Genomic DNA, 141,193 nt, shown 5'->3' on the forward strand with positions numbered 1-141,193 from the left:
TGTTTGGGGGATTAAAAAATAATTGAAACATGGCAGCAGAAAGACCCAATGTAAGACAAAAATTAACGATCTCCTATGTTCCAAAGGTTTCCATAGAAGACGTTGGGGCATCCTGGGAAATCCCTATCTGGAAAGACTTCTATGATTTGGTTTTCTATAAAGTGCCATGATTTGAACCCAGGGGTGCTTAAACACTGAGCAACATGCACAGTTCCTTTGTAATTTTTTTTATTTTGAAACAGGATCTCGATAAGTTGCTGGGGATTCCTTTCAAAGTATGACGTCCTGCCTCAACATCCTGAGCTGCAGGCTGCAGTAAATTTTGAGTTCGTTCTCTTCCTCCTTCTGGGAAAACACACCAGCATCATGGAGACAGAAAACCAAACAGGGGCTGGAAACTTCATCCTCCTGGGATTCACAGATGATCCTGAACTGCAGTCCCTCCTCTTTGGTCTGCTTCTCTCCATGTACCTCGTCACTGTGCTGGGGAACCTGCTCATCATCCTGGCCACCATCTCAGACTCCCACCTGCACACGCCCATGTACTTCTTCCTCTCCAATCTGTCACTGGCTGACATTGGATTCACCTCCACCACCATCCCCAAGGCTCTGAGGAACATCCAGACGCAGAGCAGAGTTATCACCTTTGCAGGCTGCATCTCACAGATTTGCTTTTTCTTTGTGTTTGCATGCCAGGACAATTTGCTCCTGGCAGTGATGGCCTATGACCGCTTCATGGCCATCTGTCACCCCCTGCACTATGTGGCCATCATGAACCCACGACTCTGTCAGCACATGGCTCTGGGATCCTGGTTGATCAGTATCCTGGGCTCCCTGCCAGACACCTTGACCATTTTGAGGCTGTCCTTTTGCACAAACAGGGAAATCCCTCACTTTTTCTGTGATCTTCCTGAAGTTCTGAAGCTCGCCTGCTCTGACACCCTCATCAATAACATAGTGGTGTACTCTGTGGCCATTGTCCTGGGTGTTTTCCCTCTCACTGGCATCCTCTTCTCCTACTCTCAGATTTTCTCCTCCATTCTGAGGATCTCATCAGACAGAGGCAAGTACAAAGCCTTGTCCACCTGTGGGTCTCACCTCCTGGTGGTCTCCTTGTTCTATGGCACTAGCTTTGGGGTCTATTTCAGTTCTGTAGCCACATTATCTTCCAGGATGAGTCTGATGGCTTCAGTTATGTACACCATGGTCACACCCATGCTGAACCCTTTCATCTACAGTCTGAGGAACAGGGACATCAAGGTGGCCCTGGGGAGAGTCCTCAGCAAGATGGTGCCTCTCAGCAAAAGGTTTGATGCACGTCTCTCATAAGTCACAATATGCTCCATACTGGACATCAGAGAGCCTCCCCTCTCCATCCAATGCTGTGGCTACCTCTGCTTTGTGTATTTTAAGGCAACTCATTTTTGGCATCTTCCTTTGGGATTCTCCCAACCTAACACAACCTAACAATTGTTCATATTGCTACATATTGTATCTTCCTTTTTACTTACTAACTAATCATTTCAACTTTGTATGAACTCAACTGGGCATTCTCTGTTATCTGCAATATTGATTGGGTTTTTACTTACATACATTTCTTATTGGTATGGAGTAATGGTATATCTTGATGAGGCACTCTCTGATGATCAGTATATGTGCACAATGTGTAAGGATCAAATCAGGGTCATTAACATTTCCATGGGGAGAGTCCTCAGCAAGATGATGCCTCTCAGAGAAAAGTTCAATGCACATCTTTCATGAATCACAGTGTACACCACACTGGAGACCAGAGAGTGTGGCGCCTTTCATTAAATGGTGTGGATACCTTTGAGTGATTTAGGACAACTCATTCTTAGCATCTTCTTTTGGGCTCATTCCAAACTAAAGGCTGTTCATAATGCAACTTATTAGATCACCTGTACACTATCCAACATTCATTGTGATTTTGTATGAATGGAACTGAGCTTTTTCTTTGTCAGTTATCTACATTAAGGAATGGGCATTTGCATTTTAATTGATACATGATACTGGTATATGTTTCTGGGGCAGAGTGTGATATCTCCATGCATGTGTACAACCTGTGATGATCAAATCAAGGTAATTGATATTTACTTCTGCCGAAAGGCTTGTCTTTTCTTTTTACTGGGACACTCACATTCCTCTCTTCTAGTTTTCCAAAATTATATAATCAGTCTTATGAACTACGGGCTTCTACAATGCTGTAGAACTTTAGAAATCATTTCACTCATGAATCTACACTTCACAACCTCTACCCAACCTCCTCCTCACCCTGCCTGACTCCAGGAAACACTGTTCTACTCTCGACTTCTGTGACATCAACTTTACCCACATCCTAACATGGCCAAGAGCTTGCAGCCCTTGCTCCTGGTTTTCTGGACTGATGTATATCCTCAGAAGTGATGGGAAGGGTACCTACAGTGTTGCGTGAATGCCGTCTTGAAAACTCATTTACAGGAACAAGTTCTGAGGTGATGTGGAAAAAATAACTCAAAGTTTCCCTCTTTATCAGACCTACTGTGCTTTCCATCACACCAATTGTGTTGCATTTTTTATTCGTCCTCTGTACAGATTCTTCAAGTTTGAGAACTGGCTCTTTCCCACCCTTGCCACCACAATGCCTCATCCTGTTGTTGGAAAGGACTCCTTGTTCATTTGTCAAATGGAATGAAAAATAACTGTTCAGAGGGATAAATGAAAAATAGAATCTGGAACAGAAAATGCAAAGTTTTAAATTGAATAACAGGTTTTGAGCTGGAAAAGACATTCAGAGTAATTAATGCTGATAGTAGTAACAACAACATTCAGTAGGTGACAGCAGTATTTCCATGTTTCATACACATCACATCACTGTTTCCCAATATCTCTTTTATGTGACATATTAGTCCATTTGCATTACTATAACAAACTGCCAGAGATGGACTATGTTATAAAGAAGTCCATTATTCTCACAGTTTGGAGTCTATCAAGTGCAATTGGCATGACTCCAGCTCTGGTGAGGGAGCCTCTGACTTCATCCCATTCTAGTGGCTGGAGCACAGTCAAGTGGGAGAGATTACATGGAGAGACAGGGAGCCAGAGAGATATGGGAGAGGACAGTCCTGCTCCTTTATCACAGCCACGTACACAATGTAATGTTGGCGTGCTGTCACCAGGGGATGCAAACTCATGAGATCACCATCTTATGTGAGGTTTTTGAGGGACCAAAATGCTGTTATACAGGCTCAACTGTATTCTAATTTCAATTCCTGATTTAGTCAGCTTTTCCTTGCTCTGACCTAAAGTACTGACAAGAATATTTAGAGAAGGATGAGTTTATTTTGGCTCTCACTTTCAGAGTTTCAGTCAATGGACAGCCAACTCCACACCTCTGGGCCTGAGATGAGGCCAGACATCATGGAGATGTGTGAGCAGGAATCAGCTCAAAGCAGGGCAACCAGGAAGCAGAGAGCACTCCACTCCCAGGAGCAAAGTACAAACCCAAAGGCATGCCCCTGATTACCTAGCTGCTCCAGCCACACCCTACCTGCCTACAGTTATCACCCGGTTGGTCCATTTTAAGGGGATTAATCCACCCATTAGTACAGTCTGTGATCTAATCACCTCGGCTCTGAACATTCCTGCCTGGTCCCACACCTGAGCTTTGGGAACAACATGTATCCAAACCACAGCACTGCCTTGGATCCTTAGTGAAGACGAGCACCTTTTCATGCTTTTGAGTTATTCTGCATTCCTGCTTTACTGAAGTTCAGCCATTATGGTGGCACATATCCAGTTGAAAGGTGATGGCTTGACAGATCTGTAGAGCTGGTCATGTGCTCCTTTTACCTCCTTGGAACATAAAGCACAGTATGTGTTTTTACTCTAATCGATTCAACAGTGTATATATCTACAAGTTCATGTTTTTAAATGCCTAATATGATCTAAATACATTCCCTAGGATTCCATTTGTTTTTTCATTCTGGTTTTCTTGACCTACACTTTTTTAACATGCCTGAATTCATCAGTTTGTTCTCAGTTGTACTCAGTTCCTTTTCTTCCACCTGAGTGTATGCTCAGAGGGCTCATTGACACTGTCCTTAGAACCCAGTACAATTGAAGAACTTCCCTACAACTTCCTTATTAGTGGCATTAAGGCAGTAACTTAGTTTATTTTGATTCAATTAATTTAAAAAATGTAAGGAATATTTATTTCAAAATTGTCTTCTTCTACACTGATTTTTATACCACTAATATAACTTTTAATTTTATTTAATTTGCATATTAATATTCTACTGAATTGACATATTTAGACAAAAGAAATTCACAATGTCTAGATGAGTACAGATTTATACATAATTTCATAAAACAATGGAAAATGGTCCGTTGTGCTCCTTTGCTTAAAAACTGTATTGCCCAATTTGTCTTTGTGAAAATGGCACCTGAGGTGCCATTCCAACATGCATTCTCAACTCTGCTTCATAGATACCATGAGTTGGACAGGAGTAGTGGTTTACGAGCTTAAAACAAGAACTTGGGCAATACCAGTTATAGTCATTTCCTCCTACTGCTAGAACCAATTACAACAAGATTGGGAGATAAGAGAGCACCAATGAGTCATTTTACAGTTCAGAATACTGGAGGTACAAAATGGGTATCACTTGGATGAAATCAGGTTGTCTACTTGCCTGTGCTCCTTCAGGAGCATCTGAGGTGTTGTTATGGTTTGGACCCTGAGTATCCGCAAAAGCACATGTGTTGGAAGCTGGTTCCCCAGTGCAGCAAGGTTCAGAGGTACAGCTATTGGTTAGCAACAGGATGTGGGGTCTCTGACCTCATCACTGACATTATGGTTTAGCTATGAGGTGCCCCCAAAGGCTCATATGTGAGACAATGCAAGAAGGTTTAGAGATGAAATGATTGGGTTGTGACAGTTTGAACCTAATCAGCGTATCAATCCCCTAGTGAGGACTAACAGGGTGGTATCTGTAGGAAGGTGGTTGGAGGCAATGAGTCATTGGAGGTGTGCCTTTGGGTCATATAATTTGCTCTTGGTGAGTGGGGCTCTCTCTTTGCTTCCTAGTGCCACATTCTGAGCCACTTTCCTCCACCACATTCTTCTGCCATGGTGTTCCACCACACCTTGAGACCAAGGCAATGGACCTGCCATTGTGAACTAACCCCTCTGAAATAGTGAGATTCAGTATAAGTTTGTCCTCTTCTAAAATTGTTTGTGTCACATCTTTTGCTCAAAGCAGCAAAAAAAATCTAATTAAAACAGTGCATGAATACATTTGATGAATTAATTCATTGGTTCCTGAATGGGCTAAATGGAAGAGGGACCTAGATTGAGGAAGTAGGTCACTGGGAGTCTGACCTGGATGGGTTCATCCTCTCCCTGTCCCCCTTCATTCTCCCCTTCTCTGCTTCCCAGCTACCACGCGCAGAATTGCTTTCTTCTGACACACCCTTCCACCATGTCTCTCCCTGGAAGAGCTAGTAATGAACAGAATCCTCTGAACCATGGTGTTAGGGTTGAGCATTTTCCTCTTGGCACTGATCTGATCTAAAGTCTGACTCATGGTGACAACTGGTTCAGATGTCAGATGTGGAGGAGCTGGGTAGTGGCTGTGGAGCTGAGACCTGAATCATAGGCATAAATGGAGACCATAGATTTCTGGAATCCAGTAATGGTCCAGGCCTCCAGACTTACAGAAGCTTTGTAATCCCTAAGGGAACCTCTCTGAAGCAAGTGACCCCTGTCCAGCATATGGTCACATGCACTGAGATATCATCTCTGGATATGAGAGTGCAAACTACTGCACCATGACAAGAGTCAAGTACCCGAAATGTGGTCATGCCCATATAACCACAGGGCAGAATCAGGACTGTGGAATTCTGATGAGCAGCTGCAACAGTGTGGGAGTCAGGACTTGGCAGGGTGTGGGAGAATATGGTATCTTTTCCAGAGTGATTCCACAGCAGTGACTTCCTGAGGGGAAGAAAACTTGGAGCTACATCTCCCTCTCTGGAGTTCTCAAGGGGAAATGGTCATTGGTGATGTCATGTCCAGAAGGTGCTGGTGTCCTCTGTGGGGCAGGCTGCTAGCAATCACTATGGGTCCTACCACATGGGTGCAACCAACAACTTCTACTTTTCTTCTTTCTTCCTAGCCATCTACTCACATTTCCATGTTCCTTTCTAGTTAAATATTGTCTTCTTTTACCCACCATGTGGCTGCCAATCCTAAGTGGATTGTTGGGTCCACCTTGGGCTTTCCTGCTTTGTAGATAGCAGTCTCTGCCTGGTTTAGGTGAGCTGATGAAGGCAGGGGAGCCTTTATATACCACCTTGATACTGTCTTGCCTGAAAGGTATTCACAGAATAAAGGGCTATACTGCACTCAAAAATCAGAACCACTTACAATTAAAGTCATGCCCTCCCTAGGCAACTAAGTGTCCACCTGAAAAGTTTCTGCCTCCTACTCTGAGTCACATCCAAATTCTTTAACCCAAATCATGTGTACACATGACAGTGATGGGCCATAAATCCTTTCATAGCTATAAAGTTGGAACCACAGACTGGGCCCAATGATCCACACATCAGAAGGGAGAAGGGGGACTATGTGTTACAATACTCAGGACATTGCTCAAATAAGAACATAGGAGTTCTCCCTAGAGCAAGAATTCCTGATACATGGAAAATAAAAACATTTGGCCACATTACTCCCAAATGGAGGTCACTGCACATTGCACTCTGTGAAGTTCTCCCATGATTTTCTTCTTTCAATCCAAGATTAGATTTCAACAAGTTGTTTCCTATAGGACTTTTTTGTAGAGACTGGTGTCTCTGTATCAAGTGTGACCAAGTGATGGCATCATTTCTGGGGGCAGAGAATGGGAAGTGAATCCAAGCCACAACATGAACAAGGTGTGTTGCAATCTTGGAACACAGGTCACTGGGAGCCCCATGGTAGGTCTTCCCTTCTGGTGAGAAGGTCTCATGCTTTGAACATTGCTTCATACTAAACAGTCACCCAAAAAGAATACTCTCTGCCCTACTGTTATAATTCTCTGGAATTGTTTTTAAAATGCTTGATACTACACAGCCACAAAAAAATAAAATGATGCAGATAAACAGATGGAGTTGGAGAATATCATGCTAAGTGAAATAAGCCAATCCCACAAACCAAAGACTGAATGATTCCACTGATAAATGGATGCTGATACATAATGGAGGTGTGCAGGGGGAATGGGATGAATGGAGGAACACTGGATTGTGTAGAGTTAAATGAGTGGAGAGGAGGGGGTGGGGGAGAAAAGATGGAGTAATGAGACAATCATCATTACCCTATGTCCTTGTATAATTACACAAATGGTGTGACTCTACATTGGGAACAACCAGAGAAATGAAAAGTTGTACTCCATTTGTGTACAATTAAAAAAATGTTTGATTTGTGTAAATATCATTTATTGGTGAATTGTTCAAGATGGTTCATACTCTCTGCACTCTGAGTACTGAGGATCATTCAGTTATCTTGTGGGGAAACTGTAAAGCTCTAGATGCCTACAGACTCCTTCTTGCACAGACAAACCACCTCTCAATGTACTTAGCTAAACAAATGCCTGGATCTTCATCTGCACCAAACATGCAATCATGAATTTAGAAGCATTGGCAAAGTCATTGGAAGAGCTGCTTGTGAATTGGACGTCCTCCTGTGCACAGCTCCCACTTAAGGTCTCACATGGCATTGAATACTGCCTGCTCATGCCTGGGAAATACCAAGAAACTCCATCTCACAGGTTGAGGAAATACTCATGAGGAAGGACTATAATCAGTAGAGATCAAGTCCAGAGACAAAATGACATCATGAGCCAACAGCCCCAGGGGAAGAACAGACATAGCTGGCAAACAAGATGGTCCCAAGGAAGCAAAACCAGCTGCATGCACAATTACCTTTCTAGTTTGGTTTTCTCACACATGGAAATACAACTGCTCAGAAAACAGAATAACAATGCAACAATTAACTTAATGAGCATTCATGAGAATTCAACCACTGAGGTCCTGGAAGTAGTAAATATGCCTCTTAATCCTCTCACCCACAGCTCAGCCCTGCTGAGAATGAGTGACTTCTGGATCTTGAAGAGCACTCATGCCTGAAGCCACCTCAGGCCTTCATCAAAGGTGAGCTGACTCTCATCACCCTGAGAAGGAAGAAGAGGAGCTCACCAACCCTGGGCTTCCAATGGGAGAGCAGGTAGGAGGCCACACAGTGCTCACAGGATGAGCCTTGGTGGCCCAGGTTGGGACACTGCAGTGAGGAGGACCCCTCACTTAGTCTGTGCAGTCAGCTCGTGTGTCTCTCCACTTCTCTCCCTTTCAGCTCCTTCTCATCTTACTTCTCTTTCCTGGAACCCAGTTCTGAGGATGTCTTGCCTTCCTGAAGGAATTGACCATCTCTCAATTGTTTCCTGCACAACCATCTCTGCAACTTTTCTTGAGTCCCTAGAGGTGACTTGGTTCTCCTATATCAGCAAAGTTTCCTTTTCTTTTATGTACAAAAATTATCTTTCATTCACTCAAGGTACCTCCTTTTGTATCTTGTGTAGTTAACACAACACCTTCCATACATCCTCTGACATCAAGTTACTGAATGGTTTTTGTCTACATTTCCATAACTATAAGATAAGGATCATAATAGTATCCACTTCATAGGAATCATATTGGGGTGAAGTCAATGTAAATCAGGAATGAGAAAATGATAATACTCACTATCAGGTAGTAGGGCCTGTTCATTATTATCATTGCACTATCATAACACATTTGCTTACATCCTATAAAAACAGTCATGATGATAAAATGAATGAAGGTATATAAAACATAACACAAGGGTGAGCACATGCAGATCTTCAAGTAATTATACATATTAAAACCCTCAGTCCTTGTGTGTTCATAAGATTCTGGTCCCCATTCCAGGAGTTGTAAATGGATGAATATTTGGAATGTTGGAGATCTACTTCCTAATGAATTCACCTACATGTAGAAAGGCAACTTTTTTCCCCTTCTACCAACTGTTTTATTTTTTTAAATGTTGAATGAGTAGAAATTTTACAGAGAATACTGAGACTTCCCTGTTAGATCTGAAAATGTAAATTCAGAACTAGAGAGAAGCAATATTTGCTAAAGATCTGAATGTGCTCTCTGCCCTCATGCTGCCTGGAATGTTCTCTGCTCTTTACACTTTGGCTTTGTATGAACGGCCTCAGTAAAATCACCCTGAGTTAAAATAGGTTTGCATCTGCAGCTGATCTATCCACCATCACAAGGACATCTTGCCTTGTCTCTGTTTTTGCTGTGTGTTGTGGTTGTACATAGGTGGGATTTGTTGGTACATTGTTGTACGTGCTCATGATATCACAATAGAATTTGTTCGATATCATTCCTAGTAGACATCTTGCCTTTTCCATACTCAGGTGTCTTGTGTCTTTTTCTCCATCAATTGCATTGGTCTGAACCTACAGGGTTCTGACAAATAGAGGAGATGAAAGACAGATTTCTTCTTTACTTGAAGGAGAATTCTGCTTCTGCTCCCTTCTCAGGGTCCTGCAAGAATAGTTTTTGGTGATAAGTCTTGTGATTTATTGGACTCTTTCCTTGGTTGTTGATTTTTTAATCCTCTGTCAATTTTGGACAGTTCCCAAAAATAAGTTCAACTCTGGAATATCTACATACTTTCAACACAGAGTTGTAAGAAATATGACTTTACAAGGTTGAACTTTTCCTTACATTTACGTTCATTTTTCTCATTCCTAATCCTAGACATTTCAATTTAACTTTGTCTTTTTGAAGGTTTTTATTTAGCACGTTGCTGTTTTATGTACATTGGGATCATTATGACATAGTCAAACAGGCTGCACCTCAGTCCCTAATCCTTTCTTCTCTTGTCTCTTTTTGTCCATTTCATCCCAAGTCTAACTTAGAATTAGTTCTGGAATTTACTTCTCAATTCTAGGACCTTTCTCCTTTTGAGTTCTCTAGCTCTTCTCTAATCTTTATTTTATGTTCCCTCCTGCTTTAGTGTTGCCTAATGGTATTTTTATTTCCAACATCTTTAAATTTTAAAGTTGTTATTTCTTAAGGATGGATGGCATATGTATTCATCTGTAGTTTTTATGTGATATACCAAGAAACAATTCCAAAAATAAAAAATGATGTCACTGCTCAATGAGATATCCAGTCATCTACTGGTGACTCTAGTGGAATTTATAAAAGGGCTATTTGCTGATTTAATTTCTCCAGTCCAAAAAATTGACCAAGTATCCATTCATATCAGTACCTGAAATGCTACTTCCCTTTCCCCCTCACAGAATTTAACATGGTAACTGTTATCAAAAAGGCCTTCTCAACTGCTTCAGTGAAAATGTAATCTTATCCTTATTTCAATGATAAGAATGAAATTCGTCTCATTCAATACACTTTTTACATTTCCTTTAATGAATTTTTAACTCTTTGTACCATTTTCCCAGCAATGCATTAAGCTTTCTATAATTTATAAGCGAATTTTTATCTTTTAAACACATTAATTTTGACTAACCAAATAGAATATTTTGCAATTTTTTACCTGGTATCTTTCTTCCTTCAGAGGTTTTCATAATAAATTTCTAATTACTGAAGTTTCTTTTTTACTTATATGAAAAAATTTGTAGTCACAATGTTCCTCCACTTTTAGAGATTATTTATGCCATTGTATATGTCTGCTTTATTTTATACTGTGTTTTCTTTATATAGCTGCTTTAGTCTCATAATCCACATCGAAGTCTTGACACTTATTTGGGAACATAAAGACAGAACTCAACATTATACTTTTTAAACCATTACACTCTTACTGAGTCATTACACTCTTACTGAAAATTTTAAAAAGCCCCACCACAGTACGCGGAATAAGCAATGTACATTGAGAGAACTAAAACTACATAGTTAATATCATGCAATTCACTGAGCTGAACATCATATAATGTGACAAAATAAAGAATTCCATATCTTACACAAAACCTTAACAAGGATCTGCAATGTGAAATCTATAAAATAAAACCAAAGAAAGGGTGGCAGTTACAATTAATATCATTTAGTTAAAGTAACTTTCACCAAAATAAAAATCGTGAAGTTATTGAAATGGCCCAGGAAAACTACATGACACATTATCAATACAAAAAAAAAAAGTCCCCAAAATTTCCTGGATATAATCAAACTGTGGATATAATGTGGGGACAATCATTTCTAACACATTAAACCTAAAATACACTCAATATGATTAAAAAGAAATGAACATAATCCACATTTTCTTTTCAAAACCAGGAAAGTTTACCTACAAAGGGATTGAAATATCTGAAGGTAAATTTCCACTTGTGATATAAGAATCTGAATGTTGTAGTTTTAATCAGTTATTCACATGAAGGTGACAAAGGAAATACCTGGATCCTAAAGACCTGACAGAAGTCATCTGCAGATTATCATAAGAGAAAAATCATAAAATTCACCTTACCTGTCTTCCTCATAAAGAAAACCAGGAAAGCAAGCATCCAGAATAAGAAATTATTGAACAGCCATTTCCCCATGTGGAATATTTTAATGTGATTTTTTTAATGTGCTTACATTTAGAAACTCTAGGATTTCTCTATTTAGACTTTCCATGATTCTTGAATCTGTATACTAAGAGTGATGATTAAAATAAAATAAAAAAAGAATAACAATAACAGAAGCTGTTGCTGTTTCCTGCAGAAAGACCAACACAATCCACAGGATATGACATGAAATAATCACAGGAAAGAATCACAGTAAAATACAGAGCCTTCCCATGACAGGGGATGGAGGAGTGCTGAGGGGTGCAGGTAAGCCCTGGAGCCCTGGTTCCCAAACAAGTGTGTGCATCTGAACCCTGCAAGGGCTTCCTAAGACATATTGGCTGCTTCACACCTAGAATGTGAGGTTCGGGTGGTCAAGTGTGCATGAAAATGCACATTTCAGCAAGATTCCAGGTGATGCCCAGCAAGCTACTCCTGGGGACACCATTTGATAACCACTGACCTAGAGCAAGGTTTTGACCTGTTTGTTTGTGGGGTAAAAATGATAATTGAAACGTGTCAGCAAAGAGATGCAATGATAATACAAAATAAATGATCTCTTGTGTTCCATAGTTTTCCATAAAAGACATTGGGGCATCCTGGGGAATCCCTATTTGAAATGATTTCTATTATTTCTTTTTTTCTTCATTTTTGGTACCATGGTTTGAACCCAGGGGTGGTTAACCACTGATCCACATCCGGCTCTTTGTTATTTTTCATTTTGAGACAGCATCTCACTAAACTACTAGGGCTGGGTCTCAATGTGCAGTCCTCCCTCTGCCTCCCAAGTCTCTGGCTGAAGTAAGTTTTGAGTTCCTTCTCTCCCTTCTACTGGGAAAACACACCAGCAACATGGAAAGAGGAAACCAAACAGGAGCTGGAAACTTCATCCTCCTGGGATTCACAGATGACCCTGACCTGCAGTCCCTCATCTTTGGCCTGCTTCTCTCCATGTACCTGGTCACTGTGCTGGGGAACCTGCTCATCATCCTGGCCACCATCTCAGACACCCACCTGCACACACCCATGTACTTCTTCCTCTCCAACCTGTCCCTGGCTGACATTGGATTCACCTCCACCACCATCCCCAAGGCTCTGAGGAATATCCAGACTCAGAGCAGAGTTATCACCTTTGCAGGCTGCATCTCACAGATTTGCTTTTTCTTTGTGTTTGGATGCCAGGACAATTTGCTCCTGGCAGTGATGGCCTATGACCGTTTCGTGGCCATCTGTCACCCCCTGCACTATGCAGCCATGATGAACTCACGACTCTGTCAGCACATGGCTCTGGGATCCTGGTTGATCAGTATCCTGGGCTCCCTGCCAGACACCTTGACCATTTTGAGGCTGTCCTTTTGCACAAACAGGGAAATCCCTCACTTTTTCTGTGATCTTCCTGAAGTTCTGAAGCTCGCCTGCTCTGACACCCTCATCAATAGTGTAGTCCTATACTCTGTGGCCATCATCCTGGGTATTTTCCCTCTCGCTGGCATCCTCTTCTCCTACTCTCAGATTTTCTCCTCCATCCTGAGGATCTCCTCAGACAGAGGCAAGTACAAAGCCTTTTCCACCTGTGGGTCTCACCTCCTGGTGGTCTCCTTGTTCTATGGCACTAGCCTTGGAGTCTATTTCAGTTCTGTAGCCACACCATCCTCTAGGATGAGTCTGATGGCCTCAGTGATGTACACCATGGTCACCCCCATGCTGAACCCTTTCATCTATAGTCTGAGGAACAGGGATATCAAGGTGGCCCTGGGGAAAGTCCTCAGAAAGATGGTGCCTCTCAGAGAATGTGTTGATTCACGTCTCCCATGAGTCACAACGTGTTTCATACTGGAGACCACAGAGCCCCACGCCCCCCATCCAACACTGTAGCTACCTCTCTTGGTGCATTTTAAGACACTCATTCTTTCCATCTTACTCTGGGATCATTCCAGTCTAAGGACAATTCATGAAGGAACATATTTGAACACCTATACACTAATCAAAGAGTCATTGTTATTTTTATGACTAGATCTGAGCTTTTTTTTTTTTTTTCAGTTATCTACAGTGAGGTACGGGCATTTGTATTTTTATTGATAAAAGATACTGGTATGTGTTTCTGTGGCACAATGTGATATCTCCATGCATGTGCACAACCTGTGATGATCAAATCAAGGTAATCAACATTTACTTCTGCTGAAAGGCTTGTCTTTTCTTCACACTCCTCTCTTCTAGTTTTCCAAAATTATATAATCTGTTGTTTTGAACTATTGCTCTATAGTGCTATACAATTTTATAAATCATTTCACTCATGAATCTAGACTTCACACCCTCTACCCAACCTCCTCCTCACCCTGCCTGACTTCCAGGGACCAATGTTTTACTCTCAACCTCTGTGACATCAACTTCACCCCCTTCCTCACATGAGCAAGAACTTGCAGTCCTTGTTTTCTGGTCTTCCTGACTGACATATATCCTCAGAAGTGACGGGATGTATATCTCCAGTACTAAATGAATGGTATCTTCAAATCTCATTTATAGGAACGTTTTCTGAGGTGACGTGAATAAATTAACTCAAAGTTTTCTTCTCTATATCAGACCTACTCTGCTCTCCCTCACACTGATTGTGTTGAATTTTCTCTCATCATCTGTACAGATTTCTCGAATTTGAGAACTGACTCTTCCCCGCCTTTGCAGCCGCAATGCCTCATCCTATTGTTGGAAAGGACATATGTTCAGTGAATCCTTGCAAATGAACTGAAAATTAGCTGGGCACAGGGTTAAATGTAAAATGGAATCTGTATCATAAAATACACAGCAGCCAGGAAGCAGAGAGAGCTCCTCTCCCAGGAGCAAAGTATAAACCCAAAGCCATGCCCCTGGTGTCCTGGTTCCTCCAGCCATACCCCACCTGCCTAAGGTTGTCACCCAGTTGATCCATTTTAAGGGGATTAATCCACCAGTGAGGGTACCAATCCATGATCTAATCACTTCACACCTGAGCATTCCTGTCTTGTCCCACACCTGAGCTTTGGGAGACACCACATATCCAAACCATAGCACTGCTTTGGTGAGGATGAGCATCATTTCATGGTTTTGAGTTATTCTGCATTCCTGCTTTACTGAACTACGGCCAGCACAGTGGCACATATTCAGGTGACAGGTGATGGCTCTACAGACGCATGCAGTGCATCACGAGCTCTGCATTTGTTCTTTCTGTATTTTGGCTCCCCTCCTTGAATCATACAGCATAATATTTGTCTTTACTCTAATTGACTTAAGCAGTGTATTTATCTACAATATCATGTTTTATAATGCCTAATATGTTCTAAATACATTCCCTAGGTTTCTTTTCTCTCTCTCTCTCTCTCTCTCTCTCTCTTTCTTCTTAAATCTGGACATATACTTGTTTAATATGTTTAAATTCATTAGTTATGTTCTCAGTTCTAGTCACTGATTTTTCCATATTGGTAGGTGCTCAGAAGGTTCATATATATTCTCTTCTAAAGTGTACTATAATTTAAGGTCTTTCCTACAGCTTCCTTTTATTATGATTTTTGGTGTTTAGACAGGAATTTAGTTTATCTTGATTCAATGAATAAATAGTTATTCAAGCATCATCAAAATCTTTTTCAGGGCACTGATTTTGATACAACTAATACAACTCTTAATTTTATCGGATTTGCATTTCCATATTCTACTGAATTTAAAAATTTTTTTAGAGAGAAACTAAATATGCAATGTCTAGATGGATACAAATTTATACATACTATCATAAAAAAATGGAAAGTGTTCTAGCATGCTCCTTTACCTAAAAATTATCTTTCCCAATTTTGCTTTGTTAAAAACACACCTGAGCTGCCATTCCACATGCCTTCTCAACTCTGCTTCATAGACACCATGAGTTGGCAAGGGGTAGTGGTTGACCAGCTTAAAACAAGAATGTGGGGATTGCCAGGTATGGTCATTTCCTCTTGCTGCTGGAACATATTACAACAAGCTTGGGAGATTAAAATGTTGTGGGGATAAAGTTCAAGAACAGACTGATTCCCACTGAGAAATCCGAATCTGACAGTCTTTATTAGCTGTCTGGCTAACTGTCTCACACAATGCCCAAAATGTCTATTGGGAGAACAACTCCAACCATAGGGTTGCAGGGATTTTTATACCATAAGTCAGTACATCAATCATAAGTGTCTATTGCTATGATTCAAAACTACAAGCATCATGAGATCTAAAATTATAAGCAGAAGGAGAAGTGGCTCAAAATGTCCTTTTTTGGGTACAAGTTAAAGAATGGTACTAACATCCCATCATTGCTGACATGGTACATTGTCCAAGAAAAACAGGAATCAAAAAGGGAAGAATTTTACATTATGTAAGAATGATCATTTTGTGCTGCCAAACATGCTATACTAAGCAACCGTTGATGGGTACACAGACAGGGTGCTCCCTTGGAAGAAGCATTTCCTACATAACAGGGTGTCTCAGGGTAAAATGGAGTCTGTTTAGTCATTGTCCATATAGCCTGGCCTATAACATTTCCATGGAGTCAAATACGTCAACCTGTCACAAAAAGAGCACCAATGAATTGTTTTACATCTCATAAGCCTGGTAGCTCAGAATGGGTGACACTGGGGTAAAACATGGTGTCTGTGTTCCTTCAGGAGGGTGTGAGGTGTTGTCATGGTGTGAATCTGGAGTCTCCTCAAAAGCACATGTGTCGGAAGCAGGGTACCCAGTGCAGCAAGGCTCAGAGGTTCAGCTTTTAGTCAGCAACCGAATGTGGGGTTTCTGACCTCATCACTGGATGTTATGGCTTAGCTATGAGGTGTCCCCCAAAGGCTCACATGTGAGACAGCACAAGAAGGTTAGAGGCGAAATTACTGGGTTGTGACAGTTTGAACCTAATCAGTGCATTAATCCCCTAGTGGGGACTCACAGGGTGGTATCTGTAGCCAGGAAGTGTGTAGTTGGAGAGGATGAGTCATTGAAGGTGTGACTTTGGGCATATATTTTGCTTTTGGTGAGCAGAGTCTCTCTATCTGGTTCCTAGTGCCATGTCCTGAGCCACTTCCCTCCACCACACTGTTCTGCCATGGTGTTCCACTTTGGGCCCGAGGCAATGGAGCTGCTATCTATGGACTGAAACCTCTCAAATCACAAGCTCCAGTATAAACTTTTCCTCTTCTAAATTTGTTCCTGTCACATCTTTTGCTCAAAGCAGCAAAAATATCTAATTAAAACAGTGCATGAATACACTTGATGAATTAATTCATTGGTACTTGAATGCACTACTTGGAAGAGGGACCTAGATTGAGGAAGTAAGTCACTGGGGTGTGACCTGGAAGGGTTCACCCTCTCCCCATCCGCTTCCATGCTCCCTTTCTCTCTCTGCTTCTCAGCTACCATGTGCTGAGTAGCTTTCCTCTGCCACACCCTTCTACCATGTCTCTCCCTGGAGTATCTGGAATGAACTGAATCCTCTGAACCATGGTGTTAGAGTTGAGCATATTCCTCATGGCACTGATCTGGATTACAGTCTGACTCATGGTGATACTGGACAGATGTCAGATGAGGGGACCTGAGTAGTGGCCAAGGCACTGAGACCTGAATCATAGGACATACAGCACTGGAATCCAGGACAGTAATGGTGTTGGTGCAGGGTGCAGCCACCTCCACTGACACATTGGTAACAGTGCATCAGATGAGGATGTGGTGAAGCAGCCAGTGATCCAGGTCTGGAGGACCCAGGCCTCCACTGACATACAGATGCTTTGGGATCTCTATAGCAACTGACCCACTGTCCAGCATACAGTCGCATGCACTGAGATCTCATCTCTGCATATGACAGTGCAAACTACCTCACCATGACAAGAGTCCACTATCTGAAACGTGTCCATGCCCAGTTAAGCCATGGGACCTGATCTGGACAGAGGAATTCTAACGGGTGGCAGCAATGTCATGGGAGTCAGGACTCTGGCAGGGTGTGGGAGGATATGGCATCTTTTCCAAAGTGACTCCACGCTGTCAGTTCCTTAGGGGAAGAGAACCTCAGAACCATATCTCCCACTCTGGAGTTCCCCAGGGGAAAGAGTCATTGGTGATGTCATGGGCAGAAGGTGCTGGTGTCCTCTGTGGGGCAGGCTGGTAGCAATAAACATGGATCCTACTACATGTGTGAAATCAATAGCCTCTGCTTTTCTTCTTTCTTCCTTTTCTTCATCTCCTGACATTTATTGTCTTTTTTATCCACTGTAACTCATGTTCTAAAGGGCTCTTGGGTCCACCTTCAGCTTTGCTGCTTTGTAGATAACAGTCTCCACCTGGCTCTGGTGAACTGGTGGAGGCAGGGGTGTCTTTCTACACCATCTTGATGATGTCATGCATGAAAGGTGTTCATAAAATAAAGGCCTATCCTCCACTCAAAAACCCAGGATCACTAACAATGAAAGTCACACCCTCCCAGTCACCTAGGAGTCTACCTGAGAAGGTCCTGCCTCCCACACTGATTCACATGCTAATTCTTTAACCCAAATCATGTGCATACAGGACAGTGATGGGTCATATGTCCTTGCACAGCTGTTACATTGGAAACACAGATGTGGCCCTGTGATCTACAGCATCAGAAGGGAGAAGGGGGACTATGTGTCACAATACTCAGGACATTGCTAAAATGAGTACATAGGAGTTCTCCCTAGAGCAACAATTCCTGATACGTGGACAATAAAAACACTTGACCACATTGTTATCAAACAGGGGTCATTTCACTTTGCACTCTGTGAAGTTCTCCCATGATTTTCTTTTCTTTTTTTTTCTTTGAATCCAACATCAGATGTCATCAGGCTGTTTCCTACAGGTTGATTTTGTAAAGACTGGTGTCTCTGTAGCAAGTGTGGAGCAGGAGATGGCATCTTTCATGGGAAGAGGAGAATGGGAAGTGGATCCAGTAACACAACATGGATCAGGTATATAGAAATCCTGGAACACATGGGCATTGGGAGCCCCATGGCAGGTCTTCCCTTCTGTTGAGAAGGACTCGCCTGTTGAATACTGCTTCACACAGTCATCCAAAAAGAATAATCTGTGTCCTAGTGTTATAATTTTTTGGAATTATTCTTTAAATGCTTGATTTGTGGTGGGAAGATCAGTGTCTTGTGAATTGTTAAAGATGGTCCACACTCTCTGCACTGAAGTATTGAGGACCATCCACTCAGCTTGTTTGGAAACTGTAAAGTTCTAGGTGCCTGGTAGGTCAGAATTTGGGTGACTGTATGACAGAGAGCAGAGCAACTGAGGCAAAGGGCAGCATGCCACACAGCAACCAATCAAACGGGCAGGAAAATTCCACTGACCCTTACCTCCACCTGTCACTCAGCAGGACCCCTGCCCATTTCAGCCTATAAAGATCCTGGGCAGCAGGGGCCATATGTGATTTGATTTTTCTCTGGCTCCCTACCCTGACTTGTACCCTGGATGGCTGGGAATTTTGCCTGAGAGCCAAATTCCAGTAAAGCTTGCTTCAGCCGCTTTCTGTCCGATTTTATTTGGCCACTAGCCATGTCCCTGAGTTTATATTTGATGCCAAAACCCGGGAGGGTTTTTGGGCTTCCCCACATCAGGGTTGAGGTCCACACCCTCCCTTAGAAGAACCAGGAGATTCCATTCTGTTCCGCTCCATCCCATTTTCCTTTATCCGGCATCAGACGGGGTAAGTTCCCTGAGGTTTTTCCCATTTGCCTTTCCAATCTTTACCCTTTGATCTGCAAGGGGTCTGTCTGTTGCATGTGCCACAAACCCGTCCCCGTCCATTCCATTAGGGCTCTGGTCGCAGTGGAGATGTCCCAGCCTCCAGTTAGCCCCCCCATTTCCATTCTGAACCCTCAAAAGTCAAAAGATGTTTTGGCTTCTGGCCCATCCACTGTTTTTCCAGTGTACACAAGCTAAAATTGTGATGCCTTTTTCTGCTTCTGTATATCTATCTGGGTAAAGTTGGATGGCTAATGGGAAATACAGGTAGCTCATTGGACCCCCAAAACTCTTTTGGGCTGTCTCTACCATAATTTCACAAAACTGGGACTCCCCCAAGACTTACGGGTAAATGGCTAGTTTTTATTCGACCGTGGCCTGGCCTCAGTATGTTTTAGATCTCAAGATGGCCACCAAAGGGCACTCAGGACCATTTGCAAGCTTTTCTTTTTGGAATTTAGCGTTCGCCCCGCCGTTTCTTCTACCTTCTCCACCACCCAAGTTCTCCTTGCTGGGGTGGTCCCAAACACCACCCCCTCCATGCTCTGGCCAGAATTCCCCCTCCTCTTCCTGTCCTCCTCCTGCAAACACGCCCCCTCCTCCTGCAGATGCAGCTCCTCCTCCTCTTCCTCCTCAGAGCCCTCCCACCACCTAACCGAGAGCTTCTTTCTCCTCCAGAGGTGGCTGGTGCAGACAGCATTGTGCAAATCCAAGTTCCGTTCTCACTCTCATGTTCCCAGATTGAGAAACATTTAGTGTCTTTCTCTGCTGACTCCTCTACTTATATTAAGGAATTTAGATATCTTTCCCAGACTTATGATCTCACTTAGCATGTCTTTCTTCAGCTCTCACCCCAGACTAACCACCCTGCATTCAACAGGAACCACAAGGTCTTGTCTTGCTGACCAAGTCCACATAATGGACATGACTCTCCTCACAGGTGCAAAAAAAAAAAAAAAAAAAAAAACAAAAAAACAAACAAAAAAAAAAAACAGCCTTTACCAGAACTCCAACAAAATATAATTAACAGCCAAGTCATTTTTCCAGGACTCTTCTTTTGTTTTTTGCTTAAATGCTATATTTTTTGAGCTCATAACATTGATGTTTTGATCAGCTCTATTTTTATTGAACTCTAGTTTTTGAGTATCTGTTACATTGCAATGGGAATCTCATCTATAAAAAATACAAGGCCTTTGTTTTTGTGTTATGTGTATATTGTGTTGTCTATTTTGTGTCCAAAAATCGTGTACATATCATGACTTACCTCACATGTCTCCAGGTGGCCAAGTTTAAAAATGTTAATGGATATTAATCACTTGTTTCTATAACTTGTCTCCAACAGAAAAGAGACCACAAATACTGTTCAATATACCTATCTGATATCTTGGTTTTTACAGTAAAATAAGTATTTGACATGTGTGGGATTACTCAAATATGTTTCTTGGAAACATCTAATTAATTTACAGGGTGTTGCCACTGGCCTCCTTGCACAACCAACTGGGCCTTCCTACAGACTGGTGGCATATCTCTCCAGGCAGCTTGATTCTGCTGATCATGGTGGCTACCATGTCTCGAAGCACTGGCAGCAGCAGCTGAATTAATTAAGGAAACTCTAAAACTCACCCTACTCTAACCAATAACTGTGTTTTCCACCCATTGACCACAGGACCTTGTAAGCCATAAATCCCCTCCACTCCCACAGGTGCTGGAGGCCCTATGTTCACCTTGTGGAGACCTCTATAATTACCCACTCCCCCCACCTGACCTAACCATTTTTGTAGATGGCAGTTCTGGGCTGGGTCCCAATGGACACTGTAGAGCCACTTATGCAGTAGTCACCACTGGCTCAGTTCTGGACGCCAATTGCCTTCCAGAAGGGACACTTCCCAAAAAGCCAAACTCTTTGCTCTGATTATTCTCTAATTCTATCCAAAGGTAAACAGGTTAAAATCTACACCAATTCCAAATACGTCTTCTTGATTGCTCACTCACATTCAGTTATTTGGAAGGAACGCAGATTTTTCACCACAGGGGTCACCAGAGAGGAAAGAACAACAGAAGATTCTAAGTATGGGAATGTATTCAGTAGAGGGGAAAATAATGGTTCTGGGTAAGAAAGTTCTTGTATGATGAAATATATGAGGGTTAAAGTAAGTGCTAAGAATGTCTGAATAAGTAAAGGGCAAATGTCAACAAGTTTGCATGTAACTAAGTTGGTTATATGTATGTGAGACAATCAGTTAAAGCTATTTAAGGTTTTCCCTAAGGTTAAATACTAATGTGCTGATATAAACCAAGTTTAATTTATATGTTAAAATGACAAGGATTCCTTTTAAAACACTCCTTTACCCTTGACATTGTGTCTGTTAAGTTTTATACTTTATAGACTTCTTAAAATGACATTTAAGAAAGAGTGTGATGCACAATAGCAAAAATGGGACAACAGTAACTGACATTGGGGTCTCTGATGACCTCATGGCTGTGGCATGCCTGGTACCTGGGAGTGTTCCTGTGCAGGAGCACAAGATGCCTAATTGCTGTGGTAATACCCTCTCTGGGGAGGCTCTGAGTAGGAGTCCTATGAGCTCTGACATTGATCTCAGACGCACAGCTCTTGGGCAGGAAGGAATTCTTTTGCTAGATAACCAGTGTTTCATCAACTTTCTTCTCTGGTTCCTGCCTGCCTTACAGTAACGTTGGATAGTGGACTTTCTTGACAGCTACACGGAGCTCCTAACATTGCACTTTGCAGCTGTGAAAAGTTATGTAGATGTCCTAGTTTTTGTAACTTTCCTGAAAACAAAGAATAATGTTTACATAATCTTTAACCTGATAGTAAGACATAAATATTGCTGACATAACTCAAGATCTGCATTTCCATCAGAGAACAAAGCTCCATCTGATCCCAGCTTAATCTTCAAAATCTGTGTTTTGTGAAGAGCCCCACCTTACCTGAGATAAGGCTCTGCCTCATACCCTGCTGCATGTTTGAATGGCTCCAAAGTAAGCCAGATTTTAACTCATTTAAAGTTTAACTCATTTAAACTCATTAAAACTCATTTAACTCATTTAACTCATCATCAGAAGTTTGATGTTTGTTATAAAGATCACCGTGATCTCAAACAGGAGATATAATGAATAACTCAGCCAAAGTTCAGGACAGCTATTGCACAAACTGAATGTTTTACTGTTGGTGATTCCATTTTGTATTTTCCTTGTAAACTCTAACTGTTGCCTGATTAATTTTTTGCAGAAGTACTGCTTCAAGAGCAAACACTGTAAATTAATTTGAAAGAGTAAGCCATCACCTATAGGACAGATAATGTAGACCCCAATTAGATAAAAGGGGGTGAATATCTGTAAAGTCATAGGCTGAAATTAAAGCCCAATACTCTTACTTTATGACTGGTGAGACTAACTTGCTGGATGTTTAAGATCAAACTTAGAAATTGAGATTGAATACGGAGGCCAAGAAAACCCAGTATTTGGCTCTTGCTCTGAGAGTCAGCCTGAATCCAGGGAACAAGAGAACTTCTCTAAGGAGCTTTGCAACTCTGGGCCACACAACCACCCAATCAGGGATATTGTGAGACCACTGGAGGATGAAAAGTCAATCGGTGCACCTGCTGCAGAGGAGGGTCATTGGAAAAGGGAGACACCCCTGATGCTTCCAAGGGAAGCCACCTCATCAAGGAGGCCCTGCCTAACAGATGGCACTAAGGGAGCTAAGACGCTGCTCTTAAGTTCCCTAAGAGTGACCCTATGGGAACTCAGCCAACTCTAAACAGACAGGAACAGGTCAATTTGACCAGTTTGGTCTTAAACACAAAACAGTTAAAATGAAATAAGGCCATTCATGGGCATTTAAAAGAAATAATAGTTAAATGCAACGTAAGATATACACTTGTGTTAACCCCCCTAGAATAAATAAAGACTGGAAGCTACAACAGAGAGATTGTTAAGCAGATGTACTTGCTAACTATCAAGAGAAAACTGCCAGAATCAGGAGTTTTTAGTCAGTTTAAGGCCTACAGATATCTTCTAAACCACATAGGTAGGGTTAATCTATGCTTGCTAGTATGATTATCTAGCCCTAAGTCACAGAAATATAGAGATCTCTACTAAACACAGGTTATACCAACAAGAGGACTTGGTTATGCAGTCACTGTCACCCAAAATCTAGAACAGCAACTCCAGAAGGCAGTACAGGCATCTGCTCCCCACCCCCCGACATCCCTGCAAAGATGAATAATATTTATTGATCAAGTTTCCTTGCAGAACCATCGAGCACTGGATCTGACAACAGACAAAGGGGAAACATGCCTCTTCCTAAGAGAAGAATGTTATTGCTGCATCAGTGAAACCGCTCTAATGGAAAATTCAATGTCAAAACTCTCAGACGTCTAAATGAAAGGCTGAAGGAAGAATCCAATGACCCCTGGGCAGGATGGCTCAACTCCACTCTTGTCACCTGGCTGACTCCTACCCTTACTCCCCTATGTGATAATATTTCTGCTAATGATTGCTCCCTGTCTTCTCAGGTTTGCTCAGAACCGCATGAATGAGGTTGCCAGGGTGATATACAACCAGAGCTCCTATGCTCCTATAGCCTCCTCCCCACGACTGACCTAGAACCTGAACCTTTCTTTCTCTATGATACCCCCTAACATGCAGGAAGTAGCCAGATGAACTCTGGCACCCAATATCACCAAAAAGTTCTGGATGTTAGGTCAGAATTTAGGCAACTATATGGGGAGAGTGGAGCAACTGAGGCAAAGGGCAGCACGCCACATGGCAACCAATCAAACGGCAGGAAAAATCCACTGACCCTTACCTCCACCTGTCACTCAGAAGGACACCTGCCCTTTCTGGCCTATAAAGACCCTGGGCAGATCGAGCCATGTGCGATTTTCTCCAGCTCCCTACCCTGACCTCTACCTGAGGAGGCTGGGAATTTTGCCCAAGAGCCAAATTCCAATAAAGCTTGCTTCTGCCACTTTCTGTCCGATTTTATTTGGCCACAAGCCATATCCCCAAGCTTGCATTGCCTACAGAGTCCTTCTTGCACCTCTCAATGTACTTAACAAATGCCTGGTATGTCATCTGTACTGAACTTGAAATCATGAATATAGAAGCATTGGCAAGGTCATAGGAAGAGTTGCATGTGGAGTTGGATATTCTCCTGTGCACATCTCCCACTTTAGGTGTGGCATTCACATGGACTTGAATACTGCCTGCTTATGCCTAGAAGAAACCAAGAAAATCCATCTCATGGGTTGAGGAAATACTCACGAGGAAGGACAATAATCAGTAGAGATCAAGTCCAGAGACAAAATGACATCATGAGCCAACAGCCCCAGGGGAAGAATAGACATAGCTGGCAAACAAGATGGTCCCAGGGATGCAAAACTAGTCGCATGCACAGTTATCTAGTTTGGTCTCCTCACTCTTGGAAACTCAATTGCTCAGAGAGTAGAGTAACAATGCAACAATTAATTTAATGAGCATTCATGAGAATTCAACCTCTGAGCTCCTGGAAATAGTAAATACGCCCTTGATCCTCTCTCTCATAGCTCAGCTCTGCCAGGAATCAGTGCCTTAAACTGGACCTTGAAAAACACTCCAACCTGTGTCACCTCCTGCCCTTCATCAGAGCTGAGCTGACCCTCATCGCCCAGGGAAGGAAGAGCAGGCGCTCTCCACCCCTGGGGCTGCTGGTGTGGGAGCAGGTAGGAGGCAGCACAGGACCAGCCCTGTTGGCCCAGTGGGGACACTGCAGAGAGGAGGGCCTTCACATAGAGCAGTCTGTGCAGTCCACCCCTGTGTCTCTCCACTTCTCTCCCTCTCAGCTCCTTCCCATCTTACCTCTCTTTCCTGGAACCCAGCTCTGAGGATGTCTTGCCTTCCTGATGGAATTGACCACCTCTCAAACGATTCCTGTAGCATCTCCACCACTTTTCTGGAGCCACTAGAGGTGACTTTGTTCTCCTGTATCAAAGAAGTTTTCTCTTATGCATAAAATTCTCCTTTATTCCCCCAAGGTGCCTTCTTTTGTATCTTGTGTAGTTAACACAACACCTTCCATACATCCTCTGACATCAAGTTATGGAATGGTTTTTGTATCCATTTCCATATCTACAAAATAAGGATGATAATAGTGTCTACTTCATAGGAATCATATTGGGGTGAAGTTAAAGTCAATCAGGTATGAGAAAATGATAATACCTCTATCAGGTAGTAGGCCTAACCTGTTCATTATTGCCATTGCACTATCATTACACATTTGTTGACATCCTATAAAAACAGCCTAGATGATAAAATGAATGAAGGTACATAAAACATAACACAAGGGCAAGCACATGCAGGTCCTCAAGTAATTATATATACTAAAACTCTCACTCATTGTGTGTTAGTAAGATTCCAGTCCCGGTTCCAAGAGATGTAAATGTGATAAATATTTGGAATGTTGGAGATCTATTTTCTAATAAACTCATCTGCATGTAGAAATGCAACTTTTTTACTCCTTCTGCCAACTGTTTTATTTCTTGAATAAGTATGATGTGTAGAAATGTTACAGAGAATACTGAGATTTCTCTGTTAGAGCAGAAAATGGGAATTCAGAATAAGAGAGAAGGAGTATTTGCCAAAGAACTGAATGTGCTATCCACCCAGATGCCACCTAGTGTCCTGAGGCCTCTGCTTTTTACACAACGGCTTCGTATGAACAGCCTCAGTAAAACCACACTCAGTTCAAATAGGTTTGCAGCTACCAGTCTGTCATCGGCAGCCAGTCCACCCACCACCAACAATGGTATCTTGCCTTTTCTCTGTTTTTTACTGTGCATGATGGTTGTACATAGTGGGATTTGTTGGTACATCACTGTACATGCACACGATATCACAATAGATTTTGGGCAATATCATTCCCCAATAGACACCTTGCCTTTTCCATACTCAGGTCTCTGGTATCTTTTTATCCATCTATTGCATTGGTTTGAACTTCCAGAGCACTGACAGAAAAATTAGCAGCAACACATTCAGTTTTCTTCTTTACTTAAAGGAGAATTCAGCTTCTGTTCATGCCTCAGGGTTCAGTCAGAGCATTTTTGGTGGTAATTTTGTAATTTATTGGCTTCTTTCCTTGGTTGTTGATTTATTATCCTCCATCTATGTTAGACAGTTCCCAGAAATAAGTTCTTCTTTAGAATTGTAAGAAATACAATCTTGCAAGGTCGAGCCTTTCCTTACCTCTATGTTCATTTCTCTCATTCCTAATTCTAGACATTTCAATTTGTCTTTTGTCTTTTTGGAGGGTTTTATTAGTGTATTACACTTTTCATAGTATCGGGGTCATTTTGACATGATCACTCATACATGGAATTTTATTTGCTGCACCCTGGTTCTTCCTCCACTTGTCTCTTCAGTTCATTTCATTCCAAGTCTAACTTTTTCTACTTGTGGCAGCTATAGAATTAGTTCTGGAATTTATTTTTCAATTCCAGGATCTTTCTCCTTCTTAGTTCATCTGCAAGAATAAAATGGAAGTAGAAATAAAATTCTGATATAAATAATGGTAAGTGACTTTCTCTACTTTAAGGACATGAGGAAGATAGACAAGTTTTTAAAATATGAATCTTGCAGCCTGAGGAATGGTCAGTTTTAGTCAATCATGTATATGAAGATGACAGAAGAAATACCTAAATTTTTAAGAACTAACAAGTCATATGCAGATTATCATAAGAAAAGAAAATATAAACTTAAAATTCACCTTACCTGTCTTCCTCATAAAGAAAAGTAGGGAAGCAAGCATTCACAATGGGCAAGATTGAAGAGCCATTTCCCCATGATGGAATATTTTCATGTGATTTTTTTAATGCACATAAGACCCATGCTTACATTTAGAGACTAGGATTTCTGTATTTAGAAATTACATGATTCTTGAATCTATATAATTAAATGGTAATTAAAATGAAATAGAAACAAGAATAATAATACCAGAGGCTGTTGCTATTTCTAGCAGAAGCACACATGTCCAAAGGATATGGCATGTAGAAATCACAGAAAAGAAGCACAGTAAGACAGAGAGCCTTATCATGACAGGTCAACCTGCCTGGAACTAGAAGATGCTCATTCCCTTGTGCATGAGGCAGAACACAGCAGAGCACCTGGGGATGGAGGAGCGCTGAGGGTGCAGGTAAGCCCTGGAGCCCTGGTTCCCAAACAGGTGTGTGCATCTGAATCCTGCAAGGGCTTCCTAAGAGAGGGCTGCTTCTCACCTAGAATGTGAGGTTCAGGTGGTCAGGTGTGCATGAAAATGCACATTTAGCAGGATTTCAGTTGATGCCTAGGTAGCTACTCCTGAGGACACCATTTGAGAGTCACTGACCTACAGCCAGGTCTTGATTTGTTTCTTTGTTTGGAGGCTAAAAATGATAATAAAAACACATCAGTGAAGAAACTCAAAGATAAGACAAAATAAATAATCTTGTGTTCCATAGGCTTCTAAAAATGACATTGATGCATCCTGGGAAATCCCTATTTGAAATGATTTCTATTATTTCCTTTTTTTTTTTTTTTTTTTTTTTTTTTTTTTTTTTTGTGGTACCACGGTTTGAGTCCATGGGTGGTTAACCATGTATCTACGTGCCCAGGTCCATTTTTATTTTTTATTTTGAGACAGATTCTCTCTAGGTTGCTGAGGCTAGTTCTCAACGTGCAGTGCTGCCTCAGCCTCCCAAGTCTCTGGCTGAAGTGAGTTTTGAGTTCCTTCTCTCCCTCCTTCTAGGAAAACACACCAGCAACATGGAAAGAGGAAACCAAACAGGAGCTGGAAACTTCATCCTCCTGGGATTCTCAGATGACCCTGACCTGCAGTCCCTCATCTTTGGCCTGCTTCTCTCCATGTACCTGGTCACTGTGCTGGGGAACCTGCTCATCATCCTGGCCACCATCTCAGACTCCCACCTGCACACACCCATGTACTTCTTCCTCTCCAACCTGTCCCTTGCTGACATTGGTTTCACTTCCACCACCGTCCCCAAGGCTCTGAGGAATATCCAGACTCAGAGCAGAGTCATCACCTTTGCAGGCTGCATCTCACAGATTTGCTTTTTCTTTGTGTTTGCATGCCAGGACAATTTGCTCCTGGCAGTGATGGCCTATGACCGCTTCATGGCCATCTGTCACCCCCTGCACTATGCAGCCATCATGAACCCACAACTCTGTCAGCTCATGGCTCTGGGATCCTGGTTGATCAGTATCCTGGGCTCCCTGCCAGACACCTTGACCATTTTGAGGCTGTCCTTTTGCACAAACAGGGAAATCCCTCAATTTTTCTGTGATCTTCCTGAAGTTCTGAAGCTCGCCTGCTCTGACACCCTCATCAGTACCATAGTGGTGTACTCTGTGGCCATTGTCCTGGGTGTTTTCCCTCTCACTGGCATCCTCCTCTCCTACTCTCAGATTTTCTTCTCCATCCTGAGGATCTCATCAGACAGAGGCAAGTACAAAGCCTTTTCCACCTGTGGGTCTCACCTCCTGGTGGTCTCCTTGTTCTATGGCACTGGCCTTGGGGTCTATTTCAGTTCTGTAGCCACACCATCCTCTAGGATAAGTCTGATGGCCTCAGTGATGTACACCATGGTCACACCCATGCTGAACCCTTTCATCTACAGTCTGAAGAACAGGGACATCAAGGTGGCCCTGGGGAGAGTCCTCAGCAAGATGGTGCCTCTCAGAGAAAGGTTTGATGCACGTCTCTCATGAGTCACAATGTGCACCATACCAGAGACCAGAGATCCTGCCCCTTCCATCTAACACTGTGGCTACCTCTGCTTGGTACATCTTAATACACTCATTCTTTGCATCTTTCTTTGAACTCATTCCCACCTAAGGACTGTTCATAATGCTACCACGGGGTCACCTGTACACTATCTAACCAGTTATTGTAATTTTATATGAATACAGCTGGGTTTTTTCTTTTGCAATTATCTGCAGTGAGGTGTGGACATTTTTAGTCTAATTGATACATTATACTATACTTGTATATTTGGTGCAATACAATGTGATATCTCAATACATGTGTACAATGTGTAATGATCAACTTAAGACTACCAGCATTTCCATTGCCTGAAACATTTGTCTTTTACTAAGACAACTCACACTCCACTCTTCAAGTTTTCTAAAATTATGTAATCAATTGTTATGAACTATTGTCCTCTACTGTACTGTAGAACTTTATTTTTATTTCAACTCAAGTCCCTAAGGGTTTATTTTACTGGGGGGGGGGGAAGGAGTAGTCAAATCTAGTACATTTTATTGTGACTACATAAAAGAAAAATATAAATCCAACTTTAAAACAATATTTTCTTTCTATTCAAATCAATCTCAAACTTTTGTAAAAACTTGAACATTGTAAGAGAATCCAATCCATTTGTGAAAATTAGGTGTGCAATCAAGTTTGCCCAAGAGCATGTTTACTAAACTAAAGAAATCACAGATAAAACATTTAACCAAAGAAACAATGCAGACATCACAAAAACAATGCTCTTGCAGGAACTAACCTCATTTCTGTGGTCATCTTTCCAGTCTATATGTCTTTAGGCTACACCAATTTCTAGCCAGGTTTAATGACAAAAAAGACCTCAATTGCTAAACTGGGGTGTATATTTCTTTACAATTTTTCAAAGGAAGGCCATTTATTAAAGTAGATGAACCCACAAGATGAAAATGAAGGCAACACAAAACACAACTTTTCACAACCAAAACAATTAGCACAACCTAAAAATGATTTAGAAAAGAGTGTTGCAAAAGATACATGTCAGTTTGCATCCCATTAACATGATGACTGACATTATTAAGATATCAGTTCATAATTCTAAATAAATCTTTGTAAAGTATGTGATTAGAAAGTCATTTCAGTGAATTGTTTTATCACACGTTCATTCAGCACTAACTTTTGAACATTGTGTCATTTAAAAAGACAAAGCAATTTTCATTCCCTAAGTTTCATTCAATTTGTTCAGGGTTGAAAACACAGAAATGTGCTTTTAATGCATAAAAATCACAGTGGATAACAGCAAAGAACTGGGGGGGGGGGGGTCGGGCATTAATGAGATTGATAATTCACATTGTGATTTTTCTGCACACTAATGAAAGATAATTCACATTCCTAGAACCTCAAGACATCCCTTTTTAAAGAACCAAAATAAACCGAGGAAACTTTGCAGACACGTCCCCGCCCCTAAACAAACTGATGATGCTTTTACACATAAAACTAGAATAGTTATAGCAGCAAAAGATTCTGATGGCAATGAAAGTTGTCAACTGTGTTTCAGTCTGTTTTTCTTATTCCCAAAGTGCAACATGCAGGATTCTCAATCTTCCAGTAGTGCTTCTCCTGGAAATAATCCTTCATGTTCTTTGGCAAAGGCAGTTTCTATTCTGGTATACTGAGGCATAATGAAAGACACAGGTATTGCAGAACACAGCCGGCAACTGCCTGAACCGCCACTGGATTGGTCAGCCTGAGGGAGTAGGTTACAGATTCAGGCAACTGAGACCCTGAATAACAAGAAGCTCCATTTTCACGGTCCCTGAGTGAATGCTCCATTGGATCAACTGTGGACGTATGTCCTTCCACGTCTGGTTGTTCGTAGAAGCTAAACCTAGCATTCGAGTGCTTGATTCTAGTGTGAAGTGTCTTACCACAGGGACCAAAGGTCATGCTTAGAAGATAAAGTCATCAGAACCATCCTGAACAAGAAAGGAACCATTGGGCATGTGTGCTGGCTTCCCCTCTGCTTCCCAGCACATAATTGGTCCCAGTGCCATCCTTGTCTGGCAGGTTCTTTTTTCACAACCATGGGACCACAACTGTGCAACAAGTCATAAACTCTTGCAACCCCAGGGGCGGAGTTATTTTATTTCTATGGATCCAAAATTTGATTTCACAGGGCTCTTCCCTATAATATACCTTTGTAGAGACTGATGACTTTGTACTAAGTGTGAGCACAGAAGGGTATCATTCCTGCAGGGAAATTATGGGGAGTGAATCCAGGAATATGACATGGCTCAAGTGTGTCCTGCAAGTTGGGAGGTCTTCCTTTCTAATGAGAAGTTCTCATCCTGTTGGCTACCCCATCAAGCTAAACATAACTGCCCAAAAGGAATATTCTGGGTCCTTCTGTTATTTTCTAGAATCATTTTAATTATCTTTGATTTAAGGGTGCAAAAATCAGTGCTTTGTGAATTGTAAAGATGGTCCTTACTCCTTGGACTGGATTACTGAGACCATGCAAAAAGCTTGTTTTGAACCTGGACGTCTAGATCCCTACAGACTCTTGCCTGTACAGTAAGCACACCTCTCACCTCACCATGCATCTCTGTAACTACACACCTGTACTCCGTCTACACTGCACACTAGTGAGGACAAATGCCAAGCCAACATCAATGGAACACATGTGTGGGGGGTTGGACATGTTCCTGTCCACAGCCCCAAGTTAAGGACTCACATGGGCTTGGAAATGGTGCCTGCTCTTGCTGTGACAGACAAAGAAGCTCCAAAACACTATTGAGGAAATGCTCATGGGGAAAGACAATGATCAGTCGAGATCAAGTCCATGGAGAAAGAAACACCATGAGCCAGGAGCCCCAGGGGAAGGAATGGGCATATCTGGCAAAATAGATGGTCCCAGGGATGCAAAACTGGCTGCATGCACAATTACCTTTCTAGCTTGATTTTCTCACACATGGAAACTCAACAGCTCAAAGAATAGAGTAATAATACAATAATTAATTTAATGAGCATTCATGAGAATTCTACCTCCGAGGTCCTGGAAATAGTAAATATGCCCCTTGATTCTCTTGCCTGCAACTCAGCTCTGCAGGAATGAGTGGCTTCACCTGGACTTTGAAGAACCCTCATGCCTGATACCAGCTCCTGCCCTTCATCAGAGCTGAGCTGACCCTCATCACCCAGGGAAGGAAGAGCAGGAGCTCACCACCCCTGGGGCTGCTGGCATGGGAGCAGGTAGGAGGCAGCACAGCACTCACAGGACAAGCCTTGGTGGCCCCGGTGGGGACACTGCAGTGAGGAAGACCCTCTCTTAGAGCAGTCTGTGCAGCCAGCTCTTGACTTCTCTCCTTTAGCTTGCTTCCTCCCTCTGCTGGAACCCAGGGCTGAGGAGCTCTCACCCACCTAGTAGAAACAAGCCCTCAGCATGTCTCAAGTTTCCTACCAAACTGTGTTAGCCACTGCAAGTAACTTTCATTCTCCTCCACCAAAGAGGCTCCGTTCTTTTTTTTTCTTTTTTTACATTTTCACTGTTTTATTGACAAAAAATTAAAGTATAATAATAATTTATCACAGGTGATTTTTGTAACACAGATCTTGTAATAAGAAGAATGAAATTTTAGGGTCCACATCATTTAATTAGGTTGAAAGTTAGCATTTTTTGAGTGCATTACAGTTACAGGTAATATCAGTGTTCATTTTGACATGACAAGCATGGAATGAATATAAGTTGCCCCAATTCAGTCCCCAGTACTTCCCGTTTTCCTCTCCTCCTCCCTCTGATTCCCTTTCCTCTACTGTTTTCCTCCTCTTTATTTATGGTTTTTTTAATTTGCACACCATTTGATGTGTATCTGTGATGCTCCTCCTCTTTGACCTCTAATGCTTACCCATTCATTCCCTCACCAAGAAGACACCTCCTTTTCTGAGTGTCCACACGTGACATTCATTCTTACATTTTTCATCACTATGTTGCACCTAACGTCTGTGTCACCCTCCCCACATTTGTAAAATAGGGATAATAGCAAAATCCACTTTGTAGCAGTAATATGAGAATTTAATTAATGGACATGTGCCTAAGAACAATTTTAGTGATCTCTAACATGTAATGAGCACCTATACCTCTTAATTTTTATCCTAACACTAACAGTTTCGTTTATGTTATATAAAAAGTAGCAATGAGGATAAATTGAGCTAAGGTATATTAAGCATCGTGTAAGAACTGGACAAATGTAAGTCCTCAAGAAAGCTCTAGCTACTATTACTCATATTTGTTGAATTTTTACAATACTCTAGTCCCTGTTCTGGTAGTTTTAAACGGTGCTAATATTTGAAATATTGAGATCTGTTTTCTAACAGATTTGACTGTATGTGTGAATACCCCCCTTTTTTCCTCTTGTATCCACTTTGTTTTGTTAATTTTTACTTTTGAGTAATTTGGCTTTGCAGAGAGGTTACAAAGAATACTGAGAGATTCCATTCAGTGATGAAACGCTTGGAGCTAGCAAGGAGCCCTCTTTGGAAGACACTCTCGATGTTCTCCGTGCTTCTGACGCCACCTGGAGTGGCTTCTGCTCTTTACATCTTAGTTTTGCATCAGCTGCCTTAGCAAAATTACACTCGGCTAAAATGGGCTTGCAGCTCCCAATCCATCATCTGCACCAGTCCATCCTCTGAAAACCATGGATGTTGCCTCCAATGCCTGGTTTCTTTTTCTCGTTGTATTGCACTGACTCAAACTTCCAAGGCACTGATAAACATTAATGATGACGGACTTAGTTTTCTTCTTTACTTAAAGCAGAATTCTTCTGTTGTGCCTGCCTCGGGGCCCTGCCAGAGCAACTGTGGTGGAAATTTTGTAATTTATTTGATTCTGTCCTTGGTTATTGAACCATTATCTTCCATCAGCTCTGGACAATTATTCTTCCAGAAATAAGAACTATTCTGGGAGAGTTATGTACTCTTAACCTGGAGTTATAAGGAATATTATCTTGTAAGGTTGAGCATTTCCTTCATTCTGTGTTCATTTTTCTCATTCCTAAGTTTAGGCATTTCTGTTCTTCCTCTTTTTGTTCACTTCATTAGACTTATGTCTCACTTGTGAAAATTATTTGTGGATGCTAAAGAATTAGTTACGGAACTTATTTTTCAGTTCCAGAGTCTCATCCTTTTAATTTGTCAGCTCTTCTTGGATCTTTATTTGCTCCTCCTTTCTGCTTTAATTGGTGTTTCCCTGTGACACTTTATTTCCAGTATCTTTAAAGTTGTTAACAACAGAACAACAGGCTAGAAAATGACTCTTAAAATCAAGATTGCTGTTACCAAACAGAGACGGTCCCTGCTAGTACCTTGATGAGGCTTGTGGGTAACTTGTCTTATGTAAGCATGTGTGACACTACAAAAGGTCTATCTGCTGATTTAAATTTCTTCAGCCCAGAAAAGCTGACAAGAATCCACTCATAGAAATGTCTTTTCTTGCTCATGATGGAATCTTGCAGTCACTGCTTTTAACAAGGACTTCTTGATGACTTCAGAGAAAATGGGATCTTATTATGTAGTTCCCTTTCAAAGATTAATGATAAGAATGAAAATCTGAAGCATTTAATTTCCTTCATACATTTCCTTTCATGAATCTTTAATATTCTCTGCCCTTTTCCCAGAACTGCATTAGTCTTTCAATAATTTATCATTAGGACTTTATAAATCTAGGATACTAATGTTAACAAACCAGGTTATTTTTGCATCCTAATTATCTGCATGTCAGATTTTCTCCTTTTAGATGTTTTCACTGCAGAGCTCCGGTCACTGATGTTTTCTTTTCTTACTTGAAAATGTATATATTTAATTCAGAAAGTGCTTCTACTTTCAATGATAATTTATGTCCCTGTATAAACTTATATCATTTATATATTTATGATTTCTTTCGTTAGCTGCTATAGTTTCTTATTCCACATCAAAAGTTTGAAATTTATTTGAGAACATACAGATTGGATGTAATATTATGTTTTCAAAATAGTTATTATGTTAAGGTGAGATTGCAATCAATCACCTAGTCGATCTTAAAGCAGGAGACAGAACCATCTTTATTCACCAGCTTGTGGGTGCGGAGGGACAGGCTGCAAGTGTGTAGCCTTCACCCCGCTCCAAGGGCTAGAGCACACCTTTTATACCATAAGTAAAGCATGTCAGCACGTTAATCATGAGTGACTGTTGCTAAGACAATCAGAGAATGGTTACTAGCATTTAAACAAATGTTAGGGTACACTGCCCAAGAAAAATGGGAGAACAATATTACATTGTATAAGAATTGCCATTGTGTGTTGCCAAACATGCTATGCTAGGCAACTGTTGGTGGGTACAGAGGCAGAGTTCTCTCATGGAAGAAGCATTTCCTACATGACATGGAGTCCTAGGGTAAAATGGAGTCTGTTTGGTCACTGCCCATATAGCCTGGCCCATAACAATCATGGCGCATTTATTGGTATCTTTAAATAACTTCTCTAAATAATCCAGAAATTTAAAACTGCATGTCAATGACATTAAAATTACATATCGAATATGAACATTTTAATAAGAGAGTGAACATCACATTACATGATAAAACTCTAGGGTTATTTCCTCAAAAGGAAAAAAATAGAATTACATATCTTACACAAAACCTTAACAAGGATCTGGATTTTGGAAACCAATAAAACCAAAATGAGAGATATATGTTGCAAATAATTAACATTATTTAGTCAAAGTAGACTTTTAGAAAACATCATAAAATTAATAAGAAAACTCAGAAAATTACATGACACCTCATTGATAAAGAAAAATAAAAAGATTTCTGCAAATAATGGCAATAGTGGAGATAAAATGTGAAACAGGACGGTCATTCTTTTTTTTTTTTTTAATTGTAAACAAATGGGGTAAGACTTGTTTCTCCGGTGGGACAGTCATTCTTAACAGCATTAAACCTAAAATACACTCAATATCATTAATAAGAAATTAACATTACCTACTTTTATTAAAATAAAAGTTTGCCCACAAAGGAAATGAAATATCGACAGGTCGATTCCTGTTCTTAGAATGAGAATGTGAACATTGTAAGATGTCAGTTGTTTTCAAACTGATTTAAAAATTTGAGGGGATTTCTATTAAAATTCCAGAGACAGAGCTTTGTCATTCTTCAATTCATCTGAGAATGATCTGGTAATAGGGATAAAATAACAGTAGAAATAATGCTAAATGACTTGCTATGCTCAACTTCCCATTATGAAGATAGATAATTTTTTTTTAACATGGGACCAAAGATCCGGCCATTTTTAATCATTTATTTATAAGAACATGACAAAGGATATACCTGAATTTTTAAAAACTAACGGAGGATATTCACCCCTTAGGAGAAGAAAATATAAAATTTAAATTATTCCAAACTATTTGTCATTAAAAAAAACTGAGAAAGAATGTAAATGTCCAGAATGGACTGATGAGCCATTTCCATGTGGTGAAATAATTGGAGGTGATGAGAATCCATTGATGGAAAACATCTATAAGATTCACTTTTATATTTAAAAACACTAGGATTTCTTTATTTAGAAAAATTCTCGTTTGTTGAATTTATAAAAGAAAAGTGGTAATTCAAAGGAAATGGAAAAGATGCTTAATAACAGCAATGCTTTTTATATGTTAGCAGAAGGACCTCCAGGGTCAGGATACACACGTAGAAATGCCAGAAAAAGCAGCACAATAAAACAAAAAGCCTTCCAATGCCTCGTAGACCTGCCCGGAACTAGGAAGCTCTCGTTCCCATGAGCCTTTGGCAGCCAGCAGGGGTGCTGGGAGGGAGGACTGCTTAGGGAGGCTCAGGCACTGCAGCCCTGGTCCTCCAATGGGTGTGTGCGTCAGAATCCTCAGAGGGCCTGTTAAAACTCAGAGTGCTGGACCTGCACCCAGACCTGAGGTTCGGGGGTCCTGAGGGCCAGAAGATGCACATTTCCACCAAGTTCCCTGGTGATGCCACTTGGAGAACCAGTGACCGAGAGCCAGTTTTCTTCGAGTAACAATGAAAACTGCAACTTGTCAGCAAAGAGACCCAATGATATGAGAAAATGAATGAATTCTTGAGTTCCCAAGGTTTCAATAAAAGACATGGGAGTCATCCTGGGGAATTCCTATTTGGAGTGAGTTTTGAGTTCCTTCTCTTCCTCCTGGGCAAACACACCAGCACCATGGAAAGAGAAAACCAAACAGGAGCTGGAAACTTCATCCTCCTGGGATTCTCAGATGATCCTGACCTCCAGTCCCTTCTCTTTGGCCTGTTTCTCTCCTTGTACCTGGTCACAGGCACAGGAAACCTGCTCATCATCCTGGCCACCATCTCAGACTCCCACCTACACACACCCATGTACTTCTTCCTCTCCAACCTGTCCCTGGCTGACATTGGATTCACCTCCACCACCGTCCCCAACGCTCTGAGGAACATCCAGACTCAGAGCAGAGTTATCACCTTTGCGGGCTGCATCTCACAGATTTATTTTTTTGTAGTGTTTGCATGCCAGGACAATTTGCTCCTGACAGTGATGGCCTATGACCGCTTCGTGGCCATCTGTCACCCCCTGCACTACATGGCCACCATGAAACCACAGCTCTGTCTGCTCATGGCTCTGGGGTCTTGGTTGGTCAGTGTCCTGGGTGCCTTGCCTGGGACCTTGACCATCTTGAGGCTGTCCTTTTGCACAAACAGGGAAATCCCTCACTTTTTCTGTGATCTTCCTGAAGTTCTGAAGATCTCCTGCTCTGACACCCTCATCAATAATGTAGTGGTCTACTCTGTGACCATCATCCTGGGTGTTTTCCCTCTCACTGGCATCCTCTTCTCCTATTCTCAGATTTTCTCCTCCATCGTGAGGATCTCATCAGACAGAGGCAAGTACAAAGCCTTTTCCACCTGTGGGTCTCACCTCCTGGTGGTCTCCTTGTTCTATGGCAGTAGCCTTGGGGTCTATTTCAGTTCTGTAGCCACCCCATCCTCTAGGATGAGTCTGATGGCCTCAGTGATGTACACCACGGTCACCCCCATGCTGAACCCTTTCATCTATAGTCTGAGGAACAGGGACATCAAGGTGGCCCTGGTGACAGTCCTCAGCAAGATGCTGCCTCTCAGCAAAAGGTTTGATGCACATCTCTCATGAGTCACAACATGCTCCATACTGGAGACCAGTGAGCCTCACCCTCTCCATCCAGTGCTGTGGCTACCTCTGCTTTGTGTATTTTAAGGCAACTCATTTTTGGCATCTTCCTTTGGGATTCTCCCACTCTAACAATTGTTCATATTGCTACATATTGTATCTCCCTTTTTACTAACTAACTAATCATTTCAACTTTGTATGAACTCAACTGGGCATTCTCTGTTATCTGCAATATTGATTGGGTTTTATATTTATATATATTTCTTATTGGTATGGAATAATGGTACATCTTGATGAGGCACTCTGTGATGATCAGTATATGTGCACAATGTGTAAGGATCAAATCAGGATCATTAACATTTCCATTTTCTTAACCTTATCATTTCATTTTATTGTCAATTTTTGAACTCTTTTCCGTTAGCTTTGTATAAAATATATACTAAATTATTGTGAACTATTGTCCCCCTACAGTGCTGTGGAACATTAGAATTTATTTCTCTTGTATTACTGGATTTTATACTCTTTATTGGGCTTCCCTCTATCCTGCTGTCCACCCTACCCTTTCTAACTCCTCATGACCTCTCTTCTACTTCTTCTATGGAACCACTTGATTAGCTGAGCACTTGAGCAAGAACATGCTGTCCTTGAACTTCTTCTTTTTTCTGTACTGGTGATGGAACCCAGGGGCTCACACATGCTAGGCCAGTGATGCTCCATCAACCTAAATTCCAAGTCCCTTTTTTTGAGACCAGCTCTCACTACGTTGCCCAGACTGGCCTTGAACTTGCAAACCTCCTGCCTCAACCTCCTGAGAAGGTGGGATTGCAGGCATATGCCACCATGCCTGGACGGGTTCTTTAATAAATCAAATCTTCCATGTTAGATACGCATGCTCAGCAGTGATGGGATGCATATCTACGGTATTGTAGAAATGTTGTCTGGAAACTCATTTACATTTCTGAGGTGTTGTAAATGAACTTAACTCAAAGATTTCCCCCTTTCATCTGAATCTCTTTCCTATTGGTCAAATCAACCTGATTGAATTTATCAACTCATCCAAAATATGGATTCATGGAATTTCAGAGCCGTATCTTATCCACCTTTTCAACTACAATGTGTAGTACTGTTCTTGGTTAGAAATTCATGCTCAGTAAATATTTGTCCAACGAAGTGAAAATCAGATGACTGAATTGTTATATATAAAATCAAATCTTGACCAGAAAATACAAAGTTATTAATTTAATACAAGGTTTTGAACTGCAAAAAAATGCAGTTATTTACATTGATCATCATAATAACAATACTGCATATGTCAGCACTATTTCAGTGTTTTATAAATTATCACATTGAATTTTCCAGTACTTTTTTTAAAGACCCACTCCTTTAATACAGAGTATTGATTAAAAAAGAAGAAGAAGAAGAAGAAGAAAGACCTATCCCTGTACATCTGCCCCTCTAAAAGGGGTGGCTACCACCAGGTATCCTCTTCCCAGGAGGCAGCAGATGTTTCCAGCCATCGTTTAAATAGCTGTCCCCTGGATGGAGCTGGGTCCTGAGGTCAAGGCCCCTGCCACCTTCCTGGGGGCATTTGTTCTGTTTATACCTTTCTGATTGTGTCAGTGACCAAAGCAGCGCCAATGGGTATCAGGAGACATCCCCGAGGAAGTGGGGGCTCGTGTGCTGGCACAGGAGGTGGGTTCTGGACAGGGGCTTGGCAGATGGCACGGGAAGTCACTCCAAGATGTCGGTCATCAGGTCATCGTCCCCATCCACTGCCTGCATGGCTGAACACTCGTTGCTGGAGGGTGCTCAGGATCATTGTGGGGAGCATCTTGGGAGGGTGCAGGGGGACAACACCACTCCAACCCCGACCCCCAGACTGGGGCAGGAAAGGTCAGTGCCCACCCACAGTCAGTCAGGGGCTTCCACTGCACCCTGGAGTGTTTTGTGTGTTTCTCCAGCATGGGCCTCAGTGGACTGCGCTTGGGTGGCCAGAAGGGAATGGGGGAGAAGGGAGAAAAGACAGCTCAAATATGGGGGAGAGCCAGGAGGCCTGAAGAGAAAGCCCTGTTGAAGGAGGCAGAGAGAGACTGTGGGGAAGGGCGCCCCGTGTGTCAGACAACTTGGTTGTTCCTCTGTCTCCCTGTTCTCTGAAGATGTGGTGGCATCTGGGTCAGAAGGGTCTCCGTCTGCAGAAGTCAGTGGAGGAGGAAACTCTTGTACCCAGACACCATCAGTAATTTTCTCTATGGCTTCTCATGTTTGCAGATGATGGACTTGAGCTTCTGCTTCAGAGACAGTACTTGTTTTTGAAGTCCACTCTCCCAGTGGCCCGCTGGTGGTCAACCCACCCAAAAGCAGCACCCAGCATCGGCAGTCCTGCTACCCCAGCCAGCTCTGCCTCCAATAACACTGTGATGTGATGTATTAGTCACCTTCAACTGCCATAACAAAATACATGAGTCCAAGTACTTTAAAAAGAAAAGAAGTTAATTATTTCACATGTTTTCAGACTGAAAGTCCCAACAGAATGACTCTGGCTGTGGTGCTGGAACCTCTGTGCTACCACATGGGTGGGTGGAATCATGCCAGGAGCCCTTGCATGAAAGGAGAGGTCACATGGTGAGACAGGAAGCCAGAGAGAGGGGAGGGGCCAGTCACACTGTTTTATAGCAACCAGGGTCACAAGAGAATGGCATGGACTCCTTCCAAGGGCAGAAACCACACTGACCTGGTTACCTTGCCCTGGGCTCCCCGGGCTCAAAGGCTCCACTCTTCCCACATTCCACAGGGAAGAACACTTTCCACACGTGAGCCTGTAGACAACCCAGGTGAACCACATCCCCACCACAGCTGCCAGCAGTGTTCTTTCCTCCTGTTGGTAAAGAAGTAAGAGGTCATGGTGACCAGGTCTCTGACTCAAGGTCTCCGATGGGATGACAGAGTTCAAACCCGGGGTGTAGAGACAGCTCATTCTCTCAGGCGCGATGCCATGGAACACCGGGACTAACTTTATAATAATAATAATTAAACCTTAGAAGAAATGGGAGTCCTCTGACCTAAACCCCCGACTTCTGCAATTCCGCTCCCCATCCAAGATTCTTGTCCTGTGTCCGGAGTCGGTGGTCTGAGACATAAGCCAGAGAAAGAGATTCCAGGGGTCTCCCCTAACGGAGCTGTGCACGAAGTAGTGGTGGGGTATGTCTGAGGGGCGCATCAGCCAGAGGGCTCCACTGGACGTCGTCCGTGTGCGGCCAGCCGGGAGCCGACTGCCACCTGGCAGTGAGGACTGCCTCCCAGTCCCCTTCCTCTGATGGCCAGTGCTTGCCCGCCGCTGCCTTCCTTCCTCACTCCTGCTTTACTGGAGTGTAACCGACAAGGCCTCCGCGCTCGGGTGGCGGTGTGATCACCCGACGGACTCGGAAGTGGTGTCCGGCACTTACTCCTTCTCTATGTTGGCTCACCTCCTCGGATCACATATGATAGTAAAAGTTTTCATTTTAATTATTTAAACAATTTCACCTACACTGCTTCATTTTGTATTGTCTGATATATTTCCAAGGGTTCCATTTTTTGACTTCTTACGCTACACATGGTTAACATGGTTGAATCTCTCCTTTCTCAGTTCCATTCCTCTATCTTCCTTCTGGGTTTATGCCCCAAGGGTTCATCTGTACTTTCTCCTCTGAGCCTGCTTGAGATCCTCAGGCCCAACTGCGCTGTATTATAGTGATTGGCAATAGACAGGAATTTGCCTTGATTTTGCTTCCAATTAATGACAAATGATTCAAGCACTGTTTATTTCAAAATCCTTTCTTTCTGCATCAAATATCTGCCACTTTTATATTGACTTCTAACTTTAGTGGGTTTCTTTTTAATATTGTGCTGCATTGACATGTCTATTTAAATAAGTCAATTTTGCAATGCCTTCAGGTTTTAAATATGTTATTAAACAGAAGGACAAAGCTGAGTGCAGTGTGCACCTGTAATACTAGTGACTCAGAAAGCTGAGGCAGGAGGATTGCAATTCAAGGCCAACTTCAGCAACTTAGCAAGGCCGTAAGCAACTTAGTGAGACTCTGTCTCAAAAAATAAAATAAAGAAGAAGGAAAAATGTTCCCTCTTTGCTCCTCTTTTTAAAATTTTCTTGCCCAGTTATTCTTTTTGAAGAATATACCTAAGTTATTGAATGCTTTGCCTTGGGATGTAACTTAATAATGTTTCCTCACTGCTTAAGCTAAAGTAGCTTCATTTAAGGAACACTTACTTTCTTGTGCATGTTAAATAGAAGAAATAAGTTCCAATGTTCTGCAGCACAGTGGATCAGCCATATTTCACAATAACTTACTATGCACTTCATGAATAACAAGAAGAGAGGAACTTATGGGCTCAAAACAGGAAGTGGTTCAAGGCTGGTTCTCCAGAATTCAAGATCCTTCAACTTTTTGGCTCTACCATGAACCATAAGTGGTTCTCATCCTCATGGTCACAAGATGGCATTTATCATTGCAGCCATTGCCACTGCACTGGAAGAAGGTAGAGTCCAGAAGGAAGCGTAATGTTGAATCAATTCCAGTGGGCCTTATCACCTTAGCACATGCTTGCTGGTTCAAATTGATATGTATGCATCTCTTTGAGAGACTTCTCTGTTGACTGATGTCTACTCTGCCCATGGACACAGAGAATCAGTGCCCCATAAGTCACTCCTTAACCAAGGACTGACAGGAGCTGGTGTATAATTTCCTTGCTCAATGAGTAAGATAACTCTAAAGGCTGCGTTACACTGGCTCCATGGTTCCCCAGTAGGAGCCCCAGTGACCATATTGGCCACTGGATAAATAAATAAATAAATAATACACCCTTTATGACTATCTTTCATTCTCTGTCTCCCTGCTCTTGTCTAGGCTGAGATACACTTCTGAGGCCAGTTAGTGGGTTTATAGGTAGCTCTACCAAAGATAAGTCCTCCCAGATCCTGTGAAGGTGGCATTATTTGGAAAAGGGGTTCTAGAAGATTTCATTAAAAAAGAATTTTGAGGAGAGATCATTATGGATTACCTAGATAGGTCCTAAATCCTACCTTTAGTATCCTTACAAAGTGCAAAAGAAAAGGACAAAGGAAAAAATAAGGTTGTGTAGAGAGAGAAGCAGAGATTAAAGTGATGTAGTCACAAGTCAAAAAATGACTGGAGCTACCAGCAGCTAGAAAAGGTCAGGAAGGATCTTCCCCTAGAGGCTTTGGAAGGAGCATGGCCAATACTGTAATTTAGAATTTCATTCTGGTCTCCAAAAGCATTTTTTTAGAAAAGAAATTTTTGTCATTCTAGGCCAGCCAGGTTGATAATTTGTTACAGCAGCCAGAAGAAACCGATACAGGCCACAAGGAAGATTCTTGGACCACTTAGAGGGTTAAAGGAACAGCAGCTGTGCTGTGGCACAGGTGTTGTGGCTGATCTGCTCAATGGTGTGAAGTAGCACCTGGCTTGCAACTTCTCTGTTCCCACAGGTTCTCCTTCAGCTGCTGCCTCCTGGGCTAGGTGTGTGTGTTTACTACCATGAAAAATGGCCCTGGGTCCTGCAGGATATGCTGATCATCGTGGGCAGAGGAACAGAGTGGACACACACTCTGTTCCGTCCTAGTGGGTGTCCATCTTTTCTTGTGGCTTCCAGCTAGATATGAATCTCCCCTGCTTTATGCCTGTCTTCCCTCCTCATCATGAACCCAGATAGCAAATCTTGTACTTTACAGATTACCTCTGTGTTCAGAGGCAGATTTGTCTTGTTCTGGCCATCATTGGGCATTTGAAAGAATGGAAAGAAAATCTATAATCCCCCCAAAATGATCCATTTATTTTTGAAAACCCAGATTGCCATAGTTTGGCTCTGGAATGACCCCAGAAGGACCATGTGTTAAAGAAAGGATTGGTCCCAAGCTTGGTGTCCTTGTGAGGGAAGGTCTTTGGGGGCATGTTCTCAAGAGTTTGCTGGACCTCCTTCTCCTTTTTTGTATCCTGGCCATGAGGTAAGCAGCTTTCTCTACCACATGCCCCTGCCATGATGGGGTACCTCCCCATAAACCCAAAAGGAATGGGGTCAAATGGCCTTGGAGTGTAGCCTCCAAAACAGTAAGCTGAAGAAAACCTTTTCCCTTTATAAACTGATCATCTTGGGTATTTGTTATGGTAATGGGAAGATGGCTGACACAGAGACTAAATGAAGAAAACAGGCTGGAGGAAGGTCCACAAGTTGAAGAATATGGATCCTTTCATCCCTCGACTTGTCATGGCTCTCTTGAGTTTTCATGTTCCCTTCCCACAGCCTTCTGGGGAAGCAGATCTTTGTAAGGTAAGATACAGTGGTTCTGGGGACTGAGATACTGGTTGGAGACTGGGGATCTCTGCAAAGCCACACAGTAGATTTTACAAGCTGAAGAGCCATCTGCTTTTGCATAGACCATTTCCAAACATCCCGCATCTGCAGTGACCATAATTACAGAAGATCTGGAACCCTTCCCCACCTTTTCTGAATCGCTCTGCTCCAGGGCTGTCTTATGATCCTAAAGAATGGGGTAAGGATGGGAGTTACTTCAAAACATTCCTGAACTTGGATTTTCCTTCTCTCTTGGAGGTAGGTGTTCAAGTGGAACTAACTTAACTTAGATATAAGTTTGTTTCTTGGACAAAGGGCCCATGGAGTTTCACTAGAGTCATGTTACTGATGTTTCCTCCAAGTCTTTAATGTCCCATCTGGTTCCTTAGGTTGCAGGAAAACAACACTGTGTCCAAAGTTCACCCCAGTGTATCAAAGAGATGCTACCACCTCTTGAGGCCAGGCATGGGGATATAGGGTCAATCAATCTCAGGAGTCAAGAGCTGGAGCTCCCGGTAAACCCCGGAGCCAGGTTCTGCCTGCCGGAGGCCGCTGGTGTGCGGAGACCCCCGGATGAAGCCACCATCACCATGTCTGATCAGGAGGCAAAACCTTCGACTGAGGATTTGGGGGATAAGAAAGAAGGAGAATACATTAAACTCAAAGTCATTGAACAGGATAGCAGTGAGATTCACTTCAAAGTGAAAATGACAACACATCTCAAGAAACTCAAAGAATCATACTGTCAAAGACAGGGGGTTCCAATGAATTCACTCAGGTTTCTCTTTGAAGGTCAGAGAATTGCTGATAATCATACTCCAAAAGAACTGGGAATGGAGGAAGAAGATGTGATTGAAGTTTATCAGGAACAAACAAGGGGTCATTCAACGGTTTAGATATTCTTTTTATTTTTTTTTCTTTTCCCTCAATCCTTTTTTATTTTTAAAAAATAGTTCTTTTGTAATGTGGTGTTCAAATGGAATTGAAAACTGGCACCCATCTCTAAAACATCTGGTAATTTGAATTCTAGTGCTCATTATTCATTATTGTTTGTTTTCATTGTGCTGATTTTTTGGTGATCAAACCTCAGCTCCCTTCATAGTGCCCTCTCCTTTTAAAAAAATTACACATGTACACAGAGAGGCCACCTTTTTCAGGACTGTGCATTTTCAGGCTTGTGGTGGTAAATAAGATCAACCAATGTGAGTGTCTATAATGACTTTCCAGTTGGCCCTGAAGTTCTAGCATGTGATTGCTTCACTCCTGGACTGTGACTTTCAGTGGGAGATGGAAGTTTTTCAGAGAACTGAACTGTGGGAAAATGACCTTTCCTTAACTCGATGCTACTTTTAAAATCTGAGGGTCTGGACCTAAAGAGGAGGAATATCAGCTTTGGAGTCAGGACGACAGACATGGTGAGAATGATGACTAACTCCAAAGATGGCTTCACTGAAGAGAAAAGCATTTTAAGATTAAAAAAAAAAAATCTTGTCAGAAGATCCCAGAAAAGTTCTAATTTTCATTAGCAGTTAATAAAGTTATTCATGCAGAAGTGTATACAACAAAAAAAAAAAAAAAAAGAGCTGGAGCTCCCATACCCACCTATCCTCCCCATAGAAAGATGCTTTTTCCATTTACAACCTTGAAGTATATGCAATAAAGAGTTAACTGAGAAGTTGGGGTTCTCAAAGCCCGTTCATCCCAGAGAAAGGACTTTGCCTCCTGGGAGATGGCCTATGATCTTTGGAATACCTTGCCTGATAAGTGTGCCTGTAAACTGGGGCCTTGAGCCATCCCAGGGAGTCTATGCTAACAATATGATCTATGGCAAATGCCTATTTTTACTCATGTGGAGCCCTAGACCATGCTATATCAGAAGGACCTCTCAGGCACACTGAAGAATCAATAGTTGAAGTCAGCAGGTGCTTCACACCTATGTGACCATGCCTTAATAAAAACTCTGGGTGATCCGGGTGAGCATCCCAGGTTGGCAGTACACCATGCATGTTGTGACATGTCACTGCTGGGAGAAATAAGTGACACAACTCCAGTGGAAGGAAGCTAGGAACTCACATGTGGTTCACAGACTCTAACCCAACCACCCTTTGCCTTTGTTGAGTTTAATCTGTTCCTTTCACTGTAATAAACCATAACCATGAGTGGATGTCTTTTCCAAGCTCTGAGTCTTTCCTTCAGAATCACTGAATCTGAAGGTGGACTTTGGAATCACAACACAAAGGCCACGGATATTTTTTTTTATTATGAGAAACAGTAGTTTTTCATTACCCTCTTCAGTTCCATCAGTCCTTGAGACAATAAAGAACACCGGGTGACCTTTCTTCCTGTTGAACCTGAAGTTCACTCTCCCACGAAACCCAGGAGAATATTTTCCTCCCCTTTCTTGCTTACTCCCTCTCTCAAGTTCTCAGCACATTCTCTGAGTCAAACATAGACCCTGACTAGCTTTCATTCCTCCTCCTTTATCTTCCTCCCACAAAGAAGCCAAGCAGAACACATGTGTTCAGCTCATGGTCAGTTGAGCAGCAGACTGTCCTCAGGGCTCCCCTCCCCAGTCCCCTTCCTTCCTGCCAAAGGCCCCTCACATGGCACTCTCGTTACCTCCCCGGCCCCTGGACACCCCCTTATCTTGTGCCATGAGTGACTTGTAGGGCTTCCCCAGGCTGGGGAGTGTGAGCTCGGCTTCCTGTAACTCTAGCTCCCTCTGAGACAAATGCTCAATGACTGCCGCTCCAATGGAGTCCCCCAGCACATTGGTCATCGTGCGAAGCCGGTCACTAGTAGAAAAGAGAGAGAAGTTGCCATTAATGGGGACTTTAAAAGCTCCACAAAAGAAAGGGGTGCATAAGGGGAGGTTCCCTGTGCCGGGGAGTCAGGGTTCACATTCCAGTCCAATCTATGACCACATGACCTCAAGGAGGAACCTGCCCTTCTCTGTCCTCAGTTTCCCCTCCTACCGATCTGAGGTTGGAACGGCTCTGAGATACTCTGATTTGTTCTTAGCAATGTGATTTTTTTTTTTAAGGTGTGAACATTGATACAGATGATTAGGGGTCATAAGCTGAAATACACATAGAACCAGGAGAGTAACCACCATGAGTAAATCAGGCTAGGATTCAATCAATAGAGGTATAGACCACGGCAGGCAACAAACTTTCCAGTGGGACTCAAGTCCCCCACAAAAGCTCCCACTGGGGGTGAAAGTCCAGACTGTGGGTTTATGGGAGGGAGGGAGGGAAGACGAAAGGAAGGAAGGAAGGAAGGAAGGAAGGAAGGAAGGAAGGAAGGAAGGAAGGAAGGAAGGAAGGAAGGAAGGAAGGAAGGAAGGAAGAGAGGGAGGGAGGGAGGGAGGGAGGGAGGGATAGGAGGGAGGGAAGGCGGACCAGTCCTTATCTACCTAAAAACGTTTTTCTATTGTCTTCACATAAAAATAACATCTTCCTAGGTATAACATAACAACTCATAAACCCACCAAAATTTAGCCATCAAAATTATTTTATCCATCCCTGAAAGGTGAATTTTATCAATCAAAATCCCGTACTACTTGATGTTGTATGTAACCTGCTTTCTTTTCACTTACAAAATTCTTTTGTTTTTGAAATTAAAAATTTCCACCACAGAGGGGAAAAACACCTAATTTTAAAAATTGGTAAATAAAAAAATTTTAAAAAGCTGCAAGCCAGACCATGCCATGGACCACCCTCTTATGATTTCCCATGAAGGAAGTCAAAAAGGAGCTGCTCGGGTTGATGGCAGACCCCTTGTAGTCTGTCTCCTCTCTGCTCTGCGTCCCACTTTAACTCTATGGACTTTGGGGTCCACAGGCCATGGCTCCCAGGACTCTCCAAGGACCCCTTTCTTTAAAATTCTAGAACTCTGTCCTTGCTGGATCCCAAAACAGTGGGGCAGGGAGAGCCAGCACCAGGGACCAACCCAAAAGCACTCACAGGAACCAGTCCACAGCTATGATCAGTGTGATGTCTTCAGTGGGCAGCCCAACAGACGTGAGCACAATGACCATGGTGACCAGGCCTGCCTGGGGGATGCCAGCAGCACCAACACTGGCCGCTGTGGCTGTGATGCTGCAGGTGGAGAGAGAAGACAGGAACTCAGGAGGAAGGAAGAGAGTGAAGAGGAAGGGGTCCGTTTCCCAAGGTATCTTAAAAATTCCTGAGCCAGCACAGAAAGGAAAAGGCTGCACCATCTCACTCGTGCCTGGAATCTAAAGAAAGTCAGAATCACGGAAGCAGAGAGTCAAACGGTGACTCCCCAGAGCTCGGAGGTGGGGAAGAAGAGCGGCAGGGAGGTTGGCCAAAGTTCAGTTACAAGATGAATTAGGTTCTGGGAGCTGATGCTTGGTGACTAGTAGTTGTTTAGTGTTTTCGCTACCTAAAAAAACGGAAGAAGAGGAGGAGGAAGGTAACTATGTGAAGCAATGGATGTTGATTAGCCTGACTGAGGTCATCACTTTACAATGTATACATATATCAAATCATACTGTACACCATAAATATATATGATTTTTATTTGTCAGTTATACTTCAATAAAGCTGGGGGCAAAAAAAGGGGGGGACATATGTTCAAAAAAGAAAATAGTATGCTGGGCGCAGTAGCACACACCTGTAATCCCAGTGACCTAGGAGGCTGAGTCACAAGGATTACAAGTTCAAGGCCAGCCTCAGCAACTTAGTGAGGCCCTAAGCAACTTAGTGAGACCCTGTCTTAGAATTAAAAAATAAAATGGACCGGGGATGTGGCTCAGTGGTAAAATGCCTCTGGGTTCAATCCCCAGTACCAAAAAGAAAAAGAAAGAAAAGTACTTGAATATAGCTCACCACTTCAGAGGTGGAGACATTCTGGACCATCCTGGGTCTGGAGATACCCAATTCTAGAGACTCCTTCTTGCTCAAATAAAAACTTATTCATTTTTAAAAATAAACAAAAGTAAAGAGTCAGACCAGATCTAGGAATGGGCTGGATCTTAGATCCTGTGTCAACTCTGATTGCCCAACATTGTCTAAAAGGATTCTAAAAGCCACCGAGCTACCAGGAAAGGTACTAATACCCTGTGGGCACCACCCTCTGCTGGGTGGCCACTGAAGCTTCTTTGCAGATTCTAAAATTGTCAACGTCAACAAAGGGATGAAGTGCTGGGGAGTGATATTGGCCAAATTATATTGTTACATGTATGAATGTGTAACAACAAATTCCATCAATATGTACAGCTATAGTGCACCAATAAAAAATGTGGAAAAAATAAAATTGTCAACATGGAGTTCCCAGAGATGCCTAGCCCAGAGGATGGTTCTGTCAGAACCCATTTGTTCAATGGTTTAGCAAATGCTGGGACTGGTGACAGAGAATCCACTTTGGAGCCCAGCAGACTCCATGAATGAGCTGTCCAACACTGGACATGAACTCAGAGTCTCCATTTCCTCCTCTGCAGAGTGCGGGACATATGTCTACCATCTTACTGTGAGCAACAGAGGAGCCAGTAATGTATCAGTTACTGCTATGGAAAATATTTTCAAGAAGTAAAATTCCACGTGAAGACCCTGGGTTCAAACACCAGCACCAGCACCACGATAAATAAAATAAAGTGGGGGAAAAAAAGAAGTAAAATAAAATTCTATTTTCTAAAAGCCCACATAATTTCTCCTTAGTTTATCCTGTTTGAATCTGGTTTCCTTTGGGAGGGAGAATTTCGTGAATGGGTCTCAAGGAGAGCACTGTTACTATCATGCTAAGTGAGGAGTCCTTCTCCTTCAGCCACTGGCCCTGGGCATAGTGACTTGTGGGTGGCCTTGGGAGGCAAGGCAGCCCCTCTGGGTGGGTTGAGCTGATTCTTTCAGGACCAACTCAAAAACCTTTGGGTTGAGTTTAGAGTAGGTCCAATCTAGGAATCTCTAAGCAGTTGATCACTACCTGCTGCTAACTTATGAAGCATTACCTAGTAGGTCTCATGCAAGCCATCTCACCACAGTCTCTCCCTAGGAAGAAGCTGGAAGGGATGCTCAGTTCCAAGGTCCACCAGAGAACACCCCCACATCCTCACCTTTTCTGATAACTTTACTAAGACTAATGAGGTCAAGATTTCCCGTGAGAAGTGCTCATTATGATATTTGGGAGCATGATCAGAAGAAGAATTTTTAAATTGCTCCTTCAGAACTATCTTCATGTCATGCTTCCTTATATCTGGCTTTTCCCTAGACGTGACGGAACCATGGAATCTATAATTATAACAAAAACCTTGGGCTATTAGAATACTGCAGCCACACTTTGGAAACTTCTGGAAAAAGGGATCTCCCACAACAACATGTGAGGGGAAAAAATGTCCAGCACCCTCTTGCTGGCTTTTGACAGCCTCGGGTAGCAAAGTCTCACCTTTAACTGCATCCAGCATTGGGCTCTCCCCACCACCCACTTCCAATATCCAAGGCCTTCCCTGGCCTCTAGGTATGGGACCCTCCTTCCCACTGCCACACTGAGGACCTCAGAGGTCTCACCCACAGGCAGGTCCCATCTGAGGCACCTCACCTGATTGTGGTGATCTGGCCCAGGTTCAGCTCATAGTTGTTGACTTGAGCAATAAAAATGGCAGCCAAGGCCTCATAGAGGGCAGTGCCATCCATGTTGACGGTGGCCCCCACAGGCAGCACGAATCTGGTGATGCGGCGGTCTATACCCAGGCCCTCCTCCAGGCAGCGGAAGGTGATGGGCAGGGTCGCAGAGCTGGGGGAGAAAGCACCAGGGGCTGAGAACAGAGGGAGTGGCAGGGGACAGTGGCATAGCAACAGACCCAAGGAGGGCTCTGCTTGGGAACCAGGCAAGAAGGCAAGCAAGAGGAGGAGGGTGTGGGCACAAGAACCCAGATGGAGATGGGCGCTCCTCCTCATGTAGAACTCAGCACGGTAGATGCCCCAGGTCAAGGCCTCTTGACTCACTTAAGGCCAATGGCATAAAGTCAACTGTCCAGTCCCAGATTGCTGACCTCCCACACCTGGGGGCTAAGGCAGGGTATTATGGAAGAACCCAATTCCCCACTGCCTCATGGTGCCCAGGGATAAACCCCAGCTACACCAACCCTCACTGTCTCTCCTCCACCAACACCCAGAAGAGTGACTTCATTAATTGGTGAGTGTAGCAAAAGGAGTGGGCATCCCTTTGGGGGTCAGCTTGCCACAGGAAGTGTGCTCTGTCTGGTCATATTTATGTCATGCCATGAGAAGCCTGCACTCATGGAGAGGGCTTGGGTGTCCAGCTCCATGGTGACCAGAGAGGGTTAATTGGGATGCAGTGGCACCAATCTCATTTAGCCACCAATCGAAAAAGCTCGTTCTTCAGTCAGCATTATGAACAATAAAATATGTATTTTTTCCATCTATTTGGCTCTTGGCATATCTTCTCAAATTGTTTTGAATTTTAGTGATAGGAGATTAATGAAGGGGGCTAATAAAAAGCCCCCTAAAAGCACCAAAAGGTGGAGAAGGAAGTCAAGAGAGCTTCCAGACACTATCTCAAAGGAAGATGAGACTCTCTTGGCTAAAAAATAACCGAGCTCACAGAGCATTCTGGAACCTTCATCTTAAACACAAAATTGGCAGCTCCACATAAAATAAGTTCTCCTCCATAAGAAATAAGCAATGGGCACCTGGGTCTCCAAGAGCCCGTGACATTATTGTACAACCAGAAAGGTTCTATGGTAGGGGGAGGACAGGACCCCTGCAGAGCCCATGAAAGACGAGGAATGGTGGGGGGCAAGGCCATACCTGGAAGACGTGCCCATGGCGGTGATGAGCGCCTGCAGCACACCCCCGATGAAGGGGAAGGGGTTCCGATGGGTGACGAGGAAGTAGATGAGGGGTAGGACGCCACCAGCATGGAGGAACAGGCCCACGATGACCGTCAGTGTGTACATGCCCAGCTGACCCCCAAGGACGGCCATGTCTTCCATTTCCAGAATCTTCCCAGCAATCAGGAACAGGATGCCCACAGGTGCATACCTGGACGAGCCACACACCTGTCAGGGATCCCTCCCTACCTCCTCTACAGGCATGAAGCCGGCATCCTCCAGGCTTTTCCCATTTAGAGCCCTGGAGCCAGGCAGAGCCTAGCATATGACACCCTCCTCCACCCCAGCCTCCCCGTGCATTAAACAGCCCTCGGATCCACAAACACCCCCCACCTCCTGCCACTCACTCACACTCACCCAACACAGAGAAGTTCCCACAATGCCACAGGGAGCAACCTTATGACTCTTCATCCCACCCTCGCTCCAGGCCTCTCCACCCAACTCCAGGACCCCTTCCCTAAACAGTGCTGAGACACTTCCCAGCTCTGACCTTCTAAACTGCCAGTGTTTACTGCCCCCAACTCCCCGTTCCATATTTGAACTCCGTATCTCTCTCCTATCAGCGCCTGGTCTCCTGCATCCCCAGCCTGGGCTACTTCACTGCATCGCCCACTGATGCCTCAAAATCACCTATGTATTCTTCATTCGTTCAGCAACTGCCTAATGAGCATCTATTTTCCAGGTGCATGCGCCTGTCCTCACGGCACTTACATGCTGTCAGAGACTGAATTTTGTGCCCACACAAAACACACGTGTTGAGATCAGAATTCCTAATCTGTGGTGTTAGGATGCAGGGGCTTTAAGAGGTCATGAGGGCAGGGCTCCCATGAATGGATGAGTGTTTATATAAAAGAGATCCTAAAGAGGTCCTTTGTTCTTTCCACCATGTGAAGACTCCGGGAGAAGACACCTTCTCTGAACCAGAACAGCCCTTACCAGACACTGAATCTGTAGGTGCCATGATCTGGAACTCCCCACCCTCTAGGATAGTGAGAAATAAATGCTTGTTGTTCAAGCCACCCAGTCTGTGGTATTTTTGTTATTGCAGTCCAAATGGACTAAGACCCATCCTAATGGGGAAAACAGGAGGTACACATAGAAACTTGTAATCCATGGGGGATACATTCTAAGATGTTCCTCAGAAGCCTGAAACTGAGGACAGTACTGAGGCCTAAATATGCCATGTTTTTCCTCCAATAAACACATACCAATGATAAAAGTTCAAAATTAGTAAATTAGGCACAGTGAGAGATTAGGCACAATAATCAATAAGAAAGTGAATGATTATAACAACAGGCTGTAACACAATTATCTAAAATTCATGAACCGTTTATTTCTGGAACTTTCCACTTCCTGTTGTTGAACCCTGGTTCACCAGGGGTAACTGAAATCACAGAAAGTGAAGCAGTGGATCAGAGGGGACTATCACAGGTCAAAACCCAGGTCACGAGAAGTGCACAAAGTGGGCAGTCAGGAGGACTTCTCAGGAGACATGCCGTTGAAGTGGAGGCCTGAAAACAAGGAGTCGCGTATATATGGAGGGAAGCGTGGAGAGCAGTGACTGGAACCCTGGTTTTCGACTGCCTCATGGCTGCGTCTGTGCTGGGAACTTCCTGTGCAAAGGTGCGGGTCAAGATGGCCCAGTTGCTGTGGTGATGCCTGGCCAGAGGAGGCTCCACGGGAAGTCACAAAGCTGTATCAGTTGGGACCTGAAGCTCAGGCACCAACTTCCAGGGATAGATAATTCTGGACTTAGAAGATAACCTCAATGCCTCGCAAGTTTCACTGCTACCTTCAAGTCTGTCTGCTTTGCTGAAACTTCCCCACAAATTACCTTTTGGTAAAACTTATAAAATAAACATGCTGAGCTAGCTCTGGGTCATTCATCCTCCATCAGGGGGTGATGATCCACCTGGCCCCAGCTTTTTCTCTCTCTGTGTGTCTGTTTGTCTTTTCTCAGTTCCCCATCACCCCCTCCTCCATTTTTGAATTAACAGCCATGCTGGATGTGGCAGGGCAGCACTGCAGGCCCTGAGATGGGTATGAGATAAAAGTGCTGGAGGACCAGAGAGAAGACCAGAGAGACTGGCGCAATGGGTGAAAGAAAACAGAGGAGATGAAACAAGGGGGTTCATCAGGGACTCCCCTGCCTTCCCTACTGCCTTAGTCCATTTCTGTTGCTATAACAAAACACCACAGATTGGGTAATTTATAAGGAAAATTAATTTCTCAGTCTTGGAGGCTAGGAATTCAATATCAACTTTCCAACCTCTGGAAGATCCTTCTTGTAGCACATGGCAGAGGACATCACGTGACAAGAACATGGGAACCTATCTGCTCAGGTCTCCATTCCTCTTCTTATGAAGCCTCTAACCCCATCACAAAACCCCTCTTATGACTTCATCTAACCCTAAAAGGCTCTTCCTCAAACACTATCAACATGTGAGTGTGAGGATTGAGTTTCCAACACATGAACTTTTGGGGGACATTCAGACCAGAGCACACACAAAGCAGCCCATCACTCAATCCTGTAAGCTTCTGCCTGTGATGCCGTCATTCACATATTCCCAGGCTGCCATTGTTAACTCCTCTGTCTTCAGAAATGGAAGTCCTTCTTGATAACTCAGGGCAAATGTAATGGAGGAGGTGGGGCCACTTGGAAAGTCAGTGCAATAGCTTGAGTCAAAAATGAGGATGCAGAGGACATCTCCTGCCACATCTATGTTTCCTAAGTTGGCTCAGGATGAGCTTTGGTGTGTGATTGGGAAATCCCCTCCAAGTCAAATGCCTAGACCTATCTCTATGCTTATTCCATGTAACTCCTCCCAACTCCCTTACCTCCATCCTTCTGCTTCACCCTCTGCAAAATCCCTCAATCCTGGATCAATCATACATGACTTCTTACCTCTGATACTCTGTCACCTGGCAGACCTGCACATTTTACCAAACCAGGCCAATGACACCCCTGTAAATTCAGGGTTCCCAATTCTGTTGGGTCTCCAATATTCCATGTAAATTCTCTGCTTATCCTAGATAACTTCTCCCTTCCATTCCCATTAGAAGCTTTTCCAAGCTGTCAAATAGGATTAAAGTCTCCTACACAGTTTTCAAATTATTTGGGATGATGCTATGGCTTGGATATGATTTGAGCATGTTCCCCAAGGGCTTCTGTATTGGGAGCCTTGTCCCCAGTGTGGCTATATTAAGGGTGGTGGGACTTTTAAGAGATGGGGCCCAGTGGGAGGTCCTTAGGTCACGAGGGTCATTGCTCTTAGATGGTATCAAGGCAGTGCTCATAGGATCCTGAGTTAGTTCTAGTGAGAGTTGTTATAAGAACCAGTCTGACCTCTGAATTCTTCTCTGGCTTCCTTCTTGTGATGTAATCTTTGGCTCTTGCTTGTGTCATCTGCCATGAGATCCTAACCAGAGTCAAGCTAATGCAGGCACCATGTCCTTGAACTGCCAGAACTATAAGCTAAATATACCTCTTTTGTATGAAGTTATCAACCTCAGGTATTTAGTTATAGTAATGAAAACAGACTAATATGGGAGTAAAATCCATAGTATGTTTGGTATACATGGACGAATGAATAAAGATGAATGAGAGAATGAACAATTTGGTCAATGTACAGAATAATGAGTAAATGCACAAAGAAGGGACTGAACAAGTGAATAACTCAGTGCAGAAATACATGATGAGTTAGTGAGCGAATTAACCAATACATAGAGTAAATGAATGACTTTGGTCAAAAGTCCCCAATCACTTCAGCAACTTCCACACAGCCTGACTGGTCCCAGCCCCAGCTCCACCCTTCCCGTGCACCAACACCACCGCCCCCAGGCACAGCTCAGGACTCACCAGATAATGATGCCCACCAGCCTCATAATGGCCTCATTGAGGCTGTCAAAGAAGTCCCTCAGGACTCGGCCCTTGTGCTTCATGCCACCAATGACCAGCCCAAAGGCCACAGAGAAGACCACGAGACCCAAGGCATTGATACCGTTGGCTGAACCAGGCACAGGCACGGTCTCCTCAAAGCTGAGCACCTCCTGCAGGGTGCCCAGGGCCCGAGTGACATTTTCCAGGATGCTGGTTTCGTTCTCCATTGAGGATGGAGGCGGCAAGGAGGCACCCAGCTCAGACCCGTTCTCTGTCCTCACAACGGTCCTGGTTACCACCCGCGTGCTGTACTGTGTCTTGAACTGAAATACAGAGAGATCAGGCCCAGACTAAGTATTAGAATCGCCTGGAGAAAGTCCTAAGCACACCAATTCCTGGCTCCCCACCCTGGAAAGTCTTATTCGATATATCTGAAGGCGCAGATGAGTGACCTGACCAAGGCATAGAAGGAGGATTGAATGAATTACTACAGTCATGACAGAAAACCACATGGAAGGTCCTCAAAAACTTAAACAGAACCACCATATGATCCACCAATCCCACTGCTGGGTACAGACCTGAGGGAAATGAAATCTCTATCAGGAAGAGATGCAAGTGGAGGAACCCTAATCCAAATATCCAAAATCCTAAATGCTCCAAAATCTGAAACTTTTTAATCACTGACACGATGCACATGGAAAATTCCACATGCCTGACTTCATGCGACAAGCTACCATTTAAACACAAGTGCACTAAAAATACTGCATAAAAACCACCTTCAGAAGACGCACAAGGTATACATGAAATGTAAATGAAGTTCATGCTTCTACTTGGGTCCTAGCCCCAAGATGTCTCATTAGGTATATGCAAATATTCCAAAATCTGAAAAAGTCAAAAATCCAAAACACTGCTGATCCCAAGCACTTCAAGTAAGGTATACATAGCCTGTACCTGGTCTCCTGTGTTCCCTGTAGCTCTACTCATGATAGCCAAGTTACGCAATCAACCTGTCTCCACCAGTGGACAAATGGATACAGAAAATGTGGAATATATACATGATGGAATACTGTTGTGCCTTCAAAAATAAGAAGAAAACCTTGCTATTTGCAACAACTTGGATGATCATGGAAGACACCATGCTTAGTGAAATAAGTCAGACATAAAAAGACAAACACTGTTATGATCTCAATTGTATGTGAAATCCAAAAATGGTGATATCATAGAAATAAGAGAAGAATGGTCACCCAAGCCTGGGTTGGTTGGTGGGGGAAGGTTGGGGAGAGCTTGATCAAGGGACACAACATTTTAGGTAGGCAGGAGAAAGAAGTTCAAGAGATCCATTGTACAACAGGGTGGCTCTCTTTAATTACAATGTACTGTGAACTTGAAAATCACTAAGAAAGTAGACCTTAAGTGTTCTCAACACAAAAATTAGCATGTAAGGTAATATATATGTTAATTAGCTCAATTTAGCCATTCCACAACGTATACATATATCACAGCATCATCTCATACGCCATAAATAAACAACTGGCCCTCCAATTCTGTGAATCCCACATCCATAGGTTCAATTAACCAGGGATCGAAAATATTTGGGGGGGGGGGGTGGGCAATTGGCTGTGTACTTAACATATACAGACTTTTCTCTTGTCACTATTTCCTAAACAATAAAGTATAACAACTATTCACATAGTATTTCATTGTTTTAGGTATTACATGTTATCTAGAATCAATTTAAAGTCTATGGGAGGAATGTACAGGTTCTATGCAAAAACCACACCATTTTATATATAGGACTTGAGCATTCACAGAGTTTGTCATCTGCAGGGAACCAATCCCCTGCTGATATTAAAGGACAACTATATAATTTTTGACAATCAAAAACAAATTTTTAAAAATTAAAAAAAAGTTTTAAAATGAGTGAACAAAGAGACAAACGAGGGAGTGAACCAATGCAAGAAATAAGTATGATTCTGCAATTTCATATGCTCCCCGCCATGCTCTGCCAGACTTTAAGGACTCTCTCTTCACTGCATATGGTCAGAAGTCCTGGACTCTCTACCCCAGCCTCAGCGTCTCCCATGGCCAGACCACCTTGGCCTAAATCCCCTTGTCTTGATCATGGCACCCGTGGGAACTCCATCCATTCTCCTGAAGTCCTCCACGGGTCCCTCCTGCCCGTTGCTCTCTCGGGCACTTCTTCCCACCCCTCAGGCTTGGGTCATCCACTCAGCAGTAGGCCCCGCCACTGCCCTCCCAGCCACCTTGACCCAGCTGGGTACTTCCCCTGACCTGTTTGAAGCAGGCCTCCACAAGGTTGGGTGGAAACATATTTCTGTAGAAAAACATCGAAAGAAGGAAAAGTGGTTAGACCTTGGAAAAGAGCCTGCAGTGATACTTATAGTAACAGCAACAATAATAATAATGTCAGCCAACATAAAAATGCTCAGTCTAGGCCAGGTGCGGAGGGAGGTGCCTGACCTGTACCATCTGATTTAATAGCTCTTTATTGGAGGGACTTATGTAGTTACCCAAAGTCCCACGGCTGCTAAAAGGTGCAGATGGACTTAGCTATGGTTTGACTACGGTTTGTTCCCTCCAAAATTCATGTTGAAAATTGATTGCAGAGGTGTTGAGAGGTGGTGCCTCCAAGAGGTGATTGGGTCATGCTGGCTCTGCTCTCATAGGTGGATTAATCCATTCATGGATCAAGGGATATATGGATTAATGGGGAGTGACTTTTGTTATAAAAGCAGACTCTCTCTAGCACACTTGCTCTGTCTCACCATGGGATGCCCTCCACCATGTTATGATGCAGCAAGAAGGCCCTTACCAGATGCCAACACCATTCTGTTTGACGTTCCCAGAATGTTAGCTAAATAAAACCTTATTCCTTACAACTCACCCAGTCTCAGGTATTTTGTTACAGCATCAGAAAACAGTTCCTAAACAGTTCCTAAAATCATCTAAGTCCACGCAACCCCCTAGGTGACTAGGGCAGAAATACCTCTAGGTTTGATTCTGGTTGGCAAAAATCTTGCTGCATAAAAGGATCATTCACCCTCCAAGAGAGCTTGGGCACACCAGGCAAACAGCAGCTATTCTGATCCCCATCCCAAGATACTGCAGCTATAGCTTCCCCCAGCTAAGGGTGCAAAGATCATATTCTAGGAATAGCTCTCTTGGAGGATATGTGCCAGGTCAAAGGGCAAAAAATAGGGACCAAAAAATAGGAACCGATGGGTGTCACCATTTCCAGGTTGGGTCTGCCTGCCTTGCTGCACGTTCATCCAGAAATCCCATCAACATTAGAACATCACCTGACCAGGTCCATGAAGGCGTCAGCCGTGGGGATGGTCTCGATGCGGCCCTCACGATGCAGCCCCTCCTTAGAGCCCTTCCCAGGATGGATGATGGTGACCATGAGGATGCCAATGAAGACCGCAATGACCGTGGTCACCATGTAGTACACAGCTGCCCGCATTCCCATCCGCCCTGTCGCCTTGTTGTCCAAGGATGCCATACCTGGAGGACAGAGTGCAACCCCCATCCTCGTTCATACCCCACCGCCCACTCTCCATCCATCTGTTCCACCTCCCAAACCACCAGCTCAACAACCACTGCACCAAGCATTCCCCCCGCCCTACACCCCACCTGGGATCCCCCATAATCCATTCATCCACAGCACCATCCCATTCCCATTCTATTTTCCATAAACACCTCCATATCCCACCCCATTCTTACCCAAACACAATTACACCATCCACACCACCTTCCCTCTAACCCAAGCCAATCTTTTTAACCCTGATTCTACTGACTCCTGTTTGCACCATAACCTCATCTTCATCCCATTCTTTTTCCCACAGTCACCCCAAATCACAGCTCCAACCCACCTCATTGTATGCTGAGTAAATACTGTTGGTGCTCCACCAGGATGCCCTTTACAAGCCGAAGCACCTATCCTGCAGCTGCTGAGACTGTTGGCTGCTAACCACTCAGGCTGCCCCTTCTCCTGAGAACTAACTGCACTCAGCAGAACAGGACCTGTCCCACCCAGAAAGGCCCCAAGGGCAGCCTAGAGCCTATGATTGACTGGTACAAGGACTGGAAAGGCTGGTTCCCTTGACTCAGGCTAGGACAGAGTTGGAAGGACCTCTATGGCTCTGCTCACATTCCAGAGCTACCCCTAGGATCAGGGTGAAAGGCCGAGCCCTCTTCGGAACACTCATCTTTGCTTGGCTTCTTTCCCCACCTGGTCCTGCTTCCTTCAACTCATTATGGGTTTCTCCCTCAATAAGTCACTTGTGCAAATAACCCCATCTCAAGCTCTGCTTCTAGAAAACCCAAACTAAGAAACATTTCCTTCATGCCTTAATCTTCATTTTTGTCCCCAAATCCAGAAACTGGAAAACTATCACCCAAGGGTCAAATCTGGTCCACTACTTGGTTTTGTAAAGTTTTACTGGAACACAGCCATGTCCACTTGTTCACACATTGTCTGTGGCTGCCTTTGGGCTACAACAGCAGAACAGAGTCATTACCACAGAGATAGGATGGCCCTCAAAGCTGAAATACTTACTCTCAAGCCTTGTAGGGAATTAAGTTTGCAGATCTCTGAATAATTTATCCATACTCCCATCCCACCCGCTACCCCCATCCTGTCACCTCCAGCTCACTCACCTTCCACACCCTCATTCACATCCCACTTCCTGCCCATCCACCTTATATCCCAGCTACTTCCCTAGCTGCCCTTTCCTTCCTCCACCACCTTTTCTTCCCCTCTGGATAATATGAGCCCTGAAGGCTGGCATTTTACCTGCAAGGAGACATACAGGAAAGCTACTGGTTTAAGTGCTGTGGGTTATATGGAGGCTGGACCCTCAGTCTGGGTTCTAGTCAAGGACCTGGGTTTTGGCCAGGACTGTGAGCCACCTGCAGGCTCCATGTTTGAGGTGCTGTATTGGATAAGTGATCCCACGCTCCCATGCTTGGAATTGCCTCGGCTCTAGGTTCAAGCTTGAGTTCTGGGTGGGTCTTGGCGGCCAACGCCAGTCTGGGCTCTCACCTGTGACCAGGCTGGAGACAATGAGGGGCAGCACCAGCATCTGCAGCATTCTCATGAGAAGCTCACCAGGGAAAGAGAAGTACTTGATCTGACGGTATGTGAGCTGGTATGGGCGCAAGGCAAAGGCTAGGCTGACCCCTGGAGCCAAAAAGAAGGGTCCATGAGGCAGAGTGTGGGTCACTTGGCCCCAGGCAGGGTCCACCCACTCCAAGAAGGCTTGTGGAGGTCTGGCCCCAGTGAAAGAAAGAGAAAAACATTCTACAAGTGTGTGCTGTGCATTGGCACATGTGTACATTGCAGAAACGTAAAATCTGTTACCCTATTGGCATGTGTGCAAATGTATAGATGCCTGCACCCATTCATGCACACGTATGCATGCATATGAGTGTCTGTTCGTTTGTGAGCTTGTACATCTGCCTGTGAATGTGAGCCCATAGACATGAATATGCACATGCATTTTCTTCATGTGTTCATACATGTGACTTGTGCACGTTACTATTTTCAAACAGTGGGGTGTGCGTGTATTTAAGCACTTAAGTCTGTAGGTATGTGTTCAGGGGAATGCCAAGCGGGTGTGGTTGTGTTTGTAAGTTCTAATACATTCAGCCCTCCATAACCTCAGGCTCTGTTTCTGATACAGGACAACTGCATATTTGTGTAAGGGTGCACAGGAATTTGCACTTGTAAGTTCTGAGCACCCATAAAATATGCTCATGTATGTGTGCATATGTAAACTGTATTCAGTGCACGTGTATGTGTACATACACGTGACAATGTGTGCTCACATAGGAGGATTGGAACAGCGGCAGGTGGGACGTGTGTGCTGGTGACAGTGACCAGTCAAAGCACAGACAGGCCAGCAGGGCGTTTCCAGGAAGTCCCGCCCTCCTGGAAGCCGGCTCACCTATGACCACAGCGCTGACAGTGAGCAGGATGAAGGCATTCCGGCGTAGGAAGCGCAGCACGTGCTCTCGGGTCATGGTCTGCAGGCGCAGGCGCGTGCGCAGTGCTCTCTGCTGCATGCTGTCCTGCAGCCCCTGCAGCCAGCCCACCCCACCAAGGCGCTGACCGCTCTCCCTCAGAAACAGGCTGTTGCCGTGGCTGCTCATCGTTTATCTGTGGGGACAGAGGAGCCCAGGTCTGAAGGCAGGAGTGGTAGAGGGGGAAGGATGGGAGGGTGGTGGGCACGGGAGGAAGCGCACATATGTTGGGCTGTGCCCTTGCTGGGACACCCGGTACACTGTCTGGGGTTCAAAGGTCACGTCCTGACAGCAAAGAGCCAAGGTCTCCAGAATCACTAGGGAGCTTAGTTGGGAAGAGCCGGTAAAGAAAACCATAAAATTATGAACGCTTTTGCCATTTCCTGGCTCCAGCCCCCTCCACATTTCATCAAGATCATTACAAGGAACTGCCCCCACTTCTCGATCCAAACTAATAAGCCTTTGCTGAATGCTAATTGCATGCAGAGACCTGGACACCTTCGGGCACCTTCCAGCCAGTCCCAAAGTTAATATAGTTAGGTGTCTGACCCGGAGATGACTATAGTCAGCTCTCCAGGATGACAAAATCTGCAGGTACCTGGCAAAGAGAGGGCACCCAATAAATGCAGCTGCCTGCATGAATGCTGGGGTGAGCAGTAGATAGAAGAGGAAGCCACTGGGAAAGAAATATGACAATTCTTGTCTCCAGTGTGACATTCATGAAACTCTGGGGATCTCAGACACTAAACTCAGATGCTTCCCACTTCAGAAACTAGTATTTTTTACATTTGGCCATATCCACGTATCCTTATTTATTTTTTAAGTATCCAAAATAGAAACTTCAGATCACTACTGGATGTTATAATTTTCATAAATACTAAATAAAATGCATATAAAAATAAAACCTGCCCATCCATTTACCAACTAAATACCTCAAATGTATGGGGCAGCTTAGAAATTGTTACTTTTGTGGACCTGAGAAATTTTCCCTTCATGGACCCCTTTCTCCATTTAAAAAAGAATATGATGAATTTAAATTATTTTGTAAGTGTTAGTATAAACACAGATAATTCTGACTTACAATGACTCACAATGACTTTCAGCTTTACAATGGTGCAAAAGTAATACACATTTGGTAGAAATGTACTTTGTTGAATTCTGATCTTTTCCCAGGCTAGCGATAAGCAGCATGATACCGCCAGGTGATACTGTGCGGCAGCAGCAAGCCACAGCTACCAGCCAGTCTGGTCAACATGAGCAGAAACAGCCCATTTTCCACAACATGCTGTGTTGCTAAGCTCTGGTATTCGGTAGTGTATTCAAAGCTTTTTTTTTTTTTTTTTTTTTTTTTTTCCCCCCAGTGCTGGGATGAAACCCAGGGCCTCACTTGCCCACAAGATGGGCAAGTGCTCCACCACTGAGTTACACACCCAGCTCTAACATGCATTTTTGACTTACAGTATTTTCAGCTTACAAGCGGTTTATCAGGACATTGCCCCGCCTGCAGAACAATGAACTTGTGTATGTTGTTTTGTTGGTTGGTTGGCTGGTTTTTAAGGTGGGATCTCACTGTTGCCCAGGTTGGCCTTGAATGTATGACCCTCCTGCTTCAGCCTCCAGAGTAGCTGGGATTACCAGCGCATGCCACCACCCCCGCTTATATTTTGGAACTAGATGGAGATGCTGGCTGCACAACACAGAGAAAGTGCTACATGCCTCTGAGTGCCCTTTTCCAATGTTTGATCTTCTCTGAATTTCACATCGATTTTAAAAATGGATCTATGAAAGCCTCATTCTACATGAGAATGGACACTGTTGATCAGGGTCCAAAACTGGTCAATGCGGCCAAACTGACACAGGCTGTGCTTCCGTCACGGTGTATATATTGCAGCCGAGACGACGAGACCTGTAACATTTGGCTTGAGCTCATGAGGGACAATATGTCATGAGGAAAATGTGGACATTTCAATATTAAAGATGATTAATGAAACGTACTTTCTGCAATTGAACTTCTGGGGGAAAATGGATCTATTAATATCATATATTAAAACATTTTCTTTGACTTAAAAGTGTAATGCTTTCTTCTTATTTTTAAAGAAATGAAAATGCTTCTATGGGTCCCTGAAAGTATGCTGGGCTCTGGGCACGGAGCCTCCTGTCCTGGGGGAGAAGCCACTGACCCGCTCCCAACAAGAGTGGCTACACCCCTGCGCCAGGTGCGGTAAGAATTCTTTACGTACGTCTCAGGCTCCCTCGCCCATTGGTCTCTCTCTATCTGGCCAGCAAAGAAAGATGACAGGAGAATTGAGGGTGGGAACTAAAGGAGAGGAAGCCCTCTTTGACAACGGCTGTGTTCCTCTAACTGTGACTACATCCCGTGGGACAGTCCTCTGCTACAGCCCAGGCTCTCCTTTGAGTCCCTCCCCTGCCTGTTCAATCCCGAGGTGATGTCGCTCTCACCCACCCTGTGTCCCCGATTTGTTTGCCTGGGATTGTGGCACTATGAAGAGAATTTGGCCACGCAGGCTACTCTCTGAGGGATCGTGCTCCCCCACCTACCCTCACCCCCAGAGCCTGCATTCACCCAGGTCAGGGCTGGGAGCCCCTTGGTGGCCTCGGTTCCACCACTAGGTAGGTCCCTGGGTTTCTTTTCCTGTCACTGGCTAAGGAGCTGCCTTTCTGAAATCACTGTCTTCTTATCCTCCTCTGCTCCTCATTGCCTTCTAAGGGGGGGGATGTCTACCTCACTCCAGGCCCGTGCATCCTCCAGGTCTAAACCTGGTTCCCAATGTGAAGTCCAATCAGGATCCCGCTCCAAATGCACAGGTCACCTGAAACCACCAGCTTGCTTCTCATCTGGCTGTAAAAAATCATAGCTGTAGGCCAGAGACTAGGCAGGAAGTGGACAATCCCTCCCTCTCCTCTGGGTTATTAAGTGCCCAGTCATCACATAGTAGCACAAAGATCCCAAGAGAGTGTTCAGCTCAGATCCTAACTAGACAGGCAAACTCTGGAGCCTGAAGTTTTGCCTTTCCTTTCTCTCCCTTATAAGACATAGTACAGTACAGGTGGCCTCTATATCTACAATTCCACACCCACAGATTCAACCAACCGCAAATCAAAAATAGTCAATGGAAGAAGGTGTGCTTAGCATGTGCCAGGCCCTCATGCAATTCCCAGTACCAAAACCAAAAATAATAATAATTGCACCTGAACTAAGCATGTACAAACTGGTTCTCTTACTCCCGAAACAATATAACAACTATGTACATAGCATTTACATTGTATTATATATTATAAATTATCTAGACAGGATTTGAAGTGTATAAGAGGATATGCCAAAACTCTATGCAAATATTATGCTACTTTATATAAGGGATGTGAGCATCCAAGGCTTTTGGTATCCCTAGACCCAAACCCCTGCAGAGACCTAAGGACTGTATAGAGCAGGAGCTGACAAAAATCATAGTCCATGAGCCAAATTCAGCCCACCACCTGTTTTTTTAAATAAAGTTTTACTTACTGGCTCACAGCCACGTTCATCCATTATATATCCTCTACAGCTGGTTTCAAGCTGCAATGGCTGAGCTGAGTTGTTGGAACAGAGGTTACATGAGCTGAAAAACTGAAAATTTTTACTCTCTGGCTCTTTACTAAATATTTAAAAATAAAATAAAATTTTTATTTTTTCATTTTTTTGTGGTGCTGGGGATTGAACCCAGGGCCTTGTGCTTGCAAGGCAGGCACTCTACCAACTGAGCTATATCCCCAGTCCAATAAAATAAAATTTTAGAAATTGCTGGTCCCCAGCCTAGAGAAAAGCATACATGAGCTCTGTATTTCAAACCCCAGTGCCACCTGGCAGGAGTGGGCCTGGGGCTGCCGTGTAGCTCAGATGACTCGATACACTTGGCACGTGATGACCGCGGAACAGAGGTCAAATGTGGTTCATAGAAACTCAACAGACACACAATTGAGGACAGAGAAAAAAGCCCAAGCTGAAGGGAGGTTCTTCCTGTCAACTTTCACAGTCCCATCTGCACTGTAAATAGGTACAGCTGTTACTTGTCAATTAAAAAAATATGTTTTTTTTTAATTTTTAACTGACACCCAATAATTCCACCTATTTATGGAGTGCACTATGATAATTCAAAACACGAATAGTGTGTCGTGATCAGATTAGGGTAATCAGCATTTCCATCTCTTTAAAAACATTTATCATTTCTTTGTGTCGGAAGCCTCTTCTAGTTCTTTGGAAATACATATATTGTCGTAAACTATAATCACTCTACTGTGCTGTAACTCAAGAACGTATTCCTCCTACCTAACTGTGTTCAGGTCTTGTCCTGTGACCCTCTACCCACCTGCTTCCCACACTCTAGTGACCACTAGTCTAATTTCTGTGATATCAACTATTTTAGTGTCCACTTATGAGTCAGAACACACAGTATTTGTCTTTCTGTGCCTAACTTACAAAAATAATATTGATTTTAAAACACCTGGATTTGAAATGGTCTTCCAGGACCTTGATCTCAACTTGGGCCTTTCTGGGTCTCTCTGGGACCCTTGGAAGATTCTCCCCTCAGTGGGCTCTGTCTTTTCTGATCTCTCCTGGTTCCAAACCCTCTCTTAGCCTGTCTCTTAGGCTTCCTGGAAATGATCCTTGTAGAGTCCCAGGTCCCTGCAGGGTGAGGGGCTTGAGGCTGGGTCTCTTTCCTTGTCCCCCAGCTTCCAGACTCCATTGTAATGAGATGAGCTGGCTGTCCCTAGGCACAAAGGGGAGAAAGGAAGAAACTTCTCACCCCTAAGGCCAAAACAAGAACTAAATCAATTTTCAAGACTGAGATCTCTCAGAATGAAGTGTTGATTGAGCTGTACACATGCTAGCCAAAAGGTGAAAGGACCAGTCTTGGGACAAACTCCCAAAGCTGCCAGGAGCATGGCCAGATGGCAGTTGAAACAATGTCCACCAGACCTAAGGGGTCAGGGTGTTTTACAAAAATATTTGGAGATGGGGCTGGGGAGATAACTCAGTTGGTAGAGTGCTTGCCTTGTAAGCATAAGGCCCTGGGTTCGATCCCCAGCACCCAAAAAAAAAAAAAAAAAAAAAATTTATTTGGAGATAAGAAAATTACTTACATTGACCTTAGGATGGCTGTAAAGGTAGAGGGCAGGGCATGGGACGCCGGTGAAGACCTGGGATAGGTTAGGGTATGAAGAGTTTTTGCAATTTCTTGGTTAGTTCCAAGAGCAGACTGTAATGTGACTGTGGGAAGTGACCGGCACACAGGAAAGCAATGTGAAGAAATTTTTTGGTTGTTGGGTTGTTTTAGGAGTTTCCTCCCTCTTTTTCTTTACTGACTTAGCTTAAAGTCTTGACTTAATGTGACCTCTTCTCTCTTTCCTCCCTCCATTCTCTGGCCTATAACTTAATTTAGGACATCTCAGAGTTCTTATCACAATCCACAGTGGACAAAGCAAGGAGGCTTGCTATACATTTTATCTCAACACTGTGCTAGCCAGAAGAGTGAGAGGGGAGGGAAAGACAGGGAGAAAAACCACATACATATCTCTCACACACCCACACGCACACACACACACACACCTGAACACACAACCTCACATGACTCTCGTGTGCAACTACATATACACAAGCCCTCATGGACACACCGTCATACACAAACTCTTGAAACATACAACCACACACACACCTTCAGACAGCAACTCTATGCGTGCAGCATCAGTCACACAATTCTCACACACCCGCGCATGTCACATCCATGGACACCATCAGACACACAGCCACTACACGTTTCCACTGCCCTGCACAACCACCCTTCATAAATCAAATTACACACATACACACACACACACACACACACACACACACACACACCTGGATCCCTGCGGCGGTGGCCAAAGTCTTAGCCACACCCGGTACGTCTAGAGTTGCAGCCATTAACCCCGATAGGAAAAGGACCCAGCCCTGCAAATAGACAAGGTTCAAAGAAAACACAATCCCCCGAGCTGAGGCCACCGGATGGGAAGGTGGGAGATCGGCAGCGAGACCTGGGGAGAACTAAGGCGATGGATCACCAGGGTGACCGGGGTAGAACGGCAGCACGACCCTAAGGGGCAGCAGGAGCGGAGACAAAGGGCAGCCGGGAGGTGGAGACCTGGGCGCCGGGGGCCGCCCACCGCCTCCGACCGCCGCTGCCAGGAACCTCTGGGGCCCGGCGCGCGCCGAGTCCCCGCGCCCGCCTGGGTCTCCCCACTCACCCGCGTCCGGAGCCGCTGGGCGGCCCTCCCGCGCCTCGGCCTGCGCGCTGCGCCCAGATCAGGAGCGGGAGCCCGGCGAAGCGCCCGGCCCGGGCCGCGGGGACCCGCCAGGAACCGTGCAGCGCCGGCTCGGGACCCGACCGCGGAGGCGCGGGCGCGGAGCCGGGACGCGCTGTGCAGCCGGCGGGATCCGAGCTGGCCCTGCGCTCACGTGGGTGCGGGGGCGCCGGGTGGCCGGGGGAGGGGGCGGGATCCCCTCCGGGACGCCCCCCGCCTCCCCCGCGCCCTGCTCAGGCTCGGCAGCCGTGCGGGAGCAGGGGAGCCGCGTGCTTGAGCGGGAGGGGGACGGAGGGTGGGCGGGGGTGAGTGGCCTCTTCGGCACTCAGCCTCCGCCCCCTGCTCGGAGCCGCGCCTCCGGAGCCCGCCGAGACCCGAGCTTCCCCGCGGGAGCGTGGGGACCAGGTCCTGGCACCGCTGGGCCAGCGCCCACAGCCTCCGCGGAGTCTGGGGAAGGCACGGGCATGAGAGTCTCATGATAACAGCCACCGCAAGGGCTCCGATGTCCCGCTCCCCCCTTCCGGTGCACCTTCTGGCATTGGCCGCTTGGCCGCTGTGTGCCTTTAGGCCAACCCCCTTCCCTCTCTGAGTCTGGCCTCGCATTCTAAACAAGAGAGATGACTCGGTCGACCCCAGAGAAAATTAAAGCGCGCTAGGATGGAAATGCTGTTAGGAAATGCTTTGGAATCATTACTACTAGGACTGAATATATTTCTTTGCTATCTGCATGGTACACGGGACAATGTCGATCAGCTTTTCCTCTCAAATGGCGCTGATTTGGTTGTTTCCAACATCTTCAGCCTCTCCTGAGAACTAATGCCATTTAAAGAGCTAAGCTCAGAGCCCAGAACAGCAATTAAAACTCCATACATCTTTGCAGTTGTTGTTGTTATTGGGCCACTGTTAACAGGTTCTTTTCTTTATATGTTATCCTCACGCCCCTGTGAAGTAGATATCACCAGCCCTGTTTGCAGAGGAAGGGACAGGTACTCAGAGAAGTTTTGTAATTTACCCAAGGTCACACAGCCAAAGAGCAGCTGTCCCATTTCCAACTCTGTCCACACAGCCCTGGCTCTGATGTTTGAACACTTACTAAATAGGTGGTTCTCAAACAGATTGTACCTTACATCACCAGGAGAGCTTTTAAAGATCCTGATCTCCAGACCAATCAAGTAAGCGTCCCTGGGAGCGTGGCCTAGGTGCTGATATATTTCGGTACTCCCCAAGTGATTCCAAAGGATGGCAAAAGGCGAATCCCTGTCCCAGGTGTCAGGTTCCCCTGGGCCACATCTGCAACCCACCCCTGCCACTTCCCCATTCCCTCTCTTTCAGTCACTGGCCTGGCTGGGAAATTTCTGCTTAACTTCTCTGAGCTTGGAGCTGTCTCTGAGAGCCTGGTTCTTACAGTTCTCTAATCCACACGTATGTATTTTACACCCACTGTGTACCTGGATGGGCTGAAGCCTGGAGATACAGCAAGAAAGATGGCCACGCACTTGTTCTATAAAAAGCAAACAGAGGGGCTGGGGAGATAGCTCAGTCGGTAGAGTGCTTGCCTTGTAAGCACAAGGCCCTGGGTTCAATCCCCAGCACCCCCCAAAAAAAAAAGCAAGGGGGTTCTCAAACTACTGGGACTTGGAACTCCTTTACATTCTTCTTAAAAACCAGAGAGGATCCCAAAACACCATAACTCAAGTCTAATTATAGAGAAAACATCAGACAAATTCCAGTAGAGGGGCATGCTACAAATCTGACCAGTCTTCCTCAAAAATGTCAAGGAACATCTCAGAAACTGTCAAAGTCAAAGGAGCCACGGCCAGGTGATAGCTCAGTGTCAATGGTGTCCTGGAAGAGAAAAAGGTTACAGGTTGATCCACAACATTCAGAATCCAAAGTGTTCTGAATGTAGACAGGATGCCACCCTTGGAAAATCCCACACCTGACCTCAGGGAACAGATCACCGTCAAAATGCAGGTGCCACAAAATGGTGCATAAAATTACAATCAGGATGTGTGTATAAAATATGGGAAACATCACTGACTTTCATGTTTAATTGAATCCCATCCCCAAGATATTACATGTATGCAAATATTCCATAATCTGGGAGAAACAAATATGAAATCTGAGTCACTGCTGGTCCCAAGTACTTCTGGTCAGGAATATTTAACCTGTGTAAGAGAGAAATTGAGGAAATCTGAATAAGTACAAATGTAGTTTAAAGCAACATATCTATGTAATAATTGTTAATAATGAATCAATATTTTAATTGTTAATAATGAATCAATGTTTAGTGACTAATGTATCAATATAATAATGTACAATATCAATATTATAATCATACAAATGTACCATACAAATGAAAATATTAATTATAGATGAAATCAGGTCCAGTGGGTATATGGGAAGCCTCTGTACTGTTTTCTCAATTTTTCTGTTAATCCAAAACTGTTCTAAGAAACTGTGTCTTAATAGAAAAGATCGTGGAGAGCCCCAAGGAACTTTTGGTTATGTAGGTTACACCTACTGATCCTAACTGTATTTGAAATCAAACCCAAAAACATTTTGCAAATATTTATTTACGCATTTTAATATGACGAGAAAAAGCCCACTACACATTAATGGTAAATAGCACATTTTTGTGAAAAACATTTTCCAAACTAAAACAATAATAATAATAATAATAATAACAATAATAATGGGGACATTAACACTTTTTCTAATTGTTTTAATGTCTAGTTATATAGAAAGGAAAATTCCCTTAGAGTTGATCTTAATTATTCAGATTGTGAATATGCAAATTCACCTACTCACTAAAAATCATTTGTAACCCCAAAATCAATACCTGCGAAGCTTTCACTGTCGCTCTGAAACATGTGCAGAGATGGAAATAAAACTGAGCTATTCAAGCTGCCCCATGCAAATGTTTCTAGCTAAGGTTGAACAGGGCAGAGCTACTGTTGTGCTTCCGCTCATGCTGTGAGCAAGTGTTTTTTTGCAGTCTACTTGGCACCACATTCTTGCAAGTTTCTGTGCTTTTCATTGACTTTTTTCTGTTTTCAACAGCTCCCAGGCATAGTGCTGAAGTGCTGGCTAGTGTTTACCAGTGTTAGGCAGCTATGATGCACCTTACAGAGAAAATACATGTGTTTGATGAGCTTCACTCAGATATGAATTATAGCGCTCTTGGTCATGAGCCAATGTTAAAGAATCAATAACATATATTCAATAAACTAGCTTTAAGTAGAAACACACATAAAATAAGGTGATATATATTCCTCAGTTGACAAAAATACTGTGACCAGGGGCTCACAGAAACCTAACCCTGAGTTTTCCCTAGGATTAATAGTTCAGTATTCACTAACTCAGTATTTGCTAATTCAGTGTTCACAGCAACTTTATAAAATATAACTGCTGTGAATAATGAGAACTGACTGTATCCACTTCTACACCAAATCGGTGGTGGCATGTTATTTTATTCAAAGTACAGGGGAACATTTGTGTACCATGAATCAAAATGCAGTCTGTAAAAAATAATTATAATGATTTTTTAAATTTAAAAAAAAAAAACAAAGTACAGGGGAAAAGTTCAGCTTCACACAGATACATAGTTGAGAAAGGGAAGAATATTTTTGTTGCTGTTGCTATACTAGGGATCAAAGCCTTGCACATTCTATGCAAGCCCCCACCACTGAGCTGCACCCCCAAACCCCAGGCAGAGTATTTTAATCAGTTTTTCAAGTGATTGTGAGTATTATTCAAGACTACACTAAAACCCTACACATTTTAGTTTCTTAAAGGACAGTTACAATGTGAAATCTAAACTTTTTGTCCTATATTAACATTAAAATCTACTAAACACATCTTTTACCCATGCACAACTTTGAAACATCATGCATTAGTCATTTGAAAAAAAAAATACATTACCACATTACTCAGACCTTCTGAATATTAGAACATCTCATTATTCAATATCAAAAAGCCACATTTGTTAATACTAACACCAACCTCATCAGAAGTGTCTGGAAGCTGTCAAGTGATAAATACAAGTTTTTCAAGACTCTAAGTTTCACTTAAAGCCTCACATTTTATCACTGACAACAAAAATTGCCAGTTATTTTCCTTGAAGTGACAGATACATATTTTCAGTTTTGCAGAAATGTCTACCAAATACCCACATCAGAAAAACCAAGGTTTGTCTGTCTAAAAATGGTATCCCATGACAACAGAGCTAGTTCAGTTTGCAGTTCTTTCTGTTGTTTTTATTTTTATCTTTCCCAGTGCTGGGGAGCAAAGCCATGGCCTTACACTTGCTGGGCAAGCACCCTGCCACTGAGCTGTGTCCCTTGGTCCCTTGGGCTTGTGGCTTCAACAGTCACACCAGGGGCTTCTCCTGGAGACCCTGCTGTGGCGCCTTGGAGTGGGGAAAAAAAACTTCATGCATACTTCATATTTCATCACCAGAATATTACAAAGACACACATTCAAGAGTTGAGATTTAATAAAATGAATCAGTTTATTGCTTCGTCAAGTACATGCTAAAGCAAAGCTGTCTTTTTAAAACTGTTTTGTTAAACTGTATCAATTGTATGTATTAACAGGGTTCATGAAGTGTGATAATTCCTCACAGGAGATAAAAACAAAAATTGGCAAATAGATTACATCAAACCAAAAAGGCTTCAGCACAACAAAGGAAACAATCCACAGAGTGAAGAGACCATCTACAGAACCGGGGGCCGGGGGGAGCGGATTTTGGCCAGTTATTCATCTAACAGCAGGTTAACAACCAGAATACATAAGGACTCAACAAACTTAACAACAGGGCTTGGGAGGTAGCTCAGTGGTAGAGCGCTTAGGCTCTGGGTTCTATCCCAGCACCCCAAAAAATAAATTAAACAACAACTATAAGTGAGCCAATTTAAGAATAGGCAAATTATCTGAAAAGACAGTTCTTACAAGAAGTACAAATAGCCAACAAATAGATGAAAATGTTGAACATCATTTAGCTGTCAGGGAAATCCATATCCCAGCTTGTGCAAGGCCCTGGGTTCAACCCCAGTACCATAAAATAAAGATTTAACTTAGAACTACCTTATGATCCAAATTCCACTTCTGGGTATTTACCCGTAAGAGCTATAAGCAGGTTCTTGAACAAGTATTTGGAGACCAATGTTCACATTAGCATTTTTCATAATATCCAAAATGTGGAAATAACCCAAATCTCCACCTAGAGATGAATAGATAAATATAATGTGGAATCTACCTACAATGAAATATTATTCAGCCTTAAAAAGGAAGGAAATTCTAATACAACAACATAGACACACTTTATACTAAGACATTATACTAAGTGAAGTGAGTCAGACAAATACTATATGATTCTACTCATATGTGGTACCTCAAATAGTTATTCAGAGACATAAAGTAGAATAGGGGTTTCTAGAGGCTGGAAGAGAGAGGAGTGGGGAGTTACTGCTTAAAGGATTCAGAATTTCAGTTTGGGGAGATGTAAAATTTCTGGAGATAGATGCTGATGATGATAATTGCCCAATAAATGTTAATATACTTAATGCTACTGAATTGTATATGTAATAACATGTAAAAATGGTAGATTTCATTATGTATATTTTACCACAATTAAAAAAAAAAAAAAAAAAACATTCTGCCAGGTGTGATGGCACACGCCTGTAATCCCAGTAGCTTGGGAGACTGAGGCATAAGTTCAAGGCCAGCCTCAGCAACTTAGCAAGGCCCTAAGCAACTTAGTGAGACCCTGTCTCAAAATAACAAATAAAAAGGGCTGGGAATGTGGCTCACTGGTTAAGTGCCCCTGGATTTTTTTTAACTGTGAGCATGTGATAATTAGTGACTCCTCGTAAATCTTGGTGCCACCTCCTTGATTCATGCTTAGATACTAGAAATTGTCATTCACCACTGCGTTTGCACCACAGTGCATGTGTCACCACAGTGAGGAAGGCACCTGTCATAGTACTATTGTTAAAGTTGCTTTGACCTTGCAGTCCCCTGATCTTTAAGCTTTGTAAGCTTGTGGCAGGTTAATTCCTTCAAGCCTCAGTTTCCTCATCTGTCCAATGGGAGTGATAGGAATTACCCTACCCAGCTGTAAAAAGGGTTAAAAGAGGCACCACGGAAGGGATTCATAAAGTTATTTGCTGTGATTCTCTAGAACTCTAGGGAGTGCAAGGTGCCAGCCGGAAAACGTGTGGGGACAGCACTGATCTCATGTCACAACAGATAAACCTCCCACTGTGCTCAAAAAACAAACCACCCAGTAAAAATTGGCAATGGACTTTAAAAGACATTTCTCAACGCACATATAAATACACATGATCAACGGGTTCGTGAAAGAATGCTCACCATCGCTGGTCATTCGGGAACCGCAAATCAACCACCATGACATTTCTCCCCTGTGCCTGTTGGAATGAGCTGTCATCAAAGACAAAGGTACCAAGTGCTTGGAAAGGTGTGGACAAAAGCGAACCCTTGTGCCCTGCTGGTGGGAATCCATTATGGAAGAGAGTGTGGAGATTCCTCGAAAAGGCAAAGAGAATTATCACATGCCGGACACTTCCACCACTGAGTATATATCCAGAGGAAATTCAGGAAACATTGTGCTCAGTGACAGAAGCCAGGCACAAAGCACGTCAAAGCCATCTCTGCAGCTGCACATTCATTGAAGCCTCACTGAAGTGTTATTCACAATAGCCAAGAAAAGGAAGCAACCCGAGGATCATCAACAGGCAGACGGTGAAGAATATGTACTATTTATATATAAACGCACATGATATACTACTCAGGAAAAAAAAACCCATCCTTAGACAACAGGATGAACCTGGAGGATGCAGGTGAGGTACAATAAACCAGGCACAGAAAAATTAAACACCACATATTCCACTCATATGTGGAATATTAGAAAGTCCAACTCATTGAAGCAGAGAGTAGAATAGGGGTACCAGGGAAGGGGAAGTTAGGATGTCGGTTAAAAGGTGCCAAAAGATTTCATTTAGGTAAATGATGTGAGTTCAAGACATCTAGTATACAACATGGTGACTATAATAAATAACAATGTATTGCATGCTTGAAAAATGCTGATAAAGAAGACACTTTAAGTGTACTCACAACAAAAATGACAATTTTGTGAGGTAATGCATATATTAATTATTTATTTAGCTATTCCACAATGCATACATAAATTTCAAAACACCATTTTATGCAGAATGAAAGCACACAAATTTGTCATTTGAAACAAAGTTAAATTAAAACAATAAAAAATACATACCTTACAACAAAGTACACTCAGTGAAAAAAGATAGAAACAAGACAAACAGTACATGATTCTGTTTATATGAAATGTCCAGCAAAGGTCAATCCATGGAGATGAAAAGGAGATTGGAAGTTGCCGGGCTGGGGAGGGGACATGAAGTGACTGCCCAAGGGGACAGGTGTCCTCCAGGTGATGAAAGTGTTCAGAGTGACAGTTAAACAACATTGTGAATTTTTTCCAGTACTGGGCATTGAACACAGGGGCACTTTACCACTGACCTCCATCCTCAGCCCTTTTTATTTTTTATTTTGAGACAGGGTCTCACTAAGTCACTCAGGCTAGCCTTGAACTTGTGATCCTCCTGCCTCAGCCTCCAAGAGCTTCAGGGATTACAGGTGTGCACCTCTACACCAGCCAACATTGTGACTTGTACTAAGTGCCAATGAATCATATTCTTTGAAATGATGTGTTTTCTGTGATATGAATTTCACCTCAATAAGACGAAAGGCAGGGAGTGCCCAAAAAATCAAGATTTAAGATAAATTAAATTTCAATGCCATATTTTCATGTATTGCAAACACAGGAGGTCTGTGTTTACCAAAGACATCATCTCTAGCATATTCAGTATTAGTCGATGTATCAAAATTAATATAGAAAAAAGTCACAATGAACAAAACATTGACATGTTAAATAAAGGCAAGCTTGGAATTCCTGATTTTTCCTTCTGCCCCTGCGACTTGGCTGGACACTATTACTGATTCTGCCTTTAACATTTTGATATCCTGTTCATGATGGGGGGGTTTGCATTAATTCATGGTTTTTTTTTTTTTTAACTGCTCACACTGGAGTATTATTTAGCTAATTGCTCAGTACAGGGATGCACCCTGACATTTTGCACAAAGCAAGTACCTCACTCTTACCTGTGCCCTATGAATCTCTTGTTCTCTCAACAGGTAAAAGATACTGGCTTCCTTTTACAAAAACAGAGGGGGGCTCAAAGATGTTAAGTGGCAGGTCACAGGATGGGGCCAGGACTTGAGCCCGTCTGTGAGCCTGAAAGCTCCAGCCACCCCAGGTCCACTCTGACCAGCTGCTCCAGCTCTGGCCCAGCTCCGATGGAGCATCCCCAGCTATCCCAGATGACTTCCTTGGCTGCAAGGTGGAGCCTGAACACGGGCTCAGCCAAGAGAAGCCTGAGACTGAAGAATCGAGGCTAATTCCTCTGTGGGAAACACTGTCTATCAATTAATTAGGACAGAGCTGGCCTGCGGCATCCCCGAAGCCCCCAGAGTCATTAAGGGAGAAGGGGGTCTCATTACAGGCTTGCAGCTTCCCCACCATTCCCAGGGCCCCAGAGGGAACAGAGGAGAGTAAAGGAGGGCCAGGCCTCCCTCTCTTGATTTCCACCCACCCTGCCATGACCAGAGTGGCCTGATATGCAAGTGAAGTATCTGAAAACAGAAGCAGACTTTCAGGGAAGAAGAAAAGGACAAGTCAGAGATAAAAGGCTAAGTAACCCCCTAAATTCTGTCTCCATTTATAATTATATAAAATATTCAGAACGTAAATTCATAAAGACAGAAAGCAAATTAGTGTTTGCCAGGGACTGGAGGTGGGAGGGAAGGAGAGTGGCAGCTAATGGAGACAGGGTTTTCTTTTGGGGTGATGGAATGTTCTGGAACTAGATAGAGGTTGTGGTTGCACAACATCATGAATGTACAAACTGTCCCTGAATTGTCTACTTTTGAACAGCTTACATCATGTATATTTGACATTTTTTTATAAAAAATCAGTCTGTCAGCTATAAATAATGAAATTGGCCATTAGCACCAACATGGATGAGCTCGGAAGACAAGACATTAAGAGCAAGAAGACAGACGCAGATGGACAAATACCACGTGATCTCACCCACATACAGAATCTAAAAGAGTTGAAGTGACAGAAGTAGAAAGCAGGATGTGGTAACCCAGAGCTGGGGCAGGGAGTTGGAGAAATGTTGGCCAATGCATCCATAACTCAGGGAGATGGGGGAGACACCACAGGAGCTCTGTTGTACAGTCAGGTGACCTTTGCTAATGATGATGTGTTATATTTTTGACAAATGTAAAGAGAGTGAGTATGAAGTTCTTGCACAACAAAAATAATGTTATGTGAGTAATACATTTTTTACTAAGCTAGTTTTTTTGTTGTTGTTGTTTTTGGTACTGGGGATTGAATCCATGGTTGCTTAACCATTGAGCAACATCCCCAGTCCTTTTTTACTTTTTAGTTTTAAACTGGGTCTCACTAGGTTGCTTAGGGTCTCACTAAGTTGCTGAGACTGGCTTTGAACTCATGATCCTCCTGCCTCAGCCTCCCCAGCCCCTGGGATTTCAGGTGTGCGCTACCACGCCCAGCTTCCTCAGCTAGATTTATTCATTGCACAAAGTTTATACAGCCAGCCTCCATATCTGAGGGTTCAACCAACCTCAGATAGAAGACATTTGGGGGGAAAAAAAAAAAACCTGCATCTGTACTGAACAGGTGCAGACATCTTTCCTTGTCATTATTCCCTAAACAACACAGGGTGACAGCTACATACACAGCATTTACATTATAGTGAGTATTCAAAGTCATCCAGAGATGATTCAAAGCACAGGGGGAAGATGTGGGTAGGTTCTAAGCAAATACTATACCATTTACATACAGGACCATCCTTGCATTTTGGTGTCCACCGGGGGTTTCTGGAACCAATCCCCTTTGGATATGAAAGAAAGACTGTATCCAAACACCCCGTCATACATGAGGAAGTCACACAAAATTGTTTTAAAGTGTGTCTCCTTCCCTCAAGATTACCCAAAATATATTAACACTTACTTTGTGCCCAACATGGTACTGAGTCAGGGAGGAAGGCTGGACCCACCTCAGGGCGGGTCTTCACATAGTGCTGGAGACCTTCCACGTGGCCTCCAGGGACACTCCAGCCATCCTCCCCTCAGTTGGTGCCCAGCTACAATGGCCTTCACGGACCACACCAACACACTCCCTTGTCCCCTGGCTTCTGGCTGGGTTCAAGCCATGAGAAGCCCCTGCAGAAGTCGGAGGAATGGAGGAAAGTGGGGCTGGAGTATTTATTCCTCGGGTTCCTTTCCTGCATGCTCCAGAAGATTGTGCATGGGCAGGCTGCACTCTCCAGGGTCCACAGTGAAGATTCCCTCACCACTCCCAGGTGCCACCAGCTCCAGATGACTGCACCCCATTCTGCATCATTTCCAAAGTCCCTACCACACCTTTGTCAAACTCCCCTCAAATTCCCCAGTTTGTGCCATTCGCAGCTGAGACTTCCCTGCAGACCAGTATTCACAAGAGTAAGCAGAAAAGGTAACAGGCAATCAGAAGTAAGGTACAAACATCCCTTGTCTTATTGAGTTGTGCTTCATTGAACTTCATAGATATTACATTTCTTACAAAGTGAAGGTTTAGGGCAACCTGTGTCCTGCAAATCCATCGGCATCATTTTTCCAACACTTGGATGATCATTAGCACTGTTACCATGAAGTAGCCTTTAATTAAGGTAGGTACCTTGCTTTCTTAGACACAATACACACTTAAAAGACAACAGTACAGTGTAAGCCTAACTTTTATGTGCACTGGGAAACCAAAAAATTCATATGAGTACTTTATTGTGACATTTGCTTTATTACAGTGGCCTGAGACCAAACCCCCAATATACACGAGATACACCTGCACTGTCACTACAGGATACTGTTCATCCTCTAAGAAGAAGAAAATTCTGTCATTTGTAACAACATGGGTGAATTTGGAGGATGTTATCCTAAATTTGATAAGCTAGACCCAGAACAACAAATACTACATGACCTCGCTAATATACAGAAGCTCAAATAGTTGATCTCATAGGAATTGAGAGTAGAATGCTGTTCACGAATGGCTGGAGTGGTCAGGGGCAGGGAGAGAGTAGAAAAGGATGCAAATTTTCAATTGGACAGGAATAAATTCAGAGACCTATTGTACCAAGTGACTACTATAGGTCTTATATAATATGTTGTATTCTTGAAAAATGCTAAGATAATGAATGTAATAGGGGCTCTCCACCAAAATAACAATGTGAGGAAATGCATATGTTAATTAGTTAGATTTGGTCATTCCACAATGTACATACACTTCAAACATTGCGTTGTATATGATAAACATATGCAATTTTGCTTTTCGATTTAAAAATAAATAGCAATTTTTAAATTGCAGACCTCAGCATTGATATAAATAATTGAATCATGTTACTTAAGTGTGAACAAAGATAAAACTTTGCGTCAAAAAGGAAAGAAGTTGAGTATAGTAATAGCAGTATCCTCAGTGGTAGGCTGAGGAGTTGAGATCACCAGAAAGACATATGATTGACAGAAAAGAGAGAGAGGGGGGTAGAGGCAGAGGTTTGTTTTTTTTTTTTTTAACTTTTCTTCATTATCAAAGTTAAGGGTGTTTATGTAGAAGAAATCTTTAAAAGCATAAGGTACAAAAACAAACCAAAAAATTATCCAAATCTTTAATGGTGTTTTATAATCACCATTACAAATGTTGATGGGTTGTTTGCTGGAGGAGATCATGTTTCCTAGGTTAAAATGAGATCTCATGCCTACATGCTACAACATGGATGAAACTTGAGGTGGTACCTGGACTCTCAGCCATCACAGAGAAGGTGGCTGTTCATCCACTTGCATGTTGGTGGTCTTCATGGACCCCTGCAAAGGACACATTACCGAGTATCCACTTCCCCTCACACTGAACTCTGAACTCCAGCTAAGAGCCAGGCCCACCTCCGCCTGCACCCCAGCCCAACCCTAGCCCCATACCCTCTCAGTGGATCTGACCCTGAGATGGAGGAAGAGGAGGAAGAGAAATGAGAAGAGGAGGAGCTGGATGCAAGAGAGGATGAAGGAAGAGGAGGAAGTCACCGAGGAGGACAGTAGGCCAAGTGAAATCAGCCAGACACAAAAGAACAAACATTGTAGGACTCTGCTCATTGAGGCTACTTGAAGATTCAAAATAAAGACAGAAAGAACAGGGGTTCCCAGGGACTGTCGGGTAGAGGGAGAACAGGGAGTTGTTGATGGATGGGTAGAGGTTGGCTGGGGAAGGTGGGCAGTAGTGATGTCCGTACAACAGTGCGACTGTGTTTAATGCTTTGAACTGTCGCCTTTGGAATGGTTGAAATGGTAAATCTCATGCTAAGCCCATTTTACCACAATAAAAAGATTAGAATCATCACATCTGGTGAGTGTGTTATCCTGCCGATGACGGTGATGATGATGACAACGGGGACTCCTTGCACCTTGAGCAGCTGTCTACCTGACGAGATCCTGAAGGGTTCTTTGGTCCTCCATCCCCTATCTCCCCGGTGAGAAGCTCCAGAAGGCGAGGGACTGTCTCATCACCCTCTTATTCTCATTCTTAGCTCTGTGCCTGACACAGAGCAGGTTTTCAGTAATTACAGTCATCCCTGGGCATCTGAAGGACTGGTTCCAGGACCCTGTAGACACCAAGACCCGCAGATGCTGGAGTCCCTTATAAAAAATGGCAAAGGATTTGCATGGATCTAGGTGCATCCTCCCATAGACTTTGAACCATCTCCAGATGGCTTGGAATCCCTGATAGAATGCAAATGATGTGACTGTTGTGCTGTATTGTTTAGGGAATAATAACCAGGAATAGTTCTGTGCATGATGCAATTTTTTTGAAATATTTTCTATCCAGAGTTGGTTTAACCCGTGGATATGGAGGGCCGATTGCATTTACATTAAAGCTAGCTAAGTTACCAATGCATTACCTCACACAACAGATCTCTTGAAATGCATTCCTCTTATCAGACTGTAATCATATATACTTCAACTAACATCTCCCTTTTGTCCCTTCCCACTAATCACCCAGCCCCTGGTAGCCTCCTTTCTACTCTCCACCTCTTCAAGCTCAACTGGTTTAGATTCTGCATATGATAAAGACCATGCAGCATTTGTCTCCCTGTTCCTGATTTATTTCACTTCACACCCTCCAGCCTCCTCCAGGTTGTTGCAAATGACAGGATTTCATTCTTTTGTGGCTGCATAGTATTCCATTTTTAACTATGCAGGCATACCTCAGAGGGTTTGTTCTGTTTTGCTTTGGGTTTTGATTGTTCCCACCTCAAGTTGATTGAATCTGCAGATGCAGAACCCAAGGGTATGGAGAGTGCATTGTATTTTAAGACACACACTCACTTTCTCAATCCATTAAGAGAGGACAGAGAATGTGCCTCCGTGATTGAGCACTTCTGTTGTAGGTGCAAGGCTCTGGGTTTGGTTATGCAGAGAGAGTACAGACAGACGGACTAAGATCCTTTATTCTCTGGTTTGACCCTCAAGTTCACTCCCCGTTTTTCTTGCACCTGCTCTGTATTCCAGGAGACAGATCTTTGTGGACCATATTGATGGATTCCCTGCCTCAGGAGATCTGGTAAGCTTAGCCTAAGGTGGGAAACCAGGAAATTTTAAGATGAGCTTCAGACAATCAGGAGAGAAAATGGCTGGGCATAGATAATAGGGAACTCCACATGGAGAGGGAGCAGGTGTAGGTAGGGGGCCCCAGACTAAAGGGGCAGATACCATTATTAATGGAAGCACCTCCTAAGGCCACCATAACAAATGACTGCAATCTGGCTAGCTAACAGCAACAGGAATTTATTCTCATCGTTCTGGAGGCAGGAAATAGAAAATGGGGGTGTTAGCAAGTCTGTGCTACCTCCAAAGGATCCCTGGGAGGATCCTCCTTTGCATCTTCCAGCTTCTGGTGGTCCAGGAATTCTTGGATTCCTTGGTCTATAGATCCTCCATCCTACACTCACTCCACTCCTCACATCCTCTGCTTATTTGTTTTGTGATTGAGAAATAAAAACTGTATGCACTCAGTCCTCTGTGTCCATGGATTCCATACCTGCAGGTTCTGCATCTGCAGATTCAATCAACCACATATTTAAAATGCTATTTTTTTGGTGAGTACACTCAATGCTGTGTCAATTTTTATAAACTAATTAAAATAGCTAATAAGATTAAAATAAATTTTAAAATAAAAAACTTAAGCCAGGTATGGTGGTGTGTGCCTTTAGTGCTAGCTATGTAGGAGGCTGAGGCAGGAGGATCACTTGAACCCAGGAGTCCAAGACTAGCCTGAATGGCACAGTGAAACTCCATCTTGTACAACCAGAAGAATGAGATGTTATACTCCATTTATATATGATGTGTCAAAATGCATTCTATTGTCATGTATAACTAATTACAACAAATAAAAAAATAAGTACATATTTAAAATAAAACACAACTAAAAATAAAACAAATTAAGATGACCATGCTAAGAGATAACAATACTAAAATATTATATTATTGCTTATATTTTGGCTGTTCTGCACTACAGACTTTCTTTCCTGTCATTATTCCCTGAATGATACCACATAACAACTATTTATATAGCATTTACCTGTATAAGAAATTATAAGTCATCTAGAGATGATTGAAAATCTATGGTAGGTTATATGCAAAACTATGCATCTTATATAAGGGCATTCTCAAATTTTGGTATCTAAGGGATTCTTGGAGATATTCCTATACAGATAATGAGGGATAACTATATACTTATGAGACACCATACAATGTTTTGATACATGTATAACACATTGTCTGGTAACTAAGTCAAGTTATTGAAAATATGCATTACCTCACATGTCATTTTTTTGTGGTGAGAACACTTAAAACCTACCCTCTTAGTCATTTTGAAGTATGCAATATATTGTCATTAACTCTATGATTTTGTTGGACAATGTAACTTGTGAACTTGTTCCTCTGGACTAAAATTTTGAGTGCTTTCACCAACATGTCCCAGAGTCTCCCGTTCCCCTGTCGTGGTCAGCACCACTTGATTCTCTATGAGTCTGACTTTTTCAGGTTCCACATAAAGATGAAGTCAGCCAGTATCTCATCTGCCCGTGCCTGACTTGTGGCACGTAACACAACGTCCTCCAGGTTCACCCATGTTGCAAGGATGACAGGATTTTTGTTGTTGTTGTTGTTTTTCAAGGCTGAATAGTAATCCCTTGGGTATATGTAGCATGTCTTCTCTGCTCATTCACCCACTGATGGACATCCAGGTCGCTTCCCTGTCTTGGCTACTGTGAATAACGCCACTGTGAACAAGGGAGGACAGACACCTCTCAGACACCCTGATTCCATTCCTTTGTCAATCATGTCTTCCCGGGACATTCCACCTGTACATCTGTGTCCTCTCACACACATCTTGGCAAAGGAACACCAGTCATACTGGATTAGGGCTCATCCTACTCCAATATGACCTCATCTTAACTAATTACATCTGCAATGACCTTATTTCCAAATAAGGTCACATTCACAGGTGCCAGAGGGTAGGACTTCAAAATACCTTTTCAGAAGGGACAATTCAAGCCACAGTGTGGGTGAAGTCTTTGTCAGTCCTGCCTCCCACCTAATCGGGGTCACCCCCCCCCCAAATAGGAAGACTGCTTGGAGACTGAACAGACAGAAGGGAGCACCCATGGCAGAAGTATCAGAAAGTCCTCAGTTGGTCCACATGAGGACTATGCCCTCACATGGGAGGGTCACCATCATTAAGTCATTATACAAATAAGTATAAGGGCTGCCTCTGTGCCAGGAACTGGGCTGTGGATTCAGTCATAAGACATAAAATACCCATCAAGAAGCTGACATTCTAGAGAGAGAAGCAAGAGAATGGTAAACCTATGATTACTGAGGTTCCTTAAGGATGTAGCACATCATGATGTATGAGATTTCAGACCAGTCAGTGGAGGAAGGTCCCTTTAGAAGATAATATTTGAGAGGAGACCTTAAAGTTCAGAGGGAATAAGCCATATGGAAATTCAGGATAAGAACATTCCAAAGAAGGAAAACATTTTGGGGTTGGTGGGGGAAAGAAACTTCAAATACCGTGAGATGCAAGCTTGGTGAGTATTTTAGCCCATTTTCTATTTACTATAATGAAATACCTCAGGCTGGGTACTTTATAAAGAAAAGGTTTATCTCGTTCACAGTTTTAGAGGCTGAAAATCCAAGATCAGGTAGCCCCTTTGACTCAGACTCTGGTAAGAGCTGCTTTGGTTGTGTGACATCATGGCAGATGGCATCATGGTGGAACAGCACATAAGAGGGAGAGGTGACATGGCAAGACAGAAAGCCAGAGAGAGAATGAGGAGGGGCCAGGCTTGCTCTTTTAAACAAGCCCCCTCTTAAAGACACTAGCTGGGGTTCCACAGAACTACATTGATCCTTTCTGAAGGCAGTGCCCCAGTGACCTAATTACTTCACACTGGTCCCTGTCTCTTAAAGTCCCACCACCTCAACCTCATGGCACTGAGGACCAAGTCTCCAACATTTGAACCTTAGGGACAAACCACATCTAAACCAGAAAACTGCCATGGCTGGTTCTTAACAATCCTCAGACAGAGAGGGTGGCAAATTGGGAAGGAAGATGGACAGGCACCAGGTGAGAGAAACTGGATTTCAGTAGCTCAAGGTAAGAAATTTGGATGCTCTTCTAAACTTGAAGCTCACCTCATTGAACCACGCACTGGGTCTTAAAGCCACAGTCTTCCTAACCTAAAAGAAATACCCAAGTCCACTAATGGGGGTGAGATTTTCCAAGGGGAAAAGTGAGGAATAAGAAGTAAATGGAGGGTGGAAACCTGTTGCATGAATTAGTTACTGCTGCATAACAGATGATCCCAAACTTAGCAGCTTACCACATACTGATTGCAGAGTACAGGTTCCCCCGAGTCAGGAGTCTGGACATGGCTTAGCTGGGTCCTCTGGCTTGGAAGTCTCTCCCCAGGCTTCAGATAACATGTCAGCTGGGGTCACTGTTTCATCTCAAGGGTAGACTGTGGAAGGCTTTGCCTCCAAGCTCACTCATACGGATGCTGGAGGATTCGGTTTCTCAAGGGTTACTAGGCTGGAGGCTTAGGTCCTCACTGGCTGTTAGCCAGAGGCTGCCCTCAGTTCCTGGCCACATGCGGATCTTCATAGGGCAGCTCACAACAAGGCGACTGACTTCCTTCAGATTGAGCAAGAAAAAGAACAACAAAGAGTGAACAAGAGAAACCATGATCTCTCCTAATCTCAGAACTGGCATCCCATCTCATGTGCTGGTTCCTATGGGTTTGAAGTCCCCGGGGAATAAGTCAGGCACAGAAAGACCAAGACCACATGATCTCACTCCTATGTGGAATCTGGAAGAGCTGTTCACATAGAAACAGAGACCAGAATAGAGGTTACCAGAGGATGGGGAGGTTGCGGGGAGAAAGAGATGAGAAGAGACTGGTCAACGGGGATACAAAGTCAAGATCAGAGAGGATAAATAAGCCCTGGAGTTCGTTACACAGTCGCATGGCCAGAGTTGGCAGCTATGTGATGCATATTTCAAAATCATTAGAAGAGGTATTTCAAATGGCCTCCACAAACACAGGGTGGTGAGTGAGTGAGACAATGGGTATGCTAATTGCCCAATTCTGAAGCTGCATAACATACATGTGTAGCACACTGTGCCCGCAAACATGTACAATTACCGTGGTCAGTTTCTAAAAATTAAATCCATTTTATGTTTAAAAAAATGAAACAGAATGATGGGGGAGAAGACTGCCCAGGAAGTGAAGACCGGGAGCTGGGCGTTGTGTGGGATCATCAGGATGGGCCATCTCACCTAAAGGACACTGTATCTGAGGCACCAGTGGCAAATGACCAGCTAGTGGAAGACAGCATAGAGGTGGAAAGAAAAGGTGTGACAGGGCACAGGGGAGGGGATTCAAGTCTCAGGGGCTCCTCCATCTCAAATGCTACTTACAGGTCAAGTGGAATGGGACCAAAAAGACCCCATGGGATTTGCCAATTGGAAAAGGACATTTGCCAGAGTACTTCAGTGGGTTGATGGCGTTACAGACATGAGGACCTGTCCTGGTCACTCACCCCCTGCAGGAGGTGACCAGGAAGAACCTCCCTTCACAGCCTGGGGCTTCCCACCATCTCCTGACACCTCCACCAGGAAAGCGACCTCATTTCTCAAAGACAGGACGGATTCTAGGTCACATCCCCCTGGAACGAGAGACCAACTGATGTGATTATCTCCAAGAGAAAGGGGGGCACCTACTAAAAGTAGAACCTCGCGCCCCAGAAGGGAAGACATCGGGGAACCTAAAAAGGGGTCTCTGATAATTACCTGCCAAGATTTCAGAACGAAGGGCATCTCCATGTAATACCAAAAGAAAGAAAGAAAAGCATAGCTAGAAGTTTTAGAAGGTTCTCCTTCCTCATCTTTCCCAAAATTCATCCCAGGACAGAACTCGGTTCCCCACTTTCCGTGAGTCATTCTGTAGAACAGGTTTAGCCCCAACAAAGACAACTGCAAGAATTTCCAAAAAGCGTCCTTTATTATAAAATCAGAGGGCTAATATGATTCCCCATTGGCCTGAGTTTAAAATATTTAGGCTTCAGTATGTTGAGAGAAGGGAGATGTGTACAGCTATAAATGCACACACATACACACACACACACACACACACACACACACACAAAGAGAGAGGCACAGGGAAATGGTTGGAATTAAATGAACGTGTTTAGAATAGGAATCTCTGGACAATACAGTTTAAAATAATTCTTATTTCCTTTATTATGTTTTTCTGTATTTTACACATTTTACAACATGTATATGCATTACTTTCATAGTAAAAAGTACTTTGTTGGCTTAAGAAAGGAATTTGGGCTTGAAAAATAATGAGACATTTTCCAAGGCCTTGGGTTTATGTGGCTCCCTCCATATCTATGGAGATTGGCTCTAAGATCCAGGTACCAAAATCATCAGGTGCTCAGGTTCCTTATGTAAACCGACATGGTATCTGCATAGGCCCTCCCCACATCCTCCCATATACTTTAAATCATCTCTAGATGACCTAAAATACTAAATACAAGGTAGATGTCTCCTAAATAGTTGACATACTGTGTTATTTGGAAACAAAAAGGAAAAAAGTTTGTACGTGTTCAGTGCAGATGAAATTTTCCCCTGGACGTTCACCTGTGACTGATTGAGTCCACAGATGTAGAATCCACAGATCACAGAGGACTGACCGCATCATGTTTCTGCAGCCTTTTTCAAATGTCACCATTTTTGATCACTGATCTCCTGAAGACTCAGAGCTAATCTCAGTCTTGTGTTCAAAGGTTCCTTCCGGATACCTGTAGACCCAGGAGTGACCAGTAGGCTTTCAAAATAGAGTAGAAGACAGTTCACCTGTGCCTCAAATTCAGGAACACATGTCAGGCTAGAGAAGTGTCTAAAATGGGCCCCCAAAGCCAGGAACACGAGCTGAGTTCTGGGAGTTGATACAGAGTCAAGGTCAGGGTCAGGGGTGAAATTGAGAAGTTGGCAAGATTCAGCAATGGTCCGTACCCACTTCAATGCTCAGATGAGAGCATATGTACTGAAAGTGGGTTGAACCAATACCATTCAAAATGGCAGAGAACGCACCCTTACCTATAGGCCTAATGAATTTCACCAGAGTCATCTGGAAGTGAAAGTCCTCCTGTGTAGGCCTGGCACAAGAAAGCTAACTTAGGTGTCTCTGGGTAGGCTGGTACAACGTATTCCTGACAGAGGTGCTCAGAACAACAGGCAGCCAACTAACCCAATAATATCTAGAGGAACCCCGACAAGTTCAATGGCTGAGTGGGGATCACTATCTCACATGAGCTGTCTCTGGGAAAACCCTCCCTGCACCACGTTGTTCTGGAATAGCTCACTTACCTGTCCATCCAACCAATAAAAATGAAAACGAAGCACCTGCAGGATGCTTGCCTTGTGGCAGCCCTGGTGCCAGATGCTTCACTCATGCTAACTCGTGTCCATTATCCTAGCTGATAGATGAGAAAACGCAGCACAGTGGTTAAGAGAATTGCCCAGGCTCACACAGACAGTAAGAATCAGAATTAGAATGTGAACCCAGAATAGTGACCCGACATTATCCTGACCCTCATGAAGATGGTCTGAGCCATTGGTTCTGGCAAGTGATCACTATGCTAAACACATAAGATTCCATCACTGAAGTTCACCTGTCTCCTCTTCCTGGGAATGGGCCTCCAGCATGGCTGACCACTGGTTGTCCACTTGATTCCTCCCTGTTACTGAATGGCCCTTTGATGTTACAAAGCCAAAGTTGTTCATTCTTTCTTCATCTTTGCACCTCTCATTCATTCATCAAGAAAATGTTTATTCATTCCTTCACTCATATATGCATTTAATAAGTATCTGTTGAGTTCTTGTGACAAGCTACTATCCATGCTGAACGCTAGGTGGTGGGACATAGTGATGGATAGGAGAGGTTAGCTCACTACCACATGAACCTCACTGTCTGCTGGGGAAGACAGACAAAGGGGATAAACAAGCAACGGATATCCATTTGGATGGATAAACAAGTTATGGTATATAAATAAAATGGAATATTATTCAACCATAAAAAACAATGAAGCAGTAAGGAAATTCCTCAGAAAACTTAGAATGGAACCACCATTTGACCCAGCTATCCCACTGCTCAGTTTATACTCAAAGGACCAGCATACTACAGTGACATGGCCACATCGATATTTATAGCAGCTCAATTCACAATAACTAAACTATGGAACCAACCGAGGTGCCCTTCAACAGATGAATGAATAAAGAAAATGTGATCCATACACACAGCGAAATATTACTCAGCCTTAAAGAAGAATGAAATTATGGCATTTGCTGCTAAATGGATGGCGCTGGAGAATATCATGCTAAGCAAAATAAGCCAGTTCTAAAAAACCAAAGGCCGAATGTTTTCTCTGATATGCAGATGCTAATTCACAATAAGGGGGGGTGCACTAGGGAAGAATAGAGTAACTTTAGATTAGGTAGAGGGGAGTGATGGGAGGGGAGGGGAACGGGGATAGGAAGGATAGTAGAATGAAACAGACATTATTACCTTATGCATGACCAATGTGATTCTACCACATGTATAGTCAGAAAAAGGAGAAATTATACCCCATTTATGTATGATATATTGAAGTGCATAAATGCATTCTGCTTTCATGTATAACTAATTAAAACAAATTTTAAAAATGTTTTTAAAAGAAGGAAGCATGGATCCATGCCACAACATGGATGAACCTTAAACACTTCACGCTAAGTTAAAGAAGCCAGACACAAAAAGCCACACATTGTATGTTTCCATTTACATGAAATATCCAGAACAGGCAAATCCACAGATGAAAAGGACATTCAGGGTTATCAGGGGCTGAGGAGTGGGTGGAATGGAGTGGCTGCTAATGGGGAGAGACTTCCATGTGAAAGTGATGAAAATGTTTTAGAACTAAATAGAGGTGGTGGGCACACGTCATGAATGTACCAAAAGGCTCTGGATCATGCACTTTACCAATAAAATCATTCCTTTTACCTGTGAGCATTTATCTCAGAAAGACAAATAGAATGGACCCAGCACGTGGCAGTGCCATGAATTCCTTCGTCCCAGGTGTCGTGAACTATGCGAGGCACTTAGAATGCAGCACTTGCAAGGTTCTTGCTTTCAAGGCTTCTAGATTCATCTAGGCACATGGGGAGAGATTTGAAATCAAAAAGTAAACAAATAAATACATAAAACAATCTCAGATAGTGGGGAATGTTTTGAAGATATTAAATGAAATGTAAGTTTAACAGCGACCTTTGAGTAGTCAAGGAAGATTTGAGAGGCAAGACCTCCCTAAAGGATGCTGTGTTGGTCTGTTTTCTGTTGCTATAACAAAATACCTGAGGTAGGTATTTTTAAGAAAAGAGGCTTATTTAATCCACAATTTTAGAGGCTTAAAGTCCAAGGTTAGGTGGCCCCATCTGTTCAGTCTCTGGTGAAATCCTCCTTGGCTGTGTCACAACATAGCCAGAAGAGAAGAGCTGCGTGCAAGAGAATTCATATGGTGAGAATGATTCAGGGGTCAGGCTTGCTCTATACAACTCACTGTCTTGGTAACTAATGAGGGTCTCATGAGATCTACCTTAATTCTTCCAAGACCAACGCCCCCAGTGATCTAACCTAACCAAATTTCACTAAAGTTCTACCACCTCCTAACACTTCCACACTGGGAACCAAGCTTCTAACCCATGAATCTTTGGGTGGTAAACCATATCCAAACCATGGCCAATATCAAAAACCCATACAGGTAACAACAAGTGCAAAGGCCCTGGGGTAAGAACTAACTTATTAGAGGAACCCAAAGGTAGTCAGAGAAGGCAGATTATAAACAGTTTTGTGAGTAAAGGGTTTTTAGATCTTATTCTAAGTGCAGTGAGATTCACTGAAGGGTTTTAAGTAAGAATACAGTGTGGTTTAGTTTTGATAATCAGTTCAGCCTGTGGTGTGGAGAATGGATTTAAGGAAGGTGGGCATAGGAGGGTAGGCAAGGAGACCAGGTGAGGAGGGGTGACAATGATGGAGGTGAGAGTGAGAATGTTGGTGGTAACAAGTGAGAACAAAAAGATCAGACTGGGAATGAATTTTGAAGGTAGGCCAGGCAAAACTTGCTAGATTGGATGTGGATTTTTTTATTTTTATTTTTTTTTTTTTTTTTGCGATGTTGGGGATTGAACCCAGGGCCTTGTGCCTACAAGGCAAAGGCAAGCACTCTACCAACTGAGCTATATCCCCAGCCCTGGCCGTTTGAGAAACTAAGGGAGACTCCTAAGCTTTTAACACGAACAGCTGGGGTGGATGGTGGACCAAATATCAAGTCAAGGAACACTAGCAGAGGCGAAGATGGAGGAGAGTCAACGGAAGCTTGGTTTTGGACCTGCAAAGTTGGAGGTGCCTATGGAACACCTAAACCACTACTCAAAGAAAATAAGTACGGATGTTGATGGAGAATTCCAGGGGTGGGAAGTGGCCTCGGAGTTTTCCCCAGAACCTGACCTGCTTCCTGTGAGGGAGGAATACCACAGGATGACACTTGGTGGGACACAGGGTCTTCCTCCCACAGAGAAACAGAAAGTGCAGCTGTGACTCACTTTCCCAGCTTCCCTTGCAGCCAGACCAAGGCCATGTGACACAAGGTTAGCCAACTGGTGAACCCACCTTGGACCCTGGACTCTGAACAGGCAAGAAGTAGAGAATTGGCTAGAGAACTGGCTCAGTTGGTGGCTGCAGGAGCAACAGCATTCCAGGGACAGCAGATGCCACTGAGCTCACAGGGCCAGTCGCTGCATTCCCAAGGTCCACTGTTTGTTGTTGTTGTTATTGGCTCTGATTGGACTATAAATTTCTGTAACTTGCACTAAAAATCCTGAGTGATGGGGAAAGAGAGGTTTAGTCGTTGTGGTGAGGGAAGACCACTTTAAGATGGCGATATTTAAGCAGGCTTCTGAAGACTGTAAGGGAGCCAGCCATGGGAAGGACGTGGAAGGCGTATCCCCTGCAGAGGGAACAGCAAGACCTAAACTTTCAAGTGGGAATGAGCTCAGGACATCCTCAGAGCTGGAAGAAGGGCCAAGTTGCTGGAAATTGTTCATTCCCAAGTATTTTATTCTTTTTGACGCTATTATAAATGGAATTGTTTTCTTAATCTCGCTTTTTGATTGTTCATTGCAAGTGTACAAAAATATAATTGGCATGTGTGTACCAATCTCATGTCCTTCAACTTTGCTGAACTCATTGGTACCAAGTTTTTTCAGTGGATTCTTATTTTGTTCATGCAATATCATGTCAACTGCAAATGGGAATAGTTTTACTTCTTTCCAAAGCCAAAAAGGAACAGATGGAGGAGAAGATTGGCTTTCTCAAGTATTCGGAATTCCAAGGCATCTCTGCTGAGCTCCAAAGAGAACCCTCCCCACTGCCCACCGCCTTACCCCTCCCCCACTACTGGAACTCCACCTACGCTGTTGTCCCCGTCGCCATGGTGATGAGCGCTCTCCGTTCACTTACTCTACAAGCCAGAAAAGAGTTGTGTGATTAGGGCGGGGCGGGAGCAGCGTCGCCCCTGCTCCTCTGCGTGGAAATCCCAGGTTAGGCCCGGGCATAAAACGGGGACCATGCCGGTGTTGCTACCCCCAGCTGAGCCCAGCCAGGACACGCGGGTTGGGGCCCCAGCATGGCGCGAGGCAGCACATGCCAAGTCGCGGAAAGCGCACCTTCTGACGGACCGCTGCGGGCAAGAGGCAGTGACCATGTGGCAACCCAAGGACAGCGTGCGGGACCCGCACGTGGCGCACCACCTGTGCCGCGCCGCCTACATCCAGCCATGGCGCTTCCGCGTGGAGATGCTCAAAGGAGGCGGCACCGTGGAGAAGCCACCACCAGGCGAGGGCGTCACGCTGTGGAAAGGCAAGATGAAGCCCCCGGCATGGTACGCTCGCCTGCCGTTGCCCTTGCACCGCGACGCGCGCGCCATGCAGACGGCCGAGGTGGTGCACGCGCACGCGCGCGGGGCGCGCCTCACCGCCGCCCGCCTCGGCCGCGCGCAGCACCAAATCAACGCGCAGCTGCAGCTGCTTCAGCGCCAGCGCGAGGCCACGGACCTCCGGCTCAGCGAAGTGCGCAAAGGTCTGCTTATCAACAAGCAAAGCGTCAAGCTGAGGGGCTACCGACCCAAGTCTGAGAAGGTGGGACCCTCCCCACCACCATACCGAGTTGTAAAGGCTGAAGCTTCTGCTCCCGGATATTCAGCCTGAGAAAAACCTTCCCCTCAGAGAGAACATCTCCCGTATCCCAACTCTAGTGAGTAAAGGCACAAGATGAGGACACCCACAGGGTGAAGGGCCCAAGCCCCCAAGTCACAGGGAGTGAGACACACCAAAAGGACGGGATTTTCAGTAGTCTTCCCCCAAGACAGGGAAACTATCCACTCCCCCAGCAGGATGGCACCGCTGAATCAAACTCAATGAGAAAACCTTCCCAAAGAGTAAAATCCGCAACCCCCAACTCTGGCATAAAACCACCCACCCAACCCCCATGCCCAGAGAGAGAGAGAGAGACCCTCAATGCCCCAATCCCAGTGACAAACACCTCCAGCCCCAGCTGACCTGTCTCAGCCCAGATTAAACTCTCCCCAAAATGTGAAATAAAACCCAACCTTCCAGCCTCAGAAAGTGAGAACCCCTTCCTAGGACCTTCCCTGGGGGACAGTTCTGCCTAGAGACTAAGACTTCAGATTCCCAGCCCTGAACCAAGAGGTAAGCCCCCAGCCAGGAAGAAATGGTGAGACACCTAGTACCAGTTCTCCCATAATCCTCCCCCTAAAATAAAATGCCAGACCCCTACCCACTAAAGGTGGGAAGTATCCCAACCACCCTGGAGAGAGATGAGACCTTGCTTGAGAGATGAGATTCCAGCTTCTAGCCCTCAGATCCAAACAGACCCCAAGATGGCAAATCACCATCGTCCATATGATGAGCCAATTCCAGCCAGGGTTAAGGGATGAGATCATTGCTGAAAAAGGGGCCTCAGTCCCAAAGAGTGAGAATGACCCTCCTCCAAGTTCAATCACCTCCATTCCAGCTCACTGGGTCCCTACCTATAAAAGGAAGACCCTCCCAACCTCAGACTTCAGAAGGTAAGAGCCCCCCCCCCCAAGTAAGAGCCCCTGAAAGGATCAAGTCTTCTCAGATGGCAAGACCTCCAAAGAATGAGATTGCCCCAACTCCGTCCTCCAAGCCTGGAGTTTATGAGGTTGCCAGAGCCTCCCCCATCCCAGAAGGAAGAATCACTCTCCATCCCTCTCCTGAGGTTGAAAGCAATTCTCACCTTGTTGTCTAGATCCCTGACAAAGCCGACAGCATGCTTACATGGGAGAAAGAGGAACTGAGGGTCATGAAGAGGAAAATGGAGAAAGACATGGAAAAATCAGAGACTCTACTCAAGGTTAGGAGACTTGGGGCCAAGTTAGATGAGCTGGAGAGGGATCACTAATGGGCACACTGCTCTTGGGGTTTGTAGCAGACCTTGGGGACTGGAACAGCAGTAAATCCTTCAACTCACACTACCTGACACTCATCACATTTCCACTTGGATTTTTTTTCTTGTTTTTTTCTGTTTTTGTTATTTGTTCATTTGTTTTAGGGTTGTTTTAGTTTTTGTTTGTTTTGCAGTGCTGGGGATGGAACCTGGGGCCTTATGAATACTGATAAAGTTATGCTTCCCAGCCTCCACATTTCCACCTTGAAAAATGGAAAAACTGAGATCCTGAGAGATTGAGTTGGGCCTCAGAATAACAATAGACACCCACCTTGTGCCAACCCAGTGCAATCATTAAACTAGCTCCTTAAAACTCTCCAGTGAAACAGAAACTATAATTCACTTATCAGAGATGGTGAAATTGAGACTCAGAGAGAGATGACCACCTCCAAGGCACAAAGCCAGCCAGAGACTGGCCTGTAGTTCTGGGTCAGGTGTCTTGAGTCTAGCTACCTCTTTACACTCACTCAGACACCTTCTCTCCCTATATACTTTGCTCTTGGCAACAGGAATTTCCTTATGAGGGCATTAATAGAAGTGGGAGAGAATCCAGAGTCCAGGGAGCCTTTGGGACCAGTAGGATTAGCTGATAACCTGTGTGTGCTATCGACTCATCCATTCAACAAATATTAATCCAGGACCCTACTGTCACAGGCGCTGTGCTTGGCATTGGTGATAAGGTAGTGAACAGATCAGAGCTGATCTTGCCTTGGTAGAGTTCACATTCAGGGGTGATTCAAAGAAGGGACAGGCTAGCAGTGGGGAGTAATTGTGGAGCGGGAGACTCCGAAGGTGTGGTGCTGTCCGTGGTGCTGAACTTCAGTTGAGCATACCCCCTAACCACTATTATATTCCTTCAATAATGATTCCTGGAAAATCCCTCTGGACAGTCAGAAACAGACAAGAGAAAAGATCATGATGGTGGACCCAGGATGGAAGTGTTCAAAAGGGATAGAGGAAAATAGGAAGGCCGGGAAAGACAGATGTAGATAGAAAAAAAAAAAAAAAACACCCAAACACTGGAGAAGACATGGGCTGAATATTGCTGGAGAAAAATGCTCACCCCAAGCAGACTTGTTTTAACTTAATATTATGAACTCAAATCTCAAATTGGCACTGAGAACTTTCCCCTGGCTCTAGAAGGCTTGCCATCCTGCTGTGAAAGTTATTTCATACCTCCTCTTTTTTCAAACCTCTCCAACACCCTATTCCTTCTTCACTCTCCACTGCCCCCAAGGCATGCAAGCTGCCAGAAGGAATCTTTCTCATTCCTGTCAATCCCATATAGTCTTCCCTCTGTAACTGGGTTTCGCACCCTCAAATTCAACCAAAAGCAGGTGGAAAATTGGGGGGGAGTGCATCTGGGGACTGGGGCTGTAGCTCAGTGGTAGAGCACTTGCCCAGCATGTGTGAGGCACTGGGTTCAATCCTTAGTGCCACATAAAAATAAATAAAATAAAGGCTTTCTGTCCATCTACAACTACAAAAAAATTTTTAATTGCATCTGTACAAAAATTGTATCCAGAATCCAAAAATTTGTCATTATTCCCTAAACAATACCATTTAACAATTATTTACATAGCATTTACATTGCTTTAGACATTATAATTAACCTAGAGATAATTTAGAGTCTGCAGGATGGTGTGCATAGGTTTAACACAAATACTACACCATTGTGTAGAAGAACTGAAGCATCTGGGGATTGGGATATAGGCAGGGGATCCTGGAATCAATCCCCTGCAGATACCGAGAGGCCAATACAATCCCACCCACCTTCTCCAACATCATCAATATTTCCTTGTCTACTGGTTCATTCCCACCAGGGAACAAACGGGGAGTTATCCTTTAAAGGGTACAGATGTTTTTGATGGTCAAAAATTTCTGAAAATGGACAGTAGGGACATTTGTACAACATTGTGTGTAGACTCAATGCCACTGAACTGTCCACACAAGTGTGTTAAAATGGCAAATTTTATGTTGCAGCTATTTTACAATTTTTTAAACCCCACCTCTCTTGATCCCATGTGCTGCTCTGGATAATTCCCCATTCCTCTGAACCTCTTGGTAGACAATCTGCTCTGCATGTGCTGACTCTTCACTTCCTTCAGGCAGGAATCAGATCTGGTCAGAGCATCTCCACTTGCTGACCACTGCATCCCCACATGCTGGCACACTGTCCACCACACATTAGGGGCCTGATGAACATTTAAACTAATGAATGAAAGACGTTTTAAATCCATTTTATTACTAAAATGGATGGATGCCAAAGAGATCACACTCTTAGAGAAAGAAGCTAGACAGAATAGTCACCATGTGATTCTGTGAATCATACCTGTGTGATGTGTGGCACATGTATAATGAAGTTCTAAGTTCAGCAAGGTTTTCACTAAGGGACCAGATGGTAAATACTTTCAGGCTTGTGCACTATACATTCTCTATCATGTGACCACTGTGAAGAAAATGAACAGAGCACACATGAATGGGCATGTAGCCACGTTCTGATAGAATTTTATTTACAAAAACAGGCCACCAGGCAATAGGCTGTGGTTCACCAACCCCTTGAAGAACAGGGAAAACTAAGTTAGCTTGGTAGAGCTAGAGAAGGAAGGGGCAGCAGAAAAGTGTATCAGGTCGTGGGAAGATTCTATACAGCATCTGGATGGGAGGAGGTGTTTATATGGCAGTATACATAAGCAAAAAGGCTTCTGTTTTGATGAAGTCAGGCCTCGAAATAACAATGAGCCCAGTCTTGCCAAACCATGTGTAGTCATTTAACCAAATACTTAAAACTCTCCTGTGGGCTGGGGATGTAGCTCAGTGAGAGTATTTGCCTAGCATACACAAGGCCTGCGGCTGGATCCCTGCAAAAGAAAAAAAATCAAGTTGTTCACATTATATATACATGTATATGTATATATTTGCTAATTATGCTTCAATAAAGCTAGGGTAACACTTAACTCTGTAATTTTAAGTGTTCTCACTACAAAAAAATAAGTATGAAAGGTTATGGAAAGGTTAATTAACTTGATTTGTATATATATAATTTAACTTTATATATATATAAAATATATATATATGTCTCTGTATCCCATAAATACATACAGTCATTATTGGTCAATTAAAATAAAAATTTAAGTGAAAATAAAATGAAACTTGAAGTTTCAGTAGTCAAAAGGATGAAACTTGAAGGATGATGTGATGTGGGTCAAAGAGAGAAAAAAGTCTTTTTTCATGAAATATAGACGTGTCATTTTTAAGAGATTCCATAAAGGAAATATTTCTCTGAGGAAATAAATTCAGCCAAAATATTTCCATAAATAAAAGCCTTCACAAGAATTTTTTTTTAAGATCTGGGGAAAAGCCTGGGAATGTGGCCTCATGGTAGAGCCCATGCTTACCATGGGCAAGACCCTGGGTTAAATTGCCATTATCAAAAAAGAAAAAGGAAAAAGAACTGGAAAGGATTAATTTAGACACAAATGCTTTGCAGCCTATAGGTCTGGCGCCTCCCAGCAGGGAAATCACTTTGGGCCACCCACCCCAACCTCCCAGCTCACTCTCTGCTTTCTGCTTCCCTGACCCAGGCTCTGGCCTCCTGCCGGGATACTCTGGGCTTCTACTGCAAGGAAAGGCTCCAGGCTGTGGAACTCATGAACCAGCCGCTGGACAAAGTTCTGGAGCAGGCGGGCCGCCACTCATGGTTGGACCTTTCCCGCCCCCCGACCCCGCGCCCTCAGGGCCTGAAAACGCCTCCTCCTGACCCCATGGGCACCTTTACCCCAGGTAGGCCCCACAGGAAAGAGTCCACAACAGTGGGTACCGTGGTGCCTTTTTACTATTGATGCACCCTTTCACCCACTCAGCTGCCCCGTTCCCTGGGGAATAACAAGCTGTCTCTTGCCCAGCACCCATTCTGGCTTAGCTTCTTCCCCTGGACACCCTCCCCACACTCAGTTATTCAGTTTCTGCTTCTAAGGAAACCAACCCAAGACGCCACTCAGGATCCTCACTAATAGTCCCTCCCCTGGACTTGCTCCCAGTCCCTTAGTAAGGTCCCTCGCCCGTGGCCCACTACCACCTGAGAATAGTGAAGAGAAAAAGATGCAGAAAGCTAGTATCTGGAAAGGAGGGCTCGGCGCCCACCAGCGACTGTCCCATGCGTTGGCAGAGTGCGCCGCCGCGCTGTACGAAGCTAAGCGGTTGTTGATGGAGTCTAAGGACACCTTGGCAGAAATGGCAAAGAACGAGACGGACATCCAGAAGCAACAGCTGCAAATAAGCGACCGTGTGTGCGCCTCCCTGGCACAGAAGATGCGCGAAACCTTGGAACTGAAGGTGCATACTACCAGCGCGGCCGGGAGGTGGCAGCTGCGGTGGAGGGCGGGAGTTCCAAGGCGAGAGGAGGTGGGACCCAGAGCAAACTTGATCCCGCTTGGATTCCCCACCCCCAGGAGAGAATAAATATGACATTAGGACTAATGAGGGGAACCATCCATCGGTGCACGAAATTCAACCAAGAGATGTACGTCACCCGCGGACTCATCAAGGTAAGGTTTAGAGGAAAGATCTACGGGGATAGGGACAGGGTGGGGTGCCCAGGGATACTGAGACTCAGTGTTCCACACACCTCACTTTGGCAGGGTCCTCTGTCGAAAAGTTACCTGGCTACACGAGAGAAATTGAACAGACCTCTGGTTCTCATGCACCAGAAACACGTGGGCACCCAACTCCCGGAGGCCACGCGCCTTGCCCAGGTACGCTGCCTCTGCGTCCTCTCTTTTGCTCCACCTCGCCCCCACTAGGCGTGGCCCCATCCTGGTAAGACCTTTCTCAAGCATACCTGACCAGGTAATACCCCCTCACCCAGGTCAGCCGGTCCTTCAACCTCTGACCACGAGGGGGCCCTTCAGTACCTACAGTTCTTCCAACCCCAGTGCACCCACCCCCAGCCTTCATAAGGCTCCTTGCTCAGCCCGGCCCTGTGCAGTCGCCTTCCTGCACGCCTTGCCCAGGTGCGTTCCCCGATCCCAGGTCCGACCCTTCCCTCACTCTCCAGGTGAATTTCCTCTCTGAGTTCACCCCGCCCGGGTTTATTTTTCGGGGACACCCAGCCCAGTTCTCCCCAGTCCCCACGGCCAAATGCCCCTTCTGAGGTACAGCCCTTCTAGCTAAGCTTCTGCCCAGACTGCACCTTTCCACATGCCACCTGGCAAAGCGTGACCCCCCACCCCCGCATCCGGGGTTCGCCCCTCTTCCGTTGCGCTCCGTACACAGGCGCACCAGGTGTAGGTGTCAGCCCGCAGCACGCAGCGCCGCGCCCTGGGCTGGGCTGGCAGTCTCCCAGCACGGCCCCGCCCCCTCTGCAGGGCACTGACAAGCTGCAGCGCCACATTACGCACGTGGAAAAGAACCTAAACGAGCTGCTCACCACGCGCGATAACCTCGCCTGGAGCCTCAATTGCAAGAAGATCGGGCATGATGTGGACTACAACGTGGTGCGCCTGCGTCTTCGTCAGCGGCACCCACACGTGTACTACGAGCAGGCGCAACGCCTGGTCAATGACTGGGACCCTCTGACTCCGCAGCGGAGCGAGTCCAGCTCCGCCCCCAAGTGACGCCTGACTGCACGGGCTGGGCCCTCGGGAGAGGAGGTTCCCAGCACCATGGCCCTCTCTCCCCTCTGACTCACTTTTCCTTCAAGCGCCTTATAGCAGAATTATAATTAAAGATATCAATTGTCATTTATTAGGTACCTACTGTATGCCAATTACTTACTCTACGACACATTATAGACAGTGCATCCTGGTAATTAACAACAGATTCACTTGCCAAAGTGTAAGTATTCAAGTACTGACTCCCCAGTTTTAATCTGCATGGCCTTGGGCACTTTATTGTCCCTCTGTGATCTCTCGCCAACCTGTAAAATGAGTAATATTACAGTTACCCCTTTGCTTATGGTAAGGAGAGATGAGTTCATATGTATAAGACCTGTAGTATGGTTTCTGCATGTAGCATATGGTGAGTGGACTTTTGTTATTAACAGGTCCATCTTAGGGTTGGGGGAATGGATACAATGAGAGGTTAAACATCTTGCCCAAGGTCACACAGTAAGTAGTTAAGCTGGGATTCTCATCACTGACTGGAGAGCCCGCATTCTAAGCAGAATTCCCCTGAGTGCTGGTCTGTATTCACTTCACAGAGAGCCCAGCCCTGAGCCAGATGCTGAGATTGTAGTTGACTCTTTTGGGTGAGGCCTCAGGGTGGCCTCCTGCAGGAAGCCTGCCCTGACTGCATCCTTTCATCCAGTCACAATTCAGTTCCTCCTGTGTATTTCCATAGCCTCTTGGACACCATCACAGAACTCTTCATATTAAGCTGTGGTTGTTATCTGCCATCCCCAAAAAGATCCCAGGCTGTGATCCAGGCTGTGAACCCAGCAAAGGAGGTGTTCATTACAGCCACAAATACAGCCATGCCTCCTTATCTGTGGATTCAACCAACCTTGAATTGAAATATTCAGAAAAAGATGTATCTGTACTAAACACGTACAGACTTTTTCTTATCCTTATACCTGAAACAATATAACGATTATTTTTATAGCATTTACGTTGTAGTGGTAGTCAAAGTCACCTAAAGGTGATCGAAAACCCATGGACGAGTTGTGTGTGGGAGGAGAATGTCGTGTGCAAATGCCACACCCTGTAGTATAAGGCACTTGAGCATCTGCAAACTTTGGTATCCACAGGGGTCCTGAAACCAAACCCCACAGATAACCAAGGACAACTAGTACCTGCTCTGTTGGTGTCTCAAGAACTAAGCCAGATGTGGCCCTGCCTCACAGAGCTGGCAGTGCCCAGGGAAGAATGGCCCTCACGAATATCGGTATCTTTTTGACAAAGTCACATGGACACAGCACATTTCACAGAGAAGGAAATGACAGTCCAGAAACGTACAATCAGTTTGCCCCGGATTACAAGGTCAACAGGGATAAAGCAAACTTTAAACTCTGTAACCAGTGTCCTAGGCCAGAGGCCTGACTCCTGGGGTTCCAACAAACCAGGTCTGGCCATTGTCCTAAACACCAAACAGAAAGGTAATGGTGAAAAGCAGGAAAGGAATTTTCATCAGTAAAGTCATGTAGGGGAGGCATAGGGAGGTCCAGCCTCTCAGCCGTCTTCAAAGTGCTGATGGACAGAGGGAGAACTGGGGCAAAATATCTGGCCTTGGTCAAACTGTGTCATGTTGATCTTTAGTCCAGCTCTGGTTCCGCAAGGAAGCTCCAGAGAAGTCCTAGGGCTTGAGAAGGACGGTTCCTACTTGTTACTCAGGACAGTTATCCATCACCTGTGATGGTGAGGTGACTTTTCCTGCTTGGGGACATTATCATTGTGGGGTGATGGGCCTGCCTCCCACTGTTCCTGGAAGGTGTCAAACAATGACTGAAGACCTCTGGGCACCACCAGGAATCTGCTGCTATAAAAGCTGACGGTCACATGTCCTTACAAATCTTGTCTGAGTCTTGAAGAGAGACGAGATGGGTTAGATAAATTCAGGGCTAACAAACCTTGCATTACTTGTTTTTAGATGAGCACCCCTGAGATGACTAACATGCATACGTGCAGAGCCAAGCAGTGCCACAGAGTTTAAGGTAATAAAGGAGACAGATACAAAATGAAGACACGGGGCCCACGCTTTATCCTTTTAGTTACCCATGGGACACCTGAAGGCCTAAGGAAAGAGACATTGCTTTTAGCAAAAGCAGCCTCTCTAGGTCTCTGTTACAACTCCGTGCCTTTCCCTTGCTCCCCCCCCACGAGCCTGGACCAGGATTCTCACTGGGCCTCAAGACAACCATGTGGAGATGAGGTAAATTATGCCATTGGACAGGGAAATTGACAGCAAAACAAGTAGGTCCGGGGCTGAAACCCACTCTCTCTCTCAGAACCACTGAGTATCAAGGCCAACTCTCTCATGTCAAGAGGGACCCCACAGCCTGAGAGTCATGGGGGCTCCCTGTGACTCAGACTCCCACACCCGCTTCACTCCTTCAGGCACGTCTTCCCAGTACCAATCTGAATAGCAACAGGAGTAGATGGCACCCTCAATTTGAAGGAATTTAATAAATAAATGACAGTTGATCCTTCCAATCACAGACTCTATCTTTGGGAATTCATTTACTCACTGAAAGTTTTTGTAACTTCAAAAATCAATACTTACGGTAATTTTGTGGTCATGCACAGAGGCGTGAGGAAGCTTAATCACGTGACACACACATTCCACCAGCTGGGGTCAAACCAGGTGATGCCCTGCCTCCTCCTTTCAGGCTCTTACTTGAATCCAGTGTCATTACTGAAGTGTGTGTGTTTTTTTTTTTACGCTCTTATAGATAATTCTGTTTAAAATGCCCCCCGGGTACTGCTGTCTAATGTCCCTAAGTGCAAGAGGACATGGTGTGCCTTAGGAGAAAACAACATGCGTGATGGTTAAGATTCATTCAAGCATGAAAATAGGGCTGCTGGCTGTGAGTTCACTGTAAATGCATTAGCAATATACCTTAAATAAGTTAACTTTAAACAGAAACACATAAAACAAGGTTATGTATTGATCAATTGACAAAAATTCTGTGACCAGAGGCTCAAAGGAGCCTGCCAGCATCTCTCCAGGAGCCATGATTCCATATTTGCTGATTAAGTGATCACAGGGACTTTATATAGAACATAGCCACTGTGAATAACAAGAATTGATTGTATTTGCAAAGATATGAATAGCATATAGGAATATCTTAAGGGATAACTCAGTACCAAGGTGCTAGTAATTGCCGGGAGGTTTTACTACAGGTAGGTCTGAAGGGACCAAGGAAAGAAGTTGTTGGGAAAAGCAAACAGCCAGCTCTGCAATGCTGCAGTGTGGACACTAGAGAATAAGTGCCCCTACCTGCTCCCTCCTTTGGCTGGTGTCCCGATGGTAGAACCACCCTATGACTTTTAAGTCTGTTGCAGATCCTTCCTAGGGCAGGAATGGTCCCTCTGCATGCACCTTCACCAGATTCCCAGAAACCTTGCGTGGGGATGCAAATGCTGTTTTTGCAAGCAATGCCTTGCCCTGTGGGTTGCAGTCTGCCACCCTGTCCTTGCTGACACAGCCCCCAGTTCACCACAGCTCACGTCATGTTCCCATTTGTATTTGCGCAATCACCTCCATTGCCTCAGAGCTGAGATTTCAGCTGCATCCCCAGGCACGAACTCCAGGCTCTCAGCAACAGACAGTGATACCATAAGATGGGCGTCATCCACACATAAGAGATGAGGAAACTGTCTCAGAACAGTGGCAAGATTTGTGTATGCCACCCAGCAAGCATGGGGCTAAATCTGAAGTTGAAAACTGTGCGTGGTTAATAGCACAAGCAACGACGGTAAAAACTGACAAATGGGATTATAGCAAACTAAAAAGCTTCTGCACAGCAAAGGAAAAAATCAACAGAGTGAAGAGAGAACCTCTAGAATGGGAGAAAATATCTGTCAACTGCTTCTATGACAAATAGTTAATACCTAGAATATATATGGAATTCAAAAACTTAATAATGAAAAATGAGTGACTCAATAAAAAATGAGCCACTACTCAAAATACACTCTTCTCAAAAGAAGAAATACAAATGCCTAACAAATACATGAAAAATGCTCAATATCATTAACCATCAGGAAGATGTAGTGAGATACCATCTCACCCCAGCCTAAATGGCTATCATCAAGAAAACAAACTAACAAATACTGGTGAGGATGTGGAGAAAAAAGAACACAGACACTGTTGGTGGAAATGCAGATAAGTATGGTCACCATGGAGAACAGCATGGAGGACCCTCGAAAACCAAATATAGGCCTAGCAAACAATCCAGCTCTCCCACCCAGGTATATATCCAAAGTAAATGAAGATAGCATATCAGAGATGGGTGCACACCCACGTTTCCTGCAGCACTATTCCCAGGGGTCTGTCAACAGAGAGATAAAGAGAATGTGTACACGTGCACAATGAAATATTATTCAACAATAAGGAAGAATGAAATCCTGTCATTTGTAGCAGCCTGGAGGGAAATAGAGATCATCATGTTAAGTGAAATAAACCAGACACAGAAAGAAGTGCCATCCATTCTCACTCATATGTGAAAGCTAAAACCAGGGCCAACCTAAAAGTAGTGACTTCTAGAGATTGGGGGATGGGGCAGGAGGTGGGAAAAGGTGGCTGAATTATTGGATTTTATCAATGCACGTTTCATGCATGTGTGAAAATACCACACTGAGTCCCATTAATGTGTGCAATTAATACATGTTAATAATAAATAAAATGTAAAAGATAGTTGGTGATGTTTCCTGCCCCCAAGAATAGTCCAGGCACCCTCCGTGTGGGAACACCTACAGTGCTTGACCATGATCCAGATTTCTGGGCTACACTCCAGACCTACAGAATTTAAATCTCAAAGCGCTGGGCCTAGGGATCTGCTTTTCCCCAGGAGTACCCAGTACACACCAGTGTTTGAAATGCATCGGTTCTCTACTGCCAGATCCCAAGGCTGAATTATGGATTGGGCACACAACACACAGATGAAAGTTGCTAAGTTGTCCAGGCTGGCTTTGAACTTGGGATCCTCCTGCTTCAGTCTCCCAAGCCACTGGAATTCTAGGTGTGCACCACAGCACCCAGCTTATTGTAACTTTTTAAAAGAAGAAAAATATGAATATAATAAGAATAAATATGATATATACATCCTATATTGCATACTATATTATATAGTCCATTGTATAAATTATGTAATATTATGAATGTTAAAATTATCAAAATTTAAAATCCAGCCCAGATTATATTCATCTTTATACTCATGCAGTTTTTTTCAATTTTGCATATTGTGATAAGATATACATAACATAAAATTTACCATCTTATCCATTTTAAGTGTACAGTTCAGCGGTTTTAAGTCCATTCACATTGTTGGACAATATCACCACCATCCATCTCCAGAACTCTTTTCATCTCATGAAATGGAAACATAAAATTTACCATCTTATCCATTTTAAGTGTACAGTTCAGCGGTTTTAAGTCCATTCACATTGTTGGACAATATCACCACCATCCATCTCCAGAACTCTTTTCATCTCATGAAATGGTTATTAAATAATAACCTCTCATTCCCTCCTCCCCAGCCCCTTGTGACTTTCATTCTACTTTCTGTCTGTATTTTAACTACTCTAGAAACTTTGTATAGGCTATGTCACTGCCACTTTAAATCTTTTTAAGGAATTTTATGGGGGAAGAGGCCCACAAAAGTAAAAATATCTCAGACCCATGAAACCCAAAATGTGGCCCTGCAACTTTCTCCTTAGATAGTGGGCATATCCATCTCCCAATCCATCTCACTCATTTAATCACTTTACCAACATCATTCAATACCATGAGCTAAGGCCACACACCATGTTATGCATGAAAAGAAGGCTTTCTTTGCACACCTTTTTAGTCCATTTATAAATATTATAACTAAGTGCCTGAAGCCGGGCAACTTTATAAAGAAAGGAGTTTTATTTACCTCACAGTTCTGGAGGTTCACTGGCATGGCACCTGCATCAACTTGAGTCTGTTAAGGATCTCATAGCAGATGGCCCATGCAGACAAGAGATTACCTCACAGGACAAGAAGCCAGAGAGGGATTCAGGCATTGGGCTCATTCCTATAACACTCTTACTAGAACTATCTCAGGATCCCATGAGAACTACCTCATCCCTTCTAAGAACATGCCCCTCCAATGACCCAAGGACTTCCTCCACCTCTTAAAGTTCCCACTACCTCTTAGCATAACAACACTGAGGACAAGCTTCCAACACATGAACCCCTGAGGGACAAACCACATCCAGATTACAGCAATTCCAACTGTAGCATCCAGAGTACAGCAATTTTAGATCCATCTGTTTCCCTCTACCTCCTTCCCTACCCCACACCCACTCTTTGGTCCAAGCCATCATCAGCTCTTGTCTGGATGGTCCTAAAAACCCCCCTTCCTGGTCCTCCAGCTGCCATCTCTCTCCACAATGCAGAGCACATCTTCGTCAGGACAGGCAATCTACTCTACAGAGCAGACCAGTCGCCACCTGCACAGTCAGCAGCACCCACTGCTCCTAGAACACCGTTCTACCGTGGCCCAGGAGGTTGTGTGATCCAGCCTCACACCGGCTCCCTCTCCCAATCTCAGACAATCTCCCTCCACCCAACACTTAGAGTTACAGTCATTTTCGCTTCTGTATGAGTTTCCTATTATTGCTGTGGCTTAAAACAACACAAATTGATACCTTAGGAGAGCTCTGGAGGCCAGAAGCCCAAAGTGCGTTTACCAGCCTGAAATGAAGGTGTCAACAGATTCCAAGAGAAATCCATTTCCTGGCCATTTCTGGCTTCGAGAGGTCACCTGCCTTCTTTAACTGATAGCCTCTTCCATCTTCAACGTCAGCAGCAGTATCTTTAAGCCTCTCTCTGACTCTGGCTCTTTGGTTATTTCAACTCCCTTCCAATTCTGACCATCTTGCTGCCTCTCATAAGGAGCCTTGTGATGATATCGGACCCTCCAGCATGATCCAGGATAAAACCTCCTCGTCTCAGGATCCTTAACTGAATCACATTCGCAAAGTCCCTTTGGCCACATAAGCTAACACAGGCTCTAAGGATCAGGGCATCCAGTAACTACAGGGTCCCTGAAAGCACAGCCTTGGTTTGGGGTGTTTTAGAAGCAGACCCTAAAATAAGAATTCAAGAATTGCCTGAAAGGCAGTCCCAGGAGGTTCCAGTACAGGAGCAGAGAAGTGAAGCAGAGAAGGGGGTGGTCAGTAAGGGATGTTAGATAAGTTACCACTGTGGGTACTGAGGCTCAGTCCTCCCAGGGACCCCTAGAGGTAGTGTAAAGCATGTGTCTGGATTATTCCAACCAAGGACTGAGGAAGCTGGGTCATATATTCACCAACTCCAGTCAGCCCTTGAGTGCCACTCCCAGGGGGAATGGAGTAACACTCATATTTCTGACCTGCCCTTTGCACAGACCAAGAGCTTTGATGGCCAGAGGTAACCCTCAGGCATGGGGTTTCTGGAACTGGAAGTTGGGAAAGCTGGTGTGCATGTTTTAATTTAGGATCTCTATGATGGAGAATACTCTTTCAACGATTAGGAGAGACATGAGTTGGAAATGAAGATTTTATTACTTACAGGTCCTGGGAGTATATGGCACATCTGGGCACCACACCCACAGAGATCAGGGACTACAGAGAAAGACAGAGGGACTGGTGGACCACTGCTATTACTGGGTCCAGGGTGCTATCCAAACAGGTTTTCTGCAGGGAGTTTTAGCTGGTGATGTAAAAGCAAGCAGGCACAAGTTCCAGGGGGTCATGCTGTGACTGAGGTGGTAGCTACTACATAGCTGCACGATCCACATGGAGAATGGGGTCAGGGGAGTGAATCAAGTAGGCATATCTAGCTACTAGGTAGGGACATGGTCCACAGGAGGTGGCTAAGGCACACAGAATGACCACAGAAGACCTGGGAAAAAATGGAGAAGTGGAAACCGTCAAGGGTGACTGAGCCCTGCTTCTAAGACAAGAGTCAAACTCATATTTGAAATGAAGTCTGAGGCAACTTAACATTACCAGGAAATCCCTGCAGCACGAACATGGTGCCAAGGAGATACGATGAGGCACCAAGAAGATCTGCGACAGGGAGCAGCCGTGTCTGACTTGGATCCCTCTGTACTCTCAGTATCTGACGCATGGCAGACGTTGGATAAATATGTGCTAAATACATAAATTATAAAGCTAACCTAAAGTTTTCAGCGTGTTTCTGGGTGTTTTGCATTAATTAATTTTCCATTTGAGAATTGGAAAATTCCTGTGTAAGTCCATCTGATTCACCACAACTGTGCTGGTTTCCTTATTATCTTTCCAACTTTCCAAAAAGAGAGAGAGAGAGAGAGAGAGAGAGAGAGATTGGCATAGCTATGAAGCAATACAGCATCAGCAGGGAAGAGATGCAGACATGAGCTTGTCTTTCTAGCTGTGTTGCCTTAGACAACTTGCTTAAGCTCTCTGGTTAAGCCTCTGTTTTCTCACCTGTAAAACTGAGGTTGATGAAAGTACCTCTCTCAGCAGGTGGCTGTGAGAGAATATTATATGTCATCTACCCTAGTGTTTGGCATATAGGAAGGTGTCCATAAATTTATTAAAAACTTACACTTTTTGCTTATTGAGGTAAAAATCATGTAACATAAAATTAGCCATTTTGAGGTTACTGGCATTTAGCACATTCACGATGTTGTACAATCATCTCCTCTAATTCCAGAACATTTACATCACCCTAAAAAGAAAACCTGTCCCATTCAATGGGCACATGTCTAACCATGGAAGGGGTACAGTCCCTGATGCACAAGCAAGCAGGTACAAAGAGGTTGCACTGGGGAGTCACATAGGGTTAACACTGGGGTTCCCAACCAGAGGTGATTCTGTCCCCCAGGGGACACTTGGCAGTGCCTGGACACATTTTTGACTGTCATAATGGGGGTGGAAGGTGCTGCTGGCTGGCATCTAGTGGGTAGAGGTCAAGGATAGTGCTAAGTGTCCCACAGAACACCAGACAGGCACCCTGCCATGACAAAGTACTCAGATGTGTCAAAGTTAAGTGCCTCTCAGGGTCAACTCTGAGATTCTCATTATTAACACATGTTGGCTGTATAAACTGCTGGTATTCACTGGGTTGTTTCCATACATGCCCACAGTGTGCACCGACCACATCCATCCACCCTTCTCCTACCTGCACCCCATGTCCCCTGGCACCCTTGCCACCTTAGTCATCATTAAGGTCAGAAATCCTGAGCGAAGCCTGGAAGGAGATGTAGCGAGGCACAGCGACTGGTTATCCCAGTGCGTACTTCTTTGCATTTAGAGTGATACTCTCAGTCCCCTTGCTGAAGGTTTCATCCACCTCAGACTCTAGGATCTCTGTTCTCATGGTCATGTGGTCAGTAAACCAAACAGTAAGCTATCTGCCCCAGACATAGCAAATAGTGTCGAGTTTCAAACAGAAGAGCAGTCATTTAAAACACTTCCCATGCCAGGTGTGGTGGCACGCCTTGTAATCCCAGTGACTGGGGAAGCTGAGACAGGAGGATTGCATGTTGGAAGCCAGCCTCAGCAGGTCTAAGGAACTTAGTGAGAACTTGTCTCAAAATAAAAAATAAGAAAAAGGACTGGGAATGCAGCTCAAAGGTAAAGTGCCCTTGGGTTAAATCCCCAGTATCAAAAAAAATTTCCAATTGAAATTAAAACACTCCCTCTCAGCCAGGCATGGTAGTGAACACCTATAATCCCAGTTACTCAGGAGGCTAAAGCAGGAGGATTGCAAGTTTGAGGGCAGCCTCAGCAACTTAGTAAGACCCTGTTCCCAAACTAAAATAACAAAGACTGGTGCCAGGAATGATGGCTCATGCCTGTCATGCCAGCAACTCAAGTCTGAGGTACGAGGATCACAAGTTTGAGGCTAGCCTCAGAAACTTAGCAAGGTCTTGAGCAACTTAGTGAGACCTTGTCTCAAAATAAAAAATTAAAAGGGTAGGGGATGTGGCTCAGTGGTAAAGTGCCCCTGGGTTCCATACCTGGTACCAAAAAAAAAAAAAAAAAAAGGATGTAGCTCAGTGGGAGAACACTGAACTAGCATGTCTGAGACTTGAGTGCCACCCCCAGTACCAAGAGATGAGGAGGAAAAGGAGGAATAGGAGGAGAAAGGGAATGAAGGAGGGAAGACAAAAACATGCTCAATGAAAGAAGCCAGATATAAAGGGTGACATATTGTATTATTCCATTTATATGAAATGGTCACGTGTTAGCCTTCCATTACTGTAACTTTCCATCACTCTTAAGGTAATCAACTTAAAAAGAAGAAAGGTTTGCTTGACTCACAGGTTTGGAGATTTCAGTCCATGATCAGTTGGCCCTACTGCTTTTGAACCTGTGAGTTAGCCCACTGTGGCAGGAGTACGTGGTGGAGAAAGCCCTTACCTCATGACCACGAATGAAAGACAAAGAGACTGAAGTCCCACAGGCCCCTCCAAAGGCATGCCCCCAGTGACCTAAAACTTCCACGAGGCCCCAACTCCTAAAGGCTCCATCACCTCCCAACAGCACCAGGGCTGGGCACCAGGACTTACGGCATGAGCTTTTGCAGGACATTCCAGATGCAAGCAGGAGCAGTCCAGAACAGGTAAATCCATACAGAAAGAAGGTAGACTAGTGGCTGCCAGGGGCTTGGGGAAGGGGGAAATGGTGAGCACTGCCTAAAGATATGGATTTTATTTTGGGGTTATGAAAATGTTTTGGAATTATAAATAGAAGGTGGTTGCACAATACTGCATGTGTAGTAAATGTCACTGACTGTTCCCCTTAAAATGGTTAATTCTGGCTGGGATGAGGTTTGGTGGCAGAGCACTTGCCTGGCATGTATAAGCTCCTGGGTTCAATCCCCAGCACCACAAAAACAGATGAATAAGTAAAATAAAAGGGTTAATTGTATGCTATATGATTCTTACCCCAATTTTAAGAAATAAAGAAATAGAAGGAGATAAAGCTCTGCTGGAGAAGTTTGAAGAGATGTGTCTCAAGCATATTAAGTATTTTAAGTATATTTAGACACACTCTTTGGCTACAGATTTTCCTAACACTTGGAACTAACCAGAAAACAATAAACTTGAAGCCTACTAATTTTTTTTAGTTGTAGATGGACACAATACCTTTATTGTATCCATTGATTTATATGTGGTACTGAGGATCAAACCCAGTGCCTCACACATACTAGGCAAGCGCTCTACCGCTGAGTTACAGCCTCAGCCTGAAGCCTACTAACTTTTTGAGGTGATTTATCATATTCTAAGCCACCTCACTGAGGTATGATCTGCATACATCAGCTATAGATATTTAATGTATACAACTTGATACATGTAGATATAAGTATACACCCATGAAACCATCATCACAACATCGCAAACTTCTCACCTCCAAATTTTCCTCCCATCTCATTTTTTTTTGTTCTGTTTTATTTTCTTTTTGTGGTAAGAACACTTCAGATAAGATCTACTGTACCCATTTATTAGGACGGAAGAGGGTGGGGTAAAGGAGGTTGGAGTTAGATCAGTGCATGCTATGTACGTGTGTGTAAATGACATACTGAACCCCACTGATATGTACAACCAACACATGTTGATTTTAAAAGATTATAATAAAGCATACCATCACAGCTAATTCTTAAGTATACAGTAAAGGATTGTCCATCACAGGCCCCATGCTGTACATTAGATCCCCAGGACTGAAACTTTTTATGCATTGACCAACATATTTCCTTTTTCCCTCCCCACACCATCCCTGGCAACCTCCCTCCTACTTTCCTTTTCTTTGAGTTTGACTGGTTTAGAGTCTACTCATAAGTGAGATCATGCCATATGTGTCTTTCTGTGCCTGGCTTATTTCATTTAGCATCAGGTCCTCCATGTTCACCCATGTGGTGGCAAGTGACAGGATCCCTTCTGTGGTCAGCAGCCTCTGACATTGTTCCCAGGGGTCTCCACCTCCTGGCAGTCATGTCTGTATGGTCTCCTCCCCCTTGACCCAGTGACTTGCTTCTGATGAAGCAAAAGTAAGGAGATGTCACTTCTGAGATTGGGTAATAGAAACACTGACTCTTTATCTTTTAGATCCATCATGACTGTCACATAGTAGTCAGACGATAATTGTGAGCAAGAAGGAGGAAAGGGAGGGAGGTGGCGGGCACGATGACACATGTCTGTAATCCCAGCTACTCCAAAAGTTGAAGAAGGAGAACCACAAGTTTGAGGCCAGCCTATGCAACTTAGCTAAATCCTGTCTTGAAATAAAAAAAAAAAAGGTCTGGGGGTGTAGCTCAGTGGGAGAGCACATGCCTAGCAGGTGGAGACCTGGGTTCCATCTCCAGCACCAAAAAAAAAAGTAAGGGAGGCAGGAAAGAGAGAAAGTTCTACCTAAAAACATTCCCCAATATGGAAAGAATGCCACATAACTATATTGAGCATTCTCAGCAGAAGCAGCTCCATGTCTGGCCCACAACTGGAAGACTTTCATGAAGTCAGCATTTGAAAAAATCTGATTTACATAGACATTTCCACTCCTGGCTTCTCAGGTCCTGCACCTTAGTATCTCTCTATAGATACCCCAGCGATTTGAGATGCCCTATTAGTAGATAGATTGCTAACAGCAGTGGGAATTTGGCTCCACCCCTCTGTGAAGAAATGGTTCTTGTGCAAGAAATTCCACTGGAATCACTTTTCCAGCAGTAGTTTTCCACACAAGTACCCTCTCATACTTCCCGGATTCCCTCATGCTTGTTCTTTCCCATTGCATTCCTCACCCACTTCTGAACACAAAAACATGCTAGTGGCTTCCTTGCAAAAATAACCACAATTGCCATTTCTGCTTGTTCATCTCACAAACTTATGATAATTATTCTTTTATCTTCATCTCATGCCTCATTAATAGCACAACTACCACAGCTGTCATTAATTGCAATTAAGTCATTGCTTCCCACAGTGATATGGAGGAGGAACTCCCCAGAAGACTTGGCTCAGCTAGAACATTGTATCACTTTCTGGCTGCCTCCTTCCTACTTCTTTCCTCCACACTCATCCTAAAAAGACAAATAGTGCACACATCACACAGCCTCCAAAGCATCAGCCAGAGGACCAGGGCCAACCTCCTGGGCACAGCGAAGAGACATTGTCCCAGGGCATGGCAGGGGCTTGTCCACAACACACAACCAACTCCTGGAGATCCACTAGGAATGTGAAGCTACTGCCCGGGTCACAGATGTTACCCACCTCAGCTAGGACAGAGGAAGTGGGGTTGGAGGGGGGGAAGTATGAATTCAAGAGGTATTTGTTGGATATTTGTTCTCTTACACAACAGAAACTTCCCTATGTGTTTTAGACGTATTAACAACTCTGAAAAAAGGTGCTCTTTAGAGAAGAGGAAACTGAGTCACCAAACGGTTATATAATGCAAGTCATTAGGGTCAGGAATCCAAGTCGATGATATGGATTGCAATGCAGATATCCATTGCTATTCTGCTCCATCTGCCTTCTACTCAATTTAATCTGCTTGCTGCTGTGAAGGTCTCCCACTTGTGTCTTCATCTCTTTCCACCCGCATCCCCCATACACAGACATCAACAGCAAATGAGTAGCGACTGGAACTACACGTGGATTCCCAAGAGGTGGAATGGAACAGAGAACATGGTTGGTGCAGTGTGGACATACTTGGTCAAGGTCAGAAGACTGTTTGCGACCAACCTGTTTTAGCTCTTCCAGAGCAGTTTTCGCCAACTCGCCTTTCCTGCTGGGAGCACATGGCCTCCTCAGGGTGGGCTTCAGGGTAACCAGGTTCTTCTTTCACTTCTTTTTCATTGAACTAGCTCTTGGGCTATGGAGCAAGGAAAATAAGAGGACTCAGGAGTCTGGGAGAGTAGTTGCTCTACTTTGAAGCCGAGTCATTTAATTTTTCTTAAACCTTCATTTTTCTCTGCAATTGCACAGTTGTTAGCAGGTTTAGTTTTCATGTTTACAATATTCAAGAAACAGAGAGTGTCTCTGAATCCAGTAGTTCAGGAAAGTAAAGGAACATCTATCTACCTGAAATATAGGAAGGATTCTGTGTTACTGATCAACAAACTGCACATATGCTTGTAAATATATATAAGGGTTTTGTTTTGAAAAGTAACGTGCAATGTTTGAGATGATAGACACACCAATAACCCTGATCTTATCAATTACAGTTTATATTTCTGTATTGAAATGTCACACTATACTTTATACACATGCAGTTATTATATCAGTTACAAATTAAAAACATGTTTTAAAAAGTAACACATGTAATACGTAGTCCTTGCCTTGATCAACCTTCCCTTGCACAAAGCTGAGTTGCAAGAATACATGCAAATAAAATCAAGATCTTCATCCCACAACAAGTACTACTAGTATTACCATTACTACTGAACATATTTGGATATTTTACTGTGAGTGTATGTGGCAATAAATACCAGAAGGAGGATGAAAAATGAATGCTCTGAATGGGTGCTTGAAAAATCACAGCTGCACAGCTGCCCTCCTGGTTGTCTTGCAAGCTCAGTGACTTGCAAAACTTTGATACCTTCAGGTAGAGAAGGAGTGCCTGGAGCACTTGGGTGTCTTCCCGGATTGTGGCTGACAGAATCCTGCCTGTCCAGATGCCGTCTCATCTTGTTGGGCCCTGCACTGTTTACTCTCCAAGGGAGTCTGGGATGTGGAATGTGGCCAGAAGTCTTTGAGCAATGCCACCTTCTTTCATCACAATGATGAGGTCTCAGGCTGTGGTTCACAATGCAGGCAAAGAGACCTTCAGAGGTCAGGACTGGAGATTCAGATGGAATCATGCACTGGTGAAAAAAAAAGATGAACCTGCAGGCACTGGGCACCAGGCAGAGAAAAGGCTCCATGACTGTAGAGTTGGAAGCATGGCCATGCCCCAGGGTTAGCATGAGCAGTTGGGTACAGGGCCATTCTCTGACCATGTGTGAAAGAAGAAAAAAATCCGCCATGCCTGTTAACTGTCTAGGAAGCATGCAACTTCTCTCACTCCATGCAAAATAATCAGAGAGAGGGCTTCCTGGGGACCAGGAGATCCCCACCCACACATACTTGAGAAATAAGTTAGCTTTAGGCCTAGACTTCCATTGATTGGGTTGCTTTTTAATGAATAGTATTATTTTATTTTTAATGGACAAATAATAATTGCATGTATTTATGGGATACAATGTGATGCTTTGATATGTGTACACAGTCATCCCACAGATACCAAAATCCACAGACTCTCAAGTACCTTCTGTAAAATGGAATTTTATTTGTATTTAATCCACACATATCCTCCAATAAACTTTAGATCCTCTAGGTTATTTATAATACTTAGTAAAGTGTAAATACTATGTAAATATTTACTATACTATGTCATTTAGTAAATAATGAAAACATTCTGTACATGTTTAGCACAGACATAATATTTTCCAGATATTTTTCAATTAACAGTTGGATGTACAGATATGAGACCCATGAATACAGAGATCGAACTGCACATTGTGAGACGATTAAACCAGGCTAAGAATAATATCCAACACTACATCCTGTCAGTTTCAGTGGTAAGAACACTTCAAATTCACTCTTTTAGCAAATTTTAAATATACAACATGTTATTATTAACTATTGTCACCATTCTGTGCAATAGTTCACTAAAATATGTTCCTCTTATCACACAGAAACTTTGAGATACTGGTCAAAGGATAGGAAGGTTCAGGATGCCAGGGTTACCTGACTGTGATCAATGCTGACGGTTCCCCAGTATCAATCCCCTACCAACTGAAACCCAATGTGACATTAGGAGGGATGTGATACCACCACCACCAGGTTACACGATGTGGTCTTTAGTGCCTGCCTTTTGTGTTTATTTATTTTGTGTATATTTGTGTATATTTATTTATGTGGCATTTTGATATATGTATACAATATGAAATGATTAAATCAGTTTGGACTCTATCATCTTGCTTATCTTTTTGTGATGAAACATTAAAAATTTACTCTTAGAATTTTGAAATACACATTATTATTACCTATAGTCGCCCTGCTGTACAAAGTTCTCACAAACTTATTCCTCTGGTCTAATTGAATCTGAGTGCAATGACTAGCCATTTTGGAAAATAGTATGGAAGCTTCTTGAAAAATTAAAAATGAAACTACCACATGCTCCAGCAATCCCACTACTGGGTATATCTCCAAAGGAGATAAAAAACAGATTGTCAAAGAGCTATCTGCATGTACATGTTCACTGCAGCACAATTCCCAATATCCAAGGCATGTGAACAACCTAAGTGTCCATCAATAGATGGACAGATAAAGAAAACGTGATACAGATTGATAAATGATAGATTGACAGGTACAGAGATACAGAGATAAATACAGGGCCGATATATATATAAATAAACATGCATACACAAAGGAATACTTCTCAGCCTTTAAAAAGAAAGAAATCCTGTCATTTAGACAACAGGGATGAATCTGGAGGACATTATATAAGCCAGGCACAGAGAGAACCCATATGATCTCACCTACAGGTGAAATCTGAAAAGGTCAAACTCTGAGAAGTTGAGAGTAGAATGTTCCCAGAGAGTGGGGTCTGGGGAGGGAATAGGGAAATTTGGTCAAAAACAAGGACAAAGTTTCACGCTACATTCTTGAAGAGGGGTGCTATTGTCATTTTAAGGAACAGCAGTGTCAATCTTGACAGCCCCAGACCTTCCTCATCATTCTCTGAATGTCGGATTGGTGCTCTGCTGGGTACTGAGTGAACGTGGCATGTGAGGCTCCTGCTGTCACTGGCCAGCTGTCTTTAGGGAGGAGAGACCCCAAGCAGCATTGTAAGAGCAGCCGGCTGCCTCTGAGGAGTGCCGGGAGCCGTGGACTTGGCATCCAACCTGGTCCAGGGCAGGTGGAGAGATGGCCTCCTGAAGAAGCCTCATTCGACCTGTAATCCAACAGCTGTTGTGTCATCCTTGCGCTCGGATTTCCTCAGTGGCTTCTCATTGCCTATGGATTAGGTGACAGATTCATTTCGCCTTGCCTGGGACTTCTGTGGCTTTTTAGCACTGAAAGCCCCACATGCCAGAAACCCCTCACTCCTGGGCAAACCAGGATAGTTGGTCACCCTACAGCCCGGCCAAACCCAGACTCTCTGGAGTGGCTCCAGGGCCCCTCGTGATCCCACTCCTTCCTGGACTCACCCTCACCATCCAGACCCACTTCTCTCCATCTCGATTCAGCTCTCGCCATCAACCCACCATCCTAGGGCCACCCAGAAGCAGGCATGGAGCCTTGCAGCTGCCAAGATCTCTCCTTCACCTTGCTCCCTCTGCAAGGGCTGCCTCTCCTATATGCCCACCTGGAACCATCTACTCATTGCTCTGATCTCAAGGGAAAAGCATCCCCCCCAGAAAGCCAACACATGACCCTGTAACCCCAAAGCATGTATCCCTCCGTGGAGCGGACTTTCCCTGACTAGCCAAATGTCCAATAATTCTGAGTAATTAATCAATTGAGCTAGTTGATTAATTAACTACTCAGCCTGTGGTGACACATCATTCTTTCACACTCTGACACTGGGTAAACATGTGTCTCATCAGAGGACCCAGGACCTCCTCAGCTCTCTTAATGGAATTGATGAGAAATAATTTCCACCGTCCTCCATTGAAGGAGATAATCAGACACCCCAGCACATTCATACCCCCAGCTTTTCCTTCCTGAGCACTTACTATGTGCCCGCTTGAGTGAAATGCTCAACCATATTCCTCATACAAGGACCAGCTTCTCTGGACCCACCTGCCTCCCTGCAGCGACTGGGGAGATGCCCTTTTTGGTCTGGGGCTTGCCAAACCCATATTCGGTGACACCATATTGGTAACTTGAGATCAGCCACTGTGGGGGTATTTACACCATGGAAATTGGCAAATGCTATAAATAAACATATTTTTTGCTTTCTGTTGTTTGAGGTTTTTTGTTTGTTGTTATATTCTGTTTTTGTTTTGTTTGTTTTGTTTTGAGAAATCCAGGTGCTGGACATTTTCTAGCACCATTGCAGAAATCCCCCATTTCCAATTTCTTCCTCTGAAATCTGATCTTCTTAGCTGACCAGATCCTATAAAAATATATTGAAAAATGAATTTTCAAAGAGCAACAAGGTGCAGAAATCCATTTTGGGCCAAAATGCTTGACCTGGAGAGAGGGTGGTATGTTGGGTACAATTTATTTCAGTGTTTCTCTGTTTTTATTTCTTTTCCAACGAAAAACATGTGCTTTTTGCACCATTGCAGAATTAAGTGTCTCCCAAACTCCGTAGATGATTCCACACCTTCCTAGGCATGTTGCTCTGTCCCCTTCTGAAACAGTCAGACCCTGCCTGGGTCATTATAAGGAAATTCAGAGCACATGTTGTGACTAGAAGTTATGTGTTCCCCTTACACAGCCCAACAGCAACCGAGTCTGCCCCTACACAGAAAACCTACGGTAGGGATAAGGTCTGTCATCAATACTTGTTAGAGACAGTGAGGCACTTAGCAGGATCCATGAATGCTGTTGGTGACAGAGAAAATGGAAAGGGAAAAGGAAGAGAAGGGGAAGATAAGAGGAGATTGTGATCCCCACAAAGATGGAAGCATGTCAGTTTTATTGACCAACGTTGACTTGACATCTGACACAAACAAATTCAAGGGAGGAGAACTAGGAAGAAGGGAGATGGGAACGAAGGAAATGCAGTGTGTCTCTCACACCCAGGCTGGCACTGCTGCCGCTCTGAATATCCCTGGCAGCCTTAGAAAGAAGGCAGTGCCGTTTTCATTTTTACGTGGGGAACTGAGGTCTAGTAGAGATATCCCTTGTTGTCAGCAAGACAGAAAAGGACACACTCTCATATTTTATTTGAGATGAAAAGTGGTTTGGTAAAGGCTTTGTGGGAAGAAAGTTGGCAGTCAGGAAATACCAAAAACTCAACATCTGTGCCCTAGAACCAATCATCCTACTTCCATGAACCTCCCCTTCAGAAAAAGCTCAATCTTGTGCCTAAAGAAACATGTTCGAGGTTGTTAGTGGCAGTGTTACTTGTCATGAAGAAAAACTGGAAACAGCTGAAATGTCCATTAGTAGAGAAATGACTAAGCAAATTACCGTACATTCAGTCTATGAGATAATGTGCACTTATAAAACCAGGAGGTTTTTTATAGAAATGATATGTCAGATTGCAGATAGACAGACAGATGGAATGACAGATGACAGATGGATCTCTAGCAAACAGTGGATAGATGGATATTGAATGGATAGACGGGTAGGTGATAGGTAGGTTAGATGATAGATAGATAGATAGATAGATAGATAGATAGATAGATAGATAGATAGATTGATAGATAAGATATATCTGTGGTATAAAATTTCACAGAGGCACAACAGGGATAAATGTCTAAAATGGTTTAGGGGAAAATAATGAACGAGATTAAGAAACACTGCTCTAAAGCAATAAGATTGAAAAGCTACTTGCACACAGTAAAAAAGACTGAATTTCACAAACATAACATTGAGAGAATGAAGTCAAACACCAAAAAGAATATACTACCTGATTCCATTTATATGACGTACCTAAAGCAGGAAGAAATGGTCTAGTGTTCTCTGTTAGGATGACGTTTGGAGATGGCAGCAGCATGGCCAGGTAGTGGCCAGAAGGAAACAGAAGAGAAGAGTCAGGGGCAGAGGGCTGGTCACTTTCTTTTCTTGGGCAGGTGCTGGATGCCTGAATGTGTGGAGTTGTGAAAATCCATCAGCATTCGTGTACTTTTACACACGTAGCTTTTTCTTCAATAAAAAGTTTTTAAAAGAACACCAAAACTGAGTTTGATTCATAAGTACTGATGTGGAAAGATCACACAAACACAAAATCAGGCAACTAAAATAGTATTGGAACAATTTTGTAGATGAGCCCACACATATAACTATCAACTATCAATATGTGTAAGTCAGTGTAGACATGGGAACTGAAAGTAAGATGCTTAGATTTGCTCCTGGGTAACATCAAAGCAAATGGGAGAGGGGGGACAAAACTTGTCCAGCTGTGCTAAACATATCTCCAACTTGTTTGACCATTCCACTCCTATGAATGGAATGAAAACATGTGTTCACATAAAACATTATACATGTATAATACCATCATTCAAACAGTCAAAAGACAGAAACAACCCAATGTCAAGAGCAGATGAATGGGTAAACAAAATGAAGTATAGGGCTGGGGAGATAGCTCAGTTGGTAGAGTGCTTGTCTTGCAAGTACAAGGCCCTGGATTCAATCCCCAGCACCACAAAAAAAAAAAAGAAAAAAAGAAGAAGAAGAAGAAGAAGAAGTATACCCAGGTAACAGAATAGTATTCAGCCATAAAAAAGGAATGAAGTACTGATATGTGCTATAATGTGGAACCCTGCAGATATTGTGCTAATTGAAAAAAGCAAAACATATAATATGATTACAGATTACATACACTATGGTGTCATTCCTAGGAAACATGCAGAACAGGGACATGCATAGAGGCAGAAAGTAGATTAGCAGTTGCCTAGGACTGGCATGTATGGAGGAAGTGGGGGCCATAGCAAAAGAGTGCAGGGTTTTTGTTTTTGTTTTTGTTTAGAGGTGATGAGAATGTTCTAAAACAAACCATGGTGAGGAGACCATGGCACCACTCTGTAAATATACTAAAACCACTGGACTGGACACTTTCAGCAGGTGATCTTTAAAGTGTGTGAATTACATCTTGTGAACGTTCTTAACATAAAATACAATGGCAAGAAAGAACAGAAGAGGGAGACCATGAAGCCGAGAAGAGGGGCTGAGGTGGTCATCAAGTATCAGCTAAGGCAGCTGGACTGGACCCTCTTGGATTTGAACGTCAACCATGCCAACCAACTGGTTGGGCAGTGCTGAGCAAGCCTTTTGATTTCACCACTGTGAGCCTCAGTTTCCCCATCTGCAAAATAGAGCGGCAATGCTGATCAACAATGCTCCTGAGGATGTGATCATAAACAAGTAAGTTGGCGTTAGCTGCCAGTAGACAATGGAACGGATGGAATTGCCTTGATGGAAATGCTGGACAGTGGTAACAAGATGAGCTAACCCTGCGGTGGGGTGGAGGGTCTTGTGGCTGGGCTGGCCCAAAAGTGCTGGCTAATTTAGATGCTGCACCTCTGCCACCTTAGCCAGGGGGTGTCAGCTGAGCCCTGCCATCATTCATTCCATGGGCGTTTGACTCTATTTCCACACCAAGGCTATGCCGAGGGTGTGTCCCCTGGTCATGAGGTTTCTCAAGTGACAGACAATTTGCTGGCAATAAAGGGCCAGGTGATTGTGCTGCACGATTCATAAACAGGCCTCTCGGGAGAAACCCAGGAAGGCCCCGCACGGGTCAGCCCCCTCTCCAAGACTGGCACGTGGGCCTGACTCCTCCTTGGTGCCAGCCTGGCCTTAAGGAGCAGCTGACTGCTTCTGCAGCTGGTAAGTGACTTGGCAGCTGCCAGCTCTTCCATCTCTCTCTCATACACATTCCCCTTTCCCCTGTGAACGGACGCTCTGATGGGGGCCGGCAGAACTGTAGCAGTCTCCATCCATCCACCTAGCCAGGCGCTTTCCTCCTTCTTCTGTTTATTACTTGTTTACTCGGATTCTCCCTGATGCCACACTGTGCCATGCTGTTGGCCCTGGTGGTGACAGAAATAAAGACGCCAGGCTTTCAGTCTGGAAACTGGGCTACCGATTCACCCATGAGAGTAAGAATCGAAAACACTGCTGTTTTATGTTCATGTCACTTTCTTTGTTCTATTAAAGGACATTTAATATTACTTAATGTTGCATATAAAATATGAGATCATACTTGTAAGATTATTTTTCTACCTGTAAAGGTCTCTGCAATCTGTATGTGCATGACCATAAAGAGATGACTGAAGTGATATTCAGTAAATATTTTTTTAAACAAACACTGCTATAAAACAAGTATAAACAGGCAGAACTGTGGGAATCTAGAGAAGGGAGCGGCCACGGCCAAAAAGTTAATAGGGATCGTAAGACCTACTTTATTTGGCCATTGCTGCCAAGTACCTAGCAATCTTCCTGAGTCCTTCCTTTCCAGATGGGAAAGCTGAGTCTCAGAGAGGGGAGTGAGATGGTTAAGGTCTTGCGACTGGGAGAGATCAAGCTCTTGGGTCTGGTTTATCTGGTTCCAGAGCTGTGCTCCTTCTGCTTCCTCCTTCACAACATTTACCTCCTCTTTCCTCACAGCACCTGCTGTGTGTGTGTGTGTGTGTGTGTATAAGAAAGAAAGAGAGAGAGAGAGATTTAATGTTCAGTTCTGTCATAGAGTAAAGCTACAGAAGGGCAGGAGAATGTCTGTCAGGTATAGTGTGTTCCCAGTGCTTAACACACAAAAGAAACCCAAAAATATGGGATGGATAGGTAGATGTGTGTATTGATGGATAAGTGGCTGGCTGGCTGGATGGATGGATGGATGGATGGATGGACGGACAGATGGGTAGATAATGGATGGTGGGTGGGTGGATGGATAAATGTTTGGTTGATTGATAAAGGGTGACAGGGTAGATGAACTGATGGCTGGATGGGTAAGCAAATGGATGGGTGGATGGATGAATGAATGGAAAGATGCATAGGTAGACGAGTTGATGGATGAAGAGGTGGCTAGGTGAATAAAAGGATGGGTGAGTGAGTGAATGGGGAAGGCATGTCAGACATTATGCCATCCAAATCATCAGGAAAGGGTCGTGACAGGTGAAGAAGTATTCCAGGCTGAGGAAGAAGTGTAAGAAAAGTCAAGGCAATGGGGCAATGCCAACAGTATGGCAGAAGTCTTTTCATTCAACCAGAGAGCAGAACAGAGAGGAGAATGGAGAACATTGACAAATGTTCATTCTCAAGACAGAGAGGAGACAGATTGACCTCTTCAGATTAAAGACCCCTCAAGACAGTTTCATAATAGTATTCCTCACCTTGATGAAATTCTTATTTTAAACCTGACCATGAGGCACCTAATTACTGATGTCTCCCCAATCAGTCATCTCCTGGGTAGAAGAGAATATGCTCCCCAATCTAGGACCTACCAAGGAGAAGTCTAAACCATCACAGGATAAGTATCCTGAAAGACAGGGAAGTTCCAGAGGGATGGCATTTTGGGGTGTGCCTACAAGGTTTTCCAAGGACATCCATGGATGGACAATGCCACCAGATTATCACTCTGTAGAGGACATACACCATGGTCTATCATTTCTTGCCCAGTTCTGACCAGGTACTGAGTCTTCAGCACTGGGGTCCTATTCATTCTCAAAAATCTAGATAGAAAAAACAATCTGCCCCCTGATTGCCTCCTCTTCCTTTGAAGACCTTCAATCTATCTTCTCCTGACCCAAGGATCAGCAAGGGTGTCAAGTTGAACACGGAATGGAAGGGGAAAGGATCGAGCCTCAGCCTTTGGTGGAGGTGAGATGGGTTCAATGTGGGGGGTGGGGGAAAGGGAAGAGAGGAACTCATTGTTTCATAAAAAGCACGAAAATGAAAAAAATCATGACTTGGACTCAGGGCTAGAAGGTTCTTTGTGATCTTCCAGATGACAAAAACGGACTCAGGGATGGAACCCAGAATGGAGGGAAAGGGAGGGAATCCAGTTACATCTGTCTCCAAAGATCAAGTTCTTATCACTATGGTACTCGATATCCTGCTTCTCTTCTTAAAAGGCATTTTGTCCCCAATAGTCTTCCTCACACAGAATAAGGTAGGATCTCAGAATTAGCTTCAGAAATTCTCAGACTCTACAGTGAGGAAGTAATGAAGGAATGCTTACAACATTCCTGGGAAGGATGGGGACAGAGGGAAAGTCCTTGTGTGACAACTGAATAGGACCTTAAAAATTCCACACACAAAAAAAAATTACACACACACACATATCTGCATTGGGAAACCAAGGCTCAGAGAAGAGCAGTGACTTATCCAAGGGGTGAGTCACTTGTTAAGACAGAGCCAGATCCCAGGTTGGACTGACAGACTTGGCAGGTAAAAATAAAAGATGTCTAACTGAATTTGAACTTCACATCAACGACCAAAAAAATTGGAGTATAATTACATCCAATCAATATTTGAGATATATTAAATCTTGGTTTTTTATTTGATTTGTCACTAGGCACCTTGTATTTTACCTGGTAACCCTAACTCTTTTGAACACATCTCCTGCTTCTCCTTGACCTCTTCATCCTTGATTTTTGTCATCTCTTGGACCAGGAGGCATATGATATGTCAGGTGCCCGTCTGGCCCTGACACTGTGTGTCACCAAAGCCCGGGAAGGTTCAGAAGCAGACCTGAGTGCCCTGGAACGCATGTTCCAGCAGCTGAGATTTGAGAGTACCATGAAGAAAGACCCCACTGCACAGGTATTGGGCTGCCCACTCCAGGCCAGGAGGGAAGGGGGTTGGACCAGACAGGTGAGCTCCAGGGCCCTATCTGAACCCATTCATTCCTGTCCCTCCAGCAATTCCAGGAAGAATTGGAAAAATTCCAGCATGTCATAGATACCTGGAAAGACCCCGTCAGCTGTGCCTTCGTGGTGCTCATGGCACATGGAGAAGAAGGCCTCCTCGAGGGAGAAGATGGGAAGAAGGTCAGGCTGGAAAACCTCTTTGAGGTCTTGAACAACAAGAATTGCCAGGCCTTAAGAGCCAAGCCTAAAGTATACATTGTGCAGGCCTGTCGAGGAGGTAAGCACAAGGTCGAGAACCCAGAGTCCATGTTCCTAGTGCAGCCCCGCACCAGACCCAGAGCCCTAGCTATGCCTGGCACATGCCAGACTGTCCTTCTCCTTTTGCCATCCACCTCTCTGACTGATTTTTTCTCTTGTTGGTGTTTTCAGAACACAGGGACCTTGGTGAAACAATAGGTGGAGATGAGGTTGTGATGGTCACAAAAGACAACCCCCAAACCATCCCAACTTACACGGATGCCCTCCATGTCTACTCCACGGTGGAGGGTATGAGTGCCCAGCTCCCTGGCCCACCACTCCTGATCCCTGAACCTACCCTGCAGGGCCACCCTCTTCCAGGGTCCCCTGCACTCCCACTCCCAGAGCTTCCCCACGCCCTCCTCTCTAAAATCCCCCAGGGTACATCGCCTACAGACATGACCAGGAGGGCTCTGCCTTCATCCAAACCCTAACGGATGTGTTCAGCAGCAGGAAAGGGCCCATCCTGGAGCTCCTGACAGAGGTAAGTTGGAACAAGGTATCTAGAACCCCCACCCAGGCTGGGCAGAGTGTCAGTGGAGGCAGCTGAGCTTCCTCCCCACCTTTCTCCATTTTCCCCATCTCCAAACCCAACACAGAAACCACATGTCTGTCTTCCAGCAACAAATTTCCCCAGTGCAAGAATTCCCAAAGCCCACAGTATGTGAAATACAGATGAACTTTTGTAAACAAACCAATCTTATTAACCAATGTTTGGGCAAACTTTTTCCTTCTGATGGTGATGTGTTTTATTGCAGATCAGAATGTAGACATAGATATAGATATAGATATAGATATAGATATAGATATAGATATAGATATAGATATAGGGCCATAGCTATACCCATCCACCTAATGATTCCATAGAAACTATGGCACAGGAGGAGACAATAGTCTGCCATCATGGGACATGGCTAGCCATCTGCTCTGTTCTCTAACCACCTCCCCGTTAGCCCGTAGCGCCAGTTCCCCTAGGAACCCAGCCCCCAAGCTGACCACACCTGTTGCTGTAGGTGACCAGGCGCATGGCAAAAGAAGAGCTGGTTCAGGAAGGAACAGCGAGGAAAGTGAATCCTGAAATCCAAAGCACCCTCCGGAAACGACTCTATCTGCAATAAAAGAAAAAAAGGCAGAGAAAAGCTCCCCTTCAGGTGCTCTCTCTGCCCCACAGATATTCAGAGGCAGCTCTCACTATTCCTCAAAATCTTCTTTTTCCAAGGCTAAATGGTACCCAATCCCTCTTTCATTACACCCCCTTATCCACATTCTTTTTAGAGCAAGGCAGCCAAAAATGACCAAAAGGCACAATGATAACATTAGCATCACCCCCCTCAAGCTGGATTCTCTACTTCTATTAATGCAACCTCAGAGTGCATTCACTTACCTTACTTTCTGTTCCTGTGCTCAGCTGAGATCTTCTTCCTACAAATCATACCCATAGAAGTTAACTAGATAAAGCTCATATTTTGCACTGGCAAACAATGCTTGCTCACCACCACCCATTCCAATGACACTTTTGCTGGCTCCATCTAACCTAGAACTATAACCTCCTCCTCAGCCCATATCCATTCCACCTCCCAGTGATTTACTTATGGAAACCCTGGAGTTTCCATAAGCAAAAAATTGTTTTTCTCCTATACCCTGCCTCTGTGGCTAGCAAGTTGTGTCAAGTTGGCCCCCTTCTCCTAATGCCTCTCCCTAGAAGGCACTGAACTCTACCCAAGAAAATCCACCCATTCATCTCTCTATCCTCACAACTCAGCTTTCAATCGCAGCAGATCCCCTAGTGTCAGCCTGTTATTTTGCAGACCATATAATACAGGTGAAGAGAAGTTAAGTAATTTGTCAAATGCCACACAGCAAGACAGAACCAGAATCAAGGCCTGACTTCCAGCCCAGCCTTCTTTCCTTATCTGCCAAGTTTTGATCCATCAGAAATCTTTTCTAATTAGAACTGCCAAAAAAAAATAATAATTGTCCCTACCTTGGTTTTCTGGAAGACTTTTAGAAATTCTCAATAACCACCAGCCCAGCCCAGGTTACCTCTGTGGATCCAGCACTGGGCTGGAAGTTGGATTGGCTGCACTGTCTTCCTAGTCTTTGGCCCCTACTGTGGACATATCCACCATCTTGAAAACTTCTGACTGCAGATGAGTCTTTTCTTCCTGGTCCCTCCTCCAAGCATTCCCTGATGTCCTCACCCTCAGACCACAGGTTGGGGATTCCGTGCACCCCCCACACACCACCAGCCACTACGCCCAGCCTACCTGACTGAAACTGCCTGCACACCTGCCTCCCCTGCTCTCCCCACCCCCTCCAGGCTCCACTGCCATCCTCTCCTATCTTCATCTTTGCAACCATGGTCCTTCCTTGCTCCTCTGCACCCATCCCACCCTCTGTCTCTCCTCCATGCCACCCACAGAATGAGCTCTCTGGAAAGAAGACATGATGAGACCTATTATTTATAGGCCAAGGTCAAACCCCACATCCTGACTTCTCTCAGCTGTGCAATCCCGCCCACCACCAGCACTCCCTCTAAGCCTCTGCTTTCCCATCCCCCAAGCTGAGGGGCCCTCTCTTTCCCTTCACCCTCTTACCACTACCTCCCACCCCCGCTTATTCCAGAAAGCCATTCCCTATAGTCTTTCTAATTGATACAGCCCTCTTACCCAGAATGAAATGCTGGAAATTACAATTTCTAGAGGGCAGGAAAGAATCTTTGATTGGAATGATGTGTTCAATAAAACAGCTGTCAAACCTTGCAATGTGTTGGAATCTTTGCTCTATGTGTAAACTGTGAGGCTCATGTAAAAGCAGTAACGGATTTGATTTCTTTCTCTCATTGTCCAGCTGCCACCTGGGTGAGTCTATCATGAACAGAATCAGGAGACTCACACTGTCACTCACACCGGGTCGGTCTTGCACACAAGCAGATGTGTTAGGGATTTGTAAAATTACAGATCATGCTTCTGTACCAAATGGCTACATTTTACATGACTGTTCCATTTCCAAAATGCTCCCAAGAAAGTATCCAGACACATAACTGCCTTGTCAAAGCTATAAGGGAGTTGGAAATCAGCTAGTTATAGAAACACAAATATTAACAAATGTATACCTTTACTTCCATCCTGGTGCCCCTAACAGACATGACTAATCAATTACATCTCCTTTCCCACTGAACTTAAGATTTAGCCTCAAAGTTTTTCTCCTCTAAGTACCCAGGAAGCTGACACCCATCTATTGGCTTAGGTATGTCATTCCTGATGATGAGATATTTTTTAAGAATTTTTAGGGGCATGCTGGTAATCAAACCCAGAGCCTTGAAGTGCTTTACCACTGAGCTACATCCCCAGTTCAGCATGTCATTCCTGATCAAGTTGAATCCCCTTATAAGGAGTGACTTGTATAGGGTCATCTTCAGTGATAGACACAAGGTTCCTCACCTATGGTGAGGCCACAACCATGGCAATGGTTGGGGCTTTCTCCATGGGCCTGGCAGAGCAAGTGGCCAAGAGAGGGGTGGGCATGCGCAGAACCCAGTATATCTAGGACAATCTGCATCCAAGTCCTGTGCACCCACCCATGTACAAAGCTGCAGTCTAAATGTCCAATAATCTGGAGCCTCTGAACACCAGGCTCAGAACATTAAGAGTCACCTGAAAACCCCAGCCTGCGGCCTGTGTTTACAAGGAAGTTTCGTTGCCACACAGCCGTGCTTCATGTACATGCTGTCTGTGGCTGCTTTCGTCCCCAGGGGAGAGTGGAGTAGTTACAACAGACCTGCAAAGCTGAAAATATGTACTATCTGTCCCTTACAAAAAAGGTTTGACAACTATCCTTCCAGCAAATTCCAAGTGTCCATGAAAATCACAAATACAACCTCACCCATTAGGATTGCTCCAGAGCCCCAGCTGCCACGTGCTCTCCTCTCCAGCTCTGCCACCGCCACCACCATGCTCTGGGTCTGCACACTGCTTGCCACCATCACAGGCTGGCAGCAGCTGAAGCTGTCGCCACCGAAGGGACTCAGCTTGGCCCACAGGAGAACGGCACCGGCATCCTGGCCAGCTCTTCCAGGAGCCTGCTGAGCCTAAAACTAAAGTAGCTGCCCCCAGCATGAGGATGACCCACGACTGAGAAGACCCTTACCACCACCCCCACCACCACCCCACCCCACCCCCGTTTTGTCATCCTTCCTATCGAATACCATGATATTTGGAAGATGTATAAGAAAGCTGGGGCTTCCTTTTGCACAAACGAGGAGATGGATCTTTCCAAGGACCTTCAGCACTGAGAAGCCCTGAAGTCTGAGGAGACTGATTTTATCTCACATCTGCAAGTAATGGCATAGTCAATGAAAACTGGGCAGAAGGTGTTAGCCAAGAAATTCAAATTACAGAAGTCCACTGTTGGTATGGCTTCCAAATTGCCCTGGCAAACATACATTCTGAAATGTACAGTTTCCTTCCTGACACTTCCATTAAAGATTCCAAAGAAAGGGAATTTCTCTTCAATGCCATGGATGCCTTGTGTGAAGAAGAAAGCAGACTGGTCCTTGCATTGGATTGGGGACAAAGAAGCTCCTGTGGAGAACAGGTGTGACCTTAGCAACTTGGAGGGAATCTTCTTTTCTGCTTCTTTTGCATCCATATTCTAGCTCAAGAAACAGGACTGATTCCCGGCCTCACATTTTCCAATGAACCCATCAGCAGAGGTGAGGGTTACAATGGCTTTGCCTGCATGATGTTCAAATACCTGCTGCACAAACAGTAGGAGCAGAAACGGGGAGATGCAGATCAAAGGATACCAAGAGGCAGCTGCCTCGGCAGAGCAAGGCTAGAGGATGTACATGAGGGCTGCACCCCAGAATTTCCTACTGCACTTCGGGTTGATGCTAAGAAAGTAGATTCCAGGTGATCTTGCCACAAAAGAAGGGGGTAACTCTTAGATAAATATGTTAATTAGTTTTACTATAGCAACCTTTTGTCTATATCTATATGTATATTAAACACTGTTTTACTCCTTAAATAGATCCACTAATTTTTCAAATTCCAGTTGAAGTTGGCCAGAGTTGCTCACCACCAAAAACTACACCTCATCCAAAAGGCTCCACACCACCAAAACCCATGGCTTAGTTCTCCAAGACAACTCTCTCCTCAATAAGGGTCTTCCTCAGTCACTTAGTCAGGCAACTAGGGATGTAGCTCAGTGGTAAGCTCTTGAACAGCTAGTGGAAGGCCCTGGGTTCAATCCCCAGTGATGAAAAAAGAATGTAAGGATTTGAAAGTTTAGCCTGGAATTTCTTACTGCACATCAGGGACTGATCCAGGTTTTGAAGGACCTGAACAATGGGTGCAGGAAGAGTCCCTCTTTAAGAAACATACAAAACACCAGAATTAGTACAGCCATATAAACAAAATGGTCAGGGTTTCTCCCAGGGCCTCGGAAGGGCCCATGAGAGAAAGGGCCTTGCAGTTCATGCTTCATTAGTTTCTCTGCAAACCCACCTCTATCTGCTCTGTTCTCCAAGTCATCACCCAGATGCAAATCAGTCATTTTAAAATGTCTGTCTGGGCTGGGCTGGCAGAGAGCTTGCCTAGTGTGCATGAGGCCCTGGGTTCCATCTGCAGCACCAGAAAATCAAAAAGTTAAAATGCGTATCTGACTTACTAAGCATTCTCTTAAAATCTTTCATAATCTCCTGTTCTTTGGATAAGTAAAAAAAAAAAAAACATCTTGACTTCTAGGTCCCGACCTGTTCTCTCTTCCCCTTCACCTTTTCTGCCCCAGTCAGTCACTTTGGCCTTCTTCCCCATCACCCAGAGACTCTATTCCACCTCAGAGCCCTCTACCTAGATCATTCCTCCCAACCATCTTTAACCTCTTTTTTTTCCCTTTGTGATACTCGGGATGAAACCTGAGGCCTCGCACATGCTAGGCTAGCATCCACCACTGAGCTGCACCCTCAGCCTCCAGCCTCCTTTTGATCTGTCATATTACAGCTCAAATATCATTTCTTCAGATAAGACCAAGGTTTATTTCTTTGTAGATTTTTTTTCCTTCAAACCAAAAACCACACTTTAAAATTATACATTAATTTTGTAAAACATAAGATGAATTCAAATGGTAAAAAACATAAAAATGAATAAAATAAAATCGTGTTTTCAGTTATGTGGTTATTTAGAATCTGGTTCATCTACTTGATGGCTCCAAGACTAAGCTTCTGTTTTCATAAGCCAGTACGCTTTTCTTTTTTTTTTTTTTTTTTTGAGCGGGGGTTGGTTGTTTCTGCTGCATAACCTCGTCTATGCTGACTAATACGCCACCAGACAAGGTTGAAGTGGAGGAGCCAGGTTAAAAGTGCACACTAAAATGGATGAATGGATAAAGAAAATGCAGTATATATACACAAGTTTTATTCAGCCATAAAGAAGAATGAAACTACGTTATTTGCAGCAAAATGTATGGAACTTGAGAGCATTATGTGAAACAAAATAAGACAAAATCAGAAAGTTAAGCATCATATGTGTTCTCTCATATGTGGAAGCTAGAGAGGAAAAAGGAAAAGAAAGGTGGAGGGGAATCTCACAAAAATGGAAGGAAGACCAATAGAGTAAAGGAAAGGGACTAGGGAGAAGGAGAAGGAGAAGGAAAGGGGAAATATTGGGGAACAATACTGACCAAAATATATTGCTATGTGCACATATGAATATGTAACAAATAATTACACTATTATGTATGGCTATAAAGCACCAATAAAAATACAGAAAAAATATTTTAAATGTACATATCATAATTGATGGCATGTTAAAGTTTCCTGGCAACCACAGAAGAAATGTACAGAATCTGTGAGCTAAAAACCAGTCTACTTTGTATATCTATGAGTAATTTCTACTTACTGGCTTTCAAATTTTATTCACTACCAAGGTAGCACAGTCATTTCCAAGTCCAGCATTGTCAAGTCCTGTGTGACAGTTTATTTAGGGCTACACAGACCAGGCTATGAGGGGGAATTAGAAAAGAAAAACAGACATAAAAACAAAGAAAAGGCCAGGACCAGGTGGATCAGCCAAACTCTGGTGGAAGAAGACTGACCACAAGCAAGCTCAACACATTTATTATATAGGTTTAAACATCAGAAAGATTTATTGTGGGAAGGCTTCTTCTTCAAGATAAACCAGTCAGAAAAATGGGAGGTTACACTCCATTTATGTATGATTTACCAAAATGTATAGATGCATTCTGCTGTCATGCATAACTAATTAGAACAAATAAATTACAAAATTTAAAAAGTATATATATAAACAGAGCTGAAGCTGAGAGTAAGAGAAGTCCAATTAAGGCTCATTAGCTTGCACCTATAATTCTCTTCCTCTGGGCAGCAGGCACTTGAACCTTGGCTAGCAAGGGATTTCACTTTGAACAGGGCATCACCATATAACCGGGTGGTCTCCACTGGTGCTTTTGCACCAAGAGTTCTCCAGAGGGGCATTGCCTCTGTCTCTGGGCAGTTCAAAGACCATAATTCATTTGCCACTCCCAACACAGCATGAGATGCAAGAAAAGCAAGGAGATTTCAAGCTTTGAGAACTGGTCCACCTGCACTGTGATTGGTTGGGTTATCTGAGATTAAAGTAGTCCATCTGTTTATAAAGTTGTTCTTGCAGGTGATCAATTATAAGCAATGAGGTCACCCTTACCCCAGTCAATTCATCAAATTAATCCCCCTACTGATGCATGTCCTCACCCAGAGTCCACACCCAGGACCTCAAGGCAGGATCCTACACCCAGTATGCCTCCTGTAGCTTCTGACAATACACAGCACAAGAGGAGGAGAGGAGAGGAGGAGGAGGAGGAGGAGGAGGGAAATGGGACTTGATTCTTTCTGATTTCACTGGCAATATCAAGTCATCTCTTTTCCAATATTTTTTGCCCCCCACAGAGCCAGCATCATTGTGTCCCCTGAGGTGTACATGCTATAACCAGCTGGTCAGCAACCCCATCTCTGAGACACATGTACAAATGCACACAGCACCCTCCTTTTCCCCCTCCAAACTTCTACAGCCTGACAGCCTCAACTCTCCCTTTTGTTCCCCAGGCCTAGCTCATCATCTGATTCCCACAGGAACGATCTACGGTTACATCGCAACATTGGGGCTGAGGGTAGAACTCAGTGGTAGAGCACTTGCCTGGTTTGCACCAGGCCCCAGGTTCCCTCCCCAGCACTGCATAAACAAACAAACAAACAAACAAACCCTGGTGATTCCTTCTTGCCTTTCCAGGCCTCCATCACCTGTTTAATCAATTTCTATATCGAATTTTCTATGTTAAAATACCTCAAGTGCTCCTCCAACACAAATGAAACTTGAAAACATCATGTTAAGAGAAATAAGCCAGGTGCAAGGCAGAAATGTTATATGATTCCACTAATAAGAAGAACCCAAAACAGGCAAATTTATAGGGAAAGTAAATTAGAAATTATCAGATGCTGTGGATAGGGGAGGATGGGGAGTCATTATTTAATGGTTCAAGAGTTTCTATGTGAAGTGATGAAAAAGTTTTGGAAATAGATGGTGGTGATAATTGCAAAACAATATGAATGTAATTCATGCCACTGAAATGTATATTTCAAAGTGGTTAAAATGGCAAACGCTATGTTATATGTAATTTACCACAGATTTTAAAGAATTACATAATAAACTAAAAAACAATGAAACATGAACTTTGGGTGGACGGAATCGTATATGAATTATATTGCAATAAAGTTGTTTAAGTAATTTGGATGTTTGTGGGGGGTGGGATCGGCAAACATACCTTAACCAAGTGAGAAAGGTGAACCTCAATGGGAATGCATGAGGACGATGTGATAAAAGAGGTGCTTCTGCTCCTGGTTTTCTTTCTGGAACCAATGTAACCATTTGAGAAACATCACACACATCCAGACTGGCCGACATTCTTAAGGTGAATGGTCAATCTTTCTCAAGATTGGCAAGGTCATGTAAGACGGGAAAGGCTGAGGAATTATCACAGGCAAGAGGAGACTAAAGAGACATGACAATAAAAGGCAATGTGGGACTTATCTTTCTGTGCCTGTCTTCTTCACTTAATATTAAGATCTCCAGGTCCATCCATGTTGTTGCAAATGACAGGATTTTGTCCTTTTTATGACTGAAAAATATTCCATTCTGTATATATACCACCTTTTCCAGAGGCCAGGGTAGAGCAAGGGAGAAGGGGTAGAAGGAGAGAGATGGGTTAACTAATACAAAGTCACAGCCAAATGGGAGGACTAAGTTCTCTTGTTCTCTTACACAGAAGGGTGATGAGAGTCAATAATAATGAATCATATAATTCAAAAGGGCTATAAAAGAGGATTTTGAATGTTCTTAATGCAAAGAAATGGTAAATGCTTGATAGATAAACTAAATATCCTGAGTTATTCATTACACACTGTAAAAACATATCAAAATATCACACCATATTCCATGATGTAAAACTATTATCTGTCAATAAAATGGCAAAATAGGTCTGGGGATATAGCTCAGTTGGTAGAGTGCTTGCCTTGTGAGCACAAGGCTCTGAGTTCAGTCCCCAGTTCCACAAAAAATAAAATAAAAATTAAAATTAAATAAAATAAAATGGCAAAAAAAAGGCAATGTGGTACTCTGTGTAAAATCTTAAAACAGAAAGAGAGCAAAAAATGGAAAAACCTGGTTCAGTCTGGAGCTGTTACATTAAAAATAAATGAATAAATAAATAGGGTGTTTCCTTCCCAAAATACCCTAGCCCCGGTCTCAAAAGGAGTGAGCATCAGACAAACCCAAATGGAGCGTTCTGCAACACACCTAGCCAGTACCCTGCAAAACTCCCGAGATCATGAAAAGACAGGCCTGTCACAGATCAGAGGAGGCCAGAGACAAGTCGACTAAACACCATGTGGCATCGTGGATGGGAGCCTAGGATGGAAAAGGGTACTTGTGGTGAAATATATGGTTCAGAGTTGAGTTAGTAGTTCTGGGCCAACATTAGTTTTGACAAATGTACCCTGCTTGTGTCACAAGTTAACATTCAAGGATGTAAATGAAAGATGTATGGGGACTCTTTGTACTATTTTTGCAACTTTTCTGTAAACTTAAAATTATTCCAAAATAAGAAGTTTATTTAATGCTGCAATGAACACAGGAATAATGATCTCTCTTCAACACACTGACTCCAGTGATTTGATCATTCTGTAAATATTTATCATAACATCATCTGGTGCCCCATAAACATGTACAATTATCATTTGCCAACTAAATTTTTTTAAAAAGCAGTCTATTGAAAACAAAAATAATAACTAGGGTAGTTTTCGTGTTTTCTATTTTTTAATTTTTTTTATTTACATGTAATAACTGTACTTACTGCCAGGGAGGGTGATATTTCAACATGTGCATGCAGCATGCACTGATCAAATGAGAGAAGTCAGCATTTCCCTTGACATTTCTTGAACGCATATTTCATTTATTTGGTTTCCATTTCTCTTTTGGGGGCCAGGGTCAAGATGGAACCCAGGGCCTCACACAGCCAGCTATGAGCTTCGTCACCAAGGTCAAGCCCAGCCCTCCTTATGTCATTAGATTTGAAGCCTTCAAGCTCCTGTCTTCCAGATCTTCATAAAATACATAACAGGATATTGTGTTTTGTTTCCCTAATTTAATCTTGATTGTAACCAGGTTATTCATCATTAATTACAAAGTAAAGAAGACCTAAGGTGTCTAATCCATGTAAATTAACTTGTCAGCTCTAATCTGTTGCCAGTACTTTCTGATTGGCAAATCATAAATTTTGAAATTACACTTGGAAAGAATTTACATTTTGTCCCTGGTACTTGGGGTGTGAATGCTGTTGTGTCAAGGTGACTATTCAACTGCTACATGCCATCCTGGTGGGCTTGACTGTGTGTGTGTGTGTGTGTTACTGGGGATGGAATCCAGGACTTCACACGTGCCACATAAGCACTATATAAGCACTCTACCACCAAGCTGCACTCGCAGTTGCCTGGGTTTAACTTTTTAGGTCAACATATCTACTCCTTTGCACAGATTCTTGGTGATGGGAGGGTTGAAAGGGACTGAACAATAGATATTGAGCATTTTCTAACCAGTATTTTCTACCTATCATCTTCCCACTAATCAATCTACAGGATAGGTGGGAAGATTGGATGAATGATCTTCCCTCCCAAACCACAGAATTAAAGGCTTTGTAGGCCCAGAAGGCATGTCCCAGATTGTCCATGTGAACTGTGCACGTATCCAAATGGGTTTTCTATGTTACAGTTTCACAAAGTTTCGTCTGGCATTCAACTTTCATCTCTTATGTATATATCCCTGTATTGTTATTCTGTTGATATTTTTCTTTAAAATAATTGCATTTTTAAATTAAAATATTACTTGGCCATAAAAAGGAATGAAAGACTGATACAGGCTACAATATGGGTGAACCATTATGCTAAATAAGAATAGTCAGTGGCAAAAAGCAACATATTGTCTTATTCTACAAGATGCCCAGAACAGACAAATCCAAAGAGATAGAAAACAGATTAGTGGTTGCCAGGGGTTGAATGAGAGCATATGGGAGTGACTGCTAATAGGAACAGGGTTTCCTTTTGGGGTGATATGAAAGTTTCATAAATGGATAGTGGTGATGCTTGCACTACTCCGAATATACCAAAAAACATGGAATTGGATATTTTCAAAGGGTGAATTTGGTAATATGTGAATTACATATCCAAAAAAACTCCATTATTTTGTTAAGGAGATAGTTTAGCCATAGGCAGTTGGATAGGGAAAGGACAATAAAGGGCCGTAACCCACAGAAAGGACATCAGACATATACATCAAAAAGAATACATAAGTCACAGGACTACAGATAACTGGAAACCTTATTAATGCAGGAAAATGAGTGTGGAGGCACACGCCTGTAAACCCAGCAACTCGGGAGTCTGAGGCAGGAGGATCTCAAGTTCAAAGCCAGTCTCAGCAACTTAGAGAGGCCCTAAGCAACTTAGTGAGACCCTTTCTCTAAATAAAAAATAGAAAGGGATAGGGATGTGGCTCAGTGCTTAAGCACCTCTGGGTTCAATCCCTGGTACTAAACCCTGCCCCCAAAAAAGGAAAAATGGTTGATTGTGATCCTTTGGGAAAACTAGTTTCAAGACCTCCTCTCTAGTCACCAGGCCATCAGGACCCTCCCCTTATGACTAAGTCACCCAACATTTACAACATTTATAGGAGTTTGTCCTTCTGCATTAGCAGTCAAAGAAATGCAAATGCCACCAGTCCTGCAGAGACCTGTTAAAACCCTCCTAAATAAGCACAGTTTGATGAGCCAACAAGGAAACACCTGATGGCAATATAAACTGCTACAACCTTTGGAAAGCAGCTTTGGCAAGAGGTGTAAAATGCTCTCTGCATTTTTGTTTTGGGGGGTTTTGTTTGTTTTTTAGTTTTTGTTTCGCTTTGGTCTAGCCATACTAGGAATAAACCCAGGGCCTTGCACATGCTAGGCAACTGCTCCAACACTGAGCTACATCCCAACACTGTTTTCTTCCTTTGATCCAGTAATTCCACTTTGGGGCAGTTACCATAAGGAAATGTGAAAGGAAAAAAAAATTTTAAGCTGTTATTTCAGCTTTATCTATAATTTGTAAAAGACACAGAAAGGGCAAGCCTACATGCACACTGTGCAACAGGAAGCAACCATTGAAGCAGTAATTACAAGGAGTACATGGAACTGAGGTGGGGTTTAGGGATAAATAATGTTAGGTGGGGGAAAGCTCAGAGGAAAATGATGTCTTATGCACTTCCAATTAAACCCAAATACATGTGCATATGGACCAAGAATGGAAAAAAAGTACAAAATTCTCCCAACATGGCATGATTTTTTGCGCATGCTATTTCCTCTACATGAAATGTCCTATCTATCTCTCTCTCTCTCTCTCTCTCTCTCTCTCTCACACACACACACACACACACACACACACACATGCACTCACATATGCACATATACACACATATACCTATACATATATACCCACACAAAACACATACACCGCATATGCATAGAGTCTCATACACATTCCTATGCATACAATATACACATACAAATATGCACACATAATTTCAGATGGTCCCCAACTTACAACAGTTCAACTTACTTTTTTTTTTTAACTTTAAATGACTAGAAAGAATATGCGATGGGATATTCTTTGGGGATGTCAAAGAGCAACAGCCACAACCAAGTGTCAGCCAAGCAATCACAAGGGGAAGCAACCAACACTCCATGGTGTGCTGTGCTGAGCAGGGATGAGCGATGCTCAGTAGGCTAGGTGGATTCAGTGCATTTTCAACTTACATTATTTCAACTTACAATGGGTTCATTGGATGTAACTCCATCATAAATCAAGGAGAATCTGTCCCCCCTCACAAACACATCTGTGTGCTCATATACACACTATGGGTTGAATTGCGTCCTCCAAAAATCCCTATGTTGAAGTCTTAGTACACGCCCACACAGTACTTCAGAATGTAACTGTGTTTGGAAACAGGTATTTAAAGAGGCATTTAATTAAAGTGAGGTATTTAGGTTGGACCCTAATCTAATTTACTGCAAGAAGAGATTAGGACACATACCATTACAGAAGGAAGGTGATCTGAAGACACAGGGAGAAAATGGGTATCTACAATCCAAGGGGAAAGGCACAGAAAAAAATCAACTTTGTCAAAATATTGATCTTGGGCTGGGATTGTGGCTCAGTGGTAGAGCACTTGCCTGGCATGTGGGAGGCACTGGGTTAAACCCTCAGCACCACAAGAATAATTAATTAATTAATTAATTAATTAATTAATTAAAGGTATGTGTCCATCTACAACTAAAAACTACTTTTAAAACACACACACACACACACACACACACACACTGATCTTGAACACCTAGCTTCCAGAACTGAGAAAATCAATTTCTGTTGTTTAAGCCAGTCAGTCCATGGTACTGGGTTATCACAACTGTTGATCAATTTTCCACTGCTATGACAGACACCTGAGATGATCAACCTATAGAGAGGAGAGTTTTATTTTGGATCATACTTGTGAAGGATCCAGTCCCTGATCTATTGGCCTAGCTGCCTTGGGCCTGTGGCAAGGCAGTCCATCACAGCAGGAGCACACTGAAAAGCAAAACCACTCACCTCATGGCTGTGGAGCAAAAGAGAAAGGGGAAGGGGCTGGAGTCCCAGGCTCCCCTTCAAGGGCAGGTCCCTAACAACCTCAAGACCTCCCACTCAGCCCCACCTCCTCCCAACAGCACCACCTGGAACTCAAGCCTCTAACACATGTGCCTTTAGAGGGGATCCCAGCTCCAAACCACAGCAGCCACCCTAGCTGACTAACACCCACCTATACACACATGCCCCCATAATACACATGCATGCAAACTCACAAACATTCCCTTCTTGGAGACTTAGCCCACATCACCACTCAGTGAAGCATCCCTTTGCCTTTTCAGGTAGTATGGAGTTCCTTCCCCCATGATCTAACACTTTGGAGATCTCTATCCTCTCATGCATTCATCCAAAAAATATCATTTGAACATTAACATTCCTGCAGGAGTTAGGCGGAACTGCGATGACAGACCCCATCTCTTCTCTCCAGCACTCACATTCAATTATGTTACTGGCAGCCAAGCCAAGGAACCTACCTGGATCCTGGCTGACCAAGGACTCAACCACCCAGCTGCATAAGAAAAAGCAAATGATATAAAAAGGAAAGACAAATTTAATGTGGTTTGAATTTAATGCATCCTTTCTTTTTTATGTTTTAAAGTATGTATATATTTTTTGTTTTTATGTAACAATCAGAAATAAATTTAAAATATTTAATGTTCTTACATATAACAGTTATGTGTGAAGGTATGAAATCTAAACCAGAATGCATATTCTTTGCAAGCCCACATTACATTTGATCAGAACATTACCATGTACTATTAATGTCAATAATATTCTAAATACATACCAGTATAAGCTATATTACTTATATACTATTACATGTTTATTTCTTATGCAGGCAGGTGACCAAGTGTGGTCAGCCAGGATCCAGGTAAGTTCCTTAACCTAGGGGTCAGAAACAATAACATTTATCTCATTGGAGTTTTTGTTGATATACCTTTTTTCTCCCTCAAGCTGTGAGCTGATGAAATATCTACCAAAGGATATTTATATCTTATTCATATCTGATTTATATCTAATTTCTGTTAGCCCATGGATTCAGTGGATGGATAAATTTGCCAAAATACAAAATAGCATTAGATGGGTAAAGATCTCGATTATCGGTTTATTAACTTACGTACCCCCAAAGCAGACCCTGAAATAAGACTTTGGGTGCTAGGTGATTCCAGGAAGAATGCTGAAGTTCCGAGCAGAGAGATAGAGCAATGAGAAAGCCCAATCAAGAAAGAGTTAGAGTGGAGACTCACGCCTCTGGGAAGCTGATAGAATATACCTCAGAACTGCCCCAATTCACGG

General features: G+C 43.7%; 8 protein-coding genes across 11 annotated transcripts; 7 read left to right on the forward strand and 1 right to left on the reverse strand.

Moving 5' to 3' along the window:
* Window positions 1-220: 220 nt before the first annotated feature.
* LOC306647120 (olfactory receptor 7C2-like) lies at window positions 221-1,329 on the forward strand (the record flags this gene model as incomplete). The annotated part of the gene is made up of 1 exon (XM_079116138.1): window positions 221-1,329. Exon 1 carries the CDS (start codon window positions 367-369, stop codon window positions 1,327-1,329), a length of 963 nt encoding a protein of 320 aa, XP_078972264.1. The 5' UTR covers window positions 221-366.
* An 11,141-nt stretch (window positions 1,330-12,470) lies between these two features.
* Window positions 12,471-13,433, forward strand: LOC306647121 (olfactory receptor 7C2-like; the record flags this gene model as incomplete). Its single annotated transcript, XM_079116139.1, has 1 exon — window positions 12,471-13,433. One exon carries the CDS (start codon window positions 12,471-12,473, stop codon window positions 13,431-13,433), a length of 963 nt encoding a protein of 320 aa, XP_078972265.1.
* Window positions 13,434-28,151: 14,718 nt separating this feature from the next.
* On the forward strand, window positions 28,152-29,114 carry LOC306645911 (olfactory receptor 7C2-like; the record flags this gene model as incomplete). The annotated part of the gene is made up of 1 exon (XM_079114093.1): window positions 28,152-29,114. One exon carries the CDS (start codon window positions 28,152-28,154, stop codon window positions 29,112-29,114), a length of 963 nt encoding a protein of 320 aa, XP_078970219.1.
* An 8,241-nt stretch (window positions 29,115-37,355) lies between these two features.
* Window positions 37,356-38,318, forward strand: LOC306647122 (olfactory receptor 7C2-like; the record flags this gene model as incomplete). Its single annotated transcript, XM_079116140.1, has 1 exon — window positions 37,356-38,318. One exon carries the CDS (start codon window positions 37,356-37,358, stop codon window positions 38,316-38,318), a length of 963 nt encoding a protein of 320 aa, XP_078972266.1.
* A 6,887-nt stretch (window positions 38,319-45,205) lies between these two features.
* On the forward strand, window positions 45,206-46,238 carry LOC306645934 (small ubiquitin-related modifier 1). Its single transcript, XM_079114107.1, has one exon. The coding sequence runs from the start codon at window positions 45,275-45,277 to the stop codon at window positions 45,578-45,580; it is 306 nt and encodes a 101-aa protein (XP_078970233.1). The 5' UTR covers window positions 45,206-45,274; the 3' UTR covers window positions 45,581-46,238.
* A 692-nt stretch (window positions 46,239-46,930) lies between these two features.
* Window positions 46,931-100,719, reverse strand: SLC1A6 (solute carrier family 1 member 6). Of its 4 annotated transcripts, XM_079114084.1 has the most exons (11): window positions 68,759-69,315; window positions 68,376-68,465; window positions 62,404-62,615; window positions 61,500-61,637; window positions 59,755-59,959; window positions 58,727-58,769; window positions 56,414-56,757; window positions 52,472-52,705; window positions 51,240-51,434; window positions 48,650-48,784; window positions 46,931-47,479 (listed from the first exon to the last, which is right to left on the reverse strand). In XM_079114084.1, exons 3-11 carry the CDS (start codon window positions 62,606-62,608, stop codon window positions 47,284-47,286), a joined length of 1,695 nt encoding a protein of 564 aa, XP_078970210.1. In that variant the 5' UTR covers window positions 62,609-62,615; window positions 68,376-68,465; window positions 68,759-69,315; the 3' UTR covers window positions 46,931-47,283. The 4 variants fall into 4 exon arrangements, with proteins under 4 accessions (XP_078970210.1, XP_078970209.1, XP_078970208.1 ...); XM_079114083.1 differs by lacking the exons at window positions 68,376-68,465; window positions 68,759-69,315 and adding an exon at window positions 100,595-100,719; XM_079114082.1 differs by lacking the exon at window positions 68,376-68,465 and having other exon boundaries at window positions 68,759-69,313.
* On the forward strand, window positions 93,246-100,781 carry TEKTL1 (tektin like 1; the record flags this gene model as incomplete). The annotated part of the gene is made up of 7 exons (XM_079114090.1): window positions 93,246-93,815; window positions 94,969-95,073; window positions 98,751-98,949; window positions 99,335-99,501; window positions 99,618-99,713; window positions 99,807-99,920; window positions 100,533-100,781. 7 exons carry the CDS (start codon window positions 93,246-93,248, stop codon window positions 100,779-100,781), a joined length of 1,500 nt encoding a protein of 499 aa, XP_078970216.1.
* Window positions 100,782-123,578: 22,797 nt separating this feature from the next.
* On the forward strand, window positions 123,579-128,398 carry CASP14 (caspase 14). The gene is made up of 6 exons (XM_079114105.1): window positions 123,579-124,348; window positions 125,144-125,293; window positions 125,392-125,617; window positions 125,770-125,886; window positions 126,018-126,121; window positions 126,651-128,398. The coding sequence occupies exons 1-6, from the start codon at window positions 124,310-124,312 to the stop codon at window positions 126,753-126,755; spliced, it is 741 nt and encodes a 246-aa protein (XP_078970231.1). The 5' UTR covers window positions 123,579-124,309; the 3' UTR covers window positions 126,756-128,398.
* Window positions 128,399-141,193: the final 12,795 nt, after the last annotated feature.

This window comes from Sciurus vulgaris, assembly GCF_902686455.1.
Source record: "Sciurus vulgaris genome assembly, chromosome: 16".
NCBI classification, from domain to species: Eukaryota; Metazoa; Chordata; class Mammalia; order Rodentia; family Sciuridae; genus Sciurus; species Sciurus vulgaris.

What these genes read in the sequence shown, in the direction of transcription:
- CASP14 (XM_079114105.1), top strand. Translation starts at nt 124,310, where the DNA reads ATGGAAGGGGAAAGGATCGAGCCTCAGCCTTTGGTGGAG. An exon ending in AGAAAGACCCCACTGCACAG is followed by an intron (nt 125,294 to 125,391) that starts GTATTGGGCTGC and finishes CTGTCCCTCCAG; the next exon opens with CAATTCCAGGAAGAATTGGA. An exon ending in TGTGCAGGCCTGTCGAGGAG is followed by an intron (nt 125,618 to 125,769) that starts GTAAGCACAAGG and finishes TGGTGTTTTCAG; the next exon opens with AACACAGGGACCTTGGTGAA.
- SLC1A6 (XM_079114083.1), bottom strand. Translation starts at nt 62,608, where the DNA reads ATGAGCAGCCACGGCAACAGCCTGTTTCTGAGGGAGAGCGGTCAGCGC. An exon ending in TGTCTCCAGCCTGGTCACAG is followed by an intron (nt 59,960 to 61,499) that starts GTGAGAGCCCAG and finishes TCTGTCCTCCAG; the next exon opens with GTATGGCATCCTTGGACAAC. An exon ending in CTGGTGGGCATCATTATCTG is followed by an intron (nt 52,706 to 56,413) that starts GTGAGTCCTGAG and finishes TGGCTCGTCCAG; the next exon opens with GTATGCACCTGTGGGCATCC.
- LOC306645934 (XM_079114107.1), top strand. Translation starts at nt 45,275, where the DNA reads ATGTCTGATCAGGAGGCAAAACCTTCGACTGAGGATTTGGGGGATAAG.